The 142,168-nt window shown below is 49.7% G+C and overlaps 2 protein-coding genes and 1 long non-coding RNA gene across 3 annotated transcripts; 2 read left to right on the top strand and 1 right to left on the bottom strand.

Annotated features, from left to right (window-relative positions):
• The first annotated feature begins 52,412 nt into the window (after positions 1–52,412).
• On the top strand, positions 52,413–59,518 carry ARSI (arylsulfatase family member I). The gene is made up of 2 exons (XM_003404601.4): positions 52,413–53,286; positions 57,238–59,518. The coding sequence occupies exons 1-2, from the start codon at positions 52,970–52,972 to the stop codon at positions 58,640–58,642; spliced, it is 1,722 nt and encodes a 573-aa protein (XP_003404649.1). The 5' UTR covers positions 52,413–52,969; the 3' UTR covers positions 58,643–59,518.
• A 6,775-nt stretch (positions 59,519–66,293) lies between these two features.
• CAMK2A (calcium/calmodulin dependent protein kinase II alpha) lies at positions 66,294–141,335 on the top strand. Its single transcript, XM_064278164.1, has 18 exons — positions 66,294–66,594; positions 83,507–83,601; positions 91,367–91,426; positions 98,401–98,455; positions 99,185–99,250; positions 99,333–99,405; positions 102,520–102,622; positions 104,499–104,582; positions 104,726–104,820; positions 106,011–106,133; positions 106,497–106,580; positions 109,163–109,205; positions 112,604–112,644; positions 118,118–118,166; positions 129,483–129,558; positions 132,292–132,386; positions 140,409–140,637; positions 140,937–141,335. The coding sequence occupies exons 1-18, from the start codon at positions 66,533–66,535 to the stop codon at positions 140,938–140,940; spliced, it is 1,437 nt and encodes a 478-aa protein (XP_064134234.1). The 5' UTR covers positions 66,294–66,532; the 3' UTR covers positions 140,941–141,335.
• LOC135228904 (uncharacterized) lies at positions 134,643–141,335 on the bottom strand. Its single transcript, XR_010319764.1, has 3 exons — positions 141,190–141,335; positions 140,935–141,087; positions 134,643–140,666 (listed from the first exon to the last, which is right to left on the bottom strand). It is a non-coding gene; the product is annotated as an uncharacterized LOC135228904 (long non-coding RNA).
• Positions 141,336–142,168: the final 833 nt, after the last annotated feature.

Below are 142,168 nucleotides of genomic sequence, written 5' to 3'. Positions count from 1 at the left end.
AACAGGTCTCTCAAGGCCATAGCAAGGGGGTGACCCCTGTCACCTCCAAGCAGTTCATCCTGGGCACAGCCCCCCAGTGGGGCGTGGGCGGAGGTATCTAGGGTCAGCAGCCTCTTGGACTAGGCCACAAGCCCATGGTCAACAGGACCGAAAGATGACTCCTTCTTCACCACATTTATTGTTGCCATTGTTAGTTGCCGTCAAGTCGACGCCAACTCATGCTAACCTTATTATGCACAACAGAAGGAAATGTCGCCTGAGCCTCTGCCACCTTCATGATTGTTGCTATGCCTGAGTCCATTGTTGAGGCCATTATGTCAATCCGCCTCATCGAGGGTTTCTCTCTCTTTCGCTGACCCTCTGCTTTACTAAACATAATGTCCTTTCCTAGTATCACACCACTTACAGCCCCAAACCCCCCACTGCCAGCACTGAGAGGTCAGCCTGCTTGAGTGGCCAGAGCACTGGATGGCAATCTGGAGTGCTGTGTGAAATGGAGACTGATTTTGAAGCAGATGATACATATGTGACACATAGGCATGACGCAAAATTATAAAGGTACAAAAAGGATACAGAGAAAAGTAAGTCTGCTTACCTCCCACCCCATCCCCCACTTACCAGTTCTCTTCTCAGGAGGAAGCAGGACTGCCTTGCTTATCATTGATCCACCACCAGTTGCCAACTCAGGCAACCCCCATGTGTGTCAAAGTAGAGCTGTGCTCCATAGTTTTCAATGGCTGATTTTTTGGAAGTAGATTGCCAGGCCTTTCTTCCAAGGTGCCTCTGGATGGACTTGAACTTCCAACCTTTCAGTTGGCAGCTGAAAGCGTTAACTATTTGCATCAACCAGGGACTTCTTATCATTGATAGTAGCACATTAGACATACTATGGTGGTGGTTGTTAGTTACCGTTGAGTCAGCTCTGTCTCATGGCAACCCTATTATAACATAATGGAACACTGTCCTGCGCCATTCTTCTTGACTGTTGGTATGTTTGAGTCCGTTGTTTCAACCATACACACTATGGCAAACCTTGCTTTTTTTCTCTTTTAACCCCATCTTCTCTCCCCCAAATTCAGGACCTGGAATATAACAGGCAGGAGTAAATATTCAAAGAAATGGATAGATTAGTGAATGGGGGTGGTGGATGGATGAATGACGCTCATCCAGGTTTATGCCTTTTCTACTCTGTTTTTGAGACTCGTCCCCAGCCTTGGGAGTTTCTTTCTTCGGCACATTGCTGCAGGTGGGTAAATTCAGGTCTTCTTGACCCTGGCGCAGAGCTGTAATGGGGAACTAAGTGAATCAGGCAGCTGAACAGCTTAATTGTCATTTCCACCAGCAGATGGTTACCAGGGAAACTCAAAGAATGTTTGAACTGGGAGGGACTTCCAGGCAATGAGAAGGCAGCATGAAAGAATCTCAAATTGGAGGGTGGAGGGAGTTTCCCTATGAGCTCTTTAAGACTTCAATTTTTTTTATTTTCAGTTTCAATGATAATCCAAAAAACATTAAAAATTTTGTTTTTGGATCATCTTAATATCTGCCTGATAGCAGGGCCGCATGACTTCTGCACCCATGTTGGTGTTTGTATTTATGATCACATTGGTCCAGGGCAAAGTCAATGACTTCACAGCACTCTGAAGGAACCAAGATTGTGCTGTAGGTGAAACTGAGCAGAGTCTTAGATTTGAATCTGTAGACCCCTAAGATTCCTGGACATATTTTTCAGATGAGTGAGAATTTTTTAAAGGTATCCGTGTATTACCGTACTGGTATGGAAACCCTGGTGAAGCCAAAGGACACTAGGCGAGGGCTGGGAGCCTGGGTTCAGTCCTTATTCTGCCCCTCGGTTGAGTCATCTGGACTCTTCTGTCTCTTCTACTTTGATTTCCCCATCTGTAAAATAGGATCAGAATGCCTTCCTTGCAGGGTATTGAAGGAGCCTGGGTGATGGAAGCTGTTTTCGATCTGCTGCTACCCTAAGGGTTGCCAGTTTGAACTCACCCAACAGCTCCATGGAAGAAAGCTCTAGTAAACTGCTTCTGTAATAATTACAGCCAAGAAAACCCCATGTAGCTCAGTTCTATTCCATAACACATGGGGTTGCCATGAGTGGGGGGTCAGCTTGATGGCAACTAACAACAACAACGAAGGTATTATGAAGGCAAAATAAGACAACGACTGTGAGAATTGTGTCTTTGTAAGTGTGTTTAACCCTCCCATTTTATAAAGGAGGGAAAGGAGGCCTGAAGAGGTGAAATGACTTTTCCAATATCACAGTTAGTCATTGGCAGAGTTGGGGTGGAAACTCAGGCTTGTAATCCCACTTAGTGCCCCTCCTCCCCCCTAACCTGCCCCAGGCACGGAAGCCACTAAGCAGTAGCTGTGTGATTCTAATTCTGGAAAGTGTAATAATAATGTCTCAGGAGGGGCCTGTCACTCTTTAGGCAAACATACCATCTTTGTTTTTATTTGTTAAAGAGATTAAATTAAGGAAACCAAACAAATAAATGGCACATTGGACTCCCCTTAGCTATACCTCTCTTCCAGGGGCAAAAACAAATTCTTCCTTGGGCAAAAGGTGACAGGAGGCATAGCGGGACAAAACACCTACCCAGGTGGCTACAGCCCCAGCTACCTTGATTTACTACCTTGCTCTGAAAGGCCACTGAGCCAGGCACTTGGGCTTCATTTCAGCACCTGACTGCTCTGGGGAATCCAGTTTTAGGGTTGGGGTCACCCAGGGCAGGCCGTGAGCTCCAGAATATGAGGACATGTCTGGTCACTGCTGTTTCTCCCAAACGCCACTCAGTGCCTTGCACATAGTAGGTGCTTCATAAAGGTATGAAGAAGGAGTGAATGACTAAAAGCAGTGGAGTCTCCTTTGTGTTGAAAGGTGTGGAGGGGCTTCTCAGAGAAGATGTCTCACAAATCTGGTTCAAAATCAGGAGGTCAGGAAGCAAGGAGACTCAGGGCAGAAATAACTGTGGGGCCTGGATTTCAGGGACCAGGAAGAAGACAAGCAGGGAACGAGGCCCTGTCCGGAAGCTTGGATTGTTTGTCTGATGTGTTTCCTCAAATTCTCTGTTTACTGAGCATCTTCTAGGTGTTAGGCACTGTGCCAGATACTGGGGATACTGAGAGGAGAAAGTTCTGCACCCCAGAAACTCCCAGTGTGTGGTAATATGCCCAGAGTGGTGGAGAAGAGGTCGGGCTTTGGAATCAGGTGGATGTGATCTCAAACTCCAGCTCCACAGTGTGTGACCTTGGGCAAGTCACATTGCCTCTCTAGGTGTCAGTTTCCTTACCTGTAAACTAAGAATAGTAACTGCCTCTTAAAAATCAGTTGCCATTGAGTAGACTCAGACCCCTGGTGGCCCCATGTGTGTCAGAGCAGAACTGTCCTCCACAGGGTTTTCTTGGCTTTAATCATTACAGAAGCAGGCACCTCTGGGCAGCCTTGAACCTCCAACCTTTCGGTTAGAAGGCACGTGTGTTAAACTTTTGCACTAACCAGGGATCCCTAGGCGGGTGTATAAGATACAACCACTGTGAATGAGGTGCATAGCGCCATGCCTGGCACAGAGTGAGCACTCAGTAGCTGTTATCCACCATGATGAGCTAACTCTGGCCTGGGCCCAACTGAAAGATGGGTCCCGCCTCCTCTATCTGCCCTGGACCTCGGAGGAGCTTCTTTGACAGGACGGAGGAAGCAGCTCAGTTGAGAATCTCCTGTCCATGGACTTGAGGTTATTTATAGTCATTTTATTATTGTGGTGGTTTCTGTTAAGAACATGGGTGCTATGAATAAATTTGTGCATTTTTCTTGGTGCTTGTGAGTGAGAGTTTCTCTTGGGTGTGCATAATAGTAAACGACTTGAAAGGCAAGGCAATGACCAATCAGAATGAATGCTGGGGAGCTGGATCATGGTCCTGAAGGTACTCTGAGGGCCCAGGTATTAACCTTTTAATTGCTGCCCATTAGGGAGAAAGATCTCCAGAGGAAGGGCTGGGCAGCCAGAGCAGAGGGGGCCACATGAGGGCTCAGAGTGGTAGCTATTTACCAACTGGCATGAAGTATTTCAATGAAGACCTTAGCTGGTGCAAACAGTTAAGCGCTTGACTATTAGCCAAAAGGTTGATGGCTCAAACCCACCCAGAGGTACCTCAAAAGACTGGCCTGGTGATCTGCTTCCAAAAGGTCACAGCCTTGAAAACCCTACGGAACAGTTCTACTCTATACACATGGGGTCACCATGAGTCAGATTCGACTCGACTTGAGGGAAAATAACAACAATAGAATTTTAAATTTAAAAAATTTTTAAAAGTTTAACAACTGGTATGATCAAAATAGGAGCCTGAATGTTGCAAGTAGTTTGCAATTTGCTGCTAACCTAAAGGTTGGTGGTTTGAATCTATCCAGTGGCTCTATGACAGAAAGGCCTGGTGAACTGCTTCCATAAAGATTACAGCCAAGAAAACCCTATGGGCCGTTCTACTCTGTAAACATGGGGTCGTCATGAGTCAGGGGCCAGCCTGACGGTAGTTAACAACAATAACGTGGTCAAAATTCACGCACTGGTATGTATATGCCTGGAAGTATATACTAGTAGGAGTGGAATTGTTAGGTTGTAAGGACAGTGAATGACTTTACAAGATAATGCCAACTGTTTTCCAAATCGGTTATCCTCATAAACATTCCCCCCAGCAGTCTATAAGCATCCCATTGATCTACATCCTTGCCAACACTTCGTATTGTCAGGCTCCTTATTTTTTTGCTAATTTAGCCCCTTGCCATCGAGTCAATTCTGACTCATAGCGACCCTATAGGACAGAGTAAAACTGCCCCATAGGGTTTCCAAAGCTGTAATTTTTTTGGAAGCAGACCGCCACATCTTTCTCCCTTTGAACAGCTGATGGGTTTGAACCATCAACCTTTTGGTTAACAGCCGAGTGCTTAACCACTGCGCAACCAGGGCTCCTTTTTGCTAATCTAGTGGGTATAAAGTGATATTTCACGCTGGTCTTAATTTGCATTTCTCTGAATCCTAATGAGGTTGAGTATCTTCCCATATGTTATGGACCTAGAGCTGTTTGCTTAAAAGACCTGGGTCCTTCACACCAAAGAGAACATTTCACTTCATGCCTCAAATGGCAGCCAGGTCGAGTGATAAGAGTACTGGAAGGGGAGCCAGGAGACCTGGGTTCCAGCCTCGCGTGGTCACACACTTATTCTGGCCTTAAGTCACTTGCCTTTTCTGAGCCTCAGTTTTACATCAGCCAAGTAGGGGAGATCCTTCCTCTGCTCACAGGGAGGGCAGCTGAGGGATCAAATGAGATCATAGAAGTAAATGTGCTTTGGGGACTCAAAAATATTGTACCAGGCAGGGGTTATTGTTTCCTCTTTGAAGACAATTTAAGAAAGCTTTGAAGCCCAGGGGAACAGGAGCAGCCAGCGAACCTCCTGGAATCAGAGAACACCAGCTCCAAGGCTTGAATGTAGCCTTCCTTTGCCTGCCCCTCCTCCAGGGACCTCTATCCCATCAGGCAAAGGTGCAAACTCCGTTTACTCCTGGCACAAACGCTAGGGTCTTTGGAAACCAAAACTCATGCCCAGGTTGCTCCAACGTGAAGATGGTTGGCTTCTTGGTGCCTGAGCCTTCCCTGGGAGGCCTGCCACTGCCGGCTGCTGGGCCAGTAGGATGCCACAGGCTTTGCTGCCCAGGCCAAGATGCAGAGATGCAGCCAAGTAATAGGGCCTGACATAATTGTGGCTCCTCTCCTCTGTTCCTTCTGGCCAGATTCCTACCAGTCAAATGGCCTGAGAATAGGCCTAGATGGGCAGTTCCCAAAGTCTGTGCTGTGTAACGCTGATCTAGCAGGTGGATAATGAAGGAAGAGAAGGTTCTGTGGTCAGGTAGAAACATCAAGTTAAATTATTTTAGCAGATAACATTTGCTGAATGTGCCAGGCACTGGGCTAGGCATTTTAAATGCATTATCTCACCGACTTCTCACAAGAAACTTATAAGGCATAGTAGACTTTTACTGGCTCCATTTTACAGATGAGGAAAGTAAGGCTTTGCAAGCTTAAATGACTTACCCAGTGTTCCTTAACCGGTAAGTGGCAGAGTCATGGTCCAAACCCGGGCAACCTGATTCTAGATCTCCTGTCCAGGTTGAGTTAATAGGACTCGGTGACTGATCAGATGATCAGATTGTGGGGGCCTAGGGACAGACAATGAAAAGTTCGTGTACTCTTTCATTCATTCAGCTAGTGTCAGACAGTGTCCTGGCAGCTGGTGGGGGAATGCAAAGAAGAAAAAGGCCCCATTCCTACTTTTCCAGAACTTCAGTAAAGAGGTCATTTCTGCAGAACAGGGCTATAGGCAGTCAAGTCTTCCTGGAGTGGTCTTTCCACCCAAGCCTTAAGGGACCATTTGTTGTTCCTACTGGGTGCCGTTGAGTCAATTTTGACTCCTGGTGAACCCATGTGGCAGAGTAGAACTGCTCCATAGGGTTTTCAAGGCTGTGACCTTTTGGAGGCAGATAGCCAGACTTGTCTACCAAGGTGCCTCTGGGTGGGTTTGAACCGCCAACCTTTTGTCTAGTAGTTGAGTGTTTAAATGTTTGCACCACTCAGGGACTCCTTAAGGGACCACTAACCATGGAAAACCAAAAACTAAACCAGTTGCCATGGAGTTGACTGTGAATCTTGGTGACCCCGTGTACGTCAAAGTAAAACTGTGCTTCATAAAGTTTTCAAGGCTGTGGTTTTTGGAAGCAAACTGCCAGGCCTTTCTTCCAAGGTGCCTCTGGGTGGGTTTGAAATGCCAAACCATGTGAAGAGGGTCAGAAAAAACAGCACTAGGCAAAGGGAATGGATGTGGGAAGAAGGCTGGGAGCTAGGAGAGAGCATCAAAGCCACAAGCATAGTTGATTAAGAGGGTGGGAGCATGAGTCATGAGGCTGTAGGTCAGCAAGGGACAGTCACTCAAGGCTGAATTTTGAGGCTCCTAGATTGGGGTTTAGATTGGGGTTGGGACAAAGCAGGGATGAGACTGTAGAGGATGTACAGAGGGAATCGCAGGGCTGTTGGCTGAAGCTGGGAACATGGGAGGAGTTGCTAGTGAACAGGAAAAGTGTGATGATAATGAACTTGGCTTTGGCCTTCTTAACGAAGAGGGCACCCCAGCTAAGGTCTCTCCCAGTGCTGACCTTCTCAACTTCCCTGGAAGGAAGGAACATCTCACTGCGGCCCCTCCACCAAATGTTCTGGGCAGGAAGGAACAGGATCTGTTTTGTCAACGCAGCTTGCAATAAAGAGTCTCATTCAGGGAGGCAAACAGCTGCTTGACTATTAATAGGCAGGGGCCTCAGCCACAGCCTGCTGGGAGGGCCTCAGAATGCAGTTCTGGAAAGGTGAATCGGTTCCTCTGCCCATGTGGATTTTGTACCCTGTGGTGGGACAATTGGCCAGGTGCTTATTTCTCAGAAGATTGCCACCCCCTTCGCGTGGGCAGCTTGGGAAGTGTTTGTCATGATCCTGCTGGGACATTGGCCCTTCCCACTCATGCTGGACCCAGCCCGAGTGGGGAGGGAGCCCAGAGGTGACCAGAGAAGCAGGTACCCATGGGGACAAAGGTGGGGCGGGGGATGCCCAGTTGGGGTCTTCACAGCTGCTCTCATGGAGGACCGGGCAATGCCCTTAAAGAGGTCATGGAGAAATCAGAGCTGGTTGGCCAGAAGGGAGGGGGCTGGTTTAGAGGCAGGAGGGCTGATGAAAGGAACTGGGGGAGACAGGGAGTGGAGATTGAGCCTGGAGTCAGGAAGAGCCATGGGGCATCTCCAGTCCTAAGCCAGACCAGGGCTGAGGGGAGCCTGGAAGTCCAGATCTGAGGGAGTGAGGTGCAGGCAAGGCCACAGGCTTTTTCTGGCTGCCGCCATCATGACGGATGACCTCATTTGTGGCCAGCCAGATCACCCATCTGAATAAGCATGTGGAGAAAGTGGCTGGGAGCAAGCTAACAGAAACCCAACAGGGTGCCCTGGCACACCGAGGCCAGGGTCTGCTTCAAGAAAAGAGGCCTGTGGTGCCTGCCCATGCGGGCGCGGGGCTCACAGGCTTGCTTTGTTACCAGCCCTCTCAGGTGGCTGCTTCAGGTGGTGGCCACTTCAAAGAGTCCCCATTTGAAAGCAGGGCCTCTCCTCAGGTTTCCTAAGGGCCCTGTCTGGGCTAATGAGATCATTAAGAGTCTCCTTGTTAAATGGGTTTAAGCAAAGTTTGCCTGTAAGGCCTCTGGCTGAGCCTCACCCTTGCCGTAGGTTTTTTATTTTTATTTTTTATGCACATACATTTGTACCTGTGTATGTGCTTGACAAATGCTTGAGTGTATAGGCTCTGACCTCAGACTGCTGCGATTGAATCCTGGCCTCAGCTCTTTCTACTAGCATGACCTTGGGCCAGTAACCTACCCACTCTTCAGTGCCTCAGTTTCCGCATGTGAAAAATAGGGCTAATAATTGTGCCACTGGGTTATACCATAGAGCCCTTCAATGGTGCCACGTTGCCCTCAGACAATTTGGTGCCACTGATATTCGGGAGAGTGTCCAGGTTCCTTAGAATGGTCAAACTTCCAAGGCCCGCCCTTGGCCTCGTTCCTCACCATGCCCAGGTCTCACGCTGGTCACTTTGACCAGGTGGAACCACTTCTAATTCTCAATCCTGACCAGCCCTTTTTTTTTTTTTTTATGTTGTGCTTTAGATGAAGGTTTACAGAGCAAATTAGTTTCGCACTAAACTGTTAATACACATGTTGTTGACATTGGTTGCCAACCCCACGACGTGTCAACACTCTCCCCTTCTGGAACTTGGGTTCCTCATTTCCATTGTCCAGCTTTCCTGTCCTCTCCTGCCTTCTTATCCTTGCCCCTGGGCTGGTGTGCCCATTTAGTCTCATATACACGGTTAAGTTACACGTGTTATTGTTTATTTTATGGGCCTGTCTAATCTTTGGCTAAAGGGTGAACCTCAGGAGTGACTTCAGTACTGAGTTAAAAGGGTGTCTGCGGCCATACTCTTGGGGTTTCTCCAGTCTCTGTCAGATCAGTAAGTCTGGTTTTTTTTTTTTTTTTTTTTGTAAGTTTGAATTTTGTCCCATATTTTTCTCCTGCTGTGTCTGGGACCCTCTATTATGATCTCTGTCAGAGCAGTCGGTGGTGGTAGCTTGGCACCATCTAGTTGTGCTGGACTCAGTCTGGTGGAGGCTGTGGTAGTTGAGGCAGGGATCCCATGAGAGGGTGCATGGCTCTGAGTGATGGGTCTCCAGATGTAGGGCTGGCATCTCAGGCCTGGGTCAGAATCATGACTGAGGGGCGGCAGCATTTTTCATGTCATAGGAGTATGGAGAGGATAGAAAGGGGAGGCTGAGTAATAAAATTAAAGTTGGTGGAAGGACAGTCAAGAGAGAATCAAGACCAACTTTGAGAAGTGAGTTGAAGCTGGGAGTGGTTCAGGACCAAGTCTGTGAATGGAGAGTGAGCTCTGCATCTAACTTGTATTGTTGGGGAGAGCAGGGCAGCTTAGAGGGGCCACTCAGGCTAAATATGCACCTTCCCGTGAAACCAGGAGCTCTACAAGGGCAGAGACTGTGTAATCCGTATGCCCTGTATTGCCGAACAAGCCTCATATCATCTCATGTAGTCAACAAACATTTAACAGAAATCCCCTGGACACTTGATATTAATACTGCTACTACTACTGAGGCATTGATGGTTCAGTGGTAGAACTCTCATCTTTCATGCAGGAGACCTGAGTTCGATTCCCAGCTAAGGCACCTCATGTGAAGCCACTGCCCGTCTGGCAGTGGAGGCTTGCGTGTTGCTCTGATGCTGAACAGGTTTTAGTGGCGCTTCCAGACTAAGACAGACTAGGAAGAAAGGCCAGATGATCCACTTCTGAGCATCAGCTAATGAAAATCCTATGGTACGCTGTGGTCTGGACCCCAACCCATCATGGGGATGGCGCAGGACCAGGCAGTGTTTCATTCCGTGTGCACAGGGTTGCCATGAATTGGGGACCACTTGAACCACTACTACAATAATAGATATCTTTTGTTGAGCTCTTACATGGACCAGGCAATGTGCTAAATACATCCATCATCTCAAAGACTCTCAGACCCATGAGAACAGGAACTGGGTCTGTTTGGGCTCCCTATTGCATCCCCAAGGCCTAGCACAAGCATGACACATAGAATATGCTTAATCTATATTTGTATAATGAACACAAAATCTTGCATATTATCCCTATTCTGCAAATAAGGATCTGAGTCTTAAACAGGTTAAGTAACCAAGGTTATTCAGCTAGTAGTCAGGATTTGAACCCAGGTCTGTCTCATTTTGTAATTCCCAGGCTTAGCCATGCACTGCTGTCTTGGGCCTTGCTATCAAAGTGTGGCTTAAGAACCAGTGTCATCAATCAGTACCACCTGGGAGCTTGTTGGAACTGCAGAGTCTCAGCCCCATTCCAGAGCTATTGAATCAGGATTTGCATTGTGACAATATGCCCAGGTGATTTGGATCTAAATTCAAGTGTGAGAAGCACTGTTTTAAGTGGCTCTTCCTCCCACCCGCCCCCCACCCCTGGCCCGCCCTGAGGCAGTCCACTCCCACAGTCACTTGAGGGATCTACTACACCCTTGGCTGTCAAGCAGCCTCAATCAAACTGTACTTGGCCATCAGTTCCTTTGTCCTTTGCCATGAGACTGCTGGGTGTAATTGTAGTGCTGGCAGCTTTGGCTGTGACCTTTAAAACTGTTACCACTTAAGAATCAAAAGCATATTTTCCCCTTTTAAATCTTGCATGTCTATCAGTTTTCTACCACCTCCAGGAACATGTTTATGGGAATGGAGGCAGAGTTTTCTAGCTGGTGGTCTTGATCTGAACAGGGCCATCCCAGATGGGATCTCTTCCCAACAATGGCCCTTCCTGATTCTCTGCTCTCCTGCATCCAATCAAGGAGGTTGTAAATTCTCAGCCCAGGTCTCTGCTTATTATGAACAGACAATTTAATCCAATAATTACACTCATAAACAATTCCCCAGTGATTTAAGAGGCTCTGCTTGTTTATGTTTTGAAGCATATGAGTTTAGTCTTTCAAAACAGCTTAAAGAATTGCTTTGTCTAGCACAAGAAGGAATGGAGAAGATGGCTCATGATTTTACCCAAGCTCCTCTCTCTCTCTCTGTCTGACCGCGGCCCCAAGGGACCTGGAAACTGGGGATTTGCCTCTAGTCCATCGGCCTCATACCTCTCTAGCCTCTCCAAGTAACTTGTGTGCCCTTGTTCAAGAATTCAAGTTAGGGATTTGCTCCAGACTCACCTGACTTCCACTGATGGGTTTATCTTAATCCAAAGCTCTTAACCTGAGGTCTGTGAGATGAACTTGGAGACCTGTGATCACCCTGAAATTTTAAGTAAAATTTGGTGCGTGTGTGTGTTTTTATGGAAGAGGGTCTATCATTTTCTCAGAATCTCAGCGGAGTCTGTAACCCCTGAAAGACGTTTGGTCTGTCCCACCTCTGAATGTTCAGGTGCCACATCTGTTTCTCTCATTGCAGTTGAGTTGCATGAATTACAGGTAGCCCTGATTTATGATGTATTTGAGTTACAACGTACTGCACTTGGGACTCTTTTTTTTTTTGTACATTTTACCATTAGCAAAAGCACTACGTACAACGTTGCAATGCATAATCTGCTGATGTTATCATTCTCAGGTGTTCGCTCGCAGGTGTTCAAAGATCACATTTATAAAGATACCGACAATAAAAGGCAAAAATAATGAAAACTAAAAAAAAAAAAGAGGTATTTGACTTACATCAGAACCAACTTACAGAAACAACCAACTTAGAACGGAGTCAGTCAGGGACTATCTGTGTATCTTCTCTGCTACACTGTAAGCGCTGTGCAAGCCAGCACTGTAGCCAATGCTGTTCACACCAGAGCGTCCACCTTTTAAAGTATGAGACCCTTTTGTAAAGTGCATTAGCCTCCTCACTCCAACCCACAAGAAAGGAGTTGTAATTTCGAGCATTTAGCTCACAGATGATGCTTAGCGTGTGGATTCCTTTCCAGACCTCTTTTAACAACTCTGGCCCCCACTTTAGGAATCTGCGGCCCACAAGTTGAGACTTTGATCGTAGGTAATAGAAAGGTTTCAGCTGGAAAGATCCTTAGATCTTGACCCCACTCCACTGCCATGGAGTGGATTCCGACTCCTAGCAACCCTATAGGACAGAGTAGAACAGCCCCATAGAATTTCCAAGGAGTGCCTGGCAGATTCGAACTGCCGACCTTTTTGGTTAGTAAACCACCTTAGATATTATCTAACCCAATTCCCTCATTTTACAGCTGAGGACACTAAGGCCCAGAGAAGAGAAGTAACTTGCCCAAGGTCACACAAAGAGTTCTCTTCAGAGCCAGGGTTAGAAACAAAGTGTTCTGACCCCAAATTACACGCCTGGTCCCCATTCCCTCTCTGTAGCCCATCTTCAGGTATCAGACCTATTGGTATACAACAGTTCTCGAGAAATGTTTGTGAAATAAATGAATGAATATTAGGCAGGATAAACTGCTACAAAGCCCAGGGATGCCTATAGATGTGAAGTTGTCTCTAGTGAGCTAAAATGAGTTAATGGTGTGTTATTATCTATCTCTGTGTGTCTCTCTCTCACATCTCCCATGTGCCTAGACTGGGCTAATGCTGCAGTTTCAGCTTGGAGGAAAAGACTGAGGGGGCTTCTCCCCTTGGGGCTGTTAAGGTTACAGAGCTTTAACTTGACCGCATTTGACTCCAAACTCAATTTTCTTGCTTTCTTTTTTAATTGTACTTTAGATGAAGGTTTACAGAGCAAATTAGTTTCTCATTAAACAATTAATACATATATTGTTTTGTGACATTGGTTGCCAACCCCATGACGTGTCAACACTCTCTCCTTCTCCATACCTTGGGTTCCCTATCACCATCTTTCCTGTCCCCTCTTGCTTTCTTGTCCTTGCCCCTGGGTTGGTGTGCCCATTTAGTCTTTTTTTTTGTTTTTCAATTTTTATTGTGCTTTAAGAGAAAGTTTACAAATCAAGTCAGTCTCTCACACAAAAACTTATATCACCTTGCTACATACTCCCAATTGTTCTCCCCCTAATGAGAGAGCCTGCTCCCTCCCTCCACTCTCTCTTTTCGTGTTCATTTCGCTAGCTTCTAATCCCTTCTACCATCTCATCTCCCCTCCAGGCAGGAAATACCAACATAGTCTCAAGTGTCCGCCTGATCCAAGAAGCTCACTCCTCACCAGCATCCCTCTCCAAACCCTTGTCCAGTCCAATCCATGTCTGAAGAGTTGGCTTTGGGAATGGTTCCTGTCCTGGGCCAACAGAAGGTCTGGGGTCATGACCACTGGGGTCCTTCTAGTCTCAGTCAGACCTTTAACTCTGGTCTTTTTATGAGAATTTGGGGTCTGCATCCCACTGCTCTCCTGCTCCTTCAGGGGTTCTCTGTTGTGTTCCCTGTCAGAGCAGTCATTGGTTGTGGCCAGGCACCATCTCGTTCTTCTGGTCTCAGGCTGATGTAGTCTCTGGTTTATGTGGTCCTTTCTGTCTCTTGGGCTCATAATTACCTTGTGTTCTTGGTATTCTTCATTCTCCTTTGGTCCAGGTGGATTGAGACCAATTGATGCATCTTAGATGGCCACTTGCTAGTGTTTAAGACTCCAGATGCCACTCTCCAAAGTGGGATGCAGAATGTTTTCTTAATAGATTTTATTATGCCAATTGACTTAGATGTTCCCTGAAACCATGGTCTCCAAACCCCTGCCCCTGCTACACTGGCCTTCAAAGCATTCAGTTTATTCAGGAAACTTCTTTGTTTTTGGTTTAGTCCAGTTGTGCTGACCTCTCCTGTATTGTGTGTTGTCTTTCCCTTCACCTAAAGTAGTTGTAATCTACTATCTAGTTAGTGAATATCCCTCTCCCACTCTCTCGCCCTCCCTCCCCCATCTTGTAACCGTCAAAGAATATTTTCTTCTCTGTTTAAAATATTTCTTGAGTTCTTATAATAGTGATCTTATACAATCTTTGTCCTTTTGCAACTGACTAATTTCACTCAGCATAATGCCTTCCAGGTTCCTCCATGTTATGAAATGTTTCACAGATTCATCACTGTTCTTTATCAATGTGTAGTATCCCATTGTGTGAATATACCATAATTTATTTACCCATTGATGGGCACCTTGGTTGCTTCCACTGTGCCCATTTAGTCTCGTTTTGTTTTATGGGCCTTTCTAATCTTTGGCTGAAGGGTGAACCTCAAAAGTGACTTTGGTCCTGAGTTAAAAGGGTGTCTGGGGTCCAATCTCAATTTTCTAAAGATACCGATCAAACCATCATTCAAACATGCATGCACTCATTTAACAGTTATTGAGCACCTTGCTGGCTGGGGCTGTGAGGGTCAGTAAATATAGGTGTTGCCTCTGTCCTCCTGGTGCCTGCATCTATGAGACTGTGGCTGTAAACCTCATCGGAAGCCATACAGCCAGTTGTCCCCATTCTCCTGACTGCAAGTTTGCCAGGGTCTTCACTGAGTCCAGGGAGTCCACATAGCCAGGATCACTTCCTTCTCATGGTGAGTACCGCCTCTGCCATTTCCAAACCCAGGACTGGAAGGAACTTGGAAATCATGTAGTTCAATATGGGGAAACTGAGGCTCAGTGTAGCCAGGGGACTTACCCAAAGTAATCAAAAACTCAGGGGGTCCAGCCAGGACCATCACCTGGGTCTCTGAGGTTGATCTTGGGAGACTGGTCAAACAAGGGAGAGAGAATAGGGCATTCGACGCAAAGGAGAGAGCAAGTGCAAAGGCCGAGAGGTAGGAATAGGTGTGAGTTGAAGAGAGCAGGGAGGAAGGCAGCCTTGTGTTTCAGATATTGTCTGGAGTCAGACAAGGAGAGGCTGTCCTGGATGTGAGGCCAAAGTCACTATCATGGAGAGGTTGTCACCCAGCCAGCTCCAGAAACTGAGCCTAGTCCCTCAGGTACCAAGTGGCCTGGCAGGAAGGAAAAAGAATTAGTGTCATCAAATTTATGGAGTACTTCTGTGTACCAAAAACATTTGTAGATATTGACCCTGCCAATGAGAAAACTGCTGACCATCCCACCCTTCCTCAAAGAATCGTGAGGATCAGATAATAATTATTATTGTTATACCAATAATAGCAGCAGCCGTTTAGTTGAGAGCAAACATGTGCTGAAGATAGAGCTGTGAGCCAGCAGACAATCAGACAGATTGTTTCTCACAGGCATGATCACAGTCTGTGTGTTCATCTCGATTTTACAGTGAGGAAGTGGTACTGCAGAGGAGAAAGACTAGCTCAAGGTCACACAATGGGTCAGAAGCAAGAACAGGATTAGAATGTGGGGTCACCTGCCCACAGCTCAGGGCCTGTTCTGATACCGCCCTGGCTGTGCAGCCAGCCCCAAAGAGGGTGAGTGCAGCCCTGAACCTCCAGGGGTGTGCTGGGTCATGCCTAGCTCCTCCTGCAGCCACTCTTTGGGGTGCCAGCACCACCAGGGCTGTGCCTGCTGTTTGCCCCACAGGCAAAGCACCATCTGAGGGCCCAGCTGTCACCACACCTCCGCTGAAGCAAGTGCATTTTTGCCTGACTGATTCCCTCTGGGACTCCAGGGCCGATGATGTCTCCAAGCATCTCCAGGTGATCATCTTCTACAGTTTCTAGTCTCCCTCTTCTTATCCAGAGAGAGATGAACAGAGGGAAGCCCCAGGCCTAAATCTGAGGAACTGGTTTAGCAATAATGCAAAGAGGACCCAGTTCAAAGCTCAAGAGAGAAGAAACCAACCAGACTCTCTGGACCGTGTGCATATGGCCTGGGAGACAAGAGGTCTAGGTTCTTTCACCTACATAGCAGAGCACGGCGTTTATAGGGTGAAGGATGTGCCCCTGGGTAACGTCCAGGTATAGGACTAGACAACACAGTATCATTTAATGAGCAGAGATGAAAAGCTCACTTTTATTTTCAGTCCTCATTACTGTGCCATTGAGAATGTTTCGATCTGATGCTAACGTGTGGTTAATACTCTCCAAGCCTGACTATGGTATGTATATACATATATAAATATACAATTTTTTTTTAAAGAACAGGCCTTGGGCTTGGAGCCTTTGGCAGGCAACAGTATCTAGTTAGAATTTAATAACATTGTTTTTATTGTATTTATTTTTACTTTTAGCTCCTATTTATGGCAGGTGAGACTGGTTTTCCATTCACAGTAGTGATATAAAGTTTCCATTTTAAAAACATTTATTTAAGTTAAAAAGAGCCTATTTAAAGAAAAATGCTAAATGAATAATAATACAGGTGGTATGCAGACATGGCATACGTGGTGAAGCTGGTACGAGAATGGCAAATTTGGGAACCATTGGCATATGCAATCATGGAACAAAGAAATTATATAGTCTCAGAACCAAAGACCATTGACTTTTAGAAGCCTAGAATTCTAGAATCCCAGGACGCAGAAATTTAGCACCATAAGTCCTAAAACTATACAATATAATACGCGAGATACTATAAAACACAGTCACTCACAAAATATTAGCACGCAGGGAAGAAAGCCTTGAAGCTATCTGTTGGTTCAATCTCCCTATTTTGAGGTGGGGAAACAGAGGCCCCAAGAGATTAAGGATAGAATGAAATAACATATCTGAAAGAGCCTTGCAAAATGTGACGTGTTCTTCAAATATTAGGGATATTTGTAAAAGGATAAGAACTCCCCCAACCCCCCAAAAGTCACAGGCTCTCTAGAGGAGACCTGGGATGAAATCAGATTTCTTGACACCTAGCCCTGAATTTGGTGCTTTCTTGGGCCCCCTCAGCTGTGAGGAAGTTCTTGAGGCTCCTCTGAGCAGGGCCCGGTTTCTGTTAGGAGTTGGTGGGAAATCTGCTGAGGTGTGGCATGCTGGGTCACCTCCAGAAACAGGAGCAGAGGTAGGGGCCACCAGGTTCAGGGGTCCTGGGTGAGAGAATCATGCAGGGCTATGTGGAGGGGGTTCGGGGCGCATTAGGTCCTCTCTCTTCTCTCAGCTTAGATTTCCCACCTACAAAACCAGCGAGTTGCCAAGTGGCCTCCAAGGGAAAGTCCACTCTATGATTCTAATGCAACTTCCTCCTGGGACCTCTGTGTACCTTTCTGTCCAATAGTTAGGCACCTAACCAACTCTTGTCCTGTCCCCTAGGGCCAGAAGCCCGATTCCCAGGGCCATATTTGTAAAGAGAGTAGAGCTCCAACCCAACCATTTTTCAGATGTCAGCTTAATGATTTCCTTTTGCCTACCCCCAGGAATCTTGGAGGATCTCAGCAGGGACTAGAACATTAGGTAAGATGAGGTCACCAGAGCCTTTGATGTGATGAGGGGAAAAGACACCCATCCCTCACTGGGAACACCCCACGCCCTACCTCCTGTAAGAGTGAACTTTATTTCTTCTGTGTCTGGAGATTATGGGTTGCCCTTGATGGAGTCTAGCTGCCCTGAAAATTGGGAATCAAAAATCTGGTGACAGCCTGGACCATGTAGGGAGGCCAGATGTGCTGTTCTGTCTTGGAACATCTGGGTACATCGCTTTTATTTAGCATTGCCCCTAGGGGCAAGCGCAAAGTGCAGCCCAGCCAGGTCTCAGCACCTCATTCAACTAGGGAGAGGGGCCGGGTGGGATCGCAATTTTGTCTGGCCTTACAGCCAATGGGTTCTTTCTCCCGACTACCACACCTAAGGGAACTCCTTTGGCCTAAATTTCCAGGAAGACCGAGGCCATGGGGTTGCCCTTTCTCATGGAGGGCACCTTGTTTGCCAGGCCCAAAATTTCACACCCACTTCTAAAGTGCCGTCTCTCTCCCTCTCCCTCAAGAGCTGTTTCATGTGGCCTGCCGGAGGGGAAATGCCATGGGCAGCTGCCCACATCGATACCTCCCTCCCTCGCCTCTCGGTAGCTGTCTGGCTGTGCTTGCAGCAGCCCCCTCTTCCTGAGGCCACCCGCAGCCCACCTTCTAGGTGCCAGGGAGCCTGGCTGTCCAGTCATGTGGATGTCCTTGCAAGTTCCAGGGAGCCCAGCAGCCTCCCCCACCCACACGATTGACACCTCCCTGCCCACCATCCTCCAGACAGGCGCCTGGGGAGGAGGGAGAAAAGGACCACTTCTCCTCCCTGGCCTTCAAACCTTCTAAGCCATTCTCTCCACATTAATCATGGAAAAGACGCCCCAGCCTGGGAGAAAGCACCTTTTTCTTCTGTCTGGCTACATGGGTCTCAACACAGAGGGTCTTGGCTAAACTCTCTCACTCTTCACAGCTATCTTGCTGTCTCTGACCCATGGTGTCCTCTTCCACCCACACCCCCAAAGGGTAACAGGATTAAGTCAGTATCACTTTTCTGATAGCCTGTCTTGTCCACTGATGCCCAGCAGAGGCCAGCTTGAAGCTCCTTGGCACCCAATGGCAGGCTCCCCACCCTCCCTGGCCATTACCCTGGGCTGGGACTGTTAAGTATTTCCTCATTAAAGCCCTGGCAGCTCAGCTCAGGTCTACAAGCCAACACCAATAGTTACAACCACCCCGGAATGTTTGGACAGATTTCTGCAGTTACAAGTTTATAAAGTTGAAAGACTTTATAGATGGGACACCATATTGGTGTTAAGGGAGACCATTTCTCTGGGGGCCTGAATTGGCTGTTTTAAGTTCCTAGCAGCAGAAAGAGGAGGGAAGACTGCCAGAAGGAAAACAGTGAGACCAACCAGGGAGCAAGAATAACAGAGCCCCGAGGGGCTGAGGGGTCTGCTCAGTTAGGGCAGGAAAGGGGGACAGGGCAACATGGGACACCTTGCTCCAAATAAGGAAACACATAACCCACAAAGCTTTCAAGACCCCAAATCCTGAGCACTTTTGCAATCAAAAGAACAACACTATCAATCATCGTGGCAACGATCCTCATCGTTTCCTGTTTTCAAATCCGAGAGGCTCAGAGCAAGACCTGGAATGCTAGGGGAGGCTCCCAAGAGGCTGGAGACCTCCTCTCCAAACTGTGCAAAATGTTGTGTGTCTGTGTTTTCTTGGGGAGAGGATCCCTACATTTCATGAGGTTTTAAAAAGCACCTGTGACCAGAACTACTGAGTTATATTTACTCTCTCATTGTATTGATATGCAAACTGAGACCCATTCATTCATTCATCCATCCTTTTGTTCATCAAATCTTTATTGAGTGCCTAAGCACGGGGCCACAGTGGGGGGCCAGACAGGAAGGTCCCAGATGGCATGGTTCTGACTGTCATGGGGCAGGGAAGTGGGGGACGCACACAGACCATCAACATGCGAATAGATACACAGGAAAATTGCAGATGACGATGACGGCTGTGAAGACGCTGACCTAGGCTCATGGGATAGGGGGTTGGGTGAGTGGGGAAACCTCTCTGAGGAAGTGACATTTCCGCTGGGGCTCAGAATTCAAGAAAAAAGAAGCCATGGGAAGATCTGGAAGAAACGTGTTCCCAGCAGAGAATGGAGGGAAGGTGCCTTAGCTTCCCAGTGCTGCTGTAACAGAAATACCACAAGTGGATGGCTTGAAAGGACAGAAATTAATTTTCTCACAGTTCAGGAGGCTAGAAGTCTAAGTTCAGGGCACTAGCTGTAGGGGAAGGCTGTCACTTCTGAAGGAAGATCTCTTTCAGTTTCCATAGATCCAACCTTCCTCAATTCCTTGATGATCTCCACGTGACAGGTAGCTTCCCCTCTGTTTGTGCTTGCTTCTCTGTGCCTAATCTGCTCTTTTTATGGCTCAAAAGTGAGTAGGTTTAAGACACACCCTACACTGGTATGGTGGCCTCATTAACTTAACAAGGAAGACCCTATTCCCAAAGGGGTTACATCCACAGGTATAGGGGTCAGGATTCCAACACATATTCTGGGGGGACACAATTCAGTCCATAACAGAAGAGAAGGAGGGAAAGCAAGGAGGCTAGTGTGGGGGAAGGCAGGGATGGAAGCAGACGGAGCTGGTGAGATGGATCCTGTGAGACCAAGGTAAGGAATTTAGGGATTATTCTGAGGGCAGTTGGAAGACATGGAAGATTTGGAGCAGGGAGGACAGAGGCCCAAAAAGGAGAAAATATTGCTCACCTGGAGTATCTTTCTTTACAGAGCAAGTTAGTTCCTTATTAAACAATTAATACACATTGTTTTGTGACATTGGTTGCCAACCCCACGACATGTGTCAACACTCTCTCCCTCTCGACCAGCTTTTCTGTCCCCCCCGCCTTCTCGTCCCTGCCCCTGAGCTGGTATGCCCATCTAGTCTCCTTTTGTTTTATGGGTCTGTCTAATCTTTGGCTGAAGGGTAAAACCTCAGGAGTGACTTCAGTACTGAGTTAAAAGGTGTCTAGGGGCCATACTCTCAGGGTTTCTCCAGTCTCTGCCAGACAAGTAAGTCTGGCCTTTTTTTGTGAGTTAGGATTTTGTTCTACATTTTTCCTCAGCTCTGTCTGGAACCCTCTGTTGTGATCCCTGTCAGAGCAGCCGGTGGTGGTAGTGGGCTCTATCTAGTTGTGCTGGACTGAGTCTGGTGGAGGCCGTGGTACTTGTGGCCCATTAGTCCTTGGGACTAATCTTTCCCTTGTGTCTGGTTTTCTTCATTCTCCCTTGCTCACCTGGAGTGTACTTGACTTAGCATTCCTATTGGCAGGCCCAGAGCTCTTTTCACTATATCACACTGCTTCTCCCAGTCCCTCCTTTACTCCTTCTCTGTCCTTCGAAGAAAAAGAGAAACCAAGAAAGTATCTTGATGGGGTAGAGTTGCTTCCTTTAGTGTTGCAATAATTGAGTTGTTGACCGCTCTGTGAAAGGGTCCTACTGTGACATAGACACTCACCTCCTTAGGCCCAGAGAGGGAAAGGGGCTTGCCCAAGGCCACACAGCACATTCATGACACAGTGGGGACTAGACGCAGTTTCTCTTTCCCCACTGGGCCACATGCTCTGGGTTATCACAGCACGCTCTGGTCCTGACAGCCATAGACCAGGGCCAGGCTGGAGTCTGGGAACAGGGGGCAGGGGTCCAGAATCAGCAGGAATGACACACAAAGAGGAACCAAGAAGACCTGAAAGGGAAGTGGGAGAATGGCAAGGAAACCCCATAATCCTTCCCTGTCCTACAGACAAAACCACTAAAATAAAACAAAGCAAAACAGCAAAAACTCATTATGTTTCCATTTTAAAGAAATTCATGCTTATGCTCCAAACATAGTCATTGGTGAATAATTTGGTATATTGTATATTATATTAGACCGAAGAGGTATATATTGTTTATTACTCTGAATAGATAATTTCAGGTTTGCTTTTTCTGTCAAACTTAACTCCATCATCTGATGAAAGCAGCAGCAGATAAAGGAATAAGCTGGACTTTTGGTCTGGGTGGCAGAGCTGTCAAACAGAGCTCCACACTCAGAAGGGTTGTGTACACGGTTGAATGCTCTGCTGTTGCTCTTTCGAATTTCTTATTTATGAACAAGGTGCCCTGCATTTTCAGTTTGCACTGGGCTGCAAATTATGTACGTAGCTTGTCTTGCCGGGTGGCCTAAGAATCCCAGCTGTGTGACATTGAACATGTCCTTTAACTTTGCTGTGCCTCAGTTTCCTTGTCTGTCAGATGAGGATAATTGAAGTTCTTTCCTCGTGGGTTATCATGAACGTGGTTCATACCTACGGTTTGTATGTAAGTTGGATGTTTGTTACCCGGGGACTGCCTGTATTTGTATCCTCCTGGTTCTGTTTCTCTGGTAGAACCCTGGATGATACACATATCCCAGAGAAGACTTCTCAGAGAAGGGACACCTCCCTAGGCTGAAGGCTAAGTACCATCTCACACCCAGAGCCAAGGGGGAGCTCCAGAAAGAGAGAATGAAATGAGCAAAGATGTGGAGGGGAAAACAGAACCATTCCTAAAACCAACTGCTGGCCCAAGAGCTTCCCCAGAAGACAGTCTCATTTACTCCTCTTGATAACCTTAGCAGCTAGAATATTCAGGGTTTGTTTTGTTTTCACCTTGAAAGAGCAACAGGGCTCATGGATTCCCAAAACCATTATTAATTCTCAAAAAATTCCATGTTCCAACCAAAATGTGGACATGTTTTGAAATGTTTTTAGTGCCTCCCTCTCCCTCTTGGCTTTCAAAAAGTGAAAACCTTCAAAGGCCATTCCTTGCTGAAGTAAACATTGAGGCTTGAGGCTGGGGAGAGAACATGGGCTTTTTGAATGGAAAGGATAATTGCATTTTTCTTCTGAATGGGATCCAGGCCCATCACCATGGAAATGTCCCCTGGTCTGGAGGACGAATGTTCAGAAGGTCAGGGATGAAGGCTGGGGCTGGATGTAGGGTGTCATGACTAGTTCCTTGCCCTTGTCTGTTCCAAGGCAAGGTGAGCTTGGCTGATTCTGCAGACAAGGGCTGTGTTAGTGATGGTCTGAGAAATGCTTCATCGGTGCTTGAGAGCCTGACGAGCCTGCCTGAGTTCAATCCCCGTTTAGTGACTTAGTTGCAGTGTGGACTAATGTTTCCATGCCTAGTTTCCCTCATCTGTAAAGTGGGGGATGATAGTTTTTGCCTTGGTTATCTAGTGCTGCTATAACAGCAATACCACAAATGGATGGCTTTAACAAAGAGAAATTTATTTCCTCATGGTAAAGTAGGCTCAAAGTCCAAATTCAGGACATCACCTCCAGGGGAGGGCTTTCTCTCTCTGTTAGCTCCAGAGGAAGGTCCTTGTCCTCAATCTTCCCCTGGTCAATGAGCTTCTCAGGCGCAGGGACCCTAGGTCCAAAGGGCCTGCTCTGCTCCCAACATTGCTTTCTTGGTGGTATGAGGTCCCCATTCTCTGCTAGCTTCCCTTTCCTTTTATCTCTTGAGAGATAAAAGGTGGCGTAGGCCACACCCTAGGGAAATTCCCTTTACATTGGGTCAGGGATGTGACCTGGTAAGGGATTTAACAAGCCCATCCTAATCTTCTTTAACATAAAATTACAGTCACAAGATGGAAGACAACCACAGAATACTGGGAATCATGGCCTAACCAAGTTGATACACATTTTTCGGGGGCCATAATTCAAGCCATGGCAGTTTTCATGAGGATTAAACCAGTTAATACATGTATAATTGCTTAGAACAGTGCCTGGCACCCGGTAAGCACTATGTAAGTATTAGCTAATATAATTATTAGGAGTCCCTGGGTGGTGCAAATGGTTAGGTGATTGGCTGCTAACTGAAAGGTTGGCAGTTTGACTTCATCTAGAAACCCCTTGGGAAAAAGTCTTGATGATCTCCTTCTGATAAATCTAACCACTGAAATCCTATGGAGCACAGTCCTACTCTGACATACATGGAGTCACCATGTAAATATTAGGTATCGTAATTTTTAGGAGTTCCTGGCTAGTGCAAATGGCTAAGTGCTAGGCTACTAACTGGAAATTTGGAGGGTTGAGTCCATCCAGAAGGCACCTCGGAAGAAAGGCTTGGTGATCTATTTCTGAGGCATCAGCCATTGAAACCCCATGGAGCACAGTTCTGCTCTGCTACACATGGGTTCGCCATGAGTCAGAGTTGACTTGATGGCAAATGGTTACTGGACTTGTAATTATTATTATTTATTAAAATGTCTAGAGGATAGGATCTCTATCTAATTCCCTTCTCCAAGGTCTTGTCCCTGCTTGAAAAGTTCTATGATTCTGATCCCCTCCCAATCCTACCTCACCCCCTCATTAGGGGAAACAGCTGGATTCCCTGGAAAAGGAGCAGGTCCTTGGCTCGCTCCGGACCACAGGCAAGTCCTGTGTTATGGGCTGAATTGTGCCCCCACCAAAGTGTGTGTTGTAAATCTCAACCTGTATGTCTGTGGTTATAATCCTATTTGGGAATGGGTTGTCTTTGTTATGTTAATGGACAGGATTAGTATAGAGTGTGTCTGAAACCAATCGCTTTTGAGATATGAAAGAGATTAAACAAGCTATTGAAAGAAACAGAGATGGGGGGAGACAGATGCCAAGACACATGGAGATCTCCAAGGAACCAGGAAGCAGAAGCTGAAGTGACAAAGACCGTCCTCCAGAGCCAACAGAGAGAGAAAGCCTTCCCCTAGAGCTGGCCCTCTGTATTCGGACTTCTAGCCTCTGAAACTGTGAGAAAATAGATTTGTCTTTGTTAAAGCCACGCATTTGTGGTATTTCTGTTACAGCAGCACTAGACAACTATTCCACTATCGGGGTCTGGACCAGGCAGTTGGGAGTTGGGAGGTTGCACAGAAGGGCTTTGGTATCTGCCCACCCGGATTGGCATCCCAACTCAATCACTTACTAAGGCAAGTGTTCTAAGCCTTCGTCTATAAAATGGGACCAATGATAGGGTTGCTGAGGATGCAATGAGATGAAGCATGTAAAGGGCCTGGTGCACGGAAAGTCCCTGATTATTATTAAATGGACCCTGTCTGGAAATGGCCACCTTGGGTGTCCTCCAACATCATCTTGGGCTCGGCCACCACCTGACTGAGAGAGAAGCATGGGCTTGCTCCCCAGCCTCAGAGGAAGGGAAAATGTTGAGTAAGAAGAGAAAAGAATGGAAGGAGTCAGGAAGGCGGTGCCCCCGGGTAAGGCTGGAGAGGGAGGGCCCAGTCTGGAAGCTGCAGCAAAGCAGAGCTCAGGGAGGGTCTCTCAGAGCCTGACCCCAGTGTGTGTCAGGGGGTGAAGTGGGAGAGGATGCTCTGTGGAGAGGTCGGGCAGCCCCAAGTCCACAGCAAGACATGGACACCTCAGAGAGAAAGGATCCGGCCACTTGAATGTCCAGGAGCATGGAGAGAGAATCTTGGCTTGGTTGGGGGATCTGAGGGGATAACTATGGAAAAAAATTTCTTAAGGAAACAGGCAAAGGAGGCTCCAGGCTTGGGGGATTGCTGAGCCCTGTCCCTTTATTGCCATGGTCCACACTGGGGAGCCAGCTCACCAGTACCACCCAACCACCCTCCCGTTCCCCTGACTAACCTCTCAGGTTCTCCTTCCTCTAAGAAGCTTTCCCATTACTCCTCCCTCTCCCCACCTGTCCTCTGTCTCCTAGTCACATTGTACCCTGTCCTCTTTCACTGTGCTTCCCACTATCCTCATTTATTATTGGGGTTAAATGTTAACTTGTCTCTTCCTCAGAAGATGGGAGACCTGGAGGAGAGGGCCTGGGTCCTCAGGTTCACCTCCTTCTCCCTGGGCTCAGCACCGTGCGTGGGACAGAGCAGGCTGGCAATAAATATCATTGAATAGGTACAAATAAATGAGAAGAAACAAAGCTTAGCAATAGCAATGGTGAGAAGAAAAGACGTTTCAGGTGATCTTAGATTAAATTCACGGGTGCAAGTAAAAATTCCCTCTCTCCCTCCCTCCCTCTTTTCTTCCTTTTGTCCTCCCCCTCCTCTTCCTTTCACAACATACCACCACCTACTATGTGCTTATCCCTATGTTATAAGCACGGAAGATATTGTGTTGAATAAGATAGAAAGGACCTGTCATCATACAATTTATATTCTAGTGGAGGAGCCTGGCAAAAAATAAGTTACAAATAAATGTGTTAGTATGATGTAAGGGGAGCCCTGGTGGTGTGGTGGTTAAGCATTTGGCTGCTAATCGAAAGGCCATCAGTTCAAATTCACCAGCCATTCCTTGGAAACCCTAGAGGGCAGTTCTACTCTGTCCTATGGGGTTGCTATGAGTCAGAATTGGCTCTCTGGTGATGGCAATGGGTTAGGTTTGTCTTTTTTATGATATGAGGTGGAGTCCCTGGGTGGTGCAAATGGTTAATGTGCTCAGCTGCTAACTGAAAGGTTGGTGGTTCAAGTCCACCCAGAGGTGCCTCAGAAGAAAGGCCTGGCAATCTACTTCCTAACAATCAGCCTTTGAAAACCCTATGGAGCAGTTCTGTTCTGACATACATGGAGTTCCCATGAGTCAGAGTCGACTTGACAGCAACTGGTATCAGGTAGTGATAAATGTTTTAGTGAAAAACAAAGGGAGTGTCCAGGCAGCATACACACGTGTGGCTTTAGGTAGGGTGGAAAGGGAAGGCTTTGTTGAATGTTGAAGACCTGAGCGAAGTGAAGAAATGCACCAAGTGGACCTGGAGGGTGGTGCTCCTGGTTAGGGCACAGTAGGTGATAATGCCGGGTGGTGGGGGCAACCTGGGCGTGTTCCAAACGGGAGTTAATCGTTGAACCACAGAAAGCAAATGGAAAGGTCAATCTCTTCTGTGATGAAGCAGAAAACAGCCCCAGGAAAGGAAAGGAGTGCTCAAGCACGTAGTGGTAGAGTAGGAAACAGAACCAGGAGTCCTGGCCTCTGTCCAGAGCTCCAGCCACTGTGCCCGTCCTCAGCCCTCCTGGTGTCGAACTGTGCCTGAACTGGGTCGCAGGTGCCCTGAGGAACCACCACAAGTTAGAATCATGGGACAAGAAAGCTGGTGGGGCCTCTCAAAGATTGTTTGGCCTAAAGCCCTAGTTGTGCAGATGACAAGACTAAGGACCAGAGAGGGTAGGGCCATTCCTCAAGCTACAGAGTGAGTGGAAAGATGGGTTTCCAAATCATCTGGGTCTGTCGTCCCAGAGGCCTGGCCAGGCACTGAGTAGGGGACTGAGTGAAAGGCTGCCGAATGAAAGCATACGTGAAGGCCACAGGCTATGGGGAGAGGCAGGGCCATGATGACTGCCTGTCTGTGTGTTGTGTGTGCTGTTTCCTGCTGTGACGGTGCTGGCTTTGAGTAACAAATTAGTATTAATCAATATTTATTCAGGTTTATCATGAGTCAGGCACTGTGCTGAACTGTTTAACTGTGTTTTTTCTAAGTTTAATCGTTACTACGACCATATGGGAGCCCTGGTTGAGAAGTGGTTAAGATCTTGGCTACTAACCAAAAGGTCGGCAGCTTGAATCCACCAAGCACTGCTTGGAAACCCTATGGGGCCATTCCACTCTCTCCTATAGGGTTGCCGTGAGTTGGAACTGACTTGATGGCACCTAACAACAACAACCATGTGAATTCGAAATGACTCTTCCCACTTTACAGAGGAGACTGAGTCTTGAGGAGCCAAGCAACCAAACTAAGGAAGGCAGGAGAGGGGATGTGCTCACAGACAGAACCACGCGGATGGAGAAGGCAGAGGATATGTTTTCTAGGATGCAGTCTTGGACGTGTGTAATTAATGAGGCCATGTAAAAAAGGAAATTTCATGTCTTTCCAGAAAGAGGGTCAGGAATAGGTGGAGAAAATGGAATATGTGTCCAATTGCCTCATGAACAACAGCTTCCTTTACCATGAGACCAGAAGGACTAGGCGGTGCCCAGCTATCATTACTGAACATTTCTATCAATGATTCTATAGAATAAACCTGATCAGAAGGGGAAAAATATAGAACAGAATTTCAAATTCTCATGGAATCCAGACTTTCTGGAGCCAATGAGGCCAGATGATCCCCCCAAAACTATTACCCTCAGGTGATCTCTAAACATTGAACCAAAACTGTCCCCCTGAAGTCATCTTTGAACCAAGTAATAGTTTATCCTAATTAGAAAAGAATGTGTACATTAAGTATTATACTCTTTTAAAGAACTATCTATAGGTAATTAAATTGGCAACCACAACTTGAAAGGATAGATGATGCAGCGTGATGAATTGCTTTTGTGTGGCCTTTCCCGCTGTGGTTTTGTAACTCCTACCCAAGTGATTGGGTGGGAATGTGCAAATAGGGTAATTGTGGCTCACCAAGTAGATTGGTCAGTTTTGCCATCCTGCTAGGCTTAAAAGAGGGCTGATTCCAAAGCAAAGAGAGGATCCCATCACCAGCAAGGGAAGAACAGCCAGAAGTGGAGTATGTCCTTTGGACCTAGGATCCCTATGCTGAGAAGTTCCTGGAACCAGGAGACAGAGAGAGAGAGCTGTGACACTGAAGACTGTGAGAAGTGGTGGGAGAGAAACTGCAGCAGGAGAGGCAGGCAGGAGATGGCATGGTAGGCTTCCTGCCCCACAGAATGAAAAAGCTGAGTGCCTTCAGACAGGAGGCTTGCTGGAAGAGTACAGTGCCTTTGGCCACTTGGTGGAGCTAAATTTGCTGACCCATGGAGCTAGAGCTGAGCGCCTTCGGGCCAAGGCTTACTGGAGGAGTGGGGTACCTCGGGACACTTTATTGGCAGAGCTAAAAGGGCTTTGTAACACTAGCCCAAGCAGGGCAGAAGCCAAGGGGCCAGAGAGAGCCCTGCCTGCGAGCACAGCTGAAAAGAGGCTGTCCTGATGGAAGAACTGTGTCCCCAGTGTTCCTTAACCTGAATTGTAACTGTCACTTCCCTAACAAACAAGAGGTCGGCAGTTCAAATCCACCAGGTGCTCCTTGGAAACTCTATGGGGCAGTTCTACTCCGTGCTATAGGGTGACTGAATCGGAATCGACTCCACAGCAGTGGGAAGCCATGGTCATGTGAAACCCACAAAATGATTGGCGGGGACTATGCAAATAAGGTGTGTAAAACCCTTGCAGGTATTGGACAGTTTAGGATGACTATACAAAGCAGGTAACTGTGGCCTACGAAAGGGATTGATTGGTTTTGCCATCCTGCTAGGCTTAAAAGGGCTAATCCCACAGAGGTCGAGGGTGACTTTACTATCATCAAGAAGAGTCTGGAGCAGAGCACATCCTTTGGACAAAGGACAGAGGGTCCCCGCACTAAGAACCGCCTAGGCCCAGAAGAAAAAGCAAATGCTGAGGATGGCGAGAGAGAGCTGTGATGAGCCTGCCCAGCCCACAGAGTGAGAGCTGAGCACCTTCGGGCAGGAGGTTTGGTGGCAGAGCTAAAAGAGCTGTAAAGCTTGTGCAGGGCAAAAGAGGCCTGAGTGTGCCCTGTGTAAGAGTTGCATACCTCCCCCCCGCCCCCCACCCCGGGCACTGGGGGCTTAGGTAGCATGGTGGGAGCTGGCAGCAGAGGCTTAGAAGGGCCCAGTGACAGAGGCTTGGGAGAATCTGTGTAGAGGTCTTACAGAAGGCAGTGAGGCCCAGTAGCAGAGCAGAAGCCGCAGGAGCTATGTAGGCCCCCTGAACAGCATGGTGGTAGCTGGAGGCAATAGTGACATGAACACAGCATCTGACCTGAACCACGGTGAACCTCAGGAGTAACTTCATTACTGAGCTATAAGGGAGTCCAGGGGCCATACCCTTGGTGTTTCTCCAGTCTCTGTCAGACCAGTAAGTCTGGTCTTTTTTTTTAGTTACAATATTGTTCTACACTTTTCTCCAGCTCTGTCCAGGACTCTCTATTGTGATCCCTGTCAGAGCAGTCAGTGGTGGTAGCTGGGCACCATCTAGTTGTGCTAGACTCATTCTGGCGGAGGCTCTGGTATTTGTGGTCCATTAGTCCTTTGGACTGATGTTTGCCTTGTGTCTTTGGTTTTCCTCATTCTCCCTTGCTCCAGATGGGGTGAGACCAGTGGAATATTTTAGATGGCCACTCACAAGCTTTTAGGACCCCAGGGACTACTCACCAAAGTAGAATGTAGAACATTTTCTTTATAAGCCATGCTGTGCCGATTGAGCTAGATGTTCCCTGAGACCATGGGCCCCACAGCCCTCAGCCCAGTTATTTGGTCCCTCAGGGAGTCTAGATGTATCTACGGAGCTTCCATGACCTTGCCTCCATCAAGTTGTGCTGGCTTGCCCAGTGTTGTGTACTGGTTACCCTTTACCAAAGCTGTCACTTATCTATTGTCTTTTTAGTGTTTTTCTCTCCCCATCCCTTCCTCTCTAGATTGACCTTTGCAGGAAGGACCCGGTGGGCCTGGGCAGCCCCTCCTTTCCCCTGCCCCATCCCTCTCCCTACAGGTGTTGTGCCGGCCTCTGGCTGACAGCTGTGTTTTCTCTGCTCACCAAAGGCCTTAACCATAAACAGCAGAAATCAGGTGACCCCCCCCCACCCCTGGAAAGCCCCACCCCAGCGCCTGGGTGAGAAAAGGCCCCTTGTGTCCGCGGTAGGGGTGGGTTCTGCATTCCTCAGGTCCAACCATTTGGGCAGATCTGCCCCTGGAATGTGGCTGGAGGGCCTGGCACTCCTCCAGAAATAGCTGGGCGCCGGGTGGCTTTGCTGTGGTCTTCTCACGCCAGGGAGGGGCTTGCCTCCAAGGGCCCTGCTGGTGCTGGGAGCCTAGACAGGACACAGGCTGCCCTTGGGAAAAGGGTCGAATTCATCCCAGCTTAGCTCTGATCTGGGCTTTTGGGGGCCTCACTCTGGAATCCCTCCCTACAGAGGCACAGGATGCATTTAGAAATAAATGAACACTTCTTAGCCCATTAAACTCGTTGCTGTCGAGCTGATACTGACCCATGGTGGCCCCATGTGTGTCAGAGTAGTACTGTGCTCCATATGGTTTTCAATGAATGATTTTTTGGAAGTAGAGCACCAGGTCTTTCTTCTGAGGTGCCTCTGGGTGGACTCGAACCTCCAACCTTTCAGTTATTAGCTGAGTGTGTTAACTGTTCACACCACCCAGGAACTCTGAACACTTCTTACATGGCCTAAAACAACCAGCCACTCCCCACCTTCACCTCCCACTGCTCCCCTTCCCACACTGTCCGCTCCAGCCCCATCAATCTCCTTCCTGTTCCTCCCACAGCCAAGCCTTCTCCTGGCACTGGTGCTTCGCACTGGCTCTTGCTCTAGCCTGAAACACTCTTCCTCTTCACAAGGCCGGCTTCTTCTCATGGTTCAGGTGGACATCTCAGCATAAGCATCACCTCCTCATAGGGCCTGCCCTAGCCACTTCGTCTCAAGTGTCCTCTTCCATCACTTTCAACCATATCTGTGCTTTTCTTGCTTATTATCCACTTACCTGTCGAATGTCTCAGTTTCTCCACAAGAAGGTTGAGTTCCATGATGGCGGAGACCGTGTCATGTCAGCTTGTTCCCATCCCTGTCCCCACCTACTTGGTGTTGTTGTTGTTAGGTGCCGCCAAGTTGGTTCCGACTCATAGTGACCCTACATACCACAGATTGAAACACTGCCCAGACCTGCGCCATCCTCACAATCGGTTTTATGCTTGAGCCCATTGTTGCAGCCACTGTGTCAATTCATCTTGTAGTGGGTCTTCCTCTTTTCCGTTGATCCTGTACTCTGCCAAGCATGATGTCCTTCTCCAGGGACTGATCCCTCTTGACAACATGTCCAAAGTATGTAAGACACAGTCTCGCCATCCTTGCTTCTAAGGAGCATTCTGTTCGTACTTCTTCCAAGACAGATTTGTTCATTCTTTTGGCAGTCCATGGTATATTCAATATTCTTCGCCAACACCACAATTCAAAGGCATCAATTCTTCTTCGGGCTTCCTTATTCATTGTCCAGCTTTCATATGCATATGATGTGATTGAAAACACCATGGCTAGGATCAGGCCCACCTTAGTCTTTAAGGTGACATCTTTGCTTTTCAACACTTTAAAGAGGTCTTTTGCGGCAGATTTGCCCAATGAGATGCGTCTTTTGATTTCTTGACTGCTGCTTCCATGGCTGTTGATTGTGGATCCAAGTAAAATGAAATCCTTAACAACTTCAATCTTTTCTCTGTTTATCATGAAGTGGCTTATTGGTCCAGTTGTGAGGATTTTTCTTTTCTTTATGTTGAGGTATAATCCATATTGAAGGCTGTGGTCTTTGATCTTCCTCAGTAAGTGCTTCAAGTCCTCTTCACTTTCAGCAAGCAAGGTTGTGTCATCTGCATAACGCAGGTTGTTGGTGAGTCTTCCTCCAATCCTGATGCCCTGTTCTTCATATAGTCCAGCTTCTCAGATTATTTGCTCAGCATACAGATTGAATAGGTATGGTGAAAGGATATAACCCTGACGCACACCTTTCCTGACTTTAAACTACTCAGTAGCCCCTTGTTCTGTCTGAACAACGGCCTCTTGATCTATGTACAGATTCCTCATGAGCACAATTAAGTGTTCTGGAATTCCCATTCTTCACAATGTTCTCTATAATTTGTTTTGATCCACACAGTTGAATGCCTTTGCATAGTCAATAAAACACAGGTAAATATCCTTCTGGTATTCTCTGCTTTCAGCCAGGATCCATCTGACATCAGCAATGATATCCCTGGTACTATATCCTCTTCTGAAGGCAGTCTGAATTTCTGGCAGTTCCCTGTCGATACACTGCTGCAGCCGCTTTTGTACGATCTTCAGCAAAATTTTGCTTGAGTGTGATATTGATGATATTGTTCGATAATTTCCGCAATTTGGTTGGATCACCTTTCTGGGGAATAGGCATAAATATGGATCTTTTCCAGTCGGTAGCTGTCTTCCAAATTTCTTGGCATGGACAAATGAGTACTTCCAGTGCTGCATCTGTTTGTTGAAACATCTCAATCGATATTTCATCAATTCCTGGAGCCTTGTTTTTAGCCAGTGCCTTCAGAGCAGCTTGGACTTCTTCCTTCAGTACCGTCGGTTCCTGATCATATGCCACCTCTTGAAATGGTTGAACCTCGACTAATTCTTTTTGGTATAATACTCTGTGTATTCCTTCCATCTTCTTTGCATGCTTCCTATGTTGTTAATTTTCCCCCCAGAACCCTTCACTATTGGAACTAGAGGCTTGAATTTTTTCTTCAGTTCTTTCAGCTTGAGAAACTCTGAGTGCATTCTTCCCTTTTGTTTTTCTATCTCCAGGTCTTTGCACATGTCATCATAATATTTTACTTTGTCTTCTCGAGCCACCCTTTGAAGTCTTTCGTTCGGTTCTTTTACTTCCTCATTTCTTCCTTGTGGTTCAGCTGCTCCACGTTCGTGAGCAAGTTTCAGAGTTTCCTCTGACATCCATCTTGGGCTTTTCTTTCTTTCCTGTTTTTTCAATGACCTCTGGCTTTCTTCATGTATGATGTCCTTGATGTCATTCCACAACTTGTCTGGTCTTTGGTCACTAGTGTTCAATGCATCAAATCTGTTCTTGAGATGGTCTCTAAGTTCAGGTGGGATATACTCGAGGTTGTACTTTGGCTCTCATGGACTTACTCTGATTTTCTTCAGTTTCAACTTGAACTTGCATATGAGCAATTTTTTTTTTTTTCCACAGTCAGCCCCATGGCCTTGTACTGACTGATAATATTGAGCTTTTCCATTGTCTTTTTCCACAGATGTAGCCATTTTGATTCCTGTGCATTCCATCGGGCAAGGTCCACGTGTCAGGTCGCCGTTTACGTTGGTGAAAAAAGGTGTTTGAAATGAAGAAGGCGTTGGTCTTGCAAAATTCTATCATTCAATCTCCGGCATTGTTTGTATCACCAAGGCCATATTTTCAACCACCGATCCTTCTTATTTGTTTCCAACTTTCATGTTCCAATCACCAGTAATTATCAATGTATACTGATTGCATGTTCAATCAATTTCAGACTGCAGAAGCTGATAAAAACCTTCAGTTTCTTCATCTTTGGCCTTAGTGATTGGTGCATAAATTTAAATGATTGTCGTATTAACTGGTCTTCCCTGTAGGCGTATGGGTATTATCCGATCACTGACAATGTTGTATTTCAGGATAGATCTTGAAATGCTCTTTTTGACGATGAATGCAATGCCATTCCTCTTCAAGTTGTCATTACTGGCATAGTAGACCATATGATTATCCAATTCAAAATGGTCAATACCAGTCCATTTCAGCTCACTAATGCCTGGGATATCAATGTTTATGCATTCCATCCCATTTTTGACAGTTTCCAATTTCCCTAGATTCATGCTTCGTACTTTCCAGGTTCTGATTATTAATGGATGCTTGCAGCTGTTTCATCTCATTTTGAGTCGTGCCACATCAGCAAATGAAGGTCCCGAAAGCTTTACTGCATCCACATCGTGAAGGTGGACTCTACTTTGAGGAGGCAGCTCTTCCCCAGTTGTCTTTTGAGTGCCTTCCAAGCTGAGGGGCTCATCTTCTAGCACTATATCAGACAATGTTCTGCTGCTATTCATAAGGTTTTCACTGGCTAATGTTTTTCAGAAGTAGACTGCCGGGTCCTTCTTCCTAGGCTGTCTTAGTCTGGAAGCTCAGCTGAAACCTGTCCTCCATGGGTGGCCCTGCTGGTATCTGAATACCGGTAGCATAGCTTCCAGCAACACAGCAACATGCAAGCCCCCACGTATGACAAACTGACAGATACCTCGTAGGCAATACCTAGTAGGCACTCAGTAATATTTCTTAAATGAAGGAATGCTTGAATGGGTGAGTGAATGAGAGGAGAATGTCAGAAGACACCCTGAATAATATTGACTATTATCTGAATGCTTAAGAGCTCAGGTTGCTAACCAAAAGGTCAGCAGTTTGAATCCACCAGCTGTCTCTTGGAAACCCTATGGGGCAGTTATACTTTGTCCTATAGGGTCACTATGAGTAGGAATCCACTCGATGGTGTACAACAATAGCAACAACGCTATCTGAATAATAGAAAAAAAGAACCAAACCCACTGCCATCGAGTGAATTCAGACTCATAGCAACCCTATAGGACAGAGTACAACTACCCCATAGGGTTTCCAAGGAGCTCCTGGTGGATTTGAACTTCCAGCCTTTTGGTTAGCAGCTGTAGCTCTTAACCAGGGTTTCCATCTGGATGATAGCTACTGGTATTTATGAGCTCACTCTGCACTGTGCTAAGTACATTACATTATCACCTCATTTAGTCCTGCAGCAGCCCTGTGAGGTACGTACTGGCTTTCCCATATTCAGAGGCCCAGGGAAGTTAAGGAACTTGCCAAGGTCACACTGCGAGTAAGAAGCAGAGCTGGGTCTCAAACCCCAACCCAGATTTGCTTTGTGGCAAAGCCTATGCTCTTAATGCTTCCTCTGCAGCCCAGAGATGGGGAGTGACTTGCCCAAAGAGAGCTAGAGGGTGTGTCAGAGAAACCTTCTCACTGCCCCCACATCAATTGCCTTTACTCTGTACTCCTTCACAGAGAGCACTTGGGGTCAGAATCCCGCTCTTGACATCGCAGAGGCAACGGGGCTTTCTCTGAGTCATCCAGATTCCTGAGCCCTACAGGTCAGCTCCCAGGCTGTCTGGCCATGACCTGAGGCCATTCATCCGCAGGCTCTCTTGTGTCTGGCATAGCTGGAGGATGTGCCAGGAGCACCAAGGTACACGGGAAGGGCCTTGAGGCTAAGCTTTGGTGTTCTCAACCTCCAAGAATGCTGCTGACTCACCGCAGGCAGGCGGGCAGACTGTGACTCAGGGGCCAAGCTGACTGTGACTCAGGGGCCAGGGAAGCACAAGCCTCTGGAGAAGACAAGAGGGTCTAATGGGAGAATCCAAGCCTGGCTGCAGCCCTTGGCCTAACATGCTGTGAGAGCTTGCTCCATGTGAGCGATTGTTGGTATCAAGCTCACTGACCTTGGGCAGCCCTTCCCCTCAATGGGCTTTGATTTCCCTGTCTGTGAATGAAGTAGATACTGGAGACAATTTATGACAGGATGTCATCTGTGATTAGGATAATGAAAGTGGATGAGAACAAGGTGATGTAAGACCTACAATGCCAGTGTGAAGAATCTGGACTAGGCTTCAAGGTGGCCAAAGCTAAGGACTGGGAGTCTGGGCTCAAGTCCTACTCTCGACACTAACTCATTGCGTGTCCTTGGGAAAACTGCCTCCCATCTCTGGGCCCCAGTTCCCTCGTCTATCTAATGAGCAGAAAGGACTGTCACCAACTTAGCTTTTGTGCATAATGCTCCCTTTGCTGAGGACGCCCTGGCTGCCATCTCTGCCTCCCGATCCTTTAAGGCCCTGTTCAAATGCCACTTCATCAACAGAGCCTTCCAGAATCTTCCACTCAAAATTAATGCCTCATGATGCTGAAACGAGGGCATGGATCTATATTTGATGACATAAAAAAGTCTACAATATATTCAGTGGAAAAAAAAAGCAGGAGACAGAATACAGTACATAAGATGCATTTGTATCCAGATAAAACCTGTAAACTCATTGCCGTCGAGTCGATTCCAACTCATGGTGACCCTATAAAACAGGGTGGAACTGCCCCATAGGATTTCCATAGCACACCTGGTAGATTTGAACTGCCAACCTTTTGGTTAGTAGCCGTAGCTCTTAACCACTACGACACCAGGGCTTCCTGTATCTGGATATGTGTATGAATTCAAGGGGAAATGTGTTGGGGAAAAAAAAAAAAAAAAGACTAGTCACTATATATAAAAATGTTAACCATTCTCTAAATTATGGTGCTCTTAATTTTGTTTCTCAATATTTCAGGGGGTTTTCTAAACTGCATGCAACAAACATGTTGCTTTTATAAACAGGAAGACAATAAAGCTTCTTTTCAATTAAAAACTTCATCTCCGCTTTTCCTGAGCTTGTGTGGTCTTTTGTCAGTCACCCTCTCTGTGGTGTAGCCGGCTTTGCCTGGCCTGGCCCGGTGCCTAGTCCACCGCAGGCTCTCAATAATATTTGTGATGGAACTGAAGAGACAGCCCTGCCATTCTTGCGGGAGTGTCCCCTCTCCTGTGAGACTGAGAGCTCCCCGAAGAGAGGCAGCATCACATGGCACCACATTTCCTAAACTGTGTTCAGTGGAACCCCAATTCTGCTATCAATGGATGATATACAGGCAAGAAATGAGTTCCATGGTCAAATACGTTTGGAATACTGGGTAACCAAAGTGATCTGTACTATAGGACTTCTCAGAGCCTTTGATATGCTGATAGTCCTATAAATAGGAGAATAGAATAGGCATGGTTTCATGAACTTATTTAAACACAGAGCCATTTCCTTGTGGAACATCGTGCAAGATCATTGATGCAGAGAAAACCTTTTAGGATATGCTAATATAGAGGAAAAAGCATTGGAATAGGAATATTGCCTTCATGTTTGGCTACCTACAAGCTGTCTCAATTACCCTCAAAAGTGCCTCTTTGAAAGGCCATCTAAACATTGGCCTTGGAGTGTTGATTCTGGCCCTGAATTGTTGAGCATGTTTATGTAAGTCCCTTCTTCTCTCTAGACCTCATTTTCCTCACCTGTAGAATGAACGGGCTGGACCCTGGAATCTCTAAATTGGTGCTCTCTGATAGAACTTTCTGCAGTGATAAAAAAAACAAAACCAAACCCACTGCCGTTGAGTCGATTCCGACTCATAGCGACCCTATATGAGTTCTGCAATGATAGAAACATTCTATATCATTCCTGTCCAATGTGGTAGCCACTAGTTCTTGAAAGGTGGCTAGTGCAACTTAGGAACTAAATTAATTTAAACATAAATAGCCACATGTAGCTAGTGACCACGATATTGATGGCAGGTGTTGTTCTAAATTCTCTATTAGTTCTTATGTTTAATGGTCCTTCAATTAGGTCACGTTTTATCAAAGTTTCATTTTTCCCAGAGAAATACCCTATCTCCCACTTCTTCCAGAAACTTAACTTCCCCCAGCAGCAACCATGGGAGTCTAATAGGAGCTGCTATCTTTTTGCAGATCCCACCTTTAGACCCTGTTGATTGGCTAGAGTGGGTGCCTGAATTCAAGCTAGGACAATGAGAGTTTTTCTCTTGGACTTTGAAATTGGAACTAAAGAGAGTGGCTTTTAGTCCCTCTGTGATAAGCCTGAACCAAACCCTGTGGCACAGTGGTTAAGTGCTACGCCTGGTAACCAAAGGGTCAGCAGTTCGACTCCACCAGGTGCTCCTTGGAAACTCTATGGGGCAGTTCTACTCTGTTCTATAGGGTCACTATGAGTTGGAATCGACCTGATGGCACTGGGTCTGGGTGGGTGATAAACCTGAGGGCTGCTTGTTTGAAAGAGTGAAAATGACACTCAGAGAGGGGTAAAGGCAAAAGAATAAAAGCGTTCAAGTCAAACTCTCGCTCAAGTATTTCCTTGTGGTTATGGAGTCAGGGAATTCATCATTCTTGCCTAAGCCAGTGAGTTGCGTTTCTGTCGCTTGCAACCCAAAGAGTACAGACTGATACCCTCTTCTCTGTACTGAGTTCAGAATCTGACTGGCTCAAGTTGTGTTTGAGGGCACTTTAGATTGTCCCATTTACAACGTTGGCCACTAAATCCCAGCCTGTATCCTGCAGCTGAATCACTCTTTAGTTCTCTCTGTTGTTCCTTGGCCAATCATCTCATTAGAGAGGCAGCCTAGGAAGTTGGTGGTAAAAGCAGGTGGGAGGTAGGGCTGTAGGTGTAAAGAGGACCGGGGTTCCTCTGAGGACACTGTGAGGCAGGGAAATGGAAGTGGAGGCTGGAAGCCATGCTAGGGAGGAGGAGGAGGAAAAGGTGGAAAGAAAAACCCAGCAGGATTGCCAATGTTTAGATGGCTTTTCACAGAGGCAACTTTGAGGGTAATTGAGACAGCTTGTAAGTAGCCAAATATGAAGGCAACATTCCTTCAGGTTCAGAGCAGAAATAACTCCCATTTCATTCTCTGGGTGGGGGAAAGGTAGGACAGTTTTGGCGATAAGATCCAGGCCACTCTGACCCCTTAATTCTCTAGAATCCCAAATCTGAGATTTGGGCCCACAGCTGCAGAGCCTGATCATTGTTTCCTTAAGTAGAATCTGGAAAGCAGACCCAGGCACCAAGATAAGGGCCCTGGGAGTGAAGGTAGGGAAGTCCTGCAGCAGACAATGGGAGAAAGGCTCACCGCAGGAGCCACACAGCATTTGGGGAAAGAGGGCAGGCCACAGGTGCTACCTTAGTACACTCTTGAGTGCCTCTTCATAGAAAGAAATGCAATCACTTTCTCTAGAGAGAAGAGAAAGAGGATCCAGCCTTCCCTCTCACAAGGTTAATTGAAATTTTTAAGTTTTGATAGTTCAGATGCATCAACCATGGGATTTCACATATGGATGAACTTGCTGTTTGTAGTACTGCTACAGGTGTGCTAAATAGTGATTATTCTGATCATCTCAGGCTGATATATGCTATTTCACATGGTTCCCATGCAAAAAAAAAAAAAAAGGTTATGGTGCATTTATAATTCTACATACTGTATTATAGAGAATATCCCTGACAGGAAATAATTTCCATTCTGTCTATGCATCTCTGAGCATGGAATCCTCTGGTTACAATCTCACAGGTTTGATAACGGGAAGAATTTTCCACGACTTACCTTCTGACTCCCTAGATTTCAAACTTTGCATCTTCTCTAACCCATATACTTCTATTTCCAGGTTCTGTAAGGCACATTCACATCACCATACAACCTCTGGGCCTGCACCTTTGTGTCTTTTTGCCAGGTGAGGGAGCTCAGTGGGCAGTAAGACAGTTGAGGAAGCTAGTTCTACAGTAAGACAGCCAATTTAATTACGCATGGAACCTAGAGTTCCACCAAACCCAGACCAAACGTGTCCCTGCCTCAGTTTCCTAAGGCTGCTGTAACAAAGAACCACAAAGTGGGTGGCTCATAAGAGCAGAAATTTATTGTTTCATAGTTCTGGAGGCTGGGAGTCCAAGTTCGGGGTGTCTGTAGAACTACGTTCCCTTTGAAGGCTCTAGGGGGAGATCCTTTCTTGTCTCAGTTCCTGGTAGACCCAGGTATAGATGTGTCTTCCCATGGTCCTCTTTCCTCTGTGTCTCTTCTCTTTTAGAAGGGTAGCACTCAGATTGGCTTACCAGGCGCCACTGAGTAGACTCCAACTTACAGTGACCCAATGTGTGCCCATAGGGTTTTCAGTAGCTGAGTTTTCAGAAGTAGGTTGCCACCTTTCTTCCAAGATGCCTCTGGGTGGATTCAAACCTCCAACCTTTCAGTTAGCAGAGGTTAGCAACCTAGCATATAAACTGTTTGCACCAACCTGGGGACTCCCAGATGGGGTTAGGACCCGGGCTCTTCCTATATGACCTCATGTTAACTGATAACAACTTCTAAAGTCCCTATTTCCAAACAAGGTCATATTTATAGGTTCTAGGGGTTAGGATTTCAGCATATCTTTTTTGGGGGATGTCATTCAATCCATAATGACCCTCAAACTCAACTCCCACTTAACCAGACACCTAAAATGCCATAGTCGTTCTAAAGCTGTCTGGCATAAGGGAAGATATGACAGTGAGGAAGTCAAAGTGATTGTGGTTAAAATGACTTGTGTGCACAAATCTGACCACGTAAACACATTCCTCGGGCCACTGCCAGGGCTTAGAGGGAGGCTTGTGCACGTGAGGGGTCCTGAAGCTTAAACTGTATTAATTTCATGGACAGTCTGCCTCAGGGTGAGTGCCTCTTGCCATTAAAAAATCCCGCAAACACTGATCCAAGAGAAATTTATTCAGGATCTATCACATGTCAAGGGGCCCTGGTGGCACAATGGTGAAGCACTCGGCTGCTAACCGAAAGGTTGGTGGTTCGAACCTACCTAGTGGCTCTGTAGGAGAAAGACCTGTTGACCTGCTTCCATTAAGATTACAGCCTAGAAAACTGTATGGGGCAGTTCTACTCTGTCACGTGCAGTCACTCTGAGTTGAAAATCGACTCAATGGCTCCTAAGAGCACCAACAACTGTATGCCAGACGCTATGCTAGGTACTGGTGCTGCGGAGACAAGCAAAGCAAGAGGAGAACAGATCCAACTTCTCTATATCACAGTCTCTAGGAAGGGCCTGGCCCCAGAGAGGCTGGGTTCTCCACAGGATGAGTTGTTGGATAAAGAGGAAAAAATTAGCCTCAGCATAGGTTAGAAAATGGGATACTTCACCAGACTTACTGGCCCGAATGAGACTGGAGAAACCCGAGAGTATGGCCCCTGGACACTCTCATAGCTCAGTAATGAAGCCATTCCTGAGGGTCACCCCTTAGCCAAAGATTAGGCAGTCCCAAAAAACAAAATGAGAGTACAGGGGCGCAGCAGCCCAGGGGCAAGGACTAGATCAAGGAGACAGGAAATTGGTAATAGGGAACCCAAGGCTGAGAAGGGGAGAGTGCTGACATGTCATGGGGTTGGTAACCAATGTCACAAAACAGTGTGTATACTAATTGTTTAATGAGAAGCTAGTTTGTTCTGTAAAACTTCATCTGAAGTACAATAAAAAAAATGGAAAAAAGAAAATATGATCTTTCCTCTTGATAGTATATTGAAAATTCCTGTGAGAAGAGGCTTCCTCGCAAGGTAATCTTGCTGCCAGAGAGCTCTTTAACAGAGTTTCAGCACAAAGATTGAGGCTATTAAGTCAGCCAGGCACGTGGGAGTGAACACCCTCAAATGAGACCTCAGAGTCACACCGCTCCCAGGAAACTATCCCCTGCCTGTAGTTCTCTGACCCAGGGGACTGGAGCCTCAGCCTTCTGGCGCAACCTCTGGCCTTGGCCAAGAACCTCCCTGCTACGAGCTGGGATGAGTGGAAACTCACTAGTCCTCAAACTAGCCTGCCTGCCAGTGATGGACAGTCCTAGCCGCCTCCCTCACTCCTGCCCAGTCTCATTTGGGTCCTTGATCCTCTTTACCATTTGAAGGACACACTCTCTCTGAGCCTCAGTGTCCTCATGTGTCAAGTTGGGTGACAATGGAATACAAACTCCAAGAGAGCTGGATGGTTTGTCTTGTCCATCGCTGCAGCCTCATCCCAGGGAAGTGGATGGCACATAGTAGGTGCTCAACAAGTATTTATCAAGTGAGTGAACAGAATAGAGAGATCCTTGACTTCTGTGGTGGGGGGAGTGTATGTTTGCAATGGTTGATACTTTTTCTTTTGCAAATGACAGACACCAACACAAACTGGCTGAGAAAGAAAGGGTTGGGTTGCAGGATAAAGTCCAGAAGGTAGTTCTAGCTTCGGGTGTGACTAGAAAGGATTCAAGTGCTCAAATGATACTATTGGGAATCTTCCTGTCTCGTTGATGCACTTTGTTTTTCTGTCTGTTAGATTTAGCCCCATGGCAACCCCAAGTGTGCAGAGTAGAACTGCTTCACAGGATTTTTAAGACTGTGACCATTTGGGAGCAGATTGCCAGGCCTGTCTTCCAAGGCACATCTAGGTAAGTTTGAACCACCAACCTCTCAGCTAGTAGTTGAGTGCTTAACCATTTGCAGAACCCGGGGACCTCAGAGCCATCATGAGTCAGAATTTACTCCACAGCGACTAACAACAATAGAGTTAGTTGCAGGCAGGCTGTGTTGTATTGTCTTGCTCTAAATTCAGCAGAAAGGAGAGAATCTCGTTCACAAAAATTAAAAAAAAAAAACCTCAGAAGTGAGCCTCATTTGGACACACATGGGGTTGCATGAGTTGGTATCGACTCAGTGGCAACCGGCTTTTTCTTTTTGGACAGACTTGGGTCACCTGTCCCTCCCTGACCTAATCACTGTTTCCAGGGACATTTAATGTTGTGAGTGTCCAAGCCTGCTCCTAGAGTTGACCCTTCCGTGGGGAGGGCTAGTTCTGCAAAGGAAATCTGGGCTCTGTCACCAGGAAAGGGTAAATGGCTGTAAAGCCGACAACAGGTATCCATTAAAGTCTAAACAGCCCGCCCCCTCTCTGAACCTCAGTCTCTTCATCTGTCAACAACGGCAATGACAACACTAACAAAATCCCCGCCCTTCTTTGCATCATCAAGCCTTTATGAGGTCCAAATGAGACCATGAGTTCTAATAATAGCTGACATTTATTGAGGCATCACTAGGCATCTGGCCCTGTGCTGAGGAAAGCCTTTCCACATTTATTTTAATATTTACAACAATTCATTTTACTGATGAGAAGCAGGTTGAGAGAGGCTACATGGCTTGCACGCTGTCCCCCAGCTAGAGAGGGTGGAGCTGGTGTTTAAAGCAGCGCCCTCAAGCATGGAGCTATATATAAACTGTAAATAATTTTACAAGCATAGGGGATTATTAGTAATGGTCGGTACTGTTAATAATAGCAATTTTTAAAAACCTTGAAAGGGAAATTCAAATAAATTCAAACAAATGTTTGTTTAGCACCTACTATGGGCTGATCACTCACCAGGGGCTCAGAAGGAGACACATAAATAACTGTGAAACAGGCAGACTGTGATCTAAGAGAACCATAAACATGCCCCTGGGGGACATGGGGGAGCAGGAGATTTACTCCACGTGGGGAGGGAGGGGAAAGGGGATCTGGAAAAGTCTCTTGGAAGAAGTGAGGTTTGAGCTGGGCTTTAGAGAATCAAAGGGTTTTAACAAAGGGGGAAAACAGAAAATCAACTTTATAAGGGACTTGGAAGGCTCTAAAGACCCAGAGCAGCATTCCTGGATAAGGGTTAAGCACTTCTATGCAAAATAACTTTCACACCAGCAGGAGCTTCAGAAGTGATGGACTAAGTAGAGCACAGCAGTTGCCATGGGAACGGAGGCAAGCCTCATCCCTGTCATTAGTGAGTATCCCTGGCTTCGTGTGCTGTCTAGCCAGGGCCAGGAGCCAGCGGGGGCTGGGTTGTGCTGTCCCTTAGAAAAAAAGCTTAGCAAGATTGCTGCCCTGGGAGAATGACTCTTGTTTCATTGGGAGGCAGAGCTGACAGGTGACATAGGTCTGAGAAGATAGACAGCCAGGAGAAGCCTCTGCCTTAGAGGGCTTTGGGATATCCAGAAGCTACTGAAGCAGGCAACAGGGCCTCAGGGAGGCAGTGCAAAGCGCAAGGAAGGGCCTGAGAGCAGGTTTCCAAGATGGCTCCATTCCCACCTGGAATCTGCGGGTGGAAGGAGCCCTGGTGGTGCAATGGTCAAGTGCTCAGCTGCTGCTAACCAAAAGGACAGCAGTTCAAACCCACCTAGGGGCTCTGCAGAAGACAAGACCTGGCAATCTGCTCCCATAAAGATTACAGCTTAAGAAACCCTATGGGGCAGTTTTACTCTGTCCTATAGGGCTGCCACAAGTTGGAATTGACTCAACGGCACACGATGACAATAACAAAAATAAACAACAACCTGTGGGTGGAGCAAAGTGGGAGGTAGTTCCACCCACAATGTCAGTGGACTAGACTCTGACTCACGGCAACCTCAAGTGTGTCAGAGCAGAACTGTGCTCCATAGAGTTTTCAGTGGCTGATTTTTTGGAAGTAGATTGCCAGGTCTTTCTTCCAAGGCACCACTGCATGGACTTGAACCTTCAACTTTCCAGTTAGCAGCTGAGAGCTTAGCCGTTTGTGCCACCCAGAGGCTCCTGGCACATAGTAGATGTTCAATAAATGAAAGCTCTTGTGTTGTTATTTTTACTGCCAAATTTCAATTTGGTGTTGATTCAGGGTTTTCCCCCAGGCAGAGTCTCCTTACAGTTTGTGCTAAAGGTCCATTTCTCCAAATGCAGTAGATGATGACAATGACAGTAGTAACAGCAGTGATGGGGCCCATTTACCTTCCACATAAACAAAAACCAAAACAAACCCAGTGCTGTCGAGTTGATTCCGACTCATTGTGACCCCATAGCGACCCTATAGGACACAGTAGAACTGTCCCATACAGTTTCCAAGGAGCGCCTGGTAGATTCAAACTGCTGACCCTTTGGTTAGCAGCCAGAGCCCTTAACCACTACGCCACCAAGGTTTCTACCTTCCACATATCCAGTGACTGTTATGACGAAGAGAGGAAGGCAAAGTTCCGACCCTGACTGCCCACCGAGGAGCTTGGGCTTCTACTGCAGGCAGTTGGTAGCTGTTACCGATTGAACTGGTCTCCCCTGCAAACTGTGTGTCAACTTGGCTAGGCCATGATTCCCAGTATTGTGTGATTGTCCACCCTTTTGTCATCCGATGTGATTTCCTTGTGTTGTAAATCCTACCTCTGTGATGTTAAGGAGGCGGGATTAGTGGCAGTTAAGTTAATGAGACAGGACTCAACGTACAAGATTAGGTTGTGTCTTAAACCAATCTCTTTTGACGTATAAAAGAGAGAAGTGAGCAGAGAGACATGGGGACCTCATACTACTAAGAAACAAGAGCCAGGAGAATAGCGCATCCTTTGGACCCGGGGTCCCTGCACTGAGGAGCTCCTTGACCAGGGAAGATTGAATGACAAGGACCTTCCCCAGAGCTGACAAAGAAAGAGAGCCCAGCCCTGGAGCTGGCACCCTGAATTTGGACTTCTAGCCTCCTAGATTGTGAGAGAATAAATTTCTCTCTGTTAAAGCTATCAACTTGTGGTATTTCTGTTAAAGCGGTGCTAGATGACTAAGACAGTAGCCATTGAAAGTTTTGGAGGAGAGAGATAACTTGACCAGGTGAATGCAAATTTTTGTTCCCTGAGGCTATTCACTTGTAGTACTAGAATATAAGTCAAGAATGACCACAGAATCTAAGTAATGTAACAATAATAACAATAGCTATCATTTCATGAGAGCTTATCATGTATCAGGCACAGTGCTAAGAGCTTCACGTCTTGTCTGCTTCAATCATCACAACAACAGTACTCACCTTATGAGGTTGGTACTATTATTCCCACTTTACAGATAAGAAAACTGAGGCTCAGAGAGGTTAAGTGACATAGCTAAGGCACAGAGTTAGCAAGTGGCCGAGCCAGGCTGGAATCCAGGCAGTCTGGCTCCAGAGGTCTCACCCCTCACCAGGACCCTCTTTTGCCTTCATTGAACCTATGAGGGAACTTGGGGCCCTTGTTGAGGGTGGACATGGGCAGCCTGCCATCCGTTTGGGGGCCCTCCATTTGCCTGGATCTCAGCTTCCCCATTCCCCATGTGAGTCCCTGGGAATTCACTTCTTTTTTGGGGGGGTGCATGTGAGTGTGTGTGCAAGAGTGAGAGAAACTTCAGCTGAAGGTGGAAGCCTCTAGACATCAAAGAGGGCAGGAGCAGAGCACTGAATGGATGGGCTGGAAGCAGGCCTGGGTCGCGTTAAACTAACTCCTCCCAAGCCTGGCAGAGGCCATGGCGGGAACTTCTGAAAGTGCAGAGAACAAGTCCTTTCATATGGCCTCCCTTTGAGCTGGCCTCTGGGTGGGGTCGGGGTCAGTGGGTGGAGGGTGGGGAGTGTGCGGAGAGGCGAGGCTGCAGTCGGACTGGGCAAACAGATTGGGCAGCGGCTGTGAGCACAGAGCGCCCATTGTGCACCTGGAGTTCTGCTTTCAATAATCTGCTTGGAAGAATGTTTCATTGAGAGCCAGAGAAAGAAGCCATTGAATTGCCTGGGGCCGGGCCCCATGAAGGGTTAAAGGCTAGGAGGCTATGGGTGCCCAGGCCTTAGCCAGTCCTGACTCAGATGCCCGATATGGGGATTCTGACCACTAAGACAAGGGACACTCGGTGAGACCGCTGAAATGGCTGGAAGCAAGGGCCAAAGGGGGACGTAGGTCTCCCCTCGAAATGCTGCAACATCAAGGAGGAAGACTTCCTTCCTCCCAGAGCTATGTTGCCCAACTAACATCCAGCAAAAACTGGGCCTTAGATGCCCCCTCAACCTGCCTACTGGGGAGAACAACTCATCTGGGCAGGTATGTTTCTACCTGGACTTCCTACCCCCCACCACCACCAATTGCCATTGAGTCAACTCCAACTCATGGTGCCTCCATGTGTGTCAGAGTGTAACTGTGCTCCACAGAGTTTTCTATGGCTGATTTTTTGGAAACAGAATGCCAGACCTCTCTTCTGACGTGCCTCTGGGTGGACTTGAACCTTTATTTAACCTTTTGGTTAGCAGCCGAGTGCTTCAATGCAAGACTTCCTATGGGGACCCTTAACTGGAACCCCTGCAACCCATTCGCCACCAGATAACCGATCTGGCTTTCTTAAACACCTGTGACCCTTCCATCAATCATTAATTAATTATAAGTAACGATGCTTTAGTAAAGAACATGGGAGCTAGAGCAAGAATCAGGGGTCACTAGCCTAGGTGGCCAAGGGAGCCTATGGAACTTTCTCTTGCAAAGGCTTTTTTTCAAATAGAGGTGTTGCTAACTAGGAGGATATGGCCTAACCGCTGGAGAAGGCATCGGCACTGGAATTCTGTGCACCTACTCAGTGCGTTTCTTTCCCGAGGGCCACATGCCCTCTCCAGCCACAGAGGCTCTACGGGGCTTGAAGTGTAGGCACCACAACTCTGGCATCTGTGGGCTGGGAAGAGGAGGCAGGAGGTGGGTAAAATGGGGCCTGCCACTAGGGAGAAGGCTCTTGCTGGGTTGCTGAGACTGGCCGCCAGGATCACAGCAAGGCAGCTCCCTCATCACCAATGAACCTTCTGCAAATGCTAATGCCACCCTGAGCCTGCATCTGCAGGGAGGATGTTTTTTACTGAAGCTGAGCTGACAACGTGAGCTTTTTGCATTCACCATTTTGGATGGAAACTTTTAAAAATAGATGATGCCTTTCCCTGATTTCTTAAAAAGAGACTCCTGAACAGGATTTAAACTCTGGAAGGTGACCCACCATCCACTTCCTTGCTTGGCTGTGATTTGGTGATGCCCTTGGGGTCTATTCAGGTGGATATAGCTCTTTGTTCCTGCACTAAACGACCCCGGAACTCCCAGGCCATCAGTCTGAGTTTTATGTTTATTCTTTTGTTTTTCCATAATGATTTCACTGTGAAATGGTATTGCTATAAAATGGGCAATTGCCTCAAGCCACCTTCTTATATATTCTCTCTGAGCTGCACTGAATATCCCTGGGCTGGGAAACTAAATAATTAGCTTCGTAAGAATTGTGTACAGAGTAAGAGTCAGTAGGCTGTGAGCAAGGAAGGCCTGAGGAGCTTTCCTCTGAGTTAAGGGCTTGAATTTCACGACATTTTTCGACTGTTCCAAAGACTTATATGTTTTCTTTTAGGTCCTTGATTTTGTCCAGCCTAGACAAATTAACCTAATGGCGGCCCCATGCACAATGGAACGAAACACTGCCCAGTTCTTCACCATCCCTGTTGTGATGTTGTGCTTCACGGGGATTTCACTGGCTGATTTTCAGAAGTAGAATGCCAGGCTTTTCTTCCTAGTCCATCTTAGTCTGGAAGCTTCACTGGAACTTGCTCAGTATCATGGCAACATGCAAGCTTCCACAGACAGAAGGGGTGGGGGCTGGGCTTGAGGTGCGTTGGCTAGGAATTGAAGCCGAATCTCCTGCAGGAAAGGCGAGAATTTTACCACTGAACCACCTCTGCCCCCATGGTATATGTAGTCTGTGCAAAGATCTTTGCCAAGGGCGATAATTCAGAAATAATATCTGTACCAAGGTAATTTTAATTCAAACAGGACCAAAAATACATACACACCCACCTACTCACTCGTACACACACACATGCACATAGAGCAGTGAAAGACAAAGTCACAAAACAGACTCACCCAGTTTTTCACTTTTATATCTCCATTTCCTAAGAAGCATTCTGGGGATAAATAATTAGAATCCACATTTCTGAATTCGAAGGACCCTTAAAATCCTTTAATTTTTCTCTTCTATTACCTCCTGGACAGATGGGCACTTTATCTCCTTCTTGCATAGTTCCAGTAAGGAGGAGCTCAATACTTTTTGAAGTCTAATTTCATCAATGAAAATCTATGACTGTTAGGAAGTAGCAAAACAACACCCCTGCCATATCTGATCTGTATTTCATGTGCAGATGTGAGGTTTCTTATTATGTCTTAAGGTGGTTGCACTTTGGGGCCTATGGAATGAGAACACACCTATATGGATAGGGGATAGATCTCTCATTCCTGATGCCAATTGTCTTGAAGAATAAGCGCCATAACGCTAGCATCTGTGGACTGGGAAGAGGAGGCAGGAGGTGGGTAAGGCAGGGCCTGCCACTGGGGAGAATGGTCTTGTTGGGTTGCTGAGACTGATCGCCAGGATCACAGCCAGGCAGCTCCCTCATCATCAATGAAACTTCTGTAAATACTAATGCTAGCTGCTAACGCAGAGTCCTGAGAGAAACTGCAAAGGCTAGCTTAGCCTGTCTGGAGAAGAAACTTGTGCTTCTCTGAGTCTTGCTCCTTGGGTCTGAATTTGAGACATCTAGGAGTTCCTGAGAGTCTACTTGGGTGGTGGAGGGGCCAATGGACATTGTCACAGTGAAGAAGGCAGGTAAACATCCTGTAGAGAACTCAAAGGAAAGACAAGTGAGCCACGTCTTGAAAGCGATATGACCTGGACTTACATTATTCTTTATGTTGGTTTCCCCCTTGTCTTCCCTGACCCTTTGGAAATGTCTGGTTTGAATGGTCCAGCCTGGCCCAGCTGTACAAGGGCATTATAGAAGAGGTGAGGGTCAATGTTTATTTCCTGAGGAGCTTAGAGTGGGAATGGTGCCCTCTGAGACCACTATGGGCATGATTTTGGTGGCTAACAAGGGACTCTTAAAAAAATGTGAACTTTGGGGAACAAGAGTTGGGCCTAAGAGGCCCACCCACTCTTCTCCATATGGTGATTCACCCATCACTGCCATCCTTTCATTAAGCAAGCTGCCCGATTTCCTACAAAAGTAATCCCTTAAATCTGTCTCCCAACAATTTTCATCCACAGGTCTTAGTCCTTCCTTTTCCATAAAGAACAACCATAATAACAGTTCACATTTATTGAGTTCTTACTACGTGCTGGGCACTGGACTGCATCTTGTTTATATTACTACCCCATTTTACAGATGAAGAAACTGAAGGTGAGAGAGGTAAAATAATTTGCCCAAGGCCAAATTCCAAATAAATGGCAAGATTGGAACTCACGCAGTCTGACGCCAGAGCCCACAGCTTGAGCACTCAGAAATGCTGTCTGTCTGTCTTGTTTCCGTGATAGCTCCAGAGACCCGCAGCCTGTGGTTCTAACTCCCTCGACCTTTTCTCATCCTGGCTGAATCCTCACCCAGTCCCCTGGCTATTTCCGCTGTGACACAGCCTCTTGACTCCCACCCGCATGCCTGGCAGCCCTGTCTAATTCCTCCGGACCAATGTCTCAATGCAAAGAATGCAAAACCCAAGTCCATCTGACCTCCGGTGACTTGTCCCTCTTTGATCTCAGGACAGCCTCCTGCTGAGGCATCTGTAAACACCATTTTAGCAGCATTCCCCTCAGGAGGTTGTATTTTACCTGCCTGTCCTCAACATTCTTTTGCCAGAACAACAGGCTCAATTTTGCCTTCTGATAAATCTGGTCATCCTATATACGAGGTTTTGAGCAAACAGGAGTGGTTGGCCCCACGCAGCCCTCATTTCAAAATGCGGTTTCACAAGGGCTGCTATTTTGGAGACCTGGTTTCTTTCCCCACACACAGTGGCTTGGAGTCAGAGGGAAGGGGTTACTGCAGAATACTGGCAGGGGGAGATGCTAGGAAAGAAGACACACCTGCTCACCACGATGGGTAGAAATGTTTCCCAAAGTTCCCCAAACACTGGCCCTTCAAGAGGCTCTGTGAAAGAGAGTCTTTGGCCACGTGAAATTGGGAAGTTCAGCTTTACCAGCCTCCCTCCTGGAGGTCAACAGTGTGCATTGGTTAAACACTTGATGAAATCCTAGTAGCAAAGAAACCTAACTGATTTTCTTTAACACAGTTTTCCTGTTTAAAAGTGTTGGTTGTTGTTAGCTGCTGTCTAGTCAGCCCTGGATTCACGGCAACCCCACGCACAACAGAATGAAACACGGCTGATGCTGCGCCACCCCCATAATCGGCAGATTGGACCATTGGGCACCCTACTGTTTTTTTTTAAATGGCTAATTTTTGGAAGTAGATTACCAGGCCTTTGTTCCTAGTCTGCCTTGTTCTGGAGGCTCTGCTGAAACCTGTTCAGCATCATAGCAACACACAAGCCTCCACTGTCAGGTGGTGGCTGTGCACGAGGTGCATTGGCCGGGTACCCAGCCTGGGCCTCTGACACGGAAGGTGAGAATTCTACCACTGAACCTCCACTGCCCTCCATTTAAAAGTGCAGCCTAGTAAAATTCTGGACAACAGTGAGACAGAACAGAGGTTGCAAACTGGCACCCAACAGCCTCACATATTTCTCAAGTTTGATTTGGCCTGCATAGTGTTTAAATTTTGTTTTAAATTAGTCACTAACACTTAAAAATAATCTGGATTGGGATTCTTCTTGAAAAAAATCAGAAGATCCACATTCTGCATGGCAACCGTCAGTTGGGAACAAGGCTTATGGTCTTTAGTTCACTGCAGCCCTGCACCTCCCTACGCCAATAGAGCTGCCCTCCCACCCTCCCCCTTTACCCATTTATGATACTTGCCTGGTCCTAGGCCTCCAAGCTTGCTTTCTCTGGCCTGGAGGTTTCCTTGGGTGGGAGTTGGCCGGGATGGCACCCGAAGCCCATTCAGCCATCCATTCATGCAACAGGTATTGATTGAGCTTTCACTGTGGGCTGGACCCTTTGGGGAAACCCTGGTGGCGTAGTGGTTAAGTGCTACGGCTGCTAACCAAATGGCAGTTCGAATCTGCCAGGCGCTCCTTGGAAACTGGGGCAGTTCTACCCTGTCCTATAGGGTTGCTATGAGTCGGAATCGACTCCACGGCACTGGGTTTGGGTTGGATCCTATCGATACAGGATGTGCAAAACAGCCCCTGCTTTCTAGATTCCAGCCCTGACATATGAGTTGGAATGGACTCAACAGCAAGGGTTTTTTTTTTTTTTTTATTAAAGTAGTGAATTATTGAAGGAGGTGGGGACTGGGTTTGAGAAGAGGGGAGCTGGCAAGTCCCAGCTTCTGGATTTCCAGGCCCTGGTGCTTGACAACATCATAGGGTAACTACGAATCAGAACTGACTTGAGGGCAATTGGTTTGGTTTTTTGGTTTGGTGCTTGACAAAGTCGTCTCCATTCTCCTCATTGCCTTTACTGGCCCACAGAAGGGAGTCATCAACCATACAGCCACTGTGAACCCAAGGGGAGAAGCCACTAATTTGCTCTGTGACTTGAACAGCTCCTACCCATCTCAGGGTCTCTGTTTCTCCATCTGCAGAATGGCCCGGTTGAAAATTCCGCGGGTCCCTTCCATTACTTGTGTGCGGTGGAGCCGAGTTTGACTCATAGAGACCCCATGAGCCAGAGTAGAACTGTCCCGTAGGGTTTTCTAGGCTGTAATCTTTATGGGAGCAAATCGCCAGGTCTTTCTCCCGCTGAGCTGCTGGGTGGGTTAGCACTCGGGAATGCTAAAACTGCATAATCGAGGAATCTCTGACCCGGCTTTACCGGGGCAGTTCATCTAATTCCAAGCAGCGCCCCTCCCTCCTTCCCCATTCTCGGCCAGGGCGGGGACTGGAGCCAGCGGCCGAGAGGGCCTGGGCTTCCCGCCCGGGGGCGGAGCCGCCACTCGGCGTCCCGCCCTTCCACCTGGGCTCAGCCGGGCAGATGTTACAACTTTCTCGCATTCTCTCCCGCGGTGTCCCCCCACCATCTCACCCTAGACCCGCCCAACCCATGCCTCCCTCCCTTTCTCTGCTGGGGTCCTGCCCGCCTCCCTGAGGGAGTCCACCCTGTTTTAAGGACTCCGGGAGGGGCGAGAGGCCGGGCTGGGGGCCTGGAGGGTCGGGGGAGGAGAAAGGGAAAGCCGAGGCGAGAGAAATTAGGAGGCGGGAGAAATAGAGGGTTAAAAGGAAGAGGAGAGTCAGAGGATGGTGGAGAGCACTTTTTGGAAGCCGCCAAGCCGCGTCTCAGGCTGGCCCGGCTGAGCTGGGGCAAAAGGAACGAGAGGGGCGCAAGGCGGGCTTTTGGGCAGCGGGAGGCAGCTCGGCGGGGGCCTGACCTCCCCAGAGCGCCCCGCAGCGGCCGCGCAGATCCGGCCCCGCCGTCTGGCAGCCAGTCCGGGATCTGCCATTGAGCCGCCCCCCGGGGCACTGAGCGCTCTCGCAGCGTCCAAACCGGCCGGCCGGCGGGCAGGCGGGACGTGCGCCCTGGGCGCGCGAGGCGCTGAGGCCCTAGGAGCCCTGCCGCCGTGACGCGCGGACCAGTATGGCGATGCACGCCCTCACCGGCTTCTCGCTGGTCAGCCTGCTAGGCTTTGGCTACTTGTCCTGGGACTGGACCAAGCCCAGCCTGGTGGCCGACGGGCCCGGGGAGGTCAGCGAGCAGCCCTCTGCTGCTCCGCCCCAGCCTCCCCACATCATCTTCATTCTCACCGACGATCAGGGCTATCACGACGTGGGCTACCATGGCTCAGATATCGAGACCCCTACGCTGGACCGGCTGGCGGCTGAGGGCGTCAAACTGGAGAACTATTATATCCAGCCCATCTGCACGCCTTCGCGGAGCCAACTCCTCACCGGCAGGTAGGGATGGATAGCCGAGGTCACTGGCGCTGGGTGTCCAAGCCCCAACTAAGCCCAGTCCCTAGATTTCCCCTGCACCTACAACCCCGGTGCTGGGACCTGGGAAACCTGGGAAACCAAGGTCACTTCTGCCTCTAATTAAAAAAAAAAAGCCTCTAATTAGTAATTAGTAATTCCCTTGCCTTCCCTCTCTGGGCCTCAGTTTCCCTGCCAGTATGCTGAATGGGTTGGATTATCTTTGAGATCTTCCAGCTCTGATATTCTGGGACATTCACACTCCACAGGATGTGCAGAAGACATCTGGTCATCTCTTTGTTAGAGGAACATGGCAGTCTCTGAAGATCTGTGCTTGATTTTGACTGCTGCTGCTTCTATTTACAGACCCTGAGACCCTGGGCAATTTGCTTAACTTCTCTAAGCCTCAGTTTTCTTGTCTATAAAAGAGGGTGAAGAATAGTTTTTGGGGAGTGGTGAGGATAGACTGAGTTGTGCGTATTCTGCTTGGCTATCAGTAAACGACAGTGTCTATATCACTGGGTTGCTATGAGTCAGAATAAACTCCATGGCAACAGTTTTGTTTTGTTTTTTTTTTAAATCACTGGAAGGATTAAGGTCCCCAAACTGTTCAATGACAACATTGGAAGAAAACCAGGGAATTGATAGGTAGACGGGAAAGGCACACACAAGGTCTGTGTAGCCTTGGGCTGGTTACTTCACTTCTCTGAGCGTCTGCTTTTTCATCTGTGAAATCCTCCCAAGTTGGCTAGGAGCCATAAGGAGACGTGCTGCTTTCTTCGTACGGAGTCGTCCATTGGCGAGGCAGCAGTATTATGGAATTAAAGGAACAGGGAAACAGGAGATGGGGGTGTGGAAGGCAAACTCTGGCCACTTAGGAGAAAATCCTTTGGCGGGGCTGAAGCTAATCCTTCTTGGGTGGAGTCCAAGGCTCGCTTTCTCCCAACTTCCACCCAATAGCCACTAGTGTGATCTCAGAAACCAGAGCCTTATTCTCCCTGTTCCTGGATGAGAGAAACTGAAGCAGGAGTCAGGAAAGGCCCAACTCAATGCCTGTGCCCAACATCAGGTTTTCTAGGAGTTGAGGCTGACAGGCCAGGTGCTTACTTGATAAGAGTCCTGGAGCTGGAAGTCCATGGTGCATTTACTTCCTTGGATCTGGCACACAGTGTTTAGATAGAAAGATGGAGCAAGAGTGCAGGAGGAAGAGGAAGAAAGGGAGGGAGTGTGTGTGTGAAGACCAAGCATTGATGAATCCAGAAGAGGGAGGAGGACTCTGCATTCCCCAGGCGACACACACATTAGCATTTCTCTCCCAAGGGGTGACTTTTGGTTTAAGCCACAGAATGAGCAGAGCAGCCAGCGGGGGCAGCACTCCAGCTCTCTGATCTGTGAAGTTAGGTAAGCGTGGCCGGCAGCCGTTCTGCCCTCAGCCCCTGCAGCTGGCTCCATCTGACTGATGCTTATTGCTCTTATTAGTGGTTGTTAAAGCATCCAGTGGTGTTGGGGGAAGCTGGAGAGAGCCAAAGTTTCTCATATTACTCACTTGAAGACAGGCTTTGATGACGCTTAGCTGGCCTGCCTCACTATACAAATCAGTGTTCCATGCCCCACCCCTAGGAAGAGAGGCCTGGCTAGAACTCGGCGCTCTTGGGTGCTTCTCATGTCAAGCCCAATCGTTTATAAGCTTGACTGAGGCCTGGAGAGGCTGTATTACCAAGAGATTTTGTGCATGAGTTGGATGGACCTGGGTTCAAATCTCAGCTCCACTGCTCGCCACCCGTCGGACTTTGGACCACTTGCTGCAGTTTTGGGAGCCTCAGTTTCATTATCTAGAAAATCAGTTGCCATAGAGTTGATTCTGACTCCGGCTATAGAGTGGGGATAATAATATTCTTCTCTCTAGTCTTTTTATGAGGATTAAATGAGAAAATAAATGTGTGACACATAGTGTTAAAAACGGCAGTAGTAGCTGATAATAACTAGCATCAGTAATAGCTTTAGAAAGAGAAAACCAAAACAGAGAAACCCATCTCAGTGCCCCTGTTAAAGGTGTCCAACGTTGAGGTCTTGGCTTAACTTGGATGCCTGGGGGTGAGAAGAAAGGTGTGGGATTCTAACATACTTGTGAAGTTTCAGGCTTCTTATTTACTCTGGGACTTTTAAGACTTGAGTAAAGGCAAGACACCATGTGCAGATCACTCGGAGGCCTTGACCACAGGAGAGTGAGTGGGATATGAATGAGTAAACAAGGAAAGCAGGATTCTGCTAACCATTCCCTCCTGCCTCGGGGTGTTGGCCTGTGGGAAGACCTGGATCAAGGGGCCACATGAACTCATGGGAGCCAGTCTCATAAAACTCAGGAACTGGAAGGGCCTGAGAGATCTATTCCAATCAACTCACTTCCACACACAAGCAATCTGACACCCCTTGGAGGAAAAGAAGTGACTGCGTTTGCTGGCAAAGGGTCTCTGTTTGGACTTTGCTTGGACTTAGGTTCAATTCCTGGCTCTGCCGCTGATCACTGAGTGACCTTGGGCAAGGCCCTTCCCCTCCTCTGGACCTCAGTTTCTTGACAGAATGACAATGACTTGTGTCCCTTCTGTCTCTAAAACCCTCTGAGCATCATTCTTCATGCATTCATACCATAAGTAATTGGATGCCCTTTAAACTTCAATTGAGTGCTGGAAATACAAGTTTGAGTAAGGAATAGTTCCATTATATATGATTGGTCCCAGGACCCACATACAACTGAATATAATTCTATGGCCAAGTAGAACAATGATGTCGTTGTTGTGTGCCATCGAGTAGAATCCAATTCAGAGCAACCCTATAGGACAGAGTAGAACTGCCTCATAGGATCTCCTAGGCTGTAATCTTTAATGGGAGCAAATTGCCAGATCTTTTCTCCCATGGAGCTGCTGGTGGGTTTGAACCTCCAACCTTGTGGTTAGCAGCTAAGCACTTAACCATTGTGCCACCAGGGCTCATTTAGGACAATGATAAACCAAAAACCTGTTGCCATCTAGTCGATTTGAACTCATAGCAACTTTATTGGACAGAGTAGAACTCCCCCATAGGGTTTCCAAGGCTGTGATCTTTACAGAAGCAGACTGCCACATCTTTCTCTGGCTGGTGGATTCGACACCAAGCGCTTTAACCACTGTGCCACCAGGGCTCCTTTAGAACGATGATGGTGAGTACTAAATGCTGGGGGAACTCAGAATCAAAAGCAATTCCTTCCTTAGGAGGATTGTGAGAGACTTCACGTTGGGGTAACATTTGGACTGGGGTTTGAAGAGTTAATAGGAGTTTGCCTGGGAGAGGAGCAGGATTTGCTCCAGACTCCATAGTAAGTTAGTGGCGTGGAGCTTAGGGACTCTGAGGTCAGGAGTCAGACTGCCTAGGATACAAATCCCAACTCCAACTACCAGCCATGTAAATTCCTGGGCAAGTGATATAATTTACCAAGACTCAGTTTTCCAGTTTGGGAACTGGGAATGATAATGATGTATACCTCCTAGGCTATGGTGAGTATTTAGTGAGATAATCCATGTAAAGGGCTCAGCACTATGTTTAGCACACAGTGAGTGCTCGGTGTTAGTTGTTATTATTATTGTTATTGCTATTGTTGGGTTCAGCTCTTAACTCCCCAGCTTTGTAGCTGTGTGTGATCGTATGCTAATGGCTTAACCATTCTGAGCTTCAATCTCTGCATCTGCAAACTAGGAATGATAATAACATCAGCTTCAATTAATTTCGAACGTTCAATGAGATAGCACATGCAAAGCGCTTAGCACGTTAGGTAATTCATGGTGGTCACTGTTATGCCTTTTGCTGGTAGTGCTGGAATCAGAGCCCACATCCAAGTGGGTATTGGGAGGGTGTGGTCTGTCGCTCACCTGTACCTTCTATGCCTTCCACTCTCCCTGCCAGGTACCAGATCCACACAGGACTCCAGCATTCCATCATCCGCCCACGGCAGCCTAACTGCCTGCCCCTGGACCAGGTGACGCTGCCCCAGAAGCTGCAGGAGGCAGGTTACTCCACCCACATGGTGGGCAAGTGGCACCTGGGCTTCTACAGAAAGGAGTGTCTGCCCACCCGCCGGGGCTTTGACACCTTCCTGGGCTCGCTCACAGGCAATGTGGACTACTACACCTACGACAACTGTGATGGCCCAGGGGTGTGCGGCTTTGACCTGCATGAGGGCGAGAGTGTGGCCTGGGGGCTCAGTGGTCAGTACTCCACTCTGCTGTATGCCCAGCGCGCCAGCCACATCCTGGCCAGCCACAGCCCCCGGAGGCCCCTCTTCCTCTACGTGGCCTTCCAGGCGGTACACACACCCCTGCAGTCCCCACGTGAGTACCTGTACCGCTACCGTACCATGGGCAACGTGGCCCGGCGGAAGTATGCAGCCATGGTGACCTGCATGGACGAGGCTGTGCGCAACATCACCTGGGCCCTCAAGAGGTATGGCTTCTACAACAACAGCATCATCATCTTCTCCAGCGATAATGGTGGCCAGACTTTCTCAGGGGGCAGCAACTGGCCGCTCCGAGGACGCAAGGGCACTTACTGGGAAGGTGGTGTGCGGGGCCTTGGCTTCGTCCACAGCCCCCTGCTCAAGCGAAAGCGAAGGACAAGCCGGGCACTGGTGCACATCACTGACTGGTACCCAACCCTAGTGGGTCTGGCAGGTGGCACTGCCTCAGCGGCTGATGGGCTGGATGGCTATGATGTGTGGCCAGCCATCAGTGAGGGCCGGGCCTCGCCGCGCACAGAGATCCTGCACAACATTGATCCCCTCTACAACCACGCTCGGCACGGCTCGCTGGAGGGCGGCTTTGGCATCTGGAATACAGCTGTGCAGGCCGCCATCCGCGTGGGCGAGTGGAAGCTGCTGACGGGAGACCCTGGCTATGGGGACTGGATCCCACCGCAGACGCTGGCTGCCTTCCCTGGCAGTTGGTGGAACCTGGAGCGGATGGCCAGTGCCCGCCAGGCCGTGTGGCTCTTCAACATCAGTGCCGACCCCTATGAGCGGGAGGACCTCGCTGGCCAGCGGCCTGATGTGGTCCGTGCCCTGTTGGCCCGCCTGGCATACTATAACCGCACAGCCATCCCAGTGCGCTACCCGGCAGAGAATCCCCGGGCCCACCCTGACTTTAATGGGGGTGCTTGGGGCCCCTGGGCCAGTGATGAGGAAGAAGAGGGAGAAGAAGAGGAAGGCAGGGCTCGGGGCTTCCCCCGGGGTCGCCGCAAGAAAAAATGCAAGATTTGCAAGCTGCGATCCTTTTTCCGAAAACTCAACACCAGGCTCATGTCCCAACGGATCTGATTGGGGGAACAGGGGTCTCAGTCACCCTAGATGTACTTCCCCACTCAAGCCTGGTCCTGTTTCTTCTCAGGGAGGAGCCTGAGGTCAAGCCTGCTCTGCCCAGGGAATAAAGCCCCTTGGTTGAACAAGGTGGAGAGCTCAGCTGGCTCCGTGGTAGAGAGGAAAATAAACCAGACTGGGTTGCCTGGGTTCCAGTCCTGCTTTTCTACTGACATGCTCTGAGACCTTGGGTGGCCTGTTCAAGCTCCCTGGGCCTCAGTTTCCTCACCTGTAAGATGGGCTGTAATGACTTTGTGACTCTACGGTGGTGGACCTGGTGCTCAGGGCCGTGATAGAGTTCCTGCCTGACCCTACCTCCTCCTGGCTCATTTAAGGCCTCGCCCTTGAACTTTGAATTCTGTGGTGCTGCTTGGGTGAGGGGCCACTTGGAGGCAACTCCAGGCCTGGGGAGGGGGTGATGTGAAGAGACCCTAGCCGAGGAATGAGCAATCTGGTGGCTCTCTGAAGGGTTCTGTTGAGTGCTGAGGGTGGAGGTGCAGGGATCAGGGGGAAGGTGACCTTTTTGGGTCTTCGCATGGCCAGGGCCAGTCCCGGGGCCAGACTGATCCTTCCTGCCCCCAGAACCCAGAGGAACTGTTAGCCACTGCAGGGCCAAGGATGGTCGAAACAGCTGGGAAGCTGGGAAACGAGCCCCTGAATGAACAATCAGGACCCCAAGCTCTCCTTGGACAGTGGGCACAGCCCTCCCCTCTATTTCTCTATCTGCGAACGGGGGTGCCAGCCCTGGCTCTGCCTACCTCACTGGGCTGTTGAGGACTGGCTGAGGGAATGGCCGTGAAGGAGCCTGTGAACTTGATTAAAATGCCAGAACATGAACTGAGGGTGCCGTTGTGTCTGTGGGCACTGGTGGGCGTGTGCATGTGCGTGCTGGGGGCTGGAGTGAGCTCTTGGCCTGGCCAAATGAGTGGGAGAGGGATGGGTAGCCTGGCTAGGAGGCAGGCCAGATGGGTTCTAGTCCGTTCCTGCCATAGACAGGTGCCTGCTGGCTACCTTGGGACATAGGCAAGCAGGCCTGACAGTGCCAGGAGGACAGAGCAGGAGAGCAGAGCAGGGAAAGGAAGGAGCTCTGTTCTGGGAGTCAGGAGTTCTGGATTGTGTTCCTGACTCTGCCTCTGACTTGTGCAACTGTGAGAGGGCAGCTGTGTGACCTCAGAGAGATCCCTGGCCCTCTCTGGGCCTCAACGTCCACCTGGGTACAGTGAATGATCTGAAAGTTCTTCCCACCTGGCCAGCCTGGACACCCTGGTGTGTGTGTGTGTGCGCGTGCCCAGGCTGAGTGGTGGGGAGGAGGGGTGTGGGGGTTAAAAGCCAGCCTGCTGCATAGCCGTGCCTGCACCCCGCACAGTGCGTTCTGCAGATCTCCCTTCAGGTTCCAGTCGATGCAGCGTGTGTAGGCGAAAGCCCTGCTGTGAATTTTGAAAATAGTTATTTTTGTCGTTGGCAAAGGAGGCCCGTTAGGACTCATCAGCTTGTGGATGAGTGGGATGGGTGGGGTGGGGTGGGGCGGGGCAGTGGGGTGGGTGGCGGGCTTGGGTTTTGGTTACAGAGCTGCATCCTGGCTGCAGAGGGAGCTGAGCCCTGCAGTGAGGGTCCGGCCTGGGGTGCAGGATGGAGGCAACCCTCTGTGTCCCAGAGCCCTTCTTCCTCGTCCTGCTCTTTTCGCTTCTTATTACCTCCCCAACCTGAAACTTTTCTCTGACTGACTCCAGGATGTTGCTCCTCAAACCGTGGTGGGGCGGAGTCCAGGACTGGCTGAGATCTCTGGATTCCAGCAACCCCCAGTGTTTCTGTCTGCGCATGAGGGAGGCTTTGAAGAATTGGCCCATTGGGACATTGTCCCAGGCCCAGTGTACCCCAGGGGACAGGCTGTTCATAGTCTGTCCATTACCCAGGATACTCTAGCTTTGCTGGGTGCTGGTCCCAGCTGTGTGGATGGAACCCTTCCAGTGTGGCAAGGCTCCAGGGCTCTCTTGTGGCTCTGGCCTTGTGTGAGTGTGCAGGCCTTCTCTGCACCTGCTCAGAGTTGACCCTGCCCGAGATGGCCTGGCCCAGCCGCCAGTTCCAGCTCCAGCTCCAGCTTCTCTTCCTGGGGCCCCTGACCTTTGAGGTCACAAGTGCAGGATCATAGAAGGCCCTTTCTACTCCCCACCACCAGGCATCAAGGCCTACTCCCTGAGACCAACCTCGCCCCAAACCAAGAGAGCCCAGCTGGGGAGGGAGGCTGGCACCTGCTGGAAGGAAGGAGGCTCGGCCTAGGTCTCAGTTCAATTTCAATCCCAGCTCAGAGCTTGCCTAGCTCAGAGCCCATCTATTCGGGACTCACACATTGCTGTAGCCAATCAATCTGTAGCCAAAACCCAGTCCAGAGCTCAGTATCTCCAAACCTGCTAACAGGAGGGAGCTGGTAGGTGGCCAGGGCCTGAGATTAGTGGGGGGTCTTGCAACAAGGGGAGAGTAGGACTCAGGCATTTTGATGAGAAATGCAGCCTGCTGGGGTGTCTGCTCTGCCTGGAAATCAGCCTGGCTCCCAGCTCCTCCCCTCCTGCCTCCTGTAGCTCCCTGAGATCCCCCAGCCAAGGATCCTCAGTCTGGACTCTGTGCCCCTGTGCCAGGCAGATGCTTGTATCACTCAGACCTCTGTGGTGAGGAGGGCTGGGACTGAGGGCAAACCAGAGGAAGCCCTGGCCCCTTGGGTCACAGATCTGGGAGGTAGAGCCCAGAGATGCCTGGTGGGGCCCCCTGCTTCCCCATTGGCTGGACCAGTCCCAGATGGCAGGAGATCTGCCAGCCAGAGGGACTAGAGTTAGGAGGCAGCCCTGTCCAAGCTGGGCCTGCCTATGGATTCCTGGGCTCTGATGACCAGTCCCCTAGGAAGTGGAGAGTACCCAGACTCAGCTGGAGGAGCAGGGCTCTGAGCCCCACCCAAGGCCTTGGCACCATTTCCACCCCTTGCGTGGGGCCTGCTGGCTCCCTTGGGAAATTGACAAGCAGGCCTATTAGTACCAGGAGAGGTTAGGCAGAGCTGGGTAGGGAAGGAGCGCTGTTCTGGGAGTTGGGAGTTCCTGACTGTCATCCTGACTCTGCTTCTGACTTGTGCAACTGCAGGAGGATCAGGTCTCCTCTCTGGGCCTTGCTACTCTGTCTGTTAGGGGTGTGGGCTCCCTAAGGGCCCTCCCCATGCTAATGGAGGCCAAATAACACAGGGTGGGGAGTGGAGTCACAGAGACCTGCACGTGAGCCCCAACTAGATAGCCTTGGTTGAGTAAGTCACGTCACATCTCTGCAAAATGGGCAAGAATCGTATCCATCTCAATGGGTGTTTGTCGTGAAATTTAAATAGTGCAATATGTAAAGTGCTTAGCACAGGGACTGGCTCTCCAATGAGAATAACTCTTTTTCATGTCCTTGGAGGCAGTGAACAAACATTTTGTTCCCGTGTTTCTCAGGAAGATGTGGAGGCTCCAACAGGGAAAAGACCTGCCATAGGGCTCAAAGCCAACGGCAGTACTTGAACTCAAGTCCTCTTGCTGCAAATCACGCCATGCAGCCCTCAGCCTCCAGCAGCTGTTGTCTCTGTCCCTTGGCTCCCTGCAAGGGCATGCGTTCCCTGGGGGACACATGGGGGCACAGTGATGCTCCATACTGCTGGCTGCTCCCTGCTGCTGGCTGCTCCCTGACCCCTGACCCCTGACTTCCTGCCCTCCCTTCTGAAGGCAGGCCTGGCTACTTGCTGTGAGTCATCAATCACATCGTCCTCCACTCAGACCCTCTGCAGGATCCTGTCTCCTGGCCCACTTTCCACCGATTCTGCCCCACACCCGCTGCCCTTAGTGGGACAGGTCCTGTGGGGACCCTTTGGACTGTACACTTTCTGTGGTGTCTGCCTAGCCCTGGAGGACCCTGGGCACTTGGGCACGTGCATGTGAGCACGTGTGTGCATGAGAGCACGTGTATGGGGGCCGGAAGTGGGATTTGAGTCTACTGTCCCAGTGCCACCAGGGCTGAGGACACCCACCCATCCCTGTGTGGCCTGGGTACTCGCCTGACCCCCTTTTGTCCCCATCTACATGGAGTACGGCCTGTATTCACGTGCCGGCCCCTGTGCTGGTGTGTCAGAGCTGTGCTCAGTGGCCTCCAGGACTCCCACCCCTGGCCACAGACCCGTGGCATGCAGGCCTGCTCTAGAGCACCACACACGTGTTCCAGATGGGGCACATGTGCCGGCCTGCCTGCCTGCCTGCGATGGCCCCAGGGAGCAGTGAGTCTGGCAGGAGCAATCCTCCTGATGCAATCATCCACTCATTTTCTCAGCACCACGGAGACAAGGCTGGCTCCTTGCTGCCCACCACCGCCGGGTACAGCTGCCAGTCCTTCGGGTACAGGGGACACAGGGAATTATCAGCTGCTTTTTTTTTTATACTCAGTAGTGGCAGTGTGATGGGCCAGTGACAGCTACCCTGCCCCATGCTTCAGCAGTGCCTACACCCCCGAGATGAGTTCTCCAGAAGTGTGTGTGTGTATATGTGTGTGCTGTGTGTGTGCATGAGAGAGTTGCCAGGGAGGCCCCTTCCTCCCTCCCCCCCACCCTCTTCTCTGGCCATCTCTTCCCCCTCAGTATTCTGCAGCCTGGGGCCTGCTCAGCCCCCAAGACAGGTGCACAGGGTCCAGGCCACCACAGGGAGCGAGAGAAAAGTGACAGGGACAGAGAGAAAGAGGAAGCAAGATAGAAAGAAGAAAAGAAGTAACAAGGAATAAGAAAGATAGGGAGAACTGAGAAGGAAGGATGCAAGGGATGGGTGGAGGAAAAATGATGAGAGAGAAAAAAGCAGAGAGAAGAAAGGAGAGTTGAAACAGAAGAGAGATGAAAGTAGGAAAGGATGGACAAACAAGGTGACAGGGTGGGTGGGGCTGAGGTGCAGCCTCATAGGCCACCTCTTGTGTACTCCATTTCATTAGTGCCTATGGTGCGGCAGGAAGGTGAATGGGGTTGTACTGAGGCCAGGAGGACAATCACCTCCTTTGTTCAGAACATTATACTTCATTAATAGGGCCTCACAGCACATTTGCTTTTATTTGTTTTTTTTTAAGCAGCATTATCATTCTGCTGGGACCTGATGATCTGGAGGTCCTGTGGCCTCCTCTCCTCCCAGGCCCTGTGCTTTGTTCTATAGGGATTGCTGCAAAACAGGCCTAGAAGACAGGATACCCAAACCATCAGCTAAATTCCAGTGGAGGCTCAGAGAACAGGGCTCCAGGACTTGAAGATGGTGATGTGCTCTTCCATGATTCAGAGAGAGGGGTGTGATGGGAAGGCATGTTTGAGTCTCGATAATGATAGTTTCCCATTTATTGAGCATTCACAGTGTAACAGTCACTGTGCCATGTTTCACTGAATCCATAGAACAGCTCTGGAGGGAGGGGATATCAGTCACCCTATTTTACAGATGAAGAAACTGAGGTACAGAGAAGTTAGCATACCTATCGAAAAATTGCATGACTCATACCCTGGCCTGAAACCCACCCCTGCTCTAACCACTCTACAACACTGCCTCTCCCCTGGGCAATGACGAGGTGGTCTCAGTGGCCACTAAGGGCTGTTTCAGGGCTTTCTTGTGTGCAAGCCATTCACTCTTGGGTGTAGGCTCCAGGGTCTGGGGCACGGCCGGATGGCGCCCAGCCCTTCTTCCCCCACTTCCCCACCTGTGCCTCCAGCCCTGCCATGGTGTTCTTGCCCTGCTGCTGCCCACCGGCTGTGCAGCCCCCGAGTGCAGGCCTCTCCTCTCTGCCTCTGAATTGCGACGTTGGCGGCAGAAGCGGGAAGTATATTGAGCACAGAAACAAAACCGAGAGGTTTTTCCTTTTTCTGGAGGTGGTAATGGTGCAATTAGTGGCTAAGCCATTACCCGCCCCCCTTGCTCGCCTCTCCTCCTTCCCCTCTGCCTCCCTCCCTTTTCTCTCATGGGAAGAGGTGGCTGAATTGCAGAGCTCACCCCATCATTCCCCCCATCCCGACTCTCAGGAAGAGGGGCAGAAATAGTGGGTACCCAGCTGTGTCCAGGGGACCCTGGGCCTAGGGTAGTGAGCTGGGGTTGATGATGTGTCCAGAAAGTGAGGTGACTAGGAAGGGAGTGTGAAGGTCTGGAGGGGTGGCCTAGAAACCCAGAAGGTTTGAATCTCTGTGTCCCATCCTACCCCTCGACCCGTACTCCCTGAGGGCAAATGCTGACAGGATGCCTCAGCCCTCCGAGCTGTGAAGTGAGCTAAGGTACCCTTTGTCCTGAGTGAAGGGGGTGGGTATGAAAGGTCTGAGACTCTAAGTCTGACCTGGAGTTTTGGGAGTAGTCATGATCCCCTTTTAGACCTGCCTTTCCCTCTCCTAGAAACTAAAAAGAGGCCTCATGGGTACATACTTCCCAAAGGCCTTTCAGCTTCCTCCACTTCACAGCCTTCCTCTGCAGTGGCAGTTTTGTTCCTCTGCCTGTCGAAAAGGAGCTGGAGGCTCAGAAAGGGTCAGTGACTTGCCCAGGGTCACACAGCTAATAAATGTCAGTACTGGAGCTTGAACTCAGATCCTTAAATTCCAGTCCCTTTCATTCTTAACCCCCTGGGTCTGGGAGTGCAATCTTGGGGCCGTAGCTATGGCTGCTGCCCTAAAGAGTTGAAGTTGGCAAGGAAGGTACCCACAAAATCTGGGAATGATTTCAGGGCAGGTCCATGTCCACTGGCCCAGCCCCTGGTATGCCAGGCCGTGCTCCCCTCCCCGCCGCTGCCTCCCGCCGCTTTTACCTTGACTTGAAGTACAAGCAGAAACTGGGACACAAGCCCCAGGAGACTAGATCTCCATGGTTCTTTTGGGGGCATGGGATGGGGGAGAGGTTACGGGAGAGGCCTCAGGAGGGGACAACTGTCACAGCAATGTGGGGTGGGGTAGCAGGCAACCAGGGCTCTTCCCTCCAGAATCTTGGTGTCTCCTTTGCACTTCTCCCCCAATCTAGAGTGCCAGCATGATGGGCAAGGTGGTAGAAGAGCAGAGAGAAAGAGTGAAATAGGAAAGACAGAGGCAGAGCAAAAAAAAAAAAAAAATGCAGAGAGGAACGGAAAGACGGTTACAGAGACTACAGTGATCCACAGAGAGACAGAGGCATCCCGATGAATTAACCATCGTTTCCCTGTAAACCTCAGAACCTAGCTGTTGCCAGGGCAACGGGGCAATACCTGTCTCTCCAGCAGGGATGAAATTGCCAGGGTAACTGCATCCTGTCTTTCCCGGGGACCATCCCAGAATGTGGCACCCACCGGCCGTTGCCATGACAACTGCTTTTTTGCCCCACTTAATCCCATCCAGTCTGCTACAAGGGCCCCACAGTTGGGGGCTGGGGAGGTGGAAAGAGAGACGATCACTTGTGGACTAAGTTTGTTCTCTGTTCCTCCCCCCACCCTTCCCCTGGCCGATCACCCTCGGGGGTACTGGGTCCGCCTGCCCCCGGGCCCACACAGGCCTGCAGTATTGCACGCGGTAGGGCCAGGGCGATCAGGGAGCAGGTTTCACAGTGGAAGGCAGGCAGGTGTTGGGGAGGCAGTTACCGGGGCAACGGGAACAGGGCGTTTCGGAGGGGGTTGCCATGGGGACCTGGATGCTGACGAAGGCTCGCGAGGCTGCATGCAGCCACAGTGCCCTGCTCAGAAGCCCCGGGCTCGTCAGTCAAGCCCGTTCTCAGTTCGCACTCGGCAGCACGGGCAGGCGAGTGGCTCCCAGTTCCGGAAGCAGAGCGGCAGTGCTTCAGTCCTGGTTGCCTGGCCCCGAACCTCGCCTGCCCGCCCAGCACCAGGATGGCCACCATCACCTGCACCCGATTCACGGAAGAGTACCAGCTCTTCGAGGAACTGGGAAAGTGAGTTGCGCCTCCAGGAGTCCTGGAGGGCGCAGGGGGTCAGGGCCGCGGGAGGGGAGCGCGTGCCTGCAGTGCCCGGTGCACGTGCATGCCTGCGCTCTGGCACTTGCATGTGCATAGAGTGCCCAGAGCCGGCGCAGGCACGTTTGCGGGTGAACAGATGTGCCAAGGCCAGCCAGGCGGTTGTGTGTGCCGGCGTGAGGGGTTGACATGCATGCGGGTGCATATAACCTACAAGTACTTGTGACCTGGGCACGCACAGACTCTTAGAAACTCAGAGTTGAAAGGGTTTTACCAGTCAACTGCATCCAAAGCTGGAATCCCTTCTCCCGTTTCTCTTGAAGTAGCCATCTGGCCTCAACTTGGATACCTCCAGTGACAGAAAGTTCACCACCTCCCAGGTAGTGCTTCCTGACTTCACACCTGCACTGACTGTGCAGAGTGACCAACCTCTCCCTGTAAGCACCTTCTCTCCCTCCCTCCCTTCCCACCCTTTAGAAGTGAGGGCACGGGTACAGCAGGGGTTAATATTTGAGTGACTGGCCAGGTTTCCCTAGTGGTGGGAGCAGTGGCGGGGGGAGGGGGACCATCAGGCAAATTAGAGAGCCACCGCTGTTGTAGGGGGCTAGTGGTACAAAGGTAGAATCATTTCTGGTCCCTTGGCAAAGTTGCCAGCCCTGGAGCTGAGGACTGGTGGTAGAGAGAAGGGTGGGAGGACCAGGACAGAAGGAAACCCCTTGGGGTAGCCCAGTAGGCTGTGGAGTGTCAGGGAAGGGATCCTGGATGCCCTAGCTAGTTTTGTGGAGGTTCCTGGGATGGATCAACGGCTGGGGTGCAGTTTAGAGGAGGAGTTTGCCCTGTGGGCAAAGGAGCTCCAATGCTCTGGTTGGTTCCTGCTGTAGCAGCAGGTGTGCAGGAGAGAGGGACCTTGTCAGCAGGTGTGTGCTGGTGTAAACTCTACAGCATGTGTTTTGAGGGGGGTCGATGTGTGGTGTTGTGTAAGGACTGGCTGTGGGGTGTAATTGAGTGCACTGAGAGGGTGTGCAAGTGTTTGTGCATGGGCACCAGTAGAAGGTGCTAGTGCGTGCTTCATGTCTAAGACCTGGAAACGCAAGTGTGTCCTGCCCGGGTATGTGTACACATGTCACAAGGGGTGCCATTGGCTGGTTTGCATGGAGCGAAAGTGTGAACACGCATCACTGTGTGTGCACATGGATGGCAGGTTGGGGAGGTGTGCATGTCAGTAGGTAAATGTGTGTGAGGTCTGGTGGTATGCAAATATATATCTGTGTAAGGGTGTGCATGTCTGTGTGGATGTGAGGCTTGGGCACAGTTGTGTTCCTGTCAGGAATGGACATGCGTGTGTGTGCATGTAAGGACTGGTGTGCACACACAGGAAGGCATACGTGTATGTGTGTGTGTGCACGCACTTGCATGCACATGTATGAGGCCTGGGACCACAGGCTTGTGTGGGAGTGTGGGTGTTGTGGGCATGTGTGAGCTCATGCTGGGTGTCTGCATATGTGTGGGAGGTGGGTCTGTGGCTGTGTACAAGTAGGCTGCCTGCACACACACACACACACACGCATACACACACACAGTACCCTGACACCTACAAGGTCCCTCATGTGGACACACACCCGTGTGCAGATGTCTGTTCCCTCATGTCTGCAGACTTCCGGCCTTTCTGAGTATGTTTTTATGCTGGGGAGGGGTAGACAGGAACAAAGTGTTTAGGGCTGCTTTGGAGGACTGAGGCTGCTCCCTGAACCATAGGCCAGGTCAGGGACCCCTTCTTCAGCTGCTTTTCAATACCCACATGGAACCCAAGAATTCCCTGGTTAACCAGGAGCTCCTTTCTTGGGTACAGCCAAGTCTTGGCTCCAGCAGGACTGCGTCACACAGACAGTGAAATGGAGTTGAGATGTGACTCAGGCGCTCCAAGTGAAAAGAAAAGTAATGTTTTGCCCCAAGAGGAGAGGGATATCATTGAAGACAGGGTTCTGTGGGGGCGACACGGCAGGGAAGATGCCCTGTGAGCCTTCTCAGCCCCACTACCTGTCTGGGCTCCTTGAGGGACCCAGGCAAGGGCAGAATTCCAGGGGACAGGGAGCCCCGGCGTGGCCCTGGCAGGAAAACCAAGGACGGCAGGCGTGGCCGGGCCTTGTCTAATCAATTGCAGATCTCGTCCTTCCAGAACAATCTGTGCTCTTAACTGTTTTTAGGTCACATATTCCTCCAAGAATCCAACAAAAGTCTAAGTCCATGTTCCCCAGGAAAATGCACAAGCCTCCAAATACTGTATGCAATGCCAGGAGCTTGCAGGACACCGAGAAGGCTGTTAAGGATGCATACACTGGAGAAAAGGGGATGTGGGTGGCCAGGCTCCACGCCTCTCGTTGTTCGGGTTTAAAAGGCCAGGGCACATCACTGATGAGGCCATGGACTCCTGCTCTGCACAACAGCTTCAGTCCAAGCATCCAGGGTGGCAGTTAGGGGCAGAAATCCAGCATGGCGTGAGGGACACCGGCTCTGAAGCCAGGCTTCGAGTTCATCTTAATGAGCCATAAACTCTGAGACATTGGGCAGACCACACATTTCTCTGACCCTCAGTTTCCCTACAGCTGTAATCTGGAGCAAATAAAGGGTCGCGTGTGAGGATTAAATGAGATGATGCATGTGAAAACGTAGCGTCAGGCCTGGCAGACAGAGGGACTTCACTAAAGGACCACTGCTGGGGTGATGGTGGCTGTCCTCAAAGGCTAGGCAGCACTGAAGAGGGAAGATGGGGCCTGCCTGATGTTTACCTTTTATCTGCAGCTTGCCCAGCTTGGGAGAGGGAGGCTGACCAAACCCTGTCCACCTGGGCTGGCAGGGTTGCCTGGCTCCTGTTCTGTGGCATATGATGAAGATGCCTATAGGGTCCTATCCTTCCACGGATGGTCCATAGTCCCTACCAGCCAGGCCATTGCAGTTACCACCCAGAAGCTGTTTTAGAAGCCCACTTCAGATGGCTGGCAGGTGACTGGCAGAGGCGGCTGGGTTGGCCCTAAAACGGGGCACGGGAGCCTTTAGACCTTCTTCAGCAGGCCCCCTGCTCAGCTGCAGAGGAGGGGCAATGCCTCTCAGGGGATTCTTGGCCCCCTGCCCAGCAAGTCCTGGCCCTGTGACTTCAGGCCCTCAAGGAGCCCAGGGTAGGCTATGGATGTAAGAGGAGCTCTCCTTCTCCTCCCCCAGGCGGGCATCCAGGTGGTGGGTATGGGCGAGAGTCAGGGCCCTGGGCAGGGGGCTCATGGGGCCTCTAGGTGCTACTAAATTAAAGGTAAAAGAACTGCCAGTCCCACTGAGATGTATGAATTCAAATACACCAGGAATTTGATTTCAGATTCCAGGTGCCCTAGAGAGTTAGGGTTTGGGGCACTGGTGGGTCAGTGGTAGAATGCTGCCTTCTGTGTGGGAGACACTGGTTTGGTTCCCAGCCAGTGTACCTCATGCATAGCCACCCCTTGCCTGTCAGCAGAGGCTTATGTGTTGCTATGAGGCTGAGCTTCAGAGAAGTTTCCAAACTAAAACAGACCAGGAAGAAAGGTCTGGCAGTCTACTTCCGAAAATCAGCCCGCGAAAACCCTATGGAGCACAATGGTTTGATCCACAACCAATCATGGGGTTGGTGTAATACCGGGCAATGTTTTGTTCTGTGTTCTTGAGGTCGCCATGGGTTGGGCCAACTTGAAGGCGGGTAATAACAACAAAAACAGGAACAAGCAGGTTAGGGTGGAGCTGTCTCCTGGGACTCAGAGACTAGCTCACTCCTTCCTCACTTGATTCTTATCCTCCTCCCTCCTAGGGAATGGGAGGGGAACCCAACCCTAGGAGCCCTATTCGGTGACAGCTGCAGTGCCACCAGCTCCAGGGGTCAGGATGGGCCTGGGCACCAGGCAGAGCTCCCAGCCCAGAGCCGGCCTTCTCTGAAGTGTGGGATCTCTGAGAAAGGCAGGCATGCTGGTGGGGGACAGGGGAGGTGCCGGAGGGCCCAGGGAAAAGGGTCAGGGGCAAGAAGGTGGAGGAGGAGGCCTCCTCCAGCCTTCAACTCTCTCTGGGCTTTGGATCCCACCCCAGGGGCGGTCAGGGAGGCAGAGAATCAGCCTGCAGCCTGTGTAATCACTGGCACCTTAAAGGAAGAGCCTCAGAAGAAGGTTTTACTTGAGAGGAGGGAGAGAGCCTGGAGAGAGCACAGCCCACTATTTTTTCTCTAGAAACAGGGTTCTGAAATTGGCTCGAAGGCGGGGCAGGGTTCTGAAATTGGCTCGAAGGCGGGGCTCGGGCTGGGGGAAGGGGTGTCAGGGGCCTGGTTGGTCCAGAGGTTGACAGAGGGAGCAGAGACAGTTGGCTCCTTCAAGGATGCCCTCTCCCTGAGCCCCGTGCCCCCCTTACCTCCACAGCTCTGCATCAGGCTGGACTGGGTGATTAGCGAGGGCTCTGGGCCCAGAGGCATTCCCTGTTCTGGGGGTAGAGGGTCCTGGGTGCTTAGGACCCAAGCCTAACCATCTGTAAAATGGGTTTAACCATCCGGGCCCTCCCTGGCAGAGCTGTTAGGAGGATAGGGCAATGTCATCTTGGAGAGAGAGAACACTTGGGGGTAACTGCACCCCCCAAAGCCCAGTGATGAGTGTTTATTCCGTTTCTAATAACCTCTCACAACCACCTGGCACTCTGGGGCCTGCGAGGCACTTTGCTACCCATTAATGCACCTCTTGGGGAGACAAGCAGGGCTTACTCACCCATCTTGCTGCTGAAACTGAGGCTTGGAGAGGTGGAGGGCCCAGCTCAGGGGATGGTGGCACTTAGATTCGGGTCCAAGCCTCCAGGTCCCGCAGTGTATAGGGGAAGGCATTGTTTGGAAGATCCAGCACTCCTGGAGCTGTACCCGGGGAACATCTCTCTTGCTCACTTCGAAGGCAGACGGGCAGGCGCCTTGTGGCTGGGGTATTCTGAGCTGAGTTTCTTTTCCAATCGTGATTTTGGCTCTAATTAACTGGGCCACTCTGGGTGTTCTTTGTGTGCCTCAACTTTACATCTGTAAAATGGGGACCATGTATTTTTGTGGATGCTTGAAATGCCTCATTAGAGTTGCTGCCCTTTCTAGCCTCCCTCTGTGGAAGGCACACATGGGCAATTATAGACCCCAGAACATGAGAACTGGAAGGCCCAGGGAGACTGTACTCATTGCATAGATGGCAGAAACAATGCCCAGAGAGAAGTGATTTGCCCAAGGTCACAGGGAGAGTCGGTGGCAAAGCTGGGCCTGGGACTAAAGGATAGGAAGGGAGGGGGCGGGAGGCAGATTCTCAAGAAGAGGGTGGCAGGGACAGGGAAGGACAGCCTTTCCTCCCTCCTCTGAGCTACCAGAGCAGCAGGCGCAAATGTTCTGGTGCACACTGCAGCCCTCCGCCCCCACGCAGCCGCCCCCACACAGGCTGAGACACTCTGACACTCCCAGAGCCTTCCTCCCTACCTCCCTCCTGCTCCCAGCACAAGCAGGCAGCGATAGTCACTGCTCCAGCACCCCTGCAGTCTGGGCCTCGACCTCCACCCAGGCCTCCCCCTACCCCACTGCCCTCTCAGTCGGGCGGGGGCAGAGCCCTGAAATGCAATGCCTGCGTCCAGTTGCTAGTGCACACGTACATATGTGTGCACACACATGCACACTCACACAAGCTCACAGGCCCACACATGCACGTGGACACACACCCATGTTGGCCCCGGCAGGACACAGAGCGCAAGTCCACCCTCCCAGGGCAAGGATAGCAGTATGGTGCAGGCGGGGCTTCTGGCTGTGCGCTCTCTGTCTCTCTGGTCTCTGTCTCTCTCCCTCTCTATGTCTCTCTGGTTCCTCTCTGTCTCTCTTTGTTTCTTTCTCCCCGTGTGTCTCTATCTCTGTCCATCTGTCTCTCCTCTCTCTCTGCGCAGCCCTTTTTGCCACAGAGCACCTTCTCCTGCATGCGTGCTGCCCATGGTACATTCTTCTCAGAGCTTCTCTGTGGGACTGTAGGGAACCTGTCATGCCAGGCAAGTATGTCCCAACTTGCTGAGGCCCAGCCCAGGCACTAGATCCTTATTGGGCCTGACTGTCCATCAAGGTGTCAGGAGGAACTAAAAGTCCAGTGGGATTTTCTGTGCTGGAGAAAGATGAGGGCCTTAGTGTCTTAAGATAATGCAAAGGAGAAGCATGTCTTTGATTCTTGCCTCATTCAACAAGTATTTCCTGAGCACATACTTTGTTCCCAGCCCTGGGCTGAGCCCAGCATGTACCACAGGCAAGACCTATGTAGTCACTGCCCTCGTGGGGCTCATGGTCTAGTGGGGAAGCAGGCATTAATTAAATCACTTCAGAAATTATTTAAATGCAACTGGATAAGAGTCATAACCACAAAGATAGAGCTATGAACTGCAAGGAGGCCTCGACTAGTTGGGGTGGAGGAGGTAGCAGGGAAGGCTTTCCTGAAGATGTGACATCAGGAACTGGAGGCCAAATAAGAGTTAACCAGAGGGAAGAGGATGGAATAGTGTTTTTCAGAGTGGGAACAGCACAGGCAGAGGCTCTGAGGTGTGTATTTTGATGGAGTATGCCAGCCCCAGGGGGTCTGGGTCCCAGTCTTCTCTGTCCTGCTCTGTTCTGAAGGCCTGGGACCTAGAAGGAATATCGAAAACCTGTAGCTTGTCCAGAGGAGAGGGGCTGGATGCAGTGGGAAAGGTCTGGAAGCCAAATCAAGTGAGGGGAGGCTGGGGAACTGGGCATTTTAGCAAGGAGTTAAGATACCTGGGGGCCTGTACCCTCTCCCATCGTCTCTGCAGGGAAATCCTGGGGCTGGAAAGCAGAGAACAGACTGCTCCGTGTGGCCCTGGAGGGCGGAGCTGGGGGGAATGCATAAAGTTACTGGGGAGGTGGATTTCTGCTCTTAAGGAAGAACTTCCTAACAGTCAGAAAGGCTCCCCTGTCCCGTGGACTGATGCTGCCTCCGGAGACAGACAGCGAGCTCCCTGGTAGCAGAGATGCAAATCCACACTCCTTGTCCCACCCATTGGCCTCCCTGGCACGCACCCCCCCCCCCCCCAGCCTAGTAAGGTACTTTGCTGCAAGAATGAAGTGGGAAACGGTTTAAAAAAAAAAAAAAAAACACCGTTGCCATTATCGAGTCATTCCAACCCTATGGGGTAGAATAGGACTGCCCCCACGGGGTTTCCAAAGAGTAGCTGGTGGATTCAAACTGCCATCCTTTTGGTTAGCAGCCTGAGTGCTTAACCACTGTGCCACTAGAGCTCCAGGGAAATGGTTTAGGGGCCAGGATATGATTCAGAATATCAGTGCAAAGAGTGCTGTGTCTGGGGAATAAGGCCCAGAGAGGTAAGGGCCTTGCCTATGGTCCCATGAGTCAGTGACACACGTGAACTGAGTGCTCCAGCCTCTTTCTGCTTGAGTGCTTGGCTGTCTTACTCCTTAGGGTCTCTCTCCCTGACACACCTGAAAAAATCCAAACTAGTTGCTGACGAGTTGATTCCGACTCATGGTGAGTCCACGTGTGCAGAGTAGAACTGCGCTCTGTGGGGTTTTCAATGCTGTGACCTTTTGGGAGCAGGTTGCCAGGCCTCTCTTCCAAGGTGATCGTTTGTACCACCCAGGGACTCCTGAAAGCCTTTAGACAGGGCCAGGCCAGAAGTCCATCAGAGGCTAGGGAGAAAGTTGCCACTCAAGCGTCTTCCCTGCTTTGCCATGCTCTGGCCCTGTCTCCAAATGCTGTGAAGAATTTTCTTTTTGTCAACCATTCAAGACAACCCATACTCAGCCAAAACAAGGAATATGTTGGAACTTCTGTTGGTTCAATGTTCCCTACGGCAAACAGAATCTTCTGGTTCCCAGGCCTTCTGTGTACCCCACGAGACTTCTGCTGGCTTGGCATGGGACAGGCTTGAGGGGTGCAGGGAGGGGTGTGCGGGACAGCTCGAAGACACTGCGTCCCTGCACAACTTCTGGAGTCTGGGAGTGGGTGGCTGCAGCCGCAGGTGGGAGGAGGTATGGGTTCACTAATAAGTCCTCGAACTTTCTGGCAGTAAAATCCTGTGGTTTGTCGCGCTCTGGGCCAAGCTGCTGTGGTGAGCCAGAGAGGAAGAGCGGAAAGCCAAGCACAGGGGCTCCTCAGCCCCCAGCCCCTATCTCCTTTGATTTATTTGCTATTTGGGGACCTGCATAGCTGTTTTTTGTTTGTTTTAAAGAAAGGGCCTGACTGCTTTAACAGAAAACGTAAATAAAATGAGAGAGCTTGAAAATTCCTGACCTGGTTCATCAGTTGATTTCATAGATGGGGAAGCTAGGCTCCAAATGGTGAACAGAGGTGGGTGTTGTAGAAACACCCAGTGCAGGCTCTTTCTTTTGTTTCTGAACGAATCTGACCCCAGCTTTTTAAATGTTTGGGAAATCCAGGACCCTTCAGAGCATTTCGTGTAAGCTACGGCCACTGTCCCAGAAAAACACACGCCCACCTCACCACACAGAATGTGGTACATTATTTCCCAACAATCCCCCTACCCTAAGGCCCATCTGTGTACCCCAAGTTAGGGTCCCCTCAGATCTGAGAATGTGGGATATTGGAAAGAGCAATTGATACAGTCAGGAGTCCTGGATTCTAAGTTTTGAACCAGCTCCCTCTCTTGGCCTCCATTTCTTTATCAGTGGAATGGGGAGAGGGTGGGCCTCAACTGTAAGAAATTACTGGGTATACCAGCTTCTGACGCAACCATGTGTAACCCCCACTTGGCCTCTCAGGTGAAGCTGCTTAGGTGCTGACAATTTTTTTTTTTTTAATTTTTGGTAAAAATACATACAACAGAACACATCCATTCATCAATTTCTACATGAACAATTCAATAACATTGGTTACATTCTTCATGTTGTATTGCCATTCTCCCCATTTCTACCCACATTGTTTTACCACCATTTACTTGGACTCACTACCCCCTAAACTTCTTGTCTATGCTTTGGAGTTACTGTTGACAACTTGACCTCATATAGATAATTCTTTGAAAGAATTCAATAGTGATGGCAAACATTCTTTATTAATTTAGCTAAACAGTTGTTTAAAGATGGCTTCAGGGGATATTTCTGTTCATGGTTTGAAGGTTTTCTCAGAGTGATAGATTCAGGGGTTCCTCCATTCTCAATAGATCTAGTTAGTCTGGATTCTGTAAGAATTTGAAATTCTGTACCATGTTTTTTCCCCTTTCAATCAGGATTCAGCTACTGATTCCTTCATCAAAACGTTCAGTAATGGTAGCCAGGCACCATCCAGTTCTTCTGGTCTCATGGCTAAGGAGACAGTACTTCATGGCAGCAGTTAGACCTGCAGTGTATTTCCACCTCTGTTTCCTGGGCCTCCTTCTTCCTCTGCTGCTCCAGGCAAATAGAGACCAATTGTATCTCGGATGGCCTCTCACAAGCTTTTAAGACTTCAGGCACTATCCACTGAATTAGGGAGGGGAACAGTAACTCTAAAAACAGTTATTAGGCCAGTTGACTGGACAGTCGCATAAAGCCATGTTGGGTACCACGGCTCTAACTCTGTCTGCCGTGGTCTCCACTCTCCCCTGGGTCTTGCTCTGTGTTGAGTTATCTCATAAACTAACCTGGGCTGATGAATTATGGACCAGGTAACAGATCTGCATTTGACACGGAACTTTCTAAAATCACTGGCTCATCTTAGAGGTGATAATGGCAGAATGTTTAGGTATCTTAACCCAGGTGGGAGATATTTGGGAGGAGACTGGGCTTTCGTGATGAGGTGCCTGCTATGTAGCATCAAGGAAAGATAGTCTGTGAGTTGCTAGAAATGAGGGACTGGAGTTCTGAAGAGAGGAGGGGCCGTAGATCAAGATTTCAATGTTGTTGGTGATGGTCAATGGCTTTGACACTTCAAGGGTCACAGACTCCTTTCTGAGGCTGGTGAAAAAGATGTACCCTCTGCCCAGAGTAATTTTAATAAAATTTTAGGTGGGTATATGAATGTCCAGGGTCTTCCAGAGATCCCAGTTAATGGCTCCTGGTAAAGGGGATGAGGAGGAAGTGGCAGAAGAATGTGTAGACAAAGAACAAGGCTGACAGGAGCTGAGGGAGCAGTGATATTTGTGGAGGCAGATGAGACAGTAAAAGCACTGTCAGCAAGGCGGGGATGGCAGGGAGGGCCCAGAAACCAAAGGGAGGATGAATCTCAAGGCTGGGTGGTCATTGGGGCCAAATGCCACCTGGTTTGGGGCTAGCAAGGCAGATTAGGCCCCAGGGAGGTGGAGGTGGCGGAGCAGGCACAAACAATTCCATGGAGCCCCGGGGGCGGAAGCCAGATTGTAGCGGGTTCATGGAGTGTGGGAGGTGAGAAGAGGAGGCAGGGGATGTCGGACACTTGTTCTAGAAGTTTGGCAGCAAAGAAGGAAGGAGGGAGAAAGGAGCCCAGGCTGCTGGGTCGAAAGAAAGAAAGGTTCTTGGTTGTTTTTCTTTTGGTGGGGAGGGGGTTTTTATTTTTCCAGAGTGAGGAAAACCTGGGTGTGTTGGAGGAAGCAGCCAATAAGGGAAAACCCTAAAGCCTGTGGAGAACTGTGGGGATCCCAGAGCATCAGACCCCCAAGGAGGAGAGGGAGGGTTCAGTGAACTTGCTATCTCCAGAAGGTCACAGTAAACCATGCTTTGTCTACTGGCACCCATAGGAATGCCCTGGGCTCTTCGCTGCTCAGGGTCAGGGTGGAGGGGCTTTTCCTCGTGGAAAAAAGGCAGTTGGCTGTAACTGATCTTGGACAGCAGGAATCTCTTCTCATTCTTACTCAGCAGGGATCTCTCACAATGGCCTCAGGCGGAAATGGGGCTAGCGCTCCTCGAGTCATCTTTCAAATGGGGAAACTGAGGCCCAGGAGGATAAGCAAGCCAACAGCCAAGCTGGGTGAGCACCCAGGTCTTCTGACTCCCCATGCTGTGCTCTGTGTGAAGCACCAGGCTGTGTGTCAGTACCACAAGGTGTGCCAGGCTAGAGAGGATGGTGGCCCCCTGTGGGCTGGCAGCCAGCAACTCCTAGGACACCAAACCTGCCAGGCAGCCAGAAAGCAATTTCCCAGCGTGAATCTTGCTTTTCACGGGCCATTAGCACGTTTCCACATTCTCAGCCACCTAGACCCACTATCACCCTGCCCTCTCTGGCTGTTAGAGTTCTGGGCTTGGCCTCGAACTGCAAGTTCACACTTGGTGCTCACACTCATGCCGGCTCACACCTCAGGGGTAGGCTGCCCAGCCGGGGAGCAGCCCCCTCCTCTCTTCTCCATGGCACGGCGCACCCTCTCTCTTGGCTTGCCTCATTCCTGAGCTTGGCAAACCAGGTCCATTTTGTTTCTGAGGATGCCAGCTGTTCACATTGAGTCGTAGACAACGATGCCTACAAAAGGCGTCGTTTCGCGAGCATTTACTATGCTCCAGGGGCTGTGCAGAACCCCTTGCGTACCTTATTATCTCTTTGAATCCCTGAAACGACTGCACCAGGTGGGTACTATTATTATCTGTATTTTACAGGCGAGGAAACAGGCTTCCTGGGGTAACTTGTAGCAAGTGGCTGAACCAGGATCTGAACGCTAGTCTGATGTAGGAGTGCTTGTTCCATCATGCGCATAGAATTGCGCTATCCCATACCTTGGTGGTTTAGTGGTTGGTTAAGAGTTTGGCTGCTAACCAAGAGGTCGGTGGTTCGAGTCCACCAGCCGCTCCTTGGAAACCCTATGGGGCTGTTTTACTCTGTCCTATAGGGTCACTATGAGTCAGAATTGACTCTATCACAATCGGTTTGGCTCTTTTTTTTTTTTTTTGGAGCCACAAACAGCTCTTTAAATTTAAATCAAATAAAGTAAATCACTCAGGTCTTCAGTTCCACCAGCTGCATTTTGAGTGCTCTGTAGCCTTGTGTGGAGCCCCTGGGTGGTGCAAATGGTCAAGCACTCAGCTGCTAATCAAAAGGTTGGCCGTTCAAATCCATCCAGAGGTGCCACAGAAGAAAGGCCTTGTGATCTGCTTCTGAAAGGTCACACCCATGAAAACCCTATGGTGCAGTTCTACTCCGTAACACATGGGGTTTCCATGAGTTAGAATCAACTCAACGGGCAACTGGAGTTTTTTGTTGTTGTTTTTTAATAGTCAAATGTGGCTAGTGGCTGCCATGTTGGGCAACACAGAGAATATTTCCATCGTCGCAGAAAGTTCTATTGGACAGCGCTGATATCCAACAGTAAGCTAGGAAAACCTCTATACTATTAAGCCTCTTTCCTAGTCCCCACATTGCAGATGAAGAAACTGAGGCCTACTTTGGGGTAGATCCCTGCCCAGGCCTCCCAGCAGGGCTGAGATCTCAGATTCAGCCCCTCCAGTGTCTGTCTGTCTGTCTCTCCACACACACGCCTCTCACTGTCCACATTCTCTGACCCTCTGGCTCACATGGATGTGCACTTCCTACCCAGGGTGATGCACATGTGCTTCGTCACCCCCCAAGCCTCACAGTGTCACATACCAGGCGGCCAACACACCTACGGACAGACACAAGGCCCCTACTATCACACCCAAGGATACTCCCAGGACCTGCCCACAGGCATCCCTCCTCACACAGAGCCCTCACGCCCAGGCCTCACCCCTTCCTTTCCGTGGCCCCTGGACACTTCCTCATGCCACTGCCCTGTCCTGTTCCCAAATTCTCACCTGCCCACCTATCTGCTGGCCACCTGCTAAGCTCAGGGCCACAGGAGGGGTGGGCTGGATCTTGTTTGCCAAGGCTCCTGGGCTGTGGCCACTTGCTCACACAGGACAAGTGTGCAAAAATAGGCCTTTTTAAAATAGAAGATAAAAAAAGAGAGGAAGTTAGGGCTGCAAGCTCTGCTGCCCCCACTCCTGTTTTTGCCATCTGCCTCTCCTCTGCCCCGATCTCCCTACCCTACCACCTGTGGCAGGCAGGGATGAATCTTCCCACTTGTGGGTGGAGGCCCAGAGAGAGGCAGCAACCTAACCTGAGGCTGCACAGGGAGAAAGAGGCACTCCCTGGCCTAGCCGTTTCCTTGCCCCATCCGGCCCCACTCCTACTCCACCCCACCCCACCGTGTCCTCTTATGCTTTGACTATGAGCCTGGCACTGTGCCAAGCATTCTGCATTCATCACCTTACTTAATCTCCCAACAAACCCAGGAGGTAGACGTCATTATCGCCCCATTTTTACATGGGAAGAAACAGGTTCAGAGAGGCAAAGCACCTTGTTCAATGTCACATAGCTAGTAAGGGGCTGGCAAGGATCAGACGCAGGTCTTTGTGACACCAGAGCCCTTGCTTTTGAGGACCACAGTCTCCTGCCTTTGGTAGAGTCAGAAGAAAAAGTGCAGGCGACCTGGATTCTCTTCTTGGCCTCACTAGTTGTGTACCTGCTCACTTGAGGCCTCAGTTTCCTGATCTGTTAGATGGGAGCTCATCATTCCAACATCTCAGGGATGCTTTGAAGTTCAAGAAGAAGCTCAGTGTGAATGTGTATTTGGGGGGAGAAAGCCTTTTGGGGATGCAAGGGGCTGACACCCTCTGGATCGACAGTTCTGAAATGATTTCTGTCAAAGCCACCCCCACCCCCCACCCCCCACCCCCGCCTCCTGGAGAGTCTGATAAAAGCTATGCATCCTCATCTGGGAAACAATGTGCGTACCTCACTCAGGTGCCCAGATTCATTCAGGGTTCAGGGACACCTGTAGCCCCACCACCCCTTGCATGGGCCCCTACTTAAGAAACTGCTTTTCACAAAAGCTCAGTGCTGTGTTCTCAGGAGGAAGTTCAGCAAGTGAGGCTTCTCTTGTTTTAGAGATCTGGCTCTTAGGCCCTCAGCTCCCTGGGGGCAGAGCCCAGGTTTGTGGGACCTGCTGAGCCCTCCAGGATAGAGCCCCAAGGGATAGCCCCCTCAGTGATGATTTCCAGCGGGAGGCAGGACTCTAGCAGGAGTTCCCCAGGAGGCAGACAGGACAGTGCCGAGCTGGCTACGAAAAACTCACCTGGAGAGTGTTAAAATGAATTCCAGCTGACTCCACCTTTCCTAGTGGATCATATTCCTGGTCTTTTGCCCACATTCCAAGGAGCCCTGGTGGTGCAATAGTTAAGTACTTGGCAGCTAACCAAAAAGTTAGTGATTCAAACCCACCAGTGGCTCTGAGGGATAAAAGCCCTGGCAACCTGCTCCCATAAAGATTATAGATTAGGAAACCCTATGGGTCAGTTCCACTCTGTCACATGCTGTTGCTGTGAGTTGGAATATACTTGATGGCACACAAGGCTAGACTCCTGCCTCCCTCTGAAAATCCCCATCCTGGCTCTTTCTTCCTCATCCTTCTCCACAGCTTCCTGGCCGCTCACTTTGTACTGCCCAGACATGAAGCTGGTGATATGCCCAGGGGTGTATGCAGAGCAGGCATCAGTGCCAGCCTGCAGCCTTCCCTGGTGCCAGCACCTTCCCCTCACTCCCTTGCTCCTGTCACCTTGATTTCTGTGGCTTGAACCTACCCGTAAACTTAGGGTGGGGATCCAAATTTAGAGAATAGGATGGGATGTGGCCACATCAAGAGCCTGGGCGTGGCCTAGCATGCCAGGGAGTGGTAGGCTCCCAGGTCAGGAAGCTGGGAGTGAGGCGATCTGAGTTCTAGAGACAGTTCTGTTTGCAGCTTGGTGTGTGACCTTGAGCAATCTACACTGAGCTACACTTGAGTTGATGATCTTCGGCTCCACTCCATACCTAACTAATTAGAATCTGCTTTGTAACAAGATACTCAGGTGATTTGCATGCTCACTAAAGTTTAGGAAGCCTGCTCGGGAGACTATCCAGAACCCATTGCCATCGAGTGGATACTTTAGCATATGGTTAAGGCGGTAATGAGTCCCTAGACCCAAACCAAACTCATTGCCATTGAACTGAATCCAACTCACAGTGACCCTGTAGGAGACAGTAGAACTTCCCCATAGGGGAAGAGAGCGGCTGGTAGATTTGAACTTGCCAACCTTTTGGTTAGCAGCCAAGCTCTTTGCCATTATGCACCAGGCTCCAATAAGTCCCTGGGTGGCGCAAATGGCAAACGGTTAAGCACTCAACTGCTAGCGGAAAGGTTGGTGGTTTAAACCCACCCAGAGGAGTCTCAGAAGACAAGCCTGCTGATCTTCTTCCAAAAAGTCACAGCCTTGAAAACCTGCCATGGGGCCACCGTGAGTCAGAATTGACTTGATGGCAGCTAAGGACAACAAGGGTGGTAATGTTGGGGAGTATGGCCAGCTTCTGGCCCCTCAGGGATCCCCTCTGTGGAGTGAAGGGGTTGGACCACAGGACGTTTGTGATAAAGGGTACGAAATGATGCCTAGACTCCAGACCTAGCCCTCAGACCAGTTTTGCTTGGCCTGATACCATATGGAAGCTTTTTGGGAATAAAGGGTCAGTATTTTTATTTAAAAATTGATAACTTTCACATAAATATCCAAATTTCTGGCTTCTGTTGACAAATTGAATGATCTGGCAAATGGGGCACATTCTACATGGCAACAATATGTTTCTCCTGTCAGCATTTAAACTCACAGCCCTCGCTCCAAGTTCTGTTCCAGGCACGAGTACTTTAAGGATAAAATTCCAGGAGTCCCTGAAACATCTGAAGGACACTCAGCCTGACTCTTAACATGAGGATTACAAATTAAATCTGCACTGAGTTTTCATTTCCACCTATCTCACTGGCAAAATAAAAAGGTCTGATAGCACATTGCGTTGACAAGGGTAGAGGAAATAGGTCCCTTCACATATGAATGGGGATGCATGTTGGTATAAACTCTGAGGTGGACGATCTCGTAGTATCTGTTAAAGTTACTTAACTTTGGGCCAAACAACCTCAGCTCTAGAAATTTATCTCATAGATACTCACACACCTGGGAAATGACACGTGTATAGGGTGAGGTTAGTTATTGCAGCACTGTAATAGCTACAGATTTGAACTAACCTAATTGCCCATCAAAGGAGCCCAGCTGGTGCAGTGGTGAAGTGCTCGGCTGCTAACCAAAGTGTCAGCGGTTTGAACTCACTAACCTCAGAAGAAAGATGTGGTAGCCTGCTTCGGTAAAGATTTACAGCCTTGAAACTCCTATGGGGCAGCTCTACTCTTCTTATAGGACCATTATGAGTCAGGATCAACTCAATGGCAATGTGTTTTAATTGCCCATCAGTAGGGGACTGGCTAGGTAAATTATAGGATAGCTGTACAGTTAAATACTATATAATGAGGAGCTCTTGTATCATGATATGGAAGGAGGATCTCCAAGATACATGATTCACTGAAGAAAGGAAGGTGCAAAGATCCGGTCCCATTTGTGTGTGGGGAATATCTGGAGAGATGCTCAAGGAACTGGTAATAGGGGCTGTCTCTGGGGAGGGGAACTGGGAGACTGGGGCACTGATGCAAGAGGGAGGACATCTTTTCACCATCTACACTTTTGGATCTTTTGAATTTTGGACCGTGGCGATGTGTTGCTTCTTCAAAAAGTGAAAAACTAAAAACTTTCAGGAACCTAGATTATGTGGTTCTAACACTGCATGATTCTAATATTTCACAACCTGGTGAGCCTAACTTGTTACAACTCTGAAAGACTCATCTCACGTGAGGCCAAGCTTCTCCCACTACCAGTGGTTCTTCTGGGGCTCTCCTGCGTCTCCATGAGTTGAGCAAGCCCTGAGCTTGAGCAGCCCTGATGGAGGTCCTCTAGCAGGGTGCAGCTGCGTGAACTCTGGCATCTCCCAGGGACGAAGCTTTTGGTCCCTCCCTTACCTTTGTCATCTTCTCTGTCTCCTAGGGGCGCCTTCTCGGTGGTTCGCAGGTGTGTGAAGGTGCTGGCCGGCCAGGAGTATGCTGCCAAGATCATCAACACCAAGAAGCTCTCAGCCAGAGGTAGGTGGCTGAACCATGCCCCACACACTGTCTGGCTCTCCTTCCCTTCACCCCTTTCTCCACCCTGTGGGATACTTTGAGAACAAACCCCTTCCTTTTCCTTTCTCAGGGGATCTAGGCTGGAGGCCACAGCCTCCCCCAGGCAGGCCAAGCTCTCTGGCCCACCCAGGTGAAGGCTAAGGTGCAGGAAGGGACTTCCTTTCCCCGCTCTTCTGGTACTCCCCTTCATCTCTCACCTCTAGACCTCTGCGCGTGCCATTTCTCTGCTGGAATGCCTCTACCTGGTTCTTTACACAGCTGGCTCTTTACCAACCTTCAGGTCACAGCTCAAATGTCACATCCTTTGAGAGGCCTTTCCTGAACCTCCCCAATCTGAGGTGGACTCCCCCATTTTCTCTCTCTCATTACTGTGTTTATTTCCTTCACGGCTTTCCCCCAATCTAGACTCAGTCCTATTTACTGATTTGGTTACTTGTTTAACATCTATCTGCCCTCTTGATTATAAGCTCCAAGAGGGTAGGCTGTCTCATTCACTGTTAACTCCAGGACCCAGGACAGCGCCCAGCACATACCCAAACCAACAAAGCCAAACCCATTGTGTAGAGTTGATTCGGACTCATGGCAACCCCATGTGTTACAGAGTAGAACTGCTCCATTGGGTTTTCTTGGCTGTAATCTTTATGGAAGCAGGTTGCCAGGCCTTTCTTCCATGGTACTGTTGGGTTCACAGGTCCTAGGAGCTGGGACTTAAATATGTCTTTTTAGGGGACAAAATTCAATCCATTGTTGTTGTTGTCTTGTGCTGTGAAACTGGTTTGGACTATGGCGACCCCACGTGTTACAGGGTAGAACTGCTCCATAAGGCTTTCTTGGCTATAATCTTTATGGAAGCAGATCACCAGGCCTTTTCTTCTGTGGTGCTGCTGGGTGGGTATGAACTGTCAACCTTTTGGTTACCAGCCAAGTGTAAACTCTTTGTGCCACCCAGGGACTTCTGGCACATACCAAGTGCTCAGTAAGTGTTCAATAAGTTCCAGGTGGGCTGTGCTTCGACTGTGGCAGTCCATCCTCTGGCCCCTAAATACCTCCTAGGACAGTGGTCCCAAACCTGTCTGCCCACTGGAATCGCCTGGGGAGCTTCACAAACTACGGATCCCTGTGTCCTGTTCCAAAAGATGATGATTTAATTAGTCTGAGTTATGACCTGGGTTTTGGAAAAGATCCCCAAGTAATTCTAATATGCAGAAAAGCGGGAGGATTACTGTCCTCAGGTGTAGGAAATGTTGGAAGTGACCAGCAGCCTTGGGAAAGATTGTTGGAAACACAAATTCTTGAGCCCCACTCCAGATTGAAGGAATCAGAATCTGTTTTGTAACAAGAGGCCAGGTGATTCATATACACATTAGAGTTTGGGAAGCCTGCTCTGTGACTTGCTTTTTGCCATTCGCATGTGGTTAGCATGGTAAAGGAGTGTCCCAAGTCCCTGGGTAGTGCAAACAGTTAGCACCCTCAGCTGCTAACCAAAAGGGAAGGGGTTTGAGTCCACACAGGGGGGCCTCAAAAGAAAGTCCTGATAGTCTACTTCTGGAAATTCAGCCCCTGAAAACCCTGTGGAGCACAGTTCAACTCTGCCACATTTGGGGTCTTCATAAGGTGGAGTTGACACGAAGGCAACTCGTTTGGTTTTGGCTTAGGGTGGTAATGGTGGTGGGCACACCAGTGTGTTGGAGGGAGCTCTCCTTACTGATCCCGATCCCGTGCCCTTAATGGTGTATAAGCAGTCTTGGGGACTGCCTGGTAGTGGAGGGGATTCTGTTATGTGAGGTGGGTACAGGTGTGGGACCCTGCAGCCCGTGGCCTATGCAGTGTGGGAGATGTTGTGTGAGAGACTGGCATCGTGGCCAGGTGTTTGATGACCCCATGCTGAGCCCTGCCTGGCACAGACTGCGGCTGTGTCTGGCCCAGGGCCCAGCAGGTGTGGGGTTCACAAAGGCCCTGCGCTGTGGCTGGGACAAAGTGTTCACACTGTTCCCACAGGCCTCCCCACAGGCACCTCGTTGCTGCTCTTCATCTCTCTGGCTCCGTCTTGCTGGGAGCTCAGCACTCTCTCCTGGTTACCACACTCCCCGCAGGGAGAAGAGACTCAGCAGAGGGGGCCGAGGAGGAAAGGGTCTTTGAAAGCCCGGGGCCCTAGTGTGATGCACGCTCAACCTCCAGAGGGTGCTTGGGGAGCAAGTGAAAGGCTGGCATGGAAGGGTGAGACCTGTGGAAGGTACGGAGCCAGGGCCAGGGGCAGGGAGCTCAGCGAGGGCAGGGAGGCTGGCAGTAGGGCTGCCATGTGCCCAGATATGTGGACTGGCCTTGCTGTTGGTATGTGACCAGTGACAGGCTGGCACCCTCTCTGTTCTTTGTCTCCAGTGATCAAGGGAGATGGCGCAATCCCTGAGATACACTGGGGACAGGGCTAGTGCCACGACTTGGGGTGACATGTTGAGGTTGCCCCCAAGAGGACGGAGAGTCAGGAAACGAGGTCCTCCCTCTATGCTGGGGATCTTAGGTTGGTTCACCATATATTCAGAAACACGCACACACACGCACGCGTGTGCATACACACATACACACACACACACACGCCCTGCTCCTTCAGCACCCCTTCACAGAGAGAGACAAAAGTATATGGGGAGCGTGGGAGGGGCATCGTCCCTGTGTGGACTGTGACTAAGCATTTCTGAGCAGCGTAGGCAGACTCTGGGCTATGGCGGACAAATACTTGACTTCCTGGGAGGAAGGTGGTCTGGGACTAGGTGGGAGAGCAGCATGGGGTGGGGAGGTTATCAGGGCAACCTCCTCCAAGAAGTGTGCCAGCTGCCAGCCCATGTTCTCCCAACAGCAGAGGCGGAGCAAGCTTCTTTTAGCAGATTTCTTTGTTTGCTGCTCAAGGTGCCCCCGGGGGGTCTGGGTGCTGACTATTTGGCAACATGCTCTAAGCTGCTCCTGCTGGCACTCCTGGATGACTTCCGGCAGCTCCCAAGAAGGGCTGCGCCCACCCGCGGTCTCCGTCTGCCCCTCCCAGGGAGCTGTGCTTCCGCTTCCCCACCCAGCCTGGCATCTTCTAGCAAGGGGTTTCCAAACCCAGGAGATACCCTGGTGGTGCAGTGGTTAAGAACAATGGTGAACCAAAATGTTGGCAGTTCAAATCCACCAGCCACTCCTTGGAAACTCTGTGGAGCTGTTCTACTCTGTCCTATAGGGTCTCTGTGAGTCAGAATCAACTTCATGGCAATGAGTTTAGTTTTTTGGTTTATTCTTAAACTAAGCTCTTTTTTTTTAAGTGCTCATAGAATGAACAGTGCAAAGAAACCAAAAGGAGATGAAGTGAAAAGTAAAAATTAGTCCTTTCCCCCCAAAAAATATTTTTTTCCCAAGCTCCCTCCAAATCCCGTAAAAAAAGGTAACTGCCTGAGTTCCACCCTGAGGGTGGGGCCCAAGCTCCCATCCTGTTTAAATCCTGTTCTCAATGATTAGTTAACGTACATGGAGGGACGACTCCCTGCCACGTGCTCCACACACCTCCTAGCTTTTTCCTCACCCTGGCACACCCCAGGCAACATTTTAGGATTGGCACAAATGGTTAAGTGCTTGACTGCTAACCAAAATGTTGGCGGTTCGAACCCACTCAGAGGTATTGTGGAAGAAAGCCCTGGTGATCCATTTCCAAAAGATCACAGCCATTGAAAACCCTATGGAGTGCAGGTCTACTCTGACGCATGTGGGGTTGCCACTGTTTTTACTGGTCTGGTGCAGCCAGAGGTGACTGGCCTCAGTACTATGACATCCACAGGCCCCAGTGTCCACCCCGAGTGTTGAGGGGTCACTTCCTTGGTCCCCTGGTACCAGTCTCAGGGCACCAGGTGGGAAACATGTCATGAGCTCATTCAGGCTGCCCTTGAACTTCAGGTGCATGCAAGGGAGGCTCTGAGGGGGTCTTCCCTGTCTCCTCCCCACCCCTTCCCTGGTTCTCTCGGTTCTTGGGATTATTTCTCCAACTTCCCAGGATTGGAAACCCTGTTATTGCCCTATGGAGGAGTGGGGTGCCCTTCCTGTTCCCAGACTCAAGGCCTCTTTTCTCCCTGGCTCATGTGCTTCCTGCCAGAATTCTGATGCCCACATGCCTGCTGAAGCCCGCTCCTCTCTGCGGGCACAATCCTGTCCATCTGTATGATTGCGTTTCCTCTCCCACAGCACCCCTGTCCCACTGGGTCTGTCTGGCCCCAAGGGCCTTACCCCAGTGTTTCCATCCATCCCTGCCTGCTGAGTTGTGGGCAGGGCTGGCCTCCTCACCCCCAACACCAGGAGGCCTATTTCCAGGGAGGGAGTGAAAAGGTTCAGAAAGCATCAGAGTGGGCATTGGGGGACAACCCTTCCAGGTACCGAGGTAAGAGTCTGGAGACCCCAAGCTTCTCTCTGCCCCCTCACCATTATGGAACTCTACTGAGCTAGATGGATTGATTGATCAATTAATGCATTATTAGAGTGGGAGGCAGTATAGTATAGTCATTTCAAACATGGATTCAAATCCCAGCTCTGCCTGTTATTAGCTATGGACCTTAGGCCTCGGGAATGTGGCAGTGATCAAGAGACGAGGTCTTGTTCTTATTGAGCCTCTTCTAGGGACAGAGACTAAAAGGAACACGAAACATGTAAATAAACTGGTCGATTTCAGGTAGCAATGAGTGCTGTAAAGAAAATAAGACAGGGTAACCAGTAGTGATGGAATGGTGGGGGGATACTTTTAGATAAAGCAGCCAAGGAAGCACTCTCTGGGGTAGCGGAGGAGTGGTGATAAGGTGCTGGCACCTGTCTGATGAAATGAGGCAGCCACGGGAAGAACATTGCAGGCAGACAGCTTAGCACGTGCAAAGGGCCTGAGGTAGGAAGGAGCTTGATGCGCCTGAGGCAAGTGTGGCTGGAACTTCCTGGCTGAGAGGAGAGTGGCCTGAGATGAGGCTGGGCCTTGATGGCTGAGGTGAGGAGTTTGGATTGTATTACAAGTACCTTGGGAAGCTGCTGGAGAGTTTAAAGCCAGAGAGTAACGATCTAATTTATATTTTCAAAAGAGCTCCCTGGCTGCCGTGAACAATTGGCAGGAGAGAAGAGGAGTCCAGGAGTGGGTCCTCGGATCTCCGGTTCTAATAAGGCTTGACCATCTGATGAGTGATTTTGATAAAGGGACCTCTCTTCTCTGGGCCTCAGTTTCCCCATCCACATAACAAAACAAGGCCTCATAGGTCAAGAGCAGCACGGTCCCTATCATTGCTTGAGGTTTCCTCTGTATTAGAAAACAAAGACATTTCAAATAGGCTTATAAAAATGATGACATAATGTATATGTTTACATCCAACAAATTAATGCTTTTAATGTTGAACGTTGCAATGCCGTCTGATTGTACTATTCACAAAATGTCGGCAAGATTTATAAAAACAGTTAATTCCTAGCGTTTCCAGCAGTGAGGCCTGGTAACCAGACACAAGTTTTGAGCCATGTGACCAGCATTTGCTGTTTTCAATCCTGTCAGTGTAACCCTGCTCCTTGGATTATAACCTCATGTGGAGAAAACATCAAAATTCTGGATTAAGCCCCCTCCCCCAAACGTGTAGCCTGAGTCAGAGGGACCCCCAACCCCCTCTCAGAGACCTGTTTGATCTCTGGTTCTGCTGTGTATAGGGTGGGTGGGAGGCAGGGTGTGGAGGGGGTGATGTCCAGCCTTCCTCAGCCCTTGGCCAGCCCTGAGGGGGCTCCCTGTCCTCTGTCCAGGAATCAGTGTCTCCTGCCTTCCCTGGAGGTTATGGAAGGAGGCCAGGGAGGGAGGGGAGCCAGGGGTGCACCCCCACAGCCTGGCCCCACCTCCCCTTCTCCATCCTGCAGCTTGTCTTCAGCTGGGGAGTTGAGCCTATGGAAACAGAATTGGACTTAATTGCTTTATGGATGGAAAAGCCACATTTCAGTATTGATCTTGGCTTCTGCGGCCCTTGGAGGATGGCCAGTGATTGCTCTAATGGAGGAGTGGGGGGAAGGGGAGCTGGCAGCCCAGGAACAAGGGCTAAGGCTGGGAGGGGGGCCCTTTCTCCATCCTCACCACCCTCTCTAGTGCCTGCCTGCTCTCGCAGAGCCATGAGGAGACTGGGGTTCTAGTGCGTGCTTGGTCTCTGAGTGTCCATGTGAGTTCAGGTACATCACTTCCTTTCTGTAGGACTTGGTTTTCCCATCTGGGAATTGGGGGCAGGTGGAGGTAGTGGTTATGTTTCAGTGCATGGAGAGCAGTATAACACAGGGTTTTGAAGCCCAGGCTCTGGGGTCTGACTGCCTAGGTACAACACACGGCTCCTCCATTCACCATGGGTGTGACATTGGCCAGTTACTCCTCTGAACCTCTGTGCCCTCATCTGTAAAACTAGAATAATGATAGAACCTCCCTCAAAGGTTACTGTGAGGGCTAGAAATGCATATAAAGAGCTCTGCACAGTGCCTGGCAACAGTAAATACTCAGCTTTTGTTAGTAGTTCCTTTTTTATTGCCTTTTTTTTTTTTTTAAATTAAGGCATTAACTGCCAAATTGTGAGAAAAGCACCAGAAAGGGAATTGGCTACTACTGAGGCCTGGCCTTAAGTCAAACAGCAGTTCCAGGTCTATAAAATGGGGATAATGATGCCCTCAGTCCAGGGTTGTTGGGTGGACTGAATGGGGTCGTAGATAGGACTGTACCCAGTGGCCTCAGAGTCAGAAGTCACAGGTAGCAAATCCTGAGCAAGGCCTCTCTCCCTAGTGGGTGGGAAGGCCCAGAAGATTTGGACGGAAGCCCTGAAAAGGAGGTTTGAACATCCTGGGTACACCATGAGGCTGCCACAGGGAGGTTCTATAGATTCTTTGGGGCTACCTTCATCTCTGAGGCCTCTGAAAGGCAGGTAGCTGCTTTGAATTAGTACAACTCTTCTCCTGGAGAGGATATCTACTCCCTTGGAAATGTGTTCATTCATTCAATCGCTCGTTCTTTCATTCAGTTATTTCTTGAGCACCTACTATGTGCCAGGCATGCAGCTGAATGCCAGGGGTGCACAGAGACCAAGTCCCTGCCCTCAAGGATACAGGCGTCTGTAAGACAGTGTGGAGCATGCTGTCAGGGGCTGTGAGAGCACAGAGAAGAGGCCCCCTACCCACCTGGCAATCAGGGCAGGCTTCTCGGAGGTGATGACATCTAAGGATGAGTAGGAATGAATGATGGCCAGTGCATGATGGTATGGGAAGTTGAGAGAGTGTTCTAGGCTGAGAGAACCACACATGCAAGGGCCCCAAAGTGAAAAGGCTGGCTGGGGTAGGCTCAGAGAAATGATTTTCAGCCTGGGCACAGTGTAGAGCCTGACGGGCCGAGCTGGAGGATGTGGCAGCAGGAGTCAGGCCTCAAAGGGTGTTATAGGCTGGTGGAAGGAGCTTGGGCTTCATACAGGAAGGGGCTCAGGGAAGCCCCTCATTTGAGAGCTCTGGAAATTGAGGACTAGAGATGGGAAGGGACTTGCAACCCGGGCCTCTCTCTCTTCCCACCGCACCCCCCTGCCTTCCTGGAGAACCCATAGGCCCTGGCTAAAAGGCAAGTTTTTCCAATCCCCATGGGCTGCCCTGGGAAGTGGAGATGAGAGGCTGTGAGGAGGGAGAGATGGGGTGGTGGAGGGTCCTCCCTCACCTGGACCTCACCTGGTCATCTGTGTTTCAGACCATCAGAAGCTGGAGCGTGAAGCCCGCATCTGCCGCCTCCTGAAGCACCCCAACATTGGTGAGCCCTGGGGAATGAGTGAGGAGTCTGAGCGGGGGCTGGAGGGGACGGGGTACGTGAATGTTTGTGGAGTGGGTGCTCTCTTCTCTGGGCACAGCAACAGTAGAGATGAGGAAGGGGGCGTCTTTAATAGTTTCCACCTTCCTCAGAGACCAGCTTGGTTGGGGGAGAGTGAAAAGGGGGCCCTTCCTCCCTGCCCACGCTGCCGGCAGCCTCCTTCGGAAAAGCTGTTTCAGGAAAACTCTTGGAGCTCTGAGAGAGACAAAAATAGGCCAGGAGGGAAAACACTTGGCCTTGGCCTGCACAGCCCACTCCCCAAGCCCACCCCCATGCTGAGTCAGTCTGGCACCCTGGCCCTGCCGCCTCCCTAGCCCTGCCACCCGCCACCAAGAGGCAAGCTCCGTTGGCCCAGGCCTCAGGGGTCAACCGGATGCAGGCTGAGGCTACGTGGAGAGGCCAGCTGGGTTGGATCTGGATGAAGGTGGGCAGAGCCAGGGCAGCAGGGCCAGCTGAAAGGGCACTAAAACAGCAGGTTACTGCCTGACCTCCCCATCTCCACCCCTGCACCTTGGGTGGGGTGGGGGTGGGAGGCTGCACCCCTGCCCGCCAGGATTCTGAGTCGTGACAAGAGGAAGTGCAGATTTTAGATCTAGTTCTGCCAGGGAATGGCTGTGTGACCTTGGGCAGGAGTACTACCCTCTCTGAGCCACTTTTCTCTATCTTCACAAGGAGAGGGCTGTTCAGATCAGTGCTTCTCCTTTTTTAATCACCTGGGCATTGTGTTAAAAGGCAGATTCTGGTTCAGTGGGCTGGGGCCTGAGATTCTGCATGTCTAACACGCTCCCAGCTGATGCCAAGGCTGCTGGTTCATAGGCTGTGCTTTGAAAACAAGGCCTATGTGCTCTCTAAGGGATATTCTAACTCTGACAGCCACCATGCCATCTCCCTCAGGAGAGAAGCACCTCTCAGTGCCCAGGGCCCTAAGGGTTAACTCTCTTGCTCAAGCGAAGCATCTCCATCTGCTATTTATACCCAGACGGCACCTCCCCTTAGCTGCGCCTGCCTGGGAAGGGGAGCAAAGCTGCACAAGAGCAGCCAGAGGCTCCAGGGCCAGAATCAGAGAGGAGGCATCCGGGAGGCTTGCAGGGAGGATCCCTGGTTGGAGCCTGGTCCCTGGCCTGCTTACTTCCTCACTGGGTGGCCCTGGGCTATTCCTGCCCTCTCCCAGCCTCTAACTCCCCATCTGTATGATGAAGGGAGCGTGTGAGTTATCCTTGACTATAAAATTCCATGATTCTTTTAAAGGCTGTCTGCTCTGGAGAAAGGAGGAGGGAGTGTGTGTGTGTGTGTTGCTACCGGATTGCAGCTGTCTCAGGTCAATGCTGCCCCTCCCCACTTGCACCCTCTTCTCCCTCTCATTCCCAGCTATAATGGAGCAGTAAGTTAGGGGTTCTGGGGCTGACAGGCTGCAGCTCAGATTATGGGTTTGCTGCTTAATTGCTGTGTGACCCTAGGCATGTTGTTTAACCACTCTGATGTACAGTTTTCTCATCTGGAATACGGGAATGATACCTATCTCATAGTATTGTGATGATTAAAGCATAGCATAATGGCTGTCCTGAGGTAAGTGCTTTGTTATCATTAAGCTGCCCTCCTTTTCCCCAACCTACACCTTCCTATAGAATAACTTGACTTAAGTAAGACATATTCTCTTGCCTGAAACACCACCATAGGGTTATCATTTCCCTGAGTCATCAAGATTTTTGGTCATCGTTGGAGACAACATTGTGGTTAAGAGAACGGGTTTTGGAGTCAAGCACACCTGGGTTCAAATCCCAGCTCCGCCATTTACTAGGTGTTTGAGCTTAGGCAGGGTATGACCCTTTCTGAGCCCCAGTATCCTCTGTGAAATGGAAATAATCACGTACCCACCTTCTAGGATTGTTGGGAGGGTTAAATGAGATATTGCAAGTAAAGCCCTCAGTCCAAGCCTAAACCAAAAAACCAAACCCACTGCTGTCAAGTCAATTCCAACTTATAGCAACCCTATAGGACAGAGCAGAACTGCCCTATGGGGTTTCCAGAGAGCAGCTGGTAGGTTTGAACTGCTGACCTTTTGGTTAGCAGCCGAGTTCTTAACCACTGCACCACCATGTCTCCAGTACAAGCCTGGTACATGGTAAATGCTCAGAAATGTTAACTATCATCTTCATTATTATAATTCTCATCAAGTCATTCATTCCTTTCCTCCATTCACCTGATGTCAAGTGTTCCCAAGATCTGAGGTCTTTGCTAGACACTGAGGATGTGTGGAAGGATTGAGGCTCCGGGGATGAGAGCTGAGGGGGAGGTGGCTGATGCACAGCTTGCTGGGAGCAGAGCAGAGCATCCCAGAACAGGAAAACCCTCAAAGAGCCTTCAGCTACTATCAGGGCTGGAAGGATCCTTGGAGGGTGCCCCTTCCTGATCCTTTAAGCATCTCGCTTTAAAGTAGGTTGTAATTTCAGCCCAAAGAAGTGCAAAGAGGTACAGCCACGGGCGTAGAGCCTGAGAAACGTAGACAGAGAACTAGCCCACATGCTTAGAGAATCCAGCCAAGGTTACTGGTTGCTGCCTATATGTGGCTGTTGCCTAGCCCCAGGGACAATAGGTCAAGGAAGTCCCTGACACGCACAGCTTGGTCCAGCTGTGCCATGAACCAAAACCCAAAACCAAACCTGTTGCTCTTGAGTCGATTCCAACTTGTAGCAACCCTATAGCATCTTTATTTCCCCAATCCTGCTTGGGGGAGGACAGTACTCTGCTTTCTGGGCTATTACCACCTACCATCTACATATGGGGCAGACTCCAGAAGGCCACCCCAGGGAGCAGGAATCTTGGACTGTGCCAGGAACAACTTGAAAATCCAGAAGATGATTTGAGGTGGGGAAGGGAAATGTGGTTGGTTGATGATGAAGATGATAACGTCCTCATTTATTAAGTTCTTCCTGGTGCCAAGCATTGTGCTATGTGCTTTATGAGCAATATCTCACTAATTCCTCACAACAGCCCAGCAGTATTAGCACTATTGTTAGGAATGGAGGCTCAGAAAGGCTAAGTCATTTGCCCAAAGTCATACAGCCAGCAAGTCCGACTCCAGAGTCCATGTTCTTAGTCCTTCTTTTTAGCCTCCCAAGTGGATGTCAGGAGTGTGGTGTCAGGGACACACATAGGGAGGGGAGCAAGTCCTTTCCTTCAGCTTCCAAGGAAAAAATTGCAACTGTTGGAAATAGGACAGGCATGTCAGAAACTTCATAAATCCTTCATAAATGAACAGATTTGTTTGTTCTGTGACAATATTTTTAAAGGCATAAACCGACAACCTAACTCAATTGACATAGACAAGCCAATCACTCCACCTGGACCTGGGACCATGACTACGCCACCCAAGAGCCTGTGGCCCTTGAAACCTGCTGTTTCTCTAGAACTCTGGCTGAGTTATTCCTCTAGGCAGCCTCCACCAATGAAAGGGGAGTTTGTGTGTGAAAATAGCATTGAAACGAGGAGTCCTGTCTCCTAGGCTCAGAGGTCTGATTCAGCCATCTCTCAAGGACAGAAGCAGACTCCAGTGCAGTTGCTACAGGTTGTGGACTGCCCAGTGGGGATTCAAATACAGCTCCTGTCCCCCTAAAGTGTCTTCTCAGAGGGACCCATTGCTGTTAAGTCGATTCTGACTCATAGGACCCTATAGGACAGGGTAGAACTGCCCTATAGGGTTTTCCAAGGAGCGGCTGGTGGATTCACACCACTGACCTTTTGGTTAGCAGCTGTTCTCTTAACCACTCAGCACAAAGGTACCATCTGAGCTAGAGACAGCAAATACCCACACCACCCCTGCCCCAATTATGTCCATTTCCCTGAGCTCTAAGGACCTTCTCTGTAGGGGTTGAGGCTCCTGGTCACGGGGTGGATCTGGGACTCCAGCCTTCAGGGGAGGGAAAGCTCCTTCCAAAAGTCACTGGCCCCATTCTAAAAGTCCTTTCTGAGATGATTCTGGCTGCGGCTGGCTTCTCAGAGCTTCTCACACTCAGGAAAGGAAGACTCACGCAGCTGCCTGAGGCATGCTCACCAAGAGTCCACTTAGAGGAAGACTGGGAGAGGAGAGTACTTTTCCAAAACTTTACCTTGATACACAAATAATACAAGTTTATTACAGATAAATGAGAACAGATCATTTTAGAAGTATCTCCTATAACCCCACCATCTAGAGCTAACATTTTTTGATATATGCTTCCAGATTTTTCTCAAGTACACTTATACATATTCTCTCAGGTCAGGTTCCCTAGAAGCAGAGCCTGAGGTAGGCATTTGGGTGGTCATGGTTCATTGAGGTGCGCTCCCAGAGGAGATCTGTAAGGGGTGGGGTAAAGCAGGATAAAGAGGGGGAAGGAGCCGAGCAAGGATGTTGTCTCAAGTCAAATCTAAATTTGACCTGATCCCAGGTGGTGAAGGGGGACCTCTGGGGCATAAATCACATGGCAGTGTTATTCCTCCTTGGGACAAGGGGACCAGCCCTTTGTACCACCTTACCGTCCCCTCCCCCACACCTCCATTAGACAATCTTTGGCTGAAGGCTCCAGGTAACCTTGTGGGCAAGGTGACTGCCCTCAGCCAAGGGCAATTCTCCAGAAAAAGGCAAGGGGGCACCTGTTAGCAGCCACTACTCCCAGCAGCTGGGGCGTGGGTGCATCAACCTTCTCAAGGAGATCTGGACAGGGCACATATACAGGCTTGCCAGATTCCATACCAAAAATATACAAGGATGCCCATTTAAATTTGAATTTCATATAAACAGCAAAAAATGTTTAGTATAAGTATACCCACATACGCAATATGTAGGTCATACTTAAAAAACCCAAAACCCATTGGTGTGGAGTTGGTTCTGACTCATAGTAACCCTATAGGACAGAGTAGAGGCGCCCTCATTGGGTTTCCAAGGCTATAAATCTTTTCAGAGGTAGATTTCCATATCTTTCTCCTGTAGAGTGACTGGTAGGTTCAAACTGCTGACCTTTTGGTTAGCAGCCGAGTGCTCTAACCAGGGTGCCACCAAAAATATTTATCATTTATCTGAAAATCAAATTTAACTGGGCATTTTTTTTTTTTCTGGCAACCCTACCCCAATGGCATCTACTATACAGATACACATAAAATTGTAAAAATTAAGCAGGCAATTTACCTTGAAATGCATTTAAAAAAAAATAAGATGGATTAGTGGATGAATAGAGGAGTGAACAGATATATGATAATGCAAGTGTAGAAAAATATTAATGATAGAATCTAGGTGGTGGGTATACGAGTGTCCACTTGACTGTACATTTGCAAATTTTTATAATAAAATGTTGATAAGAAACCAAAGCAGTGTTACAGGTGATGTTAAGGAGCCCTGGCGGTGCAATAGTTAAATACTCCGCTGCTAACGGAATGGTTGGCAGTTTGAACTCCACGGGAGAAAGACCTGGTGATCTGCTTCCGTAAAGATTATAGCCAAGAAAACCCTACGGGCAGTTCTACTTTGCCACATAGGGTTGCTCTGAGTTGGAATCGACTCGACAGTATACAATAACAACACAGGCACTGTTAGGCAACCTGCCTTTCTTTGCTGTAAAATATATTTAAAACATCTTTCAGCAATTATTTTTAAATACGTGTTACCATTTAAGAATTTAAAAAAATTTTTTAATTTGTGTCCCCTTCATCCTCCATCCCTGGCCCCCACCTCCCCTCGCCCGTAGGCACCCATTCTGGGTACTTGATGCCTGTCCTCAGTCCACTCCCCAGACCTTTATGTGTAGATATGGGAGCCCATAAGTGATCCAGGAAATTCAATATTGCGTCGGAAATGTATGCACATGGCCAAAATTCAAACGGCACTGGGGTTTACAGGGAAAAATAAGTCTCCCACCACCTGTGACCACTTCTTCCCATTTCCTCCCTCCAAAGGCACCCCCAATGACAGCTTCTCCGTTTCCTTCCAGAGAGAAGTATGTCCTATGCAAGCTTAAATACATCCTTTTGAAAAAGTACTGTGCACACTGTTTAGCACCTTGCCTTTCATCAAAAGGTGTAATTTGGCAATGACTCTGAATTTTTTTTCTGAACCAGGGAATATGTAACTGCTACATCACTTTAATAGCTGTGTAATTTTTATCATGTGGCTGTATTCACTGAGCCACGCCCCCTCTATGGACATTTTCAGTTTGTGGTGTAGGGCACTTGTCCTGGGAGCACTTGCACTTGGCTGGACGTGCGTGGGCCCCAGAGTCATCTCAGGAGTCAGGTACCCCTTCTAGAAGCCCAGAGGGTGATTCTGAGAGCTCTGGGCTCCAGGGAGCCTTGCCTCTGCTCTTGGTAAATGAGGTGTGGAGAGATGACAGTTTCTCAGCGCACCGGAACTCAGAGAACACCGTCACTGCCCCCTCCACCTGGCTTTATTATCTCCTCCGACCTGGCAGCGGAGCAGGGACATTAGCTCAGGGCCAGCACTGAGTGAGCACCTACTGTGTGCCTCATGGAACTCTTGCAACAACCCTGCAAGTCTAGGAGTTTCATTTTCATTGTTGGGCAAGGAAACCGAAGCTCAGAAAGGTGGAGCAACTTGCCCAGAGTCACACAGCTCATAAGAGGCAGAGATGTGAGCCACAGGCTCTTTGCATGTAGCTGGCCTGCCCAGTAAGGAAACTAAGGCCTTGGAAAGGAGAGGGGACCAAACTTTGACCAGAACAGGAGTCCACTGTCTCTAAACCCAGGCCTCTCTTTTTGACGTCAGAGCGCTCAGTGCCCTGAGCGCTTGCTCATCTGTTTGTCAAAGCACCTGGTATCTAATTTGTGCTCAGTGACCATCTCAGCAATTGGAATGCTGGCTATACGAGGGACGAGAGGGAGGGCGGGGGTGGGAGCCTTGGATGTAACTGTTACCTCGGCCCCTCCCACAGTCCGACTCCATGACAGCATCTCTGAGGAGGGACACCATTACCTGATCTTCGACCTGTGAGTTTGGCCCCACCCTGGCATGGATCAGTACTGGGGGCAGCCTGAGGAGGGTCCCTGGGGCTGAGGAGTCCCACATGTCCCTGGGCTGGGCTGGGTTGGGCTGGATTCCCTCTTCTGGTCCCAAGTCTCCCAAGCAGTGCAAATTGGTTTTCCTGCTACACCAACAAACACTTTTGACCTTCATGGTTACGTATTTATTTCCATTCCTCTTCTATTTATGGCCAGTGATGCCGGTTTCCCACTTACAGTGGCCATATAAAGTTTCCTTTTGGAATATGTTTATGTTTTAAAGCCAGTCAATTTAAGGAAAAGCAATAATGAAAAGATAGGCTTTGGTGGTTCCTGGATTGGCAAGAAAACTCAGCGACGCTGGTCTCATCTGTAATAAACAGCCTTGGGTTTCTAGAAGCCTGATGAACCTGAGCGATGTGTTCCAAATATCCCAGCCCAGGTCTAACACCAGCCTGGAGCCCAGGGCAGCAGAAAGGCAGGCAACAGGGGGGTAAGGGCGAAGGGGGGCCAGTGGGAGGCTATGCTGGAACCTAGCAAGGCTGTTATAACAGGGGCGCGCCCCTGGTGGCCCCCAGGCCTTCAGCCCTAGTCCCCTCCTTTTGGGGCTGAGGTTCTCATGTCCCTGGGGGGACAGTTCTTAGCTTCCTGGAGGCTCTTGTAGATGAGGCTGTACCATGGCCTCTGTGGGAGAGTGATTCTTGCCTGTTTCCCCAGGGTCACTGGTGGGGAGCTGTTTGAAGACATAGTGGCCCGGGAGTATTACAGTGAAGCTGATGCTAGGTGAGTGCCAGACAGCCTTGCAGAGGGCATGCAGGGGTGGGCCACTCTTGCCCGCTCTCATACCAGGACCCCTTTCTTCCAGCCACTGTATCCAGCAGATCTTGGAGGCAGTGCTGCACTGCCATCAGATGGGGGTGGTGCACCGGGACCTGAAGGTGAGTGACCCACCCCTGAGTGCCATTCAGGGGGGAGCCTGCCCCCAGCCCTGCCTTCCCTTCCTCCAGCCAAGGGCCTTATCACACTCTTCTAGTTTCCCTGAGTTAGGCTGGGCAGGGAGTCTTCCCCACTGTCTGGATGAGGAAGCTGGGCTCAGGGAGGGAGAGCATCTAGGCTTGGGACTGAATTCTTCTGACTCTCAGCCCCACATGCTTTGTGCCAGGCCAGGAGGCACACCGGTAGACTGCCAACATTGACTACAGGGCATAGGGTGAGAAGACAGGCTCGGTTCAAATCCCAGCTAGGCCCACTTCCTAGCTGCATGGCCTGGAGTATCTCAACCTCTCTGAGTCTCAGCTTCTTTGCCAGCAGGTTGCCGTAGCAACCTCTGCAAGGGGTCAATGAGGATGTCAAATGAGAGAAACCAAACCAAACCTGCTGCTGTCAAGTCGATTTCAACTCATAATGACCCTATAGGACACAGTAGAACTGCCCCATAGAGTTTCCAAGGAGTGGCTGGTAGATTCGAACTGCCGACATTTTGGTTAGCAGCCATAGCAGATATGTTATTTTTCTTGTTCTTGGGGTGTCTGGCAGGCTGGAGGAAGAGACCAATAGGACGTGGGGCTCTTGTAGTATCCTCCTAAAGAGACTGGCAGGACTAAACAAGCGTGGAGTCTAGGATTGGCCCCAGTCACCCAGCCCTGCCCCGTTAGCACAGGGTTCATGGATTACTCTGTGGGGCCTCATGGCATCAGTGTCTGGTAGCTTATGACATCGCCCCCATTTTTCAGAGCAGGAAATTAAGGCCTAAAGAGTTTAAGGGGTTTGCCCAACGACATGCAGTTCATTTGTGGAGGAACTAGGCCTGGAGCCTGGTCTTCTGGTCCTGGATCCTGTGCCCTCAGTAGTCTGGTGCCAATACCCACTCAATCCAGTTCCTGTTCCTGTTGTAGCCGCTTTAGGGTGACCCTGCCAGGCATCCATAAAACCTCTGCTTTTCAGTGATGACAAAGTCACTCCCCACTGGGTAGTCCCTTGAATAGACAATGCTCCTTCAATCTTTCCTGATGCTGAGGTTTCACTCATGAGCCCAGTTCTGCCCTCTGGGGTCACAGAGAGCAGCCTCCAGCTCGGAGCAGCCCTGGAGGGACTGGGAGCAGTGATGTTCCAGCTCCTAGGTCTTCTGCAGGCTACAGTCCCCATTCTTGCCGGAATGTGCTTTCCAGACCCTCGTCATCCTTGGCTCCCTCCCTGGGCATGCTCCTGTTGGCCCAGGACCCTCTTGGGGTACCCACCTCTGGCTGTCATGGGCAGTTCATGGTTTCTCATTGGAGCCCCAAGTGAGGTCCCTGGGACTTGGTGTAGACCATAGTCGAGTGTGCACATGGAGGGTCTTAGGCCAGACAACAGGACCGTTCTCCCAGAGGGCCTGTTCCCATTATGGCTCCAACCCCTGCTCAGGGAGGAGGGAGGAGAGGCAGCCCAAATTTAGACCACACTGGGTAGATTAATTAGTAGCACATTCATCAAATCAGGGCAGGACGGCTACCACGACCCAGGACACGTTGGAAATGCTGCCCCAGAGGACAAAAGAGGCCTGAACGAGCTGGGCAGACAGGAGCTATATTTGCTTGGGTCCTGCCTAGCTTTGGGCAGTGAAGGATCAGATGTGGGACCCCTTGGAAGTCCCAGTGGGGAAGAGGATTGGAGGACAGAAGGAGATTGGCTGTCTTCAGGGCCTCTGAACCCCTCCCCAAGTGGAAACTGTGAATCCTAATGTTTATCAACACTTACTGTAGGCCACTGTTAAGTGCTTTCCATGGATCACCTCAGTTAATCCCTATACCAGCTCATGAGGTAGGCATTATTCCATTTTTCTGAGGTGGAAACTCAAGCTCAGAGACGTGAAATAATCTGCCCAAGTTCTACAGTGTAGAAGGGACAGTGCTGGGATTAGAAGCTGGACCTTCCAACTGTAGAGTCCATGATCTTAGCTCCCCTCTGTACTGAGTCCCAAGGTGGAGGGGAACGTCCAGACCCAGCAGGAGGTACAGGATTTCTGGGGGCCTGAGCCACCAGAGGGCAGCAGACTTGATACCCAAAAAACCAGGTGTGGGGCCTTTTTCAGGGCTGTTGCTGGTCCCATGTACCAGCCCCAACTATCTGTCAGCCTAGAGTGGTTAAGATCACAGCTCTGGAATCAGACTTTGCCTCAATTTTGGTTCTCACTTACCAGCTGTATGATCTTGCTCAAGTTATTTACCTCTCTGAGCCTTGGTTTCCTCGTCTTTATACACAGGACAAATACTTATATGCCACCCACTGTCCTAGGTGCTGATGATACAATGGACAGGACAGATAAGGAACTCGCATTCTATTGGGGGTGGCAGATAGTGAACACGCACATAGACAGATGAGAAAAATCATTAGAAATTGCGATGAGATTTCCGAAGGTGACAAAAAGGAGTCAAGCCAGAGGCCACCTGGGGGCTCCTCATTTCATTGGAGTAGTCATGGGGGACCTCTTTGAGGTGGTGACCTGAGGTGAGGGCTGGTTGGGGAGAAGGGGCCAGTCCTGTGAAGCTTGGTTAGGGAGAGTTATCCAGGTAGGAGGAACAGGAGGTGCAAAGGCCCTGAGGTAGGACCATTTCAGGGGGTGTAAGAAGACCACTGTGGAAAATGACAATACTAATATCTACCCCAAGGTGTTGTTGGGATGAATACAGGAGACAATGTATATTGCATATATGGCCCAGTTTGGGCACATAGTAGGGATATTATTTTTTCTTCTTTGTTGTGGTGGTGGTGTCTGTTTCTTTTCCTCACATCAGCCCTAGCTCCAGACCCTGAGGGGAGGGGAGGAGAGGGAAGGGAAGATGAAGGAAGGGTCTTCCCGTTACAGAACGGAGGCCTTGGCATAGGGCAGACCCCTCTCTAAGGACTGACACTCAAGGCCCTGTGGTGGGGGCTGGAGGTGGGAGAAGGGAGCCCCTGGATTATCCAGCTACTTCTCCTGTAAACCCAGGCCCCCCAGAGGTGAGGTTCTGAATCTGCTGATGGTCCTCTTGGCCCTTTCCTCCTCTTTCTCCCTCCTCTCTGGTCCTGCAAAGCCTGAGAATCTGCTGCTGGCCTCCAAGCTCAAGGGCGCTGCGGTGAAGCTGGCGGACTTTGGCCTGGCCATAGAGGTGGAAGGAGAACAACAGGCGTGGTTCGGTGAGTGGGGGGTGGGTGGGAGGTGGCAAGGATTTGGAGGGCCAGCCTTGCTGTTGACACATGACCTATAGGAACTCTCTGCAGAGCAAGGGTGGGTTGGGGATGGCTGTTGGACCATCTCTATGGTCAAGCCAGCCCTCAGGGTGCAGGGCCCACCCCACCCAGCCTCTCTAGATCAGTGGGCTTTGCGTATCCTGTCTTTCTGGGGGCCAGGCTCAGGGGCATGGTTATCACTAAAACAGTTTCATGAGCACTCACCTTCACTGTTGGCTAAGGATTTCCCCTAGCACCCTGGGTGCTAGAAAGCTTTATCCTGATTTTACAGGTAAGGAAATGGAGGCTGACAAACTTGGGCAAGGTTAAGGACACTTCAAAGAAGTATAAAACCCATTGTCGTGGAGTCGATTCTGACCCATAGCAGCCCTATAGGACAGAGCAGAACTGCCCCATAGAGTTGTAAAAGGTCTAACTAAAAGGTCTAGCAGCCGAAGGTCTCAACCACTACGCCACCAGGGTTTCCTGAAAGGAGTATAGTCAGGAGTGTAACTCAGATGACCCAGTACTCTTTGAGATTTTGGTGTAATTTTAGTCTCTTTTAGCTATCTGGAATGTTTTCTTAGTAAGCAACATGGATCAATGGTTAAGAGCCAGAGCTCTGGATTTAAATCCTGACTCTGCCACTTACCAGCTGTGTGACTCAGGGCAAATCATTTCCCCTCTCCAAGCCTTCATTTCCTCACCTGTGAAATGGAGCTGTGAGAATTAAATGATATCAGGCATGTAGAATGCTCAGCTCCGTGTTTAGCATACACTTGATAAACAGTGGGTATTCTTATAATTAATCATTAAACTATTTTTGTCCACTATTTCAGTTAGCCCTTCCGGTGATGCTGGGAGGTGTTTAAGATACCACCAGTTACCGTAGAGTTGACTCTGACTCATGGTGACCCCATGTTTGTCAGAGTACAGCTGCGCTCCATAAGATGTTCGCTGGCTGATTTTTCAGAAGTAGATCGCCAGGCTTTTCTTCTGAGGCATGTCTGGGTGGCTCCAACTGCCCACCTTTTGGTTATCAGCCAAGCATGTTAACCGTTTGCACCACCCAGGAACTCCAGTATTTAAGATAAAGAAAAAACTAAAACCCATTTCCTTTGAGTGGATTCCGACTCCTAGCAACCCTATAGGACAGAGTAGAACTGCCCCATAGAGTTTCCAAGGAGCGCCTGTTGGATTCGAACTGCTGACTTTTTGGTTAGCAGCTGTAGCACTTAACCACTACACCACCAGGGTTTCCAGTACTTAAATACTCTCTTTCTCTCAGTATTTGAGATAGGAGTCCCTAGTTCCCCATTTGGCAGATGAGGAAACCGAGGCCCAGAAGATAAAGAGACCTACCCAAGGATTTAGGGGACAGAGCCGGAGTTAGGAACAGGTCCCCAGAAGTCCCATCATCAGCTCCTAGGAGGGGATTGGGAGTGGGCAAAGGTTCAGCTCTCATCCTGGAACTGCCATGGCATGTAGATTTCATCTCAAGTGCCACCAGCAATCAACTGGTACTGGCTGCAGAGAGAGTTGTGTTGAGAAGCTTATGAAGCTGAGTCAGGACCTGCGGGAAGGAGTTCTGATTAATGGTTTCTTCCATAGGCTCTGGAGTGGGGACATGTGTACTATGTATTTGCTGACCCTGGTCCAGAGGTTTACTGACCTTAGTCTGGTGCAACATGGGGTTGCATGGTGTAACACTAAGGTCTGGGGGGTGGGGGTGTCTTCCCATCTCCAGGGCAGCCCTCGTCCCCTCTTCCGGCAGGGCCTTGCTCTGAGTTACTTAAGTGCCAACCTTTGTGTGTGTGTCTGCCTGTCTGTATCTGGGGAGCAGGGTTTGCAGGGACACCTGGATACCTCTCCCCAGAAGTGCTGCGGAAGGACCCTTATGGAAAGCCTGTGGACCTGTGGGCCTGTGGTGAGTGTCCTGGGAGCTAGAAGACCCTTTTACTCCTCAGCTGCCCCCTCCTCTGGTGCCCCCTCTCTCCTTTCTTCATTACCCCCCCACCCTTCATCTCTCCTGCCCACAGAGGGTTGAAGGTTCTCCCATCCTCTCCCCAGGGGTCATCCTGTATATCCTGCTGGTTGGGTACCCTCCATTCTGGGATGAGGACCAGCATCGCCTGTACCAGCAGATCAAAGCTGGCGCCTATGATGTGAGTGTTGCTCCTCCTCTGCCTTCCCACCCCCATCCCTGGGTCCCCTTCCAATGAAAGTCGATGCCCAGGGAGACCAGAGACCAGAGGACACCTCCCCCCTGCCCTCCCACCCACTCAGGGCCCCTCTCACTCTCAAGTGCACAGATGGAGCTTGAGGACTGACCAGGGCCCAGTATTGAGCACAACACACCTAATGACTGGGAGCCCAAAGTGACAGGATTTATCCTGTAGGGTCCAAGATGGCAGAAAGAGAACCAAAGTTGGCTCAGAAGTGGGGGAACAGACCCCAGAAGCCAGGCTTTTATCTTTCTCTCTATATATGTAAAATAATAATAATAGCTAACACTTATTTCCCTGGGTGGTGCAAATGGCTAATGAGCTCAGCTGCTAACCAAAGTTCTCCCGGAGGCATCACAGAAGAAAGGCCTGGTGATCTACTTCTGAAAAATCAGCCATTGAAAACCCTATGGAGTTCAATTCTCCTCTGACTCACACTGGGCCACCATGAGTCAGAGCTGACTCAATGGCACCTGGTTCTGGTTTAACATTTCTTTCACACTCTTCTAAATGTTTTACATGTATCACTACATTTACACCTCACTCCACTCTATAACATAGGTACTATTATTATCCCCACAGAGGCACAGAGAGGTTAAGTAACTGCCCAAGTCACACAGCAAAGAAATGATAGAACTGACATTTGAACCCAGGCAGTCTGGCTCCAGCGTCCATGCTTTTACCAAGCTATCCTGCTTTTCTGCATAGCTGTTATCTACCAAACTATGACCCACGTGCTTTATAGCCTATGCAATCCTCATGACTTGCCCAAGGTCTCAGAGCCAGGGAGAGGCAGGGGCAGGACTTGAACCCAGGTCTTCTAATTCTGAAGCCTGGGCTATAACCACTGGCCTGCTTCTCTCCAGGTGAGGCATAGCTTCAGAATAATGCGGGGGGGGGGGTACCTTTCCCTCTGTCCCTGTTCCAATTGTCCTAGGGTCAGGTGACCTGTCCCACCCCTGATCCCAGATGGATCCCTGCATTTAGGAGCTTCCAACTTCCCTTGGTTACAGACGCCTGAGTGGGTAGGCAGTGGGACCCCTGCCTGCTCCCCTGCCAGTCAGGGGCTGGGGGATCGCAGGGGTGGCCTGGGGCAGGCTGGGCAAACCTGGCCTCTCTGCCCCTTCCAGTTCCCATCACCCGAGTGGGACACCGTCACTCCGGAAGCTAAGGACCTGATCAATAAGATGCTGACCATTAACCCGTCCAAACGTATCACAGCTGCCGAGGCCCTCAAACACCCCTGGATCTCGGTGAGCCTTTCTCAGCAGGGCCCTCCACAGAGCCCTGCCAAGCCTCAGGGCCCAGACCCCCAGAATGGGGCCAAGGAGGCCTTAGTTCACAAACTCAGACCTGCATGGTCCCCGGGGGGATTTGGCAATGGGAAGTATTTCGGGCTGGCGTCATGACTGGGGGTGCTACTGAAACTGCCAGTGGGCTAAACATCCTGGGTGCTAAACATCCTGCTGTGTTTATGACACCCCCTAGAACAAAGAATTGTCCCCTGCCCCAAATGTCGACCACACTTCCATTAAGATGTCCTGCTGAGGGGACCTTGGGGAGGCCTTTCCTCCAGCCTGCCTTCTGCTCACAGACCTCTTCCCTCTCCCCTCCAGCACCGGTCCACTGTGGCCTCCTGCATGCACAGACAGGAGACCGTGGACTGCCTGAAGAAGTTCAACGCCAGGAGAAAACTGAAGGTAACAGGTCCCCCCGGCCATGACCCCGGGTGTGGGAGTAGCGTGCCTGGGTCTCTACAGAAGCCAAGAGACTCACTCACTAGTACTTCAGTTCATTCCTTCAACAAGCCATTTATTGAACACCTACTGTATGCTGGAAAGTGGGCTAGGCTTTGGGGAGTATATTAGTCAGGGTTCTTCAGAGAAACAGAACCAATAAGATTAGACGTATATGTTTACATATAGTAAGGAGCCCTGGTGGCACAATGCTTAAGTGCTCGGCTGCTAACTGAAAGGTCAATGGTTTGAAACTACCAGCAGCTCTGAGGGAGAAAAGACCTGGCGATCAGCCCCCATAAAGATTACAGCCTAGGAAATCCTATGGGGCAGTTCCACTCTGTCCTATAGGGTTGCTATGAGTTCGAATTGACTTGACGGGCACATGACAATATATATATGATAGATAAATATATATATACATATGTATACAGAAAAAAAATTTCTTTTTATACACACATATATACATATACACAAAAAAAACCCACTGCCGTCGAGTTGATTCCGACTCATAGAGACCCTATAGGACAGAGTAGAACTGCCCCAGAGAGTTTCCAAGGAGCACCTGGCGGATTTGAACCACTGACCTCTTGGTTAGCAGCTGTAGCTCTTAACCACTATGCCATGAGGGTTTCCTCTGTAAACCTTGCAGGGTAGTTCTACTCTGTAACACAGGAGGTCACCATGAATCAGAATTGGCTTGACAGCAACAGTCTTTGTTTTTTTTGTTTTTTTTTTTTTTGGCTATATACATATTCATCTATAAAACACATATATGAAGACAGAAAGAGGGATTTATTTTAAGGAATTGGCTTACAGGATTGTGAGCAATGGCAAATCTAAAATCTGTAGGTCAGGCAGTGGGCTGGAAACTTGAGCAGAATGTCTATGCTATAACATAGAAGACTATGTTATAGTCTTCAGGCAGAATCCTCCCTTGAAAACTTCAGTTTTTGTACCTAAGGCCTTCAACTGATTGGATGCGGCCCACCCACATTATTGAGGGTAATCTGCTTTACTTGAGGCCAGCTGATTTAAATGTTAATTATAAGTAAATACCTTCATAGCAACATCCAGGTGTTTGACCAAACAACTGGGCACCATAGCCTAGTCAAGTTGACCCATAGCCATCACAGGGAGTTTGCAGTGAATTTGCCCCATGGCCACCTGACCAAGCTCTCAGTCTAGTGGGAGGACAGATGAGTGACCAGGAACCCTCAGGGCCGTGATGAGTGCTGTGACTGACGCTGTGGGAACACAAAGCACCACCATGAGCCAGGTCTGGAAAGATCCCGAAAAACCTTGCTGCAGCAAATGGCGTTTAAGCTGAGACCCTGAAAAATAAGCAGGTATCAGCCAAATGTAGGATCAGAGTGGGGAAGAGTGTCCCAGACAGGGAACAGCTGGAAGCGTGAGCATGAACCCTTAGGGCAACGGTGTATGGGTCAGTTGTGACTGGGTGGGAGACCATGGGTAGGGGGTGCGTGGTCCTGGCTTTGAAGCGCTGGGGGGTGGGGAGGGTGGCTGAGAGACTCAGACAGTGACCATGGCCCCAAGGAAGCAACAGTAGGACCCAGGAGGGCCCTAAACTGTGTGCTCAGGGTCGTGACAGCTCCTGACCTAGCTCTTGTCAGGGACCCCATGAGCTGGTAGGTGCAGGGAACAAGGGGTACCCTCCTCCCTGCCCCGGCCAGTTGGGGCAGAGAAGCCATCAGAACGTTGGGAGATGATGAGTAACGGATGCTGAGGCCCGGGTCATTCGGAACCTCCTCATCAACTACTCCTGGGCCTGGAACGAGGGCTCAGGACGGGGCCATGGGCTGAGAGGGTGGTGGCTGGTTGATGCCAGGAGAACTGAGTCCTAGCCCCACCCCAGTGGGATCGGTGTCGTGGAGGAAGTCTCAAATGTTGCAATCAGGGATTCTAAAAATCGTAGTCTATTGACTCAGGGGTTGTCCAAATCAGGTCAGACTTGGACAGGGTTAGAACCTTGGAAGGCCTGACCACAGGGCCATAGCCCCTGCCCCTGACTGACAGAGAGGAGTTCTTCATGCTAAGAACCCTCCAGATTCTGAGCCCAGGGCCACACAGGGACAAAAGTGCTGGAGTGAGGTGCTGAGTGCCGGCAGAGGGCAGAGAGGTGGAGGGCTGGCACGCAAAGGGTCTACTGTCCTTACCCAGGCAGGAAACTTCCATGGCCTTTTGGAGCCCCCACTGGCAGGCGTCCTTGGAGTCCATCCACCAGCCTTGCCTGGGCCAGTGGGACCTATTAATATCTGTTCCTAGGAGCTGAGCCAGCTAAGGCCCGCTAGCCCCTGACTTCTTCATGGGTGGGGGGCTCTTGGCCCTAGCTGGAAGTATTTGGTTGGGGGCAGTCTCTGGGGTGTGTGTAGGGGAACAAATGGAGGATCAAGGGCAGAAGGCTTTGTCTCTGAAGGCAGCACCTGCCTCTCCTTCCCCACTGCCCCTCTCCTTTCTCTGTCTCTCCTCTGACCCCTCACCCCCCCCTCCTCTCCCCCATGTCCTCCTCCTCTTCTCTGTTCCAGGGAGCCATCCTCACCACCATGCTGGCCACCAGGAACTTTTCGGGTAGGTGGTGGGACCACAGAGTCCCCAACACACCCTGAACTGGTCTGCTGGGGGTAGTGCCCTATTGGATGTTTGGGTACCTTCAGGCCAGAGGGCCTGTTGACAGTGGGTGCTATAGAGGACCCTGTGGCTAGGGGTTTACCTCACCTGTCACATACCAGCACCCAGAAATGGGGAGAGGTCAAAAGTTGTCCCCCCCCTTCACAGCAGGGCTGGAGTTCTCAGACTGGGCCAATCACAGGGGAAATCTTCCTGAATGTTGGGGTACAGGTCCGGATTGGACTGACCCAGGCCCAGGGAGTAACAATACCCCTCACCATTATTGAAGCACTATGCTAAACAGTTCTCACGCATCCCCTCAGGTGGCTTCCATGACAAGGAAGTGAGGGGGCTATTGCTATCCCTGTTTTCCGGATGAGGAAACTGAAGCTCAGGGAGCTGAGCTCTGCCTGACTTACCCCAGTTGCCACTGCTAGAGATAGGCAGAGCCCAGATTCAACACACATTTGACCAGCCCCAGAGCAAGTGCCCTTAAGCAGGCTGGGTCACCAGGGAGTCCATCAGAGGAGCCTCCCAGGTTCTTGGCCAAAGCCAAGCTGGTTAAGGTGGGGAGTACCCAATTACCTGTGGCATGTGGCCCCAAAGACAGCAGGGGAAGGAATTAGCATCAGGGCTTAGCAAGAAACTCTGCTTGGCATGTCAGTGAGTGGTGGGGCAAGCGCCTGACAGAGGCTTCTCTCCAGAGCCCGGAAGGGCTGGCAGGGCAACTGAGCCAATATAGGAAAGCTCACCTGAGGGGCCCTTTGGCTGAGGCCTGGCCAGAGGAGTAGACTGCAGCAGGCGTGTGGCCAGCACCACAGCAAGGGCTCAGCTCTGAGAAGGGTACAGCCCTGGCTTTGCTGAGAAGGCCCACCTGCCCGGTTAACCAGGTAGGAAGAGATAGACCCAGAGGTGAGAAGGGCACTGGAACTCAGCCTTCAGCTTTCTCTACCACACTGGACTGCTTCCCACCCTCTCCCCACACAAGGATCCTGCAGTTCCTTTAACTGAAAGATGAGCTGCCTACACAGTCAGAGTCTTTTTTTAACAACTGAATCGCCTCTTGAGAACTCCAGCCCAGAGCTCACAAAATGGTGGCCTGTGGTCAGATCCAATCTCCCTAGATGTGCTCTATGGGGCCATCGATGATTTTAAAAATTTTGGAATTGGCTCTCAGCACTTAAAAATCAAGAGATTTCAGATAAGACACAAAATTTCTGGCTTCTCTTGAAAATCAGAGTACCTGGCATGACTGGACCTGCAATGCTGCCAGCAGCTTGGGCTGGGGTTGAGCGGGTGTCCTCCTGCAGGGGGCGCACTTCTGCTCTCCACAGCCACAGCTGCCCATCTACTTGACCCTGACGCTGTGTAAGCTGCCTGTGATTTTTGCGTATCTCATAGATATGAGAGGAAAGGGCGTATTTCTTGTACCAGATTCTGTCAAAAGTAGGAAAATGAAAGACAGCCTGAGAGAGCTGTGTGTTTTAAGATAAAGGGGAGAGAATACATATTTGAGGAAACAAGGTTCTTGCCGTTGGCTAGCCCTCTTACTGTCATTTCCATTATCTGCCTGGCCACTGTAAGTATTTGAGTTTGAGATCCCATTCTAGTCCACCTCCCTTCCCAGCCCTCTGAATTTCCCATTTTACAGATGAAGAAATTGAGTCCCAAAGATGGAAGTAATTAATTTACTGACAGAGCCAGGGCCTGAACAGGCTTTCCCCTCCAGCCTCTGCTTTGGCTGAGGTCTTCAACTCAAGAGCAGGGTCCTGGGAAGCCTCTCTGCCTCTATCTTTCAAGAAGAACCAAGGTCCTGAGGTTAGCCTCAAAATACAAGAAGAGCCCTGGGCTCCAGTCCTGACCTGAGGTCAACTCACTGCTTCACCTGTTCCCTCTTTGGACCTCAATTTCCTTATCTGAAAAATGGGCCTGCTGAGTGTTGCTCATCCTAACGATGCTCTAAGAAGACATGTGCTGGTGAAAGGACTTCATCAGCTGTGGCATGTGGGAGGGACTGCTCTGAGGTCAGCTCACCTCTTGTGTTTTCATTTTAAGGCTCCAAAAGATGTGGGTGAGTGGTGGTGGACGAGGTGGAAAGGTTAGTCTGGACAAGTTAGGGGTCCCTGGCTCCACCGGGCAGCTCAGAAGTGGGAGCTTTCATAGACAGGATGAGGACACATAGAGAAAGCAAACCTAGAGTTAGAAGTGGGGCCAGTGGGCTGGAGGGAGCTTGAGGAAAGTGAGAGAGGGGCTTGGGAATGTGAAGGATCAGAAGGGGACCCCCACACCCTTGCTTTGCAAGAAGGAAACTTTGGAATGGAGCCTGGAAGGGGTCATAGGTGGAATGTGAGGGATGACCGGCAAGGGCCCCTGGGGTGTTGATGTCTGCACACCTACCCCTGGCCCCCCGCCCCCCGCCCCCCCCCCCACCATTTCATCCTCTCCAGGCCACCAGGAAAAAAAAATTATAATGGCTACTGTTTACCGAGTATCTACTGTGCAGGGGTCAAGTGCTGTGCTAAGCGCTTTATATATACCCAGCCTTGTTTAACTCAAGGCATTTGCTTAAGGCCTAAAGCAGCTGGATGCCAGGCTGGGTAGGGCTGGGCATTCCGTGCCATTTCCTGGCTGGTGGCCTCTCCGAGAACTCTGGCTAGAAGACAAGGAGGGAGGGAAAGGGAAATGACAGAGGCCGAGGCCTCCCTGAGAGCTATAGTCCCGCTTTACCGGCCACCAGGAAGACAGCCAGCCCCAGCATGGAGCTCGGGAGCCTGCAACTGCTGCCCAGGAGAAAGGCTGGGGGTGGGTGCTCTGGCAGGGGTAGGCCCCAGAGGGGGGCATCTGCTTCTTGTCACCAGCAAAACTCGGCCTGCAGCTGTCCAGAGTGAGTAGGCAGGGCTGACATATGACCCCGCAGCAGCATGGGGCTAAAATTAGAGAAGGCTGGGGCGGGAGGAGCATCCAGCCCCGGGCCAGGCAGCCAGGCCTCTGGTTGGCCACCACTAGCATGGGTGGTGACCGGGATCCAGAGGGAATCCCCAGGCTGAGGCAGCACCCCCACCACCCAGGACGTGCTGGACACCTCCCTTGACCCATGGGGCCAGAGGGCCACGCTCACGGTTGCTGAGAATCTGGGGAGCCCAGGCCCACCCCGTGGCCACTGGCTGCCCTGGGCCGCTGAGGAGGGAGGAGGAGGAGGAAGAGAAGGAGGAGAAGGAGGTCTCCCTCAGCGTTGCTGACGCGGCTCTGTTCCTCACACTGCCTGCCCGCTGGCCGCCCGTGGATGCTGCTGTTTCTCACCCTGTGGGCCCTGGTGCCCTGCCTGGTGTTGTTAACCCTCTACTTTCTCTCCTCCACAGGAGGGAAGAGTGGAGGAAACAAGAAGAACGATGGTGTGAAGGTAAGCTCCCTGGGAGCTCTCAGGGCCTGCCTCCAGCAGCGTTTCCACCAACAGGGACTGGCTGTCAGGGCGGCGCAACCAGGCCCTGCTAATGATGTTCTGGGTAGACGTGACACACCTGTGGCCAGGCCGTCACCAGACCCAGACACCTGAACTTTGAGTGCCTGCCCTCTTACCATGAGAGCTGGGACTTGGTGGGGCAGGTGGGGGAGGGGGGCTGAAGGAGAGTGGGCGGGGCAGGTGGGCTGGGGTTAGAGAGGGTGCAAGGGAAGGGGCAGGTCCCAAGGTTCTTTGGGGTTGGAGACCTGGTGAGTGAGAGAGTGCAAGAGGGGACAAAGATGGTGCTGAGGGATGGCCTCTTCTGCCCAGAATGGGCCCCTGACCTTATGCCCACCCTGGCCCAGACCACAAAGCCCATGGAGGACAGACAGCCATTCCTCTCAGCTCTGGGACCTAGAGGTTTGCCCATCTCAAAGGCCTGCCAGTTCAGTGCCAAAAAACCCTCCTCCCTCCACCTGCCAAGCCCTAGGGGCTGGGGGAGACCCAGGCCTGCCCTCTGTCCCCACCCCAATGCCCGATGCCCGAGCTACTTTCCTCCACTCTTGCTGAGCCCTCCTTCCTGCCTCATCTGTCTTCTCCCTCTACTCTCAGGGGCCTGGCCCCCCGCTCTCTGCAGCTCCCCACCCTCCCTTGCCACTGGATCACCTTGTGGGTTCTCTTCTCTTGAGACCCTACCTTTTTCTGGGCTCAGACCCCTGCCTGGCCAGGGTCCTAGGGCTGGGCTGTGCCTGGGACCCTGGGAGGTGTGGGAAGCTCCCCAAACGCAGCTACCCAGGTGTGCTGGTGGCTTCATCCCTGGTAGCATTTATAGTCTCAGGCTGCTGGCTTCGCTCAGTTGGGGGGCAAGTGGGAGGGGTTCTGAGCTGGATGTCAGAGGCCATAATGGGGGCTCCCCACTGCCCTGAGCTGTCTCTCCGTTTGAGTTTTCCCATAGGTACAATAGGCAGGAGTAGGAGGGGTATGGACTCGATAATTTCCAAGGTTTTGGCTTTAAAAGCAGACAAACAAAAAGAGCAACGAAAGCCCTGTCTAGTCATTCTCCCTTCTCATCTTGGGTCTTTGAGGGATACATACTTATCTGGTTATTAGCCTAAGTGGCATTCAAACTGAAAGCGAGCCCAAAGACTCTGAGGAGATGCCTCCTTTAGCACATGGGGGTGCGTGGGATGAGAAAGGGGCAGGCTGAGGGGATAAGAGTCTGGACTTCTCATGCCCACATCAGCCAGAACAGGTCTGTGTAATGGTCATCGTGGTGGTTAAGAGAGCCTGGGTGGGCTGAGCAGTGGCGAGACCTTGGGTGGTTACTGAAATTCCCTGAGCCTGCGTCTCCTCATTCATGCAGTGAGGTTAAAAGGGTTCCCAGCTCATAGAGCTGTCTGGAGATTAACAAAGACACTATGTATACTGAAGGCTTAGCAGAGTGCTGGCGTGTGATACATGCTCATTCGATGCCCATCAATATTATTATCTTTTATCTGTTTTTGTGTATCGGACTTTTGGGTAAGATTTCTCTTGAAAACAAAGTTTGCTCAAGAAAACATTTGGAAAGCCAACCCAGTTTACAAAGTTAACATGCACCCACACCAAACCCTGGAATGGAATCCTGAATTGAGTCCTGGCTTACCTGCTGTTTTGGATTACCTATGAATCACCCTCTTGCACCCCCACTTTGAAAGGGTAATGCTAGGATGGCTGTACAGCACTCTGTGAGTTTTGAGCAGCTGGGGCTCTCTGCTCCCTGGTGTGCAGATGCAGAGCTGAGCTCCTTAGGGAAAGCCGTCTCCCTGACCCTGATTTGGGAGTGTCAGGGCATAGACCACAGGCATTGAGGGGCTATGGTCCAAGTCAGTGGAGGAGAAAGGGGTAGAGGAAGAGGCTGTTCTAGTCTGCTGGCCCTTGGATACGGGGCCTGGCAAAGCTGATAGAAGAACCACTGGGGGTGAGGTCAGGAGCCTCCCTCAGGTGGGTCTTGGGACAAAGCTCTAGTCTGGTTTCTCTCGTGGCAAGGACAGGAGGTGTCAGAGAGAAGGGGTCTCATGGCATGGTGAGACTGGGCTGGCCTGCAGGCTCTCAGATGGGCCTCGCTGAGTAAAGTGCCATGGCTTCCTGTAGCCAGGACAGATGGAGTGACTTCTCAGGGTGAACTGAGGTGCAAAGGAGGAGAAACGCAAAGGGTGTTCCAAGCCAGTTCGTCTCTTTGGCTCAGACTGCTTCCCTTCCTTGCATGGAAGAGAGAGGAAGTCCAGCTGGAAGACGGGGACGTTGCCCAGGATTCAGAGAGCCCAGCCTGCAATACGTGCTCCCCTGAAGGAGCAGGTTGAGCAGCTGGGTGTGGGGTCCAGTCGGCATTCACTACCAGTGGGAAGGAAAGCTGCAGGTCTGAGCGTGGGTACCAACACTCCCTCCCTCCAAGACCTGGGATCGGTCCCATCACCTGTGGGAGGGGAGAGTGGAAGTTTCTGTGGGACCTGGTGGAGTCCTGGCATATACTTCTCTAACTGATAGAAATTCAGCCAAAGGCGAGAAAATGCACGTTCTTTCTGTGACTTGGTCCTAGAGACAAACCAGCAATTTCACCTGGGGTTTAGCTGAAAAATTGTGATTGGTTCCGACACTGGAGGAAAACTGGTCCAGTTGGAATTATGAAGATGTGACAGAATATTGTACTTCATGGACTTTTAAGGGCTTTTCAAGGCTAATTTTGACCTTACTCTGTTTCTACCATCCTTGCTAACTTTAGAACCACGCTTTCGTGTAGTTCTGAGACGTGACTCTGCGTTCTGTGAAAGCCCCTCGTGAACTAAACTCTGAAGTGGCCAGTGTGAGATTCTTAAAATCATCATCATTTGTGATTCAGGGAAATTGAGTCTTCTCATCACCAAGAAGCAATTCCCTCCGCCACCCCTAAAAGAAAAAACCAAACCCATTGCCAACGAGTCAACTCAGATCCCTAGGCCCCTACTTTTATGAGGAGGGCATGACTCCTCCCAGCCTTTAACCCCACTCACTGCCCCTGTTGGTGTCCCATCCGTGCCGTCGTGACCTCTCACCCATGTCCCATCCTGTCACTGTGCGTCTGAATCTGATGCAGTCTCTGCTCTGTGTTTCCTTCTCGTGTCCCGCCTGGAACTTCCTGGCCCCCGTGCAGCTCCTCAAGTTTCTGCTGACAGCCCAGCTGTGTGGGCTGTCCCCTTACCCAGAAACACTGTACCTGGCTGGACTCCAGCCAGGGAGTGAGGCTGACACTGTGGGAGAGGAGAGGAGAGGTACCGTGTAGCAGAGAGAGAGGCCTTCTGGCCTCTCAGATGTGAGTGCATCCAGGGTAGGGTCAATTTTTTGGAGAGGGGCCAGGCTACAGGTGCCCGGAGACTGGACAAAGGAATGAGTCCTGCACTCAGGTCCTGGGTTCCAGGCTCAGCTCTGCTAGTGGGTTACAGAGAGACCTTGGACAGGTCACTTCCCCTCTCTGGGCCTCAGTCTCTCCAGTGTGCAGTGGAAGGGTCAGCCTCGACTTGCAATCTTCTATGAATGTGAGTCTTTAAGGCTCCTAGCTCAGACAGCTAAGAGAAGGAAAAGATAATCTACATTTGTCCTCCTTCTGCTTCTCTTGGTTCAACAGACAATACATGGGGAAGCTACAAATGCCCAAAGGTAGAGCAGACCAAATGGCAGGGCCAAAAGACCCAAGTGCTAGGCTCAGCTTCACTTCTATGCTTGGTTTCTCTACCAGCATAAAGGAAAGTCAGCATATAGGCCAGTCACTGGAAAGCTATGAATGCAAGCAGGATTTCAAAGTCCACTTAAAAGACTGGCCCTGCTTTGGAATCACCTGGCATTGCTTATAATGGAGATGCCCCAGCCCCACCCCATGGAGGGGGTCTGGTTCTGTATATTTTTGACAAGTTTCCAAAGTGACTGTTATTCTAAATCAGGAGTGGGGTCCTCTCAGTAAAGATGTTGGGGGCAGCCTAGGAGGAACCGTTGGGCCTCATTTCCTGATCTGAGAGCCCTTTTGTCCTCCAAGAGCACTGGATTCTGGTGGCCTTAGGCAACTGGCATCCAAGATGTCCAAGATTCGTTCTCCCCATCAGAGCTTGGCACAGTGGGCGGCTTTGGTCCAAGGGAGACTTGGCCTGGAGCGTGTTCTTTAAATTGGCGAGAGCTAGTTAGGTGTCGATGAAGCCCTTGAACTTCAGGCTGAGAGAGGACCAGCCCTGCCAGGTCAGCTGTGGCTGGTGGCCCTGACTCCTTGCCCCAAAGCCAAGCTGGCAAAGGACCACAGAGGATGACCCTGAGGCCCATCCTCCTTCCAAACCTTCCTTGTTGTTCCGCTGCTCCCTGCCGTTTTCACGCTGTGTCTCTTCCTGTCCCATCTCTTCTCCTTGTTTTTCCAGAAAAGAAAGTCCAGTTCCAGCGTTCAGTTAATGGTGAGTGTCTGCCGTCTCCTAAATGCCGGTAAATGCTGGGCCTCAAACACTTGCTCCTGCCTCGCTCCTGCAGGCTGCACTGGGAACTTGGGGCGGGGAGAGGGTGCTCAGGGTGTGCCTGGTATGTGTGTGTTGTGTGACAATATGTGTGTGTGTGTGTGTTGTTTGCGTGTTTTTGTTAACACCTCCAACTTCATGGCCCTGACCAGCAGCCTGACAGTAGAACTGAGAGCTATCTCTTGTATGAAGGTGGATTTGAACCCAATCCCATGTCCAGCCCTTGGCTTCTCGCTTCACCTTCCCCTCTGCTCTAAATTCATCTCAGGGCTTGGTTTTTGCAGTTGTGGCGAAGGGTGTGGCTTGGTTTGACAAAATGGTGGGCACCGTGGAGGCCCTTCTTGAGTTTCTACACAGCTGCCCAGGGCCTGCCGGGGGCAAAGGAGCCACCAGCCCCTGCTCTGTCTAGGGGTTCCAGTGGTGGCATGGTGGCCCACATCCCTCTTCTTCTGATTCCATTGCTTTCTCACTCTGTTGTGTGGTTTTTCTCTCATCTGAAAAGCCCACCCTCTCTCACACTGGCCCTCCCTCTCTCTCTCTCTCTTCCTCTCCTGCCAGCGTGTACATTCTTTCCCCCATTCTATGACCACCATGGTATCTCTCTGCTCCTCCACATACCAACTGCCCTTTGCTCCCTCGAGCAGACAGGGCCCGGATACCCGATCCCACCCCTTCCAGAAAGGCCAGGGTTCTCCTTGCATCCATCCCTTCATCCCTACCCCCACCACCAGCCACCTGCTTAGCTGGGCCCTCCTGCTCCTTAGGCTTGAAAGTCTGGCAGGGTTTTCAGCTCAGCATTTGGATGACAGACCACAGGAGGCTCACAGGGATCGGGCTGCATCATCAGGCAGCTGCGGCAGCCCCCAACTGGCTGCACCTCTCCCTACTTCCCAGGTGTTCCTCACCACCTCCTATGTTCTCTTTGGCAGGAATCTTCGGAGAGCACCAACACCACCATTGAGGATGAAGACACCAAAGGTAGGGAGGGGCCTTGGCTTTGGTGTCTGGGCCCCTGGGCTTCCTGGAACTAGCTGGGCCAACACCTTCACTGACAGCTTCTGGCCTGAAAGGGCCCCAATGCCAATCTCGTTTCCTGCTCTCTGCAAGGAGCCCCAGCTTTGCCTCTTTACAGATGGATAGTTTGCAGGGTATTGCTTCCCCATGTGGGATATTTGGATCGCTGGTGGTATTTTACAGGTTCTGTGTTTATTTTGATACACAGTAGAAACAAATTTAACTTAATATATCCAAGTCATAGTGGTATAAAATTTCTTTCTGAAATAAGTGTAAGTTTGTTTTTTTAAGTAAGTTGATTAAAACACACACACACATGCGTACACACACACACACACACAACCCAATAATCGTTGTAAAGAATGGGATAGCAAAATTTAGAAAGTTCAATTGACTGGAGTATGGGAAACACTGTTTAAAGTCAACCAGAAATGCAATGGCTATTGTAGCTGGAGGTTAACAGCACTTAAAAGCTCTCAGATGGACAAGGGAGTAAACTCCTGGATAACTGACCAGATAAAAAAGTAAGGGGGTAAATGATAACAATAACAGTAGTAGTGATGGCTGCCATTTGTGGAGCATGTGCTATGTACCAGATACTGTGCCAAGCACTCTATATATGTTCAGTTAATTTTTCCAGCAACCTGATGAGGTAGGCACTGTTACTAACCCCATTCTATAGCCCAGGAAAAAGAGCTTATAGAGGTTGAGTAAATTCACCCAAGGTCCTGTGGCTCAGGAGAATGGAGTCAGGATTTGAACCTGGTTCCAGAGCCTGGCTCATAACCCCCACTCTGGGGTCCTCAGGTGTAGAACGTGCACTTGGAGCATAGAGGAGGGAGAAGGAGTGCTGGATTCTCCTCAGATGGGTTAGCAAGGCCTTGTTGGTTTTGCCACACCCAGCCCTCCTCACTCTCCAAGGGCAGGGATGGGCAAACGTGGGGTCTCACATTTGGGTGTGCCAGAGACTCCTTGTTTGAAATATAGAAAAAGGGTGTCTACCTGGACCCCCCGGGAGCTCAGCTATACCAGTTTAGACATTTTTCAGGAGTTTAGATATTTTACCTCGAAAGGATCACAATGATTGGAAACAGAACATTTTATCATGTAATAAGTATTTTGGCACAATTGCAATCCAGGCTTTAAAGCCATTTGACATTCCCAAAACCATGACTGCCTCCTGACTCTGCCAAAATACACTGGAAGATTGGCCTCACCCTGTGCCTGCCCCTTGTTTGGGTCAGTCTAACCTCTCTAGCTACTCCCATTTGGGGACAGGGGCCACTTCATTACCATAGCTTGGCACTAAGCAAATCACTCTATGATGGCACTAGGGACAACATTTAAAAATACATTATCCTATTGAGACTGAAATCTATTGCCAAAGATCTAATTTTACTTGGATCCACAATCAATGCCCATGGAAGCAGTAGTCAGGAAATCAAACGCTGTATTGCATTGGGCAAATCTGCTGCAAAAGACCTCTTTCAAGTGTTAAAAAGCAAAGAGGTCACCTTCAAGACTAAGGTGCGCCTGACCCGTGCCATGATATTTTCAATTGCCTCATACGCATGCGAAAGCTGGACAATGAACAAGGAAGACTGAAGAAGAACTGAATATACCATAGACTACCAGAAAAACGAACAAATCTGTCTTGGGAGAAATACAGCCAGAATGCTCCTTGGAAGCGAGAACGGCGAGGCTTCATCTCATGTACTTTGGACATGTTATCAGGAAAGATCAGTCCCTGGAGAAGGACTTCATGCTTGGTAAAGTAGAAGGTTAGTTAAAAAGGGGAAGACGAAGACCCTCAGTGAGATGGGTTGACACCATGGTTGCAAAACTGGCTTAAAACATAACAATGATTGTGAGGATGGCACAGGACCAGGCAGTGTTTTGTTCTGTTGTACATAGGTTCACTATGAATTGAAACCAACTCAATTGCCATGCAACAACAACAACACTGAGGCTGGGAGAACCCCCAAATCTAATGCCCAGAAATAATCTTTAAACCTTGAGCAAAAACTATCCCATGAAGCCATTGTTAAACTTAACAACCAAACCCGTTGCCGTCAAGGTGATTCTGACTCATAGCGACCCTATAGGACAGAGTAGAACTGCCCTATAGGGTTTCTAAGCAGCTGCTTGTAGATTCGAACTGCTGAGCTTTGGGTTAGCAGCTAAGCTTTTAACACTGTGCCACCAGAGCCCCAAACTAAATAACAGTTTAGCCCAATTAATAAAGAATTTTGCCTTGGGCATAGTGTTTTTATAAAGAATTATCTATGTGAGTTTAGAACATGCTCAGCATTTCTCAAGCTGAAAGATCTGAATTAAAAATCTAAGTCTAGAGTTGCAATATTGAAGGATTCTACAGGGGAAGTATTAAACAATGAAGGAAGCATCAAAAGAAGATGGGAGGGATACACAGAGTCACTGTACCAAAAGGAATTGGTCAACGTTCAACCATTTTAGGAGGTAGTGTCTTAGTTATCTAGTGCTGCTACAGCAGAAATACCACAAGTGGATGGCGTCAACAAACAGAAGTTTATTCTCTCACAGTCTAGTAGGCTAGAAGTCCAAATTCAGGGCATTAGCTCCAGGGGAAGGCTTTCTCTCTCTGTCGGCTCTGGAGGAAGGTCCATGCCATCAATCTTCCCCTGGAAGATGGAACTTCTCAGTGCAGGGACCCTGAGCCCAAATGACGTGCCATTCTCATGGTTCTTGTTTTTTGGTGGTATGCGGTCCCCTTGTCTCTCTGCTCACTTCTCTCTTTTATATCTCAAAAGATAGATAGGTTTAAGACACAATCTTATCTTGTAGATTGAGTTCTGCCTCATTAACATCATAGACATAGGATTTACAACCCATAGGAAAATCACATCAGGTGACAAAGTGATGGACAATCACACAGTACTGGGAATCATGGCCTAGCCAAATTGATACCCGAATTTGATACCATGACAGGTAGCATATGATCAAGAACCGATGGTACTGAAGGAAGAGGTCTAAGCTGCACTGAAGGCGTTGGTGAAAAACAAGGCTCCAAGAATTGACAGAACACCAGCGGAGATGTTTCAACAAGGAGATGCTATGCTGGAAGCTCTCACTTGTCTTCGCCAAGAAATTTGGAAGCCAGCTACCTGGCCAACCAACTGGAAGAGATCCATATTTGTACTCATTCTACAGAAAGGTGATCCAACAGAATGCGGAAATTATTGAGCAAGATCGTTAATATCACACACAAGTAAAATTTTGCTGAAGATCACTCAGAAGCAGTTGCAGCAGTACATTGACATTAAATTCAAGCCGAAATTAGAAGATGACACGGAGCAAGGGATAGCATTGCTGATGTCAGATGGATCCTGGCTGAATGCAGAAAATACCAGAAAGATGTTTACCTGTGTTTTATGGACTATGCAAACGCATTAGGCTGTGTGGATCGTAACGAATTATGGATAACATTGCGAAGAATGGGAATTGCAGGACACTTAACAGTGCTCATGAGGAACCTGTATACAGACCAAGAGGCAGTCATCCCAACAGAACAAGGGAATACTGCGTAGTTTAAAGTCAGGAGAGGTGTGCGTCAGGGTTGTATCCTTTCATTATAGTTATTCAATCCGTAGGCTGAGGAAATAATCTGAGAAGCTCGGCTATATGAAGTATGCAGCTCCAGGTTTGGAGGAAGACTCTTTAACAACCTGCTATATGCAGATGACACAGCCTTGCTTGCTGAAAGTGAAGAGGACTTGAAACCTTACTGATGAAGATTAAGACTACAGCCTTCAGTGTGGATTACACCTCAACATAAAGAAAACAAAAACCCTCACAACTGAACCAATAAGCAACACTATGATAAGTAGAGAAAAGATTGAAGTTGTCAAGGATTTCGTTTTACCTGGCTCCACAATCAACACCCATGGAAGCAGCAGTCAAAAAATCAAACCTTGCATTGCATTGAGCAAATCTGCTGCAAGCAAAGATGTCACTTTAAGGACTAAATTGTGCCTGACCCAAGCCATGGTGTTTTCAATCACCTCATATGCATATGAAATCTGGACAATGAATAAGAAAGACCGAAAAAGAATTGATACCTTTGAATTATGGTGTTGGCAAAGAATATTGAATATACCACGGACTTCCAGAAGAATGAACAAATCTGTCTTGGAAGAAGTACAGCCAGAATGCTCCTTAGGAGCAAGGATGGCAAGACTTCATCTCACATACTTTGGACATGTTATCATGAGGGATCAATCCCTGGAGAAGGATGTCGTATTTGGTAAAGTAGAGGGTCAGCAAAAGAGAGGAAGACTTTAATAAGTTGGTTTGCACAGTGGCTGCAACAATGGGCCCAAGCATAACAAAGACTGTGAGGATGGTACAGGACCCAGCAGTGTTTTGCTCTTTTGTACACAGAATCACTATGAGTCAGAGCTGACTCAATGGCACCTAACAACAACAATATGTGAATTTAAACTGACAATAGTTATCTAAAGCACAGATGAGAACTTTAAGAGGCAGACGGCTTAAATCAGTGGGGCTGCAACAATAGGGGTGGAGATCATGATAATGGTGACACAATGTGAAGCAGGTAACCGGTGTCATTGAACTGTTCATATAGAAATTGTAAATGCTTGTATGTTTGACTGTGTGTATTACCACCAAAAATACATGAAATATTTTAAAAACACATTACCCTGAAGAAGAATTTTCTATTAGGGTCAAGTCAGCATTCTGAGTCCCATAAGTATGGTCTGCTTAACCACATTCCTGGCTCTGCCCCTGTGGATCCCAACTCCATAGGTCTGTAATGAACTGAGGCATGGCATTTCTAAGACATTTCTCATATTTGAGGCTCGCTGCCCCAATGGTAAGAGATGGGTGCTGGGGTTCTGAGGAGACTTGACATAGCCTCAGAATCCTAGTCTTTGAGCAGACAGGGACTGTGGGGTTGATCTGGCTTTGTGTCTCCCCACTGGAGTCCATTTGCTGGGTGACCTCGGACAAGTTGGAAACCCTGGTGGCGTAGTGGTTAAGAGCTACAGCTGCTAACCAAAAGGTTGGCAGTTCAAATCCACAATGCCCATACTCGTTGACTCAACGGCAACAGGTTTAGTTTTTTTGGTTCATGGACAAGTTACTCAACCTCTCTGAGCCTCCATTTCCTTAACGGTAAAGAGGTGATAATAAAGTCCCAACCTCAGGATAGCTGTGCAAATGAAATGAGAGGATGCATACAAAGTGCTCACACAATGTTTGGTGCATAGTAATTGCTTAATAAATCTTCATTTCTTTATTTCAACCTGGAGTTTGTGGTTGAATGACATCCTCTTTGAGCATCGGTGTCACTCAAAGATTATTTTAAGGCAGTGATTTATTTGTTAAGCAGGGAGACATTATGGAATACCCGTTGCTGTTGAGTTGATTACCACTTACAGCGACCCTATAGGACAGAGTAGAACTGCCCCATAGGGTTTCCAAGGAGCGGCTGGTGAATTCGAACTGCTGGCCTTTTGGTTAGCGACTGAGCTCTTAACCACTGCGGCAAAATTTGTATGTGTTGTTAATGCAAAATATGAGACGTCGAAGATATTTTCCACGGGGGGTAGTGGGTTTTGACTGTATACATGAGGCCCCAGCATTTGCAATCCTTATTCTCTGCTTTAGAGGGATCTGGATGGAAAAATTTGCAAAGTATTGCATTGTAGTTCATCTATGCCCCCTTTGGCTGCTAACTGAAAGATTGCCGGTTCGAACTCACCCGGCAGCTCTATGGGAGAAAGACCTGACGATCTGTTCCCTTGATGACAACCTAAAAAAACTCTTTAGGGCAGTTCTACTCTGTTACATGGGGTTGCTACAAGTTGGAATGGACTCAGAAGCACCCACCAACAACAACATGCTCCTTTTACAGAGTGTAATCTGACGCCGAGAGGAGAAAAGGCCATGTCCAAGTTATTTATGGCAGAACTGGGACCGTGTTCCCTGCCTCAGTTTCCCCACCAGCAAAAAGCCCCAGGAAGGAGCCCTATTGGTGCAAATAGTTAAGCGCTAGGCTGCTAACTGAAAGACTGGCAGTTTGAACCCACCCAGCAGATTTGTGGAAGAAAGACCTGGCGATCTGCTCCTGTAAAAATTACAGCCTAGAAAACCCTATGGGGCAGCTCTTCTCTGTCACATGAGGTCACTATGAGTGGGAACCGGCTCGACAGCAACTAACAACAGCAACAAAAAGCCCCAGAGGCCAGGTGTGGTGGAAGAGATGCCTACTCAGCCAGGAATTCCTCCTTGAGCTTGGCAGGAGAGAAGATCTTTGTGCCTCCCCCAACCTCTCCAGGCCTCAGAGAAATTTTCCAGAGAACCATCTTCTGGTGTTAATTTGTTAAGTCTTCATACTAAGTGAGAATAGCCGCTGGTGGGATGGACTCTGACCTAAAGTTAAAGTTAATTAGAGATGTCATCCTCCAGGGAACATTTCCCCCCAAGCGAAGAAAGGGGCATTAATATTTCAGAGCACCTCAGGCTTAATGCACAGGCCTCTCACCCTCTGAGCTGCCCAGCACTCTGCCAGGCTTCCTCCCCATTCCCTACCTCCTCCTGATCTGACCATGAAAGATTAATTTCCCCTCCAGCCCAAAGAGCTGCCTCAGACTCTGGGCAGAGACATTCTGGGAAATATCAGCCAGGAATTCAGATCCCATCTTGGCCTTGGCGTGCTGTGTGACCTTGAGAGAGTAGCTTAACCCCTCTGGGGCCTCTGCTTTTCCATCTGTAGGGAGCACTCCTGGATTTGTCTGGGAGAACGCCTGGCAGATGTTCTCTGGCAATGCCAAAGGTTGCTACCCAGCAGCTTCTAGATGAACCCCTCACATAGCCCCAGGGCTGCTGAGGACATGGGAGGAGCCCAGACCAGAGCAGCTTCCTCCAAAGCTGAGGAGCAGCAGACCTCCAGATCTTCTGTCCAAGGATCTAGAAGACTTTGGGAAATTTCTGCCCACCAGGCGTTGGCTTCTTGAGTAGCTGGAAGCACAGATCTGTGGAGTTGGAATCCACAGAGGCAAGGTCATACTTGTAGGGCTTAGAATGTTGTCTTTACCCTGACAGGGAAATATTCTTTAGAATAATTTATTTTTACTATCTTAGCACTGTCTCGGATGCATTAATAGAGGTATAGTGTCCAGAATTGAGGAGGGGAAAGAGAGTGCCACCACAGAACTGATATTCTGCAGTATTCAGGTTAGACCTGAGGTGGTATGCCCATACTCAGAAAGGCAGCCAGACAGCTCAAGGATCCTCAGGGAGGGTCCTTGAGTCAGGACCTGGAAATGACATCCTGAAGGATGGGAAGACTGATTAGAGGAGGGCATGGAGGCTGGGGGACCATGCTGTCCACGCAGGGCCCTGGAAGGCAAGACGAGGACCAGAACTGTAACTGGGAGCTTTCATGGGGACAGATTTCAACTTGAAGGAAGAAGGCTCAGTTGGCAAGAGTTATCCAACAGTGTGGGGGCAGTGGTGGTTCGATGGGAGAATTCTCGCCTCTCATGGGGGAGACCTGGGTTGGATTCCCAGCCCATGTACCTCAAGTGCAGCCACCACCCATCTGTCAGTGAGCACTTCTGTGTTGCTATGATGCTGAACAAGTTTCCACAGAGCTTCCAGGCTAAGATGGGCTAGGAAGAAAGGCCTGATGATCTACTTCCAAAGATGAAAAAACCCTGTGGATCACAATAGTCTGGTCTGCAATCAATCATGGGGATGGTGCAGGGCTGGGTAGTATTTTGTTGTTCTGTTGTCACCGTGAGTGGGGGGGCCGACTTGATGGCAGCTAACAACAGTAACAACATCCAACAGTGCAGTGAACTGCCCGACAGACCATAAGCCCCAGGGTTTCAGCCAAGGCTGAGCCACCACATACCTCAGTGTGAGTTCTCTAGAGCAGCAAAACCGGTGAAATGTCTCTATAACTATATAGAGAGATTGACTTCAAGGAAATGGCTCATGCAATTGTGAGGATCTGGCTCCAGAATTGTGGGGCCTGGCATGTCCCAAATCTGTGGGTAAGGCTGCAGGCTGGAGACCTTCCGCTGGCTCACAGAGATTGCCACACGGTAATAATCACAGCTCTCTTCTATGGAGTGCCAGACACTGCTGTGATTGCTTTACATAATGCATCATTATTTACATAAATGTGTTGCTATAAAGGGCTCGGAGCAGTACCTGGCTCTTGGTGAGTGTGTTAGCTATTTCTATTGAGATATTCTAAACTTAGCTCTTAAAACAACCCTATGATTGGTAAGTATTTTTAGCATCTCCATTGTACACATTGGGAAACTGAGGCACAGGGAATCTCTTGCCCAAGGTCACACAGAGCCAGGATCCAAACCCAGGGAGACTGGCTCCAGAATCCCTTGACTGCTTTGCTAAACTTCGTTAAGCACAGGCTCATGGAATGTCAGTGTGGGAGGGTTCTTAGATCCAGGCAGAGAAGAAGGCACTTGGGTTGGCACAGGTCCCATCCATCAGTAGCATGTGGATTTGCTCTGGGCTATCACCCCGATTCCACATGGGAGCAGCTGGAATGAGGTGGCTCCTAGCAGGGGTGGGGAGAAGGATGGCCCTTGGACAAATTTTTCTGGGTTTTTTCCCATCCTGAGCCTCTGGCTCCCATGATGGAAGGCAAAATTGAGCAGGGGGTCAGGTTCTCTGCAGCAACTAGGGGCAGAGATTACCAGGCAACTTGGGCAATTCCAGGGAACAGGGCAAAGAGAGCAGCCGCAGATTGGATTGGAGCCATCCATTCATCCATTTATCCATCCACCCATCTATTCATCCATCCACTCAGGCATAAATATACTGAGTCCCACCTCTGCCCAGCCCCAGGCAAGGCCCCTGAGATAGACATGCTATCATCCCGTGTGGCACTGTGGAGTTCTTGGGCTAAATATGGACTCATTCTCTGCTCAGGCGATTCTGATTGGAGCCATGAGAGAAAACCAGTTGCCATCGAATTGATTCTGACTCAAGACGACCCATGTGTGTCAGAGCAGAACTGTGCTCTATAGGGTTTTCAATGGCTGATTTTTCAGAAGTCGATCGCCAGGGCTTTCTTCCGAGGTGCCTCTGGGTGAACTCAAACTTCTAACCTTTTGGTTAGCAGCCGAGTGCGTTAACCATTTGCACCACCCAGGGACTCCGATTATTCACTGATGAAGATGATCATCGCTGCATCTGCTGAGAACGCACCATGTGCCAAGTGCTGTGCCAGCATGGGGGCTCCTGCCCCTGGGAGGCACGTAATATGGAGAAGAACATGAGGGGCTTTGAAGCTCCAAACGCTGGTTGAGTCCCAGCTCCCCAGGAGCAAATTATTTAACCTCTTTCACCTTCCATTCACTCATCTGTGATGTGGAAGGATAACCACAGTGAAGTTTTGCTGTAAGCCTTTCAGATTTTGTAGATCGAACACACAGCACAATGCCAGGCACGCTCATACATTCATTCAATAACGAATGCCTCTGGGGCCCAGGTCTGTTCTAGGCTCCAGGGGTACAGCAGGGCAAGGGCAGCTGCAGGCCAGCCTCCTGGAGCTGATATTTGAGTTGGGGAACGAGACACGTAAGCTGTCCCAAACAAAAGCGCGGGGTTCGTGCTATGACAGGAAGCATGAGGGGGTACCAGGATCCTATGGGAAAGGCCCTGGGCTGGGAGCTAGGCTCTGTACCTAGTACGTTCTAGGTCCTTGGGCAAATCACAACTCTCACTGGGCCTCAGTTTCCCCACCAGTTTGACAAGGGGTCTGGAGTTGCTGATGTTTAAGCGTTCTTCTAGCCTTGATGCTTTGTGATTCTGTGTCTCCACCCCTGGGGTGGAGGGCGTGGCCACAGGCAGCTGGTGAGGGAAGGGGCAGGTGTAGGCCTCAGCCAGGCTCAGTCTCCCTCCCAGGCTCCTAGACCGAAAAATGCTGAGGCCGGGACTGAATTCACGCTCTGAGCAATGTGTCCAACTACCGCACCTGAGACTGCTCCAGGTGGCTGACCAGGTTTGAAGCTAGGCATGAGGCTGGGGAGGGGTGGAGAAGGACCTGCTCCTGGGAAACCGGGTGAGGCTCCTGCCAGGCTCTGCTGGGAGCCAGGACACTTGACTTGGAATGCCTTCATCACTAAGGGCCCACTCTCTTTGTGTGTAAAATTGGGGGACCCAGACCTGCCGGCCTTATAGGGTATTTGTGAGGAGCAGATGAGGCAAGCTGTATGGGAGGGTACAGGCGATTCCAGTGCTAACAACATGCACCTACTGTGTGCCAGGCTTTGGGCCAAGTGCTTCAAGTTCATCATCTCATCCTACCCTGTAACATCCCTGTGAGTAGGACACTGCTATCCCCTTTGACAGACCAGGAAGCTTCACTTCATGGCCCACAATTGCACAGCTTGTAAGGGCCTGTGCTGGAATTTAGATGAAGATCTGTCTGGTACTGAAGCCTGGGTTCTTTCCACTACATGTTTCGTACTGAATATGAAGGTGGGAGTGTCCCCATTTCACAGATGGAAAAACTGGGCACAGAATGTCACCCATCTAGTAAGAAGGCATGAATCCAGGTCCCCTGATGTCTAGCCCTGCTCTGGATAGACCAGTTGTTTGTGGTGTTTTAGTGGCAGACAGAGGAGAGTCAAGTCTCAGCAACTTGGATTCATTATGCAGAAAGTTCTACAGAGCTCGGTGCCTGGTTTCTTAAAAAAGAAAACCACTGCTGTTGAGTCCATTCAGACTCAGGCACCCAAATGGACCCCAAAGCTCACCTGGACTCAAGGAATGAGTAAGCCCTAAGATCTTCCTCAGTGGTCCCAGGATACCTTTTGGCCATGAGGGAGCACCTAGTTGATAGCTGCCAGTGACAAATGCCACTCCTGTTTGGATTCAGGTAAAAAAGCAAGGTGGTAGGGACATATATTTTGGAGTCAAGACCTAGGTTCAAACCAAGTCTAGAGTCAGCACATCCACCATGTATGCTTTTTGGAGGCAAGGACTGCCAACTGAGATACTGACTCTACCTTTTCTAGTTGAGGGAACTTTGTGCCTTTTTCATCTTTCTGGACCTCAGTTTCCTCTTCTGTGAAATGGGGATAATAATACTTACATCCCAGGGTTGATGTGAGGATAAATGACACAATCTCTCTGAGGTCTGGCACATGATAAGGACTCAGGGAATGGTATTTGGTGCTTTGTGACCATCGCTATTGTTATTACTATTTCTCTGTGTCCCCTCCTGCCTTACAGTGCGGAAACAGGAAATTATAAAAGTGACAGAGCAGCTGATTGAAGCCATAAGCAATGGAGATTTTGAGTCCTACACGTGAGTCAGCTGGGCTCATTCTGCATGTCGCTGTGCCTGGAGCTTGGTTCAAGGGTGCCAGTGGTTAACGTTGGAGGTCCTCGTCTCAGACCCTCACTCGCTCACCCTGCATGTGCTGGCGACCAGACTAAACTCGTATTTTTCTGTTTTGCATTTGGATTTTATGCTTTTTTTTCTCTCTAAGTTTTCGGCTCACAAAGGTTTGCCTTCCTCCTCCTCTCATGTCTTGCACCCCAGGCGGAATGCCAACAAAATTCCTTTGCTTTCCCAGGGGACATGGGGATGGTCTCCATGACAGCGTGGGGCTCCCCAGGGTGAGCTGGGATGGAGTGGGGTAAATCCGTCCTCAGTCCCACTGCACGGGCCTGGTACTCACCCGAGACCTCCTCAGGCCTCTGGCCTCTGATGGGCAGGATCTCTGGAAGTGGGCAAGAATCCATAGGGTGTGTACTGCAGTGAGCAGGAGTGAGCAACCATACCTCAAAACTGAGCCATAAATCCTCTGAGGAGTTAGGCAGCGTGCATGAAAATCACGTCTGGACCACCCTTTGGAGGTGAGCTGTGAGCAAAGGCTGAGCTGGAGCACCCCCTGGTGGTCACCTACATCCTTCATGGTGTGGCCAGGAAGCGGGCCCTCAGGGGATCCTGAAGAGAGTGAGTATTCTGGGTTTCAGCCTTAACATCTGGGCCAGTGCTGACAAGGCCTGGCCCTGGAAATGAACACCTGGATCCCACCCTTGCCTGTTAGGTTCAGATGAGATGGGAATAACCTGGCCAGGGTTTGCTCCTTGGGCAGTCTGTTCCTCATTTCCGCTGTGCCCAGGAGCTGAAGTTTGTCTTCTGAAGGCTTAGCGGGCCAGGTACGTTTTAATAGTGGGGAGGAGGTTTTGCAGCAGCGAGGGGTAGCAAAACCCCCAGAAATTCACCGGTTCTTTCCGGAGGAACAAGGACCTTGGAAGGTGTACATATGAAACTGAGCCCGGCATGTCTGTCTGTGTGTGCATGTACCTGTACACGCGTGTGCATGTACCTGTACACATATGTGCATGTTTGTGACTGTGCACAGGTGTGTGTGCACGTGTGAGCCTGGGTGTTGCATCATGCATGCAAACAGGCTGTTAAAAGGGTCTTGCAGCAGCTGTAGAAAGAGTGAAGTCAGGGCGTATCTTGTCGGTGGCTCTGGAAGGACACAGCCAGGGAGTGAAAGACAGAGAGAGGTGGCCCCTGTGGACCTCAAGCCATTTCTAGGGGTCCTGGGGAACCCCTCCACCTCTGTGGTGTCACTTCCTCTGGGATCTGCAGCCTAATCTGAGTTCTGACTCTTTGCCATGACCTCTGGTGCTGGGGTATCTCTAGGTCTGGCCCTGTGTGACCCTAGATAAGTCCCTTTGTCTCTCTGGGCCTCTGTTTCCCCATATGGACAATGGAGTTAGAGCAGATGGTCTCCAAGTCCCTTCACCTTGGGAGGCAGGGACACCCAGCTACCTCCAGGAGTGGGACTTCTCCAGTGGTGGTGTGGGGTGGGGAATGTCAGTCTCTGAGACTCTCAAGGTTAGGTTTGAATCAGGTCTCTCAGGCTGCCTTGGACCTCCAGCCCTGGAGGATTCCGGAGCCAGAGGGCCCTGAGAATTCCATATGGTCTGACCACAGGCCCTCACACACACAAACTACCCCTCTACATGCTGAACTGCTTCATCCATCTGGAGAATTTGAGTTCCCAAGTAGAGAAGCAAGTTGTCTGGGATCACAAGCACAGTCAGAATGGAGCAGGGTCTCACCCTTCTTTATCTCTCACGTACCCAGTGTCCAGCTCAGATAGTGCTGGCCTGTCACCCTCTTCCCAGCATATCCAGCTCCACCCGTATTGGGACCTTGCTTGCCTTGGGACCTATCCTGTCCATGGCTTCATTGCCATGGTCACAAGGGCCCATCTTGTGCCACAGAAGATCCCAGAGACTTGGGAAGGCAGAGACTTTTTCCCCTTCCTGCATCTGCTTGCACGTCTCCCAGCAGACTTGAAAGACTTGGAAGGAGACTTGGAAGAGGCTGATGGGCTAGCAGTTCAATACCTCCATTATGGAGTGCCTCCAGGACCATGTCCTGCTCACTCCTCCCAGCATAATCTCAGTCAAAGCTCTTTCCTCAACTTACAGTAGAGGAAACAGGCTCACAGTCAGGGCTGATGCTAACAATAGGGCACCTTTGTTCAGATTAGCGAAAGGCACCCCTTCAGGGTATATCCCTGGCTTGATGAGCAAAAGTCACTTTTATGTGAAGGAAAAGGCACCCCCTCTAGGAAGACAAGTTAGGAAGAAAGCCCCTCTGTATCCTGTAGCCTAAGCCAGGGGAACAGACTCAGGAGAAAACAGGCTGAATTTCATTCCTGCCTGGCCGCTCGGCATTACACGGCTTTGCACAGCCATTCACGGTGCTCTTATTTAGAGATGTTACGCCACTTGCTTGAGGTCTTCTAACCAATAAGTGGCACAGCCAGGACCTGAACTGGGTCTTCTGGTTCTAAATGGCATCCACCAGTCAGCGATGTCCCACACTTTACAGTTCGTAGGCTCTTTCCCACCCACCAACCTAATCGATCCTGTGAGGTAGATCCAACTGATTCCATTCTATAGGCTCAGCCTAGGATGGCCCAGCTCTTCTCCCCTCCAGGCCTCTGAGATCAGAGGGTGACCCTAGGAGCGACCTCAACCCCTTTCTCTGTTTTCCTTCCCCCAGGAAGATGTGCGACCCTGGAATGACAGCCTTTGAACCTGAGGCTCTGGGGAACCTGGTCGAGGGCCTGGACTTCCATCGATTCTATTTTGAAAACTGTGAGCAATCCCTTCTCTCTGGGGTGCCTGTTGTCTGCTCTCGTTCCATGTCCTGCTGGATGGCACAGCAGGGTGACAGGCAGGGCCCCAGGGGCGGCTCAGGAGCCTGTGAAGCGGAAGACCCTGTGTGGACAGGGGTGGGTATCATCTTGGCTCCCTCTCCTAACTCTGGCCCATTAGGCTGCCAGCTGCCCCTCCTGTGGCTGAGGATGGGGCAAAGGGGGCCCCAGAAACCTGGGATAAGTGTGACAAGCCCTCCAGCCCTCTCCTGCCCACCGCCCTGGGAAGGGCCTGAGGAAGAAGGGCTTTATCCCCATTTTATAGATAAAGGAGCCTTCTCACTGTGCTCATACACCCAAGTTATGTCATTCTTGACGCCTGGGGCCACTCCAGCTGCCCAGCTGGTCACAGGCTGGCTCAGGGGTTGTTATGCAAGTGTTCCCTGTGGGTGGGAGGTTGGGGGAAGAGGAGAGGCACCCCGGAGCTCACACTGCTGTGCCCTGCCTGTTTGTCTAGGTCTCTGTCCTACACGTCTGTCCTTCCTGGGCCTCTCTTCTGCAGGAGAGACCTTGGCAGCTTTGCAACCAGGGGCTGTCAGTGGGCTGAGGCTGGGCCTGACCTAGGGTACTTTCTGCCTTTATCTGAGTCTGACCTTGGCCATGGGTCAGACAGAAACCAACCAAAGCACACATAGGTTAAAATTACAGAGCTCGGAACAGAAAGAAGGCCCTGGTGGTAATCCAGGGTCCCCCAAAGTGAAGGACATGCACCACTGAGGCTACACAAGATGATCTGGGGTATATATAGGCACCCCATGCAACAGCATTAGTTCGCAGAGTCAGAACATTGTTCCCTTTTTTATTCTCTTGCCATACTTCTGGCTACATCAAGGAAAAAGGCTCAGTTGGGTGCTAGCCTAGTTTTAACACCTCTCTGACACTTCCCCAGCCCTGGTGATGCAGTTGTTAAGCGCTCAGCTGCTAACCAAAAGGTCTCTGTAGGAGAAAGATGTGGCAGTCTGCTTCTATAAAGATTTACAGCCTTGGAATCCCTATGAGGCAGTTCTACTGTGTCCTATAGGGTCGCTGTGAGTCAGAATTGACTCAACGGCAACGGGTTTGATACTTCCCAATGTCTCTATCCAAGACAGCAAGTCTTGGGCTCAGATCCTTTGAAGGCAAGAGCATGGAGCTAGAATTACATAATTCTATTTTGTTTTCAATGGACTTATTAAAATTTTTATTCTGTGATACTGCTTGTTCATTAATGATGGTACTAGAAAGTTTTCATTAAAATGAATTAATATAAATTAATAAAGTGAATGAATTTAAGGAAATATTTTAATGAAGTTAGTATAGGTGGCACTTGTATATATGGTAAATGTCGTAAAGGTAGAACTTACAAGACTAAAGTAGAGGAAGTTGAGTTAGTCCAACTCTTCATTCATACAGAAGGGGAAACTGAGGCCCAGAGAGGCAGGCATTTGTGCAAGGGCACCTGAGAAATGGTAGCAGAACCTGGACCTGACTCCCTCCAGTGTCCCTTCCCTTCCCACTGGGCCCCCTTTCGTCTGCACACTAGCAGCTCCCCCCCTCCCCGGGGTAGGATTGACCCTCCTCCCTGGCCTTCATGCTCTCTGACTGAATATTATGGAGTACAGAGGCTGAAGAGCCTGCCCAAAAGAGCTGAGAGGAAGGAAGCTGTATCTTCCTTTAATAAACCAAACTCTGATTCTCCAAACTTAGCAATGGGGATTGGATTCTCATTGGGAGGAGAACTGGCTGAACACTCTGGAGCTCCCTTGCTGAACTCTGTGACCGCAATTATGCTGGTCTGTCCTCTAGGGGTGCTAACTCCCCAATAGGAACTCACTGATCCCCAAGTAGCAGAGACCAGCCTAAGACCTGGCTCTCCAGGCTCAGGGTGACCAACCCACTGCTGTCGAGTCGATTCCGACTCGTAGCGACTCTATAGGACAGAGTAGAACTGCCCCATAGAGCTTCCAAGGAGCGCCTGGCGGATTTGAACTGCCGACCTCTTGGTTAGCAGCTGTAGCACTTAACCACTACACCACCAGGGTTTCCGCTTAGGGTGACAAGGGAAAAGTCAGAGAGAAGACCATGCCGGCCCTGGGCCTGCTCCATGCAGTGGGCTCGTCTTAGCACCAGCCCCCTGGACTCTGCACTCAACCATCTGGTCACATCAAAGGCAGGACCCACAAGAATAAGGCCCAGAGTAAACTGCCCTCTCCTCCAAGTCCCACCTTCCAGCTTTCTAATTTTTCCTGCTTGAGGACCTGGCTCTTCCTGCCACCTTATCCACCAGGAGAATCCTACTGAAAGTGTGCAAGAGGTGGCCACATTAGGTGGTTGTTTCTTTACAAATGTCCCTCAGGCCTCCAGTCCTCACTGACCGCAGCAAGGCCCAGGCCGCCTGTCTTAGTTATCTAGTGCCGCTATAACAGAAATACCACAAGTGATGTTTTTAACAAAGAGAAATTTATTCTCTCACAGTCTAGTAGGCTAGAAGTCCAAATTCAGGGTGTCAGCTCCAGAGGAAGTCTTTCTGTTTCTGTCAGCTCTGAAGGAAGGTCCTTGTCATCAATCTTCCCCTGGTCAAGGAGCTTCTCTGCACAGGAACCCTGGGTCCAAAGGATGCGCTCTGCACCTGGTGCTTCTTTCTTGGTGACATGAGGTCCCAAACTCTCTGCTTGCTTCCCTTTCATCTCTTGAGAGATAAAAGGTGGTGCAGCCCACAGGAAACTCCCCTTACATTGGATCAGGGAGGTGACCTGAGTAAGGGTGTTACAATCCCATCCTAATCCTCTTCAACATAAAATTACGATCACAAAATGGAGGACAACCACACAATACTGGGAATCCGGGCCTAACCAAGTTGACCCATATTTCTGGGGGACACAATTCAATCCGTGACACCCCCCAGCAATGCTGAGCTGTGGCTGCTCCTCCTGGGACTGTTCTAAGCCTGTTCTACCTAGAGACAGGTTTCTTTCAGGTTCAGTTGCATCTCTTTCAGGAATGGGCACAGGTGTTGTGTGTGATCTGGAATGGGTCCGATTGCTTCTCTGGGCCTCAGTTTCCATATCTGCTAAGTGGGTACATTGATACAGATGGTCTTGAGTGCTTCCAGTCCTAGGCGCTGTTGGGAATGCTTAAGGAAGGCCTTCCTGCATTTTGGAGGAGGGCCACTGTGTGATCTCTGACCTCTGAGGTCACTCCCGGCCCATGATGCAAAAGCTCTATAGTCTATACATCCGAGAGTCCAGAATTCTATGTATGTTATTCTACATGTCCAAGACTTGGTGATTTTAAGTCCTTTATCCAAAGCCTGGGTGTAACATGATTATAACGTTAGGGGACAGGTGTTATTTGGCACTTCTGGCAGTTCTAAAAAAATTTTTTTTTTACGTTTTCCAGGAACTTGGCTGCTCACAGACCTGACTGTGTCAGAATCAGGGTAGAAAGGAAAGGGGGTTTTCCAATATTACAGATCCTTGCATTAGAGTCTCTAGGGGTGGGGTTGGAGAATCTGCGTTTTAAATCGGCTTTCCACATGGTTTAGATCTACATTTCGGCTACACTAAGGGAGGCCCTGGTGGTGCAGTGGTTAAGCACTTGGCTGCTAACTGAAAGGTTGGCAGTTTGAACTTACCAGCTGCTCCACGGGAGAAAGATGCGGTAGTCTGCTTCCGTAAAGATTACAGCCTTGGAAACCTTAAGGGGCAGTTCTACTCTGTCCTGTGGGTGGCTATGAGTGGCAACTGTGTCGGCGTTGATGGATTAAGGGAAGATATGAGGGTTTCTCCTGAGCCGGAGACCCTGGTGGCCCCTATTCAGCCCCTTCCTGGGGCATAGTCTTTCTGTGTTTTTGTTTTCTATCTTAATGAAAAATGGAAACTTCTCAGAACAACAACAAGAACAAAAATGATGGCTCATAATTGACATCCAAAACCAAAACCCGTTGCCGTTGAGTCAATTCCGACTCATAGCAACCCTATAGGACAGAGCAGAACTGCCCCATATGGAGTGCCTGGTGGATTCGAACCACTGACCTTTTGGTTAGCAACTGTAGCTTTTAACCACTAGCCACCAGGCTTTCCCATAGTTTACATCAGGGAAGCTGATTTCAGATAGTTTTGTCAGTTCTGTTATGACTCCCCCTAACTCTGGGAAGTTCTGTGACCTCACCCCACCACCACTAATACCATCCTTCTAATTCCAAGGTTCTCAGATTCTGTAGTTCTGGTATTCCCCAGGTTTTCATAATTCTATGTCTACAGTAGAGGTGACAAATGGGGGCCCACAGACTTTGTCTGGACTGTAGACATGCTCATGTGGCCTGCATGATGCTTTAAATTCAAATTACCTGTACCCACTGCTATTGAGTTGATTCTGACTCATAGTAACTCTATATGACTCTATATGCTTTCACATGCATATGGGGTGATTGAAAACACCATGGCTTGGGTCAGGAGCACTTTAGTCATTAAAGTGACATCGTTGCTTTTTAACACTTTAGAGTCCTTTGGCAGAAGATCTGCCCAAAGCAAAACGTCATTTGATTTCTTGACTGCTTCTTCCATGGGTGTTGATTGTAGAACCAAGTAAAATGAAATCCTTGACAACTTCAATCTTTTTTTGTTTATCATGATCTTGATTATTGGTCTAGTTGTGAGGATTTTTGTTTTCTCTATGTTGAGGCGTAATCCGTACTGAAGACTATAGTCTTTAATTTTCATCAGTGAGTGTTTCAAGTCCTCTTCACTTTCAGTAAGCAAGGCTGTGTCATCTACATATCTCAGGTTGTTAATGAGTCTTCCTCCAGTCCTGATGCCCTCTTCTTCTTCATATAGTCCAGCGTCTCAGATTACTTGTTCAGCATAAAGACTGAATAAATATGGTGAAAGGATGCAACCCTCACACACACCTTACCTGATTTTAAACCACACAATATCCCCTTATTCTGTTTGAACAACGGTCTCTTGTTCTATGTACAGGTTCTGTGTGAGCACAAGTAAGTGTTCTGGAATTCTCACTCATTACAATGTTATCCATAATTTGTTATGATCCACACAGTTGAATGTCTTCGCATAGTCAATAAAACACAGGTAAACATCTTTCTGGTATTCTCTGCTTTTAGCCAAGATCCATCGGATATCAGCAATGCTATCCCTTGCTCCAAGTCCTCTTCTGAATCCGGCTTGAATTTCTGGCAGTTCCCTGTTAATGTATTACTACAACTGTTTTTGAATTATCTTCAGCAAGATTTTACTTGCATGTGATATTAATGATATTATTCGATAATTTCCGCATTCTGTGGAATCACCTTTCTTTGGAATGGGCACATATATGGCTCTCTTCCGGTCAGTTGGCCAGGTAGCTGTTTTCCAAATTTCTTGGCATAGATAAGTGAAGCGGAGCGTCTGTTTGTTGAAACATCTCAGTTGGTATTCTGTCAATTCCTGGAGCCTTGTTTTTCACCAGTACCTTCACTGCAGGTTGCACTTCTTCCTTCAATACCATTGGTTCTTGATTATATGCTACCTTCTGAAATGGCTGAACTTTGACCAATCCTTTTTGGTACAGACCCTGTGTATTCCTTCTATGTTCTTTTGATGATTCCTTCATCATTCAATATTTAGCCCATGGAATCCTTCAGTATTGTAACTCGAGGCTTGAATTTTATCTTTCAGTTTGAGAAATGCTGAGCATGTTCTTCTCTTTCGGTTTTCTAACTCCAGGTCTTTGCATATGTCATTATAATACTTTGCCATCTCGAGCTGCTCTTTGAAATCTTCTGTTCAGCTTGTCATCATTTCTTCTGTTCACTTTATCTGCTCTACGCTCAAGAGAAAGTTCCAGAGTCTCTTCTGATGCTCATTTTGGTCTTTTCTTTCTTTCCCATCTTTTTAATGACCTGCTTTCTTCATGTATGATGTCCTTGATGTCATCCCACAAGTCTTCTGGTCATGAGCGTTCAATGCATCAAATCTATTCTTGAGATGGTCTCTAAACTCAGGTGGGATATACTCGAGGTTGTACTTTGGCTCTCGTGGACTTGTTTCGATTTTCTGCAGCTTCAACTTGAACTTGCATATGAGCAATTGATGGCCTGTTCTGCGGTTGACCCCTGGCCTTGCTCTGACTGATGATAATGAGTTTGTCCATTGTCTCTTTCCACAGATGTAGTGATTCCTATGTATTCCATCTGGTGAGCTCCACATGTACAGTCGCCATTTCTCTTGTTTAAAAAAGGTATTTCCAATGAATAGGTAGTTGGTCTTGCAAAATTCTATCACCAAGGCTATATTTTCCCTTTACTAATCCTTCCTCTTTGTTTCCAACTTCCACATTCCAATCACCCATAATTACCAATGCATCTTGATTGCATATTTGATCAACTTCAAACTGCAAAGGTTGGTAAAAGTCTTTATCTTTGGCTTTAGTGGTTGGTGGATAAATTTGAATAATAGTTGTATTAATTGATTTTTCTTGAACTCGTATAGATATTATTCTATTATTGACAGTGTTGTACTTTAGGATAGAGCTTGAAATGTTCTTTTTACAATGAATGTAACACCATTCCTCTTCAATTTGTCATTCGCAGCAAGTAGACCATATGATTATTTGATTCAAAATGGCCAATACCAGTCCATTTCAGCTCACTAATGCCTAGGATATTGATCTTCATGTGTTCTATTTAATTTTTAATGACTTCCAGCTTTCCTAGATTTATACTTCATACATTCCACGTTCCAGTTATTAATGGATGTTTGCAGCTGTTTCTTCTCATTTTAAGTCATGCCACATCAGCAAATGAAGGTCCGGAAAGCTTTACTCCATCCACGTCTGGTTGGCTCTACTTTCAGGAGGCAGCTCTTCCACAGTTGTATTTTGAGTGCCTTCCAACCTGAGGGGCTCATCTTCTGGCACTATATCAGACAATATTACACTGGTATTCATAAAGCTTTCACTGGTCAATTTTTTCAGAAGTAGATTGCCCAATCCTTCTTCCTAGTCTGTCTTAGGCTGGAAGCTCCACTGAAACCTATCCACCACGGATGACCCTGCTGGTATTTGGAATACTGGTGGCATAGCTTCCAGTATCACAGCAACACACAAGCCACCACAGTTTGACAAAAGGACAGACAGATGCTGGTAAATCCAAATTAGATGCCCATAATTAAAATGAGGGGTTTCACACAAAAATCCAAGTTTTCAGATTTTCTTGAAAATCAGAAGATCTGGCAACACCAGTCCCACTTACTCACACAGTAACCACTGCGAGGTTGTGCACAAGGCATCCTCTTTAGATGGGACATGGTGCTCTATTCACCACAGTCCCCACCACTCTCTATTGCCTCCCTAACCCAGAGGCAAAGGGTCAGCTGTCATTTAGCATCTTATACCTAGTTTACCTCCCTTGTTTATGTATCTGCTTGGCTCCTATAAAGATTTGTGTTTGAGACTGTGGTCTAACTAAGCCCATCTGCTTCTGAAGTCATCTTGGTCCTGTACTTCTATGTGTAAGATAAAATGATTCTAAAATTCCATTCCAGTAAGATTGAAGAGGTGCAGAGGGTTAACACGCTCAGCTGCTAACCAGAAACATTGGAGGTGACTTGGAAGAAAGGCCTGGCCACCTACTTCCAAAAACTCAGCCCTTGAAAACCCCGTGGAGCACAGTTTTACTCTGACACATATGGGGTCACCCTGAGTTGGAGTTGTCTCTATGGCAACTGGTTACTGCTTAAGTTTGAAGAATTCAAGGTGTCTGAAATCCATTGTATCTAAGCTGGGAGGGGTGGTTCCATCACCTAGAAGCTCTGCCTTGGCTGCCTGGTACCTGAGCGCTGTCACAGAAACCCCTTCTCTGAATACCTCAGAAGTGCCTCAGTTGAGTGGGTCCTTGGAAGTGGGGAAGGTGAAGAAAGTGAGGAGGAGGCCCCCAATTGCATCTCCTCTGCTCCCTCTTGCCCCCCTCCTCCCACCCCGCCTCCAGTGTGGTCCAGGAACAGCAAGCCCGTGCACACCACCATCCTGAACCCCCACATCCACCTGATGGGTGACGAGTCAGCCTGCATCGCCTACATTCGCATCACGCAGTATCTGGACGCCGGCGGCATCCCCCGCACGGCCCAGTCCGAGGAGACCCGCATCTGGCACCGCCGGGACGGCAAATGGCAGATTGTCCACTTCCACAGATCTGGGGCGCCCTCTGTCCTCCCGCAGTAAGGGCCTTTGCCCCTCTGTCCTGCCCCTACCCCAGAAAAAAAAAAAAAAGGGCAAATCCATGGAATGGGGCGGGGGGGTTGGCCTGGAGCCGGGACAAATCTGGGGGACTTCTGGAAGGCTGTGGAGGTGCGAGTGCAGGAAGGAGGCTGGGCTGGGCTGGTAGGGGACAGGGCGGAGGTGGGGGGCGTGGAGGCGGGCGGGACCTGCAGGAGGCCGCTGGAACTGCAACCAAAGACAGAGGGGAGGGTCGCCCAAGGGAAACCACAGCGCCCACCCTCCCCACCATGTCTTACAGTTGAAGGACCGAGCTGGGGGTCACTGCGTTGCTGTGTCACGGGGACCCGCTCTTTGTCCGTGGAATGTGGCTGCTGGTTCTCCCACTTGGATTTTGCTGGAATTCCCCTCACCGCGTCACCCTTCCACGACGTTGTCAATCACCGCTGTACCTGGGTCAAGAAAACCTGCCTGTTCACAAAAGCCATCACGACTTCAGAGCAAATGGCCACATCCTGCTCCATACCCTGCCCCGCCCCATGTCTCCCACTCACTCGCTGGCCTTCTCCCATCGACTTTTCCTTGTGGCTTCCCCTGGTGGGGTGGGCTTCCCCAGGCCTGGGTACCAGGTGGCTGGCTCCCAGGACCACCCCACCAGGCTATGGGCTAGGACCAGGGGTGGGGAGAAGGAGGGGCGGAGTCATGCAGAATGTGGCATCTGCCAGTCCCTCTCCTGGGTCCTTCCTCTTCTGAGGGCTGCGGGTTAAGGGCAGATGAACCCCTACTCCCCTGAGCCAACCTCCCCTGTGGGAGCCGGCGCCACAGTACCAGATGTCAGGAGCCTCATGCGTCAGACTTCATCACTAGCTCCTCTCCCTGCTGCCCTGACCTCTTCCTCTTCTACTGATCTTCTACTGACCCGGGAGTTTTTCTTTATGACGGTTCCCCTCAGTGTGGGAAGCATATCCTCTCAGGTTGCCCCCACTCCCTCCTCCTTCCTTCGGGTGATGTTTACCTCCAAGACTTAGCCCACCCTGCCATTATCCCGTCATCTGTGGAGAATTCCAGCATCATCGAATCTGAGAGAGGGAAGCTGATTGTTTCTCGGGGGCAAAAGAAAGCAACCTTTAGGTATCACTTCTCCTTGGACCGCATGCCTTTTTATAGCCAAACTTCTGTGTATTTCGTAAATGGATTTCGCATTAATGGATATTTATGTAATAATTAGACCTCTCCAATTATTGTGAGGGGGGTTGGGCTGGAAAGGGGGAGGGGGTGGGAAGAGGGGTGAGGGGTATTTCCTTTTTTTTTGTTTGTTTTAAATTTTTTTGGTCATCTCTGAGGTGGACTTTGTCATCAGCGGATATGTGGGGCTGAGATGGACTCAGCTCCAGGGGGAAGGTGCTCTCTGACATCTTGGCCCCAAGGCGAGCTGAAGTAGGGGCTCCTTTGGGGATTGTGGAAGCCTCAGATGTCAGCGCCGGTTAAAAAACAGCTGGTCAGCTCAGAGAGAGGGGAGAGGTTGTCAGGATG

The sequence above is a fragment of the Loxodonta africana genome, chromosome 2 (assembly GCF_030014295.1).
Source record: "Loxodonta africana isolate mLoxAfr1 chromosome 2, mLoxAfr1.hap2, whole genome shotgun sequence".
Taxonomy (NCBI): Eukaryota; Metazoa; Chordata; class Mammalia; order Proboscidea; family Elephantidae; genus Loxodonta; species Loxodonta africana.
Note: the sequence above shows the minus strand (reverse complement) of the source record. Positions and strands in the feature narration are given on the sequence as shown.

Bases quoted from the DNA above. Each gene is read 5' to 3' on its own strand.
- ARSI (XM_003404601.4), top strand. From the start codon at position 52,970: ATGGCGATGCACGCCCTCACCGGCTTCTCGCTGGTCAGCCTGCTAGGC. The intron at 53,287-57,237 runs GTAGGGATGGAT...TCTCCCTGCCAG, and splicing joins AGCCAACTCCTCACCGGCAG to GTACCAGATCCACACAGGAC.
- CAMK2A (XM_064278164.1), top strand. From the start codon at position 66,533: ATGGCCACCATCACCTGCACCCGATTCACGGAAGAGTACCAGCTCTTC. The intron at 83,602-91,366 runs GTAGGTGGCTGA...TCTGTGTTTCAG, and splicing joins CAAGAAGCTCTCAGCCAGAG to ACCATCAGAAGCTGGAGCGT. The intron at 102,623-104,498 runs GTGAGTGGGGGG...TCTGGGGAGCAG, and splicing joins AGAACAACAGGCGTGGTTCG to GGTTTGCAGGGACACCTGGA.